Here is a 142,330-nt window from a genome sequence, read left to right as displayed (position 1 = left end):
GAAGACATTAACCCTCTGGGGACCAAGGTGTATTTGGGATCCTTGAGATGTTCTGACATGCCCTGACAGTTGCTTATAAACACATTAATGGCACAGGTGAAATTACACTATATTTAGCACAAACAGGGATACCATAATATGTGAGCAACATGTATGTACATGTTTGTATTTTTTTAATGAATTTTTTTAATGCTTTTTTCTTGATTTATAAGCATATCTATAATGCGTTTAATAGTTGTATTTTCATACTTTGTTAATGATCAATTAATAATTTCTAGGGGTGTAACAATATATCGTGCCACAATATATCGCAATTCAATATTGCAACAATATGTATCGTGGATTGTGACAATATGTATCGTGTATAGTACCCCAAAATAGAAATTACTAAGTTTTCAGGGTTTTAGTGTCAGTACCATGGCCGTGGGAACTAGGGGTGCTGAGGGTGCTGCAGCACCCCTGGCAACAGTTGTTTCACTACATTGAAATTTAAAGGGGGGGGGGTTGACTGCGATTTCACTTTTTTCATTTTAAATAGTGTGTAATGTTGCTGTTGGTGCATGAACAGTATCTGCAAAGTTGCAGTGCTGAAAGTTCAGTGTAAGTAGAGATATCGTCTTTTAAAAATCAGGAAGTATATTGCCTACAAAAACGACTCGATTGGGACTACAGCTAGGTTATGGTACGTCACTAACCTACACATTTGCATCAACCACTCCCTCCGGAATATGCGGAAAAGGGCATGCGCATATTTCAGCAGCTCCAGCAGCTCGTCGAGTGTGTTGTTCACGCAGCTGTCAGGTCTTGTGTCTTCGAGCTTCCCATGGACGCTGTACTTCATCAACAATGGATACTATTTATGTTTGATTATGTTCCTGAGAATGATGATCGTAATCTAGCTCTCTGTGCTTCGCATTTTACGGAAGACAGCTTCCAGAATCTCCACGAGTTCAACACCGGATTCAGCAACTAAATCATGAAGCAGATCCAACTTTAAAACCAGTCATTGACCAGGAAGCTATAAATATCCCCTGAACACACCAGAAGCCAGCTCTGTTACTTCAGCAAGCTCTGTGTGTGTCTGAGATCTGTCGATTGTGTTTGTCTGATATATCAGGAGTTTATATATAATATATATATATAAAATGAGTGAGAAAAGAGAACAGTACATAAAGTGTGTTCCCCCCTGTACTCGTTACATCACGGGTGGGGATTCACACGAGTTGTGTGCGGCTTGTTTGGGATTGCAGCATGCCCAGTCGGCTCTCGAGGGAGTCGATTGTGAGCATTCACAATCGCTCTTTGAGGAGAGCGGTCTGCTGCGAGCTCCTCAGGGCTCGGGTCCCGCTTCTGTTAAGGCAGGGCAGCGACGCTTGTCTTGGGGATCGCAGATGGATCTCACCGGCAAGGTTGAGACAGGCCCCGCCCTATCTCAGCTTTCTCCGGCGGGATCCAGTGCCTCTCACCCGGCTCTGGAAGCACGCGCTGCGGCGGTTACTTCTGCCCGGGTGGAGGCACAGGTTGATGATGATGTGGACTTGAGACTATCCAGTTCTGAGGAGGTGGATGTCGAGAGTTTTGCATCAGAAGAAACCAAATTGAAACCAAATTGAAACCATTGCTGAAAGCCAACGGGTAGGATTTAAAATGTGACATCCAGGCATATTTCGGTGGCCATCGGGACTACCGGGAGATTTCCACTGGGCCGACATGCTTTTTCAGCCGATATATATCTCATCCTTTTTTATTTATTTGTCTTAACGGCTCATACAAAAACTCATACATCGGCGGCCCATTAGTTTGTTGTTGCTTGTTGGTTTTTTTTTTGCTGCATACCCCTCTGAAACTTGGTAGTTGCGCCCCTGTTGTTAGTCATTCATAAGATCACTTAGAAAGTGTAAGTAAATGTAGTAAATACAGGTAGTTATAAAGCATTTAGTAGTGGTTAGTTAACTATTTTTGTGAGCTAATCTAAATTGAGGACTATTCATGCTTTGTAAAGAATTTATAAAGGCGATTTAAAGACTCGTCAATCTTCTAAACAGTAAAGCCCCGTTCACACCGCCAGCGACACGCAGCGACAAAGCGACAAGATCCCATTCATTTCAATGGAACGCTGGCGACATCAGTGACCGTTGGCGACAGAATGTGGGCGTGTCAATCGACAAGAGACAAGTGACAAAAGTTGAGAATTTTCAACTTTATGCAAATGAGAAGCGATTTTTGTGAGTGACAACGAATAGGAAAGAAGACTTTCAGTGGAGCTCACGTCACCGAGTGCAGGGCAGGCAAGGCAGGAAGAAAGAGTTTGAGGACGATTTCACTGTTTTATATGATTTGACTGTAACCACATACATGGATAATAAAATGATGCATTGAAAAGAAACTGTCGACAGTCTCAGCGAGTTTAATTCATACATTTAACGTTTAACACAAGCTACATCACAGTACAGAGCCTAGCGACACACAGCGACAAAATCGCTGGCGGTGTGAACAGGGCTTAAAATGTAACAAACACAACACAGTGATACGGAACATAGAAATATTTAACTTTTCTTTAGCGTCAGTTAGATGACGCCGTAGGATCGCGTCATGTAAGTGACGCTAAAGGGCGCCTAAAACGTCAAATATTGAAGCATGGTCAAAGGTGACGCCTTGGGGTGAGAATGCGTTGTGACATCTCAACTATCAATTCCACTGCTACTGACACAGCAATCGGGACCACATCAGAGAACAAAGCTGGCCTTGGAACCAGCAGCGGAGATCAGTGGAGATACCCGCTCAACCAGCCACATCTGGATCTGGATATATCAATGCACTCGGGGGGAAAGATGTTGGGCCGAAACAGCCCATACTTTCTTATTTCTCTAAGCACTTAACTGGAAAAATGCCAGGTGAAAAATCACAATGTCCCATGGATGGAGTATTCAGTTTCACTGGATTCAGTTTTTTTTCTTTCTTTTTTTCGCCACATTTCTTCAAATATTCAAAGATCGGATGCAGACGTACTGTTTACAAAAGTGGGAGCACGGAACTGGACAAAACTGTCGGAGAACCTGAGTAAATGGTCTGCGTTACTTGACTGTAACCCTGTTCCCTGAATATAGTGTGTAACACGTCAATAGAATTCATTGGCAAGTCATTGGCACACACCCTTGACATAAGGCTATAAATAGATGAGATATAGGTGCATTGTCAGAATATTTTGTCTGAATGGCAGCATGCTGAGACATCTTCAGCATCTTCATTTTCATTTCTATATATTTGACAAAATTGTAACTATGACTGAGAAGGTCATTATGGGTTATTTGTTTATTAAACACACACACACACACACACACACACACACACACACATTTGTTCAGTGTCATGTTATTAGCAGGTAAGCCAGATACATTTATCATGTATTTGCTCTTTGCTCTTTTTTTTTTTTTTTTTTTTTGGCTTATATGGAAAGTAACGTTTGTTGTTAGTGTGAATATATTCAGTGATAAAATTCATCAGGTTATGAGTACCTTACCATGGGAATGGTAGCCTACTTTAAAATATTTAATTTAGTTCACCACCCATTCTAGTGGGTGGTGTCAGGTATAATATTACAACTTTTATTTTTTAACTAAGCTACTTTATAATCAAAACCCTTTCCAACCTTGACAAAACACATGGTCAGAAAGGTCTCAAGGTTCCATATATGGCGACCCCTATTTTGTGATACAATTTATATTTGGACAAATATATTTGGTACAGGAGAATGCTTCAACAGCAAATAAATAAATCAAAATAAAGAGAAGCATAATTTACTGTAAAGCTACGTCTTTGTTTGTGCTTATCTTGGCGAAAGTCGAGTACAAATCACATCAGCATGAAGTTTTAACATCTACTTTCGTCATCTAAACTATTTTGTTTAATTTTATAACAAAACTCATTATTGTTACATGTGTGTCCTGTGTTTCCCCTGGTATTTGTGTATTTGAAGTATGTTCAGCTAAGGATTATCAATAATGTGTATCCTACTGCTGAGGTTTTGCATAAAAGATTCCGTTTTGAAGTAGATCAGTGTGTTTTTTGTTTAGTAGAGCCTGAAACCACTGATCATTTAATTTATTCTTGTCCAGTAAAATTGAAATACTGGCAGGATCTTTTCAGTTAGTTAAATGTTTTTATCAACACTAATATTCCATCACAAAATTTGTTTCAGGGTTTGGTTTATGCATGGTCTTTCAAAATAGTTGTCATTCACTTTGAACATTATTATTACAATGGGTAAATACCATGTGGAATAACCGTAAGCCCTCTTTAAATTACTTTAAAAATGAGTACAAAAAAATACTTCTTTATTTTCTTTATTTTTTAAATTTACTTCTACTAAATTCTCAAGTATTAGTTTACCACCCATTCTAGTGGGCGGTGTCAAGTATCATATTACAACATTTATTTTTAACTAGGCTACTCTATAATCAAAACCTTTTCTAATCTTGACAAACACAAATGGTCAGAAAGGTCTCAAGTTTCCATATTTGGTGACTATTTTGTGATATAAGTTATATTTGGACAAAAAAAAACATTAATTTGTTACAGGAGAATACTTAAATAGCAATAAATAAATATATAAATCAAAATAAGGAGAAGCATAGTTTACTGTAAAGCTAAGTCTTTGTATGTGCTTGACTTGGCGAAAGCTGAGTACAAATCAGCATTAAGTTTTAACATCTAGTCTAGTGTAATGGAAATCATCATCATCATCATTATTATTATTATTATTATTATTATTATTATTATTCAATAAATTAATGCATAAACTGTAAATTGATGTCCTTGTCTTCTTCTGTAGCCTACCCACCCCATCTACCAGTAGGCTATAGTGATCTTAAAAACTGCACAATTTATGAATCTGGAAGATTTTAAATAACTTCCATTTTGACTAGATTAATATGAAAATATATTGACACGGAGCAAGAAAAAAAAAAACCTGACCAAAAATGAGGACTAAATTTGCTCAATACATATGAAATTCAAAATGACTGAAGTTCTTATTTACCATAATTTGTTTCACTTAATGGCAAAATAACAAGATTCAGAGAATAAACACAAACACTGTAAATAAGCTTGTTTGTTTGTTTGTTTTGCAAATTTGCAGCTGCTTACTATTTTAATGTCTCGAAAATCTTTAAAATTATACATTAGCATATAAATTAAATTGTTAAATGCGCTGGACCAGACAGAGAAATACTATATCTTAGTTTTAATCCAGCACAAGATTAAGAAGTCTTAAATGCAAACATTTAATGAGAGAGAGCAAATATAACGAACAAACAAACAAACAAACAAAAAAATCTCGTTATAGATTGCAGTCTATTTTATCTTACATTTTTGCTTTTAGGCTAGGTATATAGGTTACCTACCCTTTCTCGCTGTTCAAATTCATAACCATGCGCACCAAAATGCTGTAATTCTTCTTGCAGAGCTCTCTGCGGTGTGTCCTTTAATCTTAAAATGAACAGACTGACAAGAATAATGTAGGTGATGGCATTACAAGTTTATAAGGTGTGGTGATTTGTGACTGATCACTGAAGCGTACACGACCAGTGGTGTTCCCTGTTACTCCCTCTCAACAAGCGAGAGTGTCAAAAACATAAGTGAGTCGGTTATAACATGTTCCTTACACTTCTTGAGCACAAAGTTTAATTAGAGCTTCACAAAAGAATCTTTATAGCCTTGTGTTCTAATGGGCTGTTATGTTGCATGTGTTTAGATCAGCCCCCAATAGACAGATTCAAAAGGCATCAGTCTACGTTTGTCTAAAAGTTGATTAGTGTATAATTTATATGCTTTTTTTTTTGAGTTAATGATTAATGACGCAAACAAATGTAAATTCAGCAGCTCTAAAAAGACATTTTTTTTAAATGTCATTTTTTAATTGTGTTATTCAAGTTCTCTTTTGAAAAATTCAGGTAGAAATGCATCGAAGGCCACACCACCTTCTTAATGACGTATGCAGACACAAAGGATTGAGTAATGACCAACTTTAAGCTTGAAAACCTTTCTACTTTGAAATACCATCACATGATTATAGGGTTTGTTCAGAGCAGATAATGTGACAATTTTATAGTCATCAAATTTGCAGTTAACAGAGGTACCTTTGTCTTATAATGAATAACAAAATCATACAATAGCCTACCATTTATTATTAATATTATTTTTATTAATAATTAACATTCACATCAGCACGCTTAACACTTTCACTTAAGGAGTGGTGTCTTGTTTATAACAGCAATAGCTAACAACAAATAAGAAACTTTCTTTTTTGAAAAAATACATTGAAAACAAAATGACAGTAACTGCGTAATATTGTCCATAAACAAACAGACATTGTTGAGTTTGACTACAGAGAGAAGATTATTAATTAGAAGGCAGGCCCATCCAACCTGTTATGTCAACGGTTCTTACTCATGACAGTTTTAGGCAGTGGGCCGAGTCCGTTGATTCGTTTAGTTTTTGATTTGATAGTTCGCCTACCCAGCAGCTGTCTGGCTCATTTTTTATTTGTCTGTACGAATAACTCACAAAAAGATTACCGATTGTTTCCAACGCCAATAGTTGAAGATTAAAGTATAAAAATAGATTTAATTTCGCTAGCTACCTATTGTCACAGTCTGCGTCTGCACCATCCTGTCTGCGTCACCTATAGGCTACAAGTAAGCTAGATTTATCTAGACTTCAGATTATCAGCTGAAAACAGTGCAAAGCAAAATAAAGAAATGATTTTAACCAGTTAAACTTGTCAAGCTCGTTTAAGATAGTTAGCATAAATGTCAAGATGAAAAATGTGATTTAAAATGATCTAGTAATTATCCAGAGGTGAAGTATCTTTTTAACTTTCTATAGAGGAATCATAGAGAGCCTCTTCCTTCCACCCCCACCTTCCAATAACCTCTTGCACAAATACAGTGGTAGTTTACACTATGATGCTGCTACATTTATTTATTTATTTATTTATTTATTTATTTATTTTGCTATGAACATTTGACCACCCTTACACACATATTGCACTGCCTTTTGCTTCTTGTCATGTCATGCACTCGAAATACTGTAAATTAGGTATGAGTCACAATTTTTGAATATTCGATTAGTTGATTTTATTATAGAATATTGAATAGGATGTGCAGGATGATTGTCTTAAACAAATCCCCATGTTTTAGTTGTGGTTATGAGTTGCAATTCTAACATCGCATAATAGTTTTATATTTTTAATAAATATATTCTTAATATTTGTTGTTTTTGTTTCTATGTATATATCTCAAAATGTAATGTCTTGAAATGTATGGTTATGTGTCCATTCATAATGTCTTCTGAGCAGCAACCTTTTTGTTTTGGGTATGTCATGTATGCATCACTTGCCAAAATTAAGGGTTATACTAAGGGGTTAAACAAATATAAATAAAATGTATGTTTATGTTTTTTAAGTGTCACACAGGGTACGATTTTCTAATAATAGCCTACCCAGTGATCTTTGAATATTATTTTTGCTTTAAATGCCCATCCCTACTATAATACAGTGTAAATGCTGTCTGCAATGTTAATGAATAACTGCTCCCCTACACTTTTCTATTGCAGTTTGCTGTAATGTATGTTTCTGAGACAATGAAGCACTACTTGCTCTGTTTGACATGATGCATGAGATGGATAATAGTTTGTGTGCACATGCTCAACTAATGCATCAGAATGAAAAAGGATAACTCCAACTAGATTACATTTCGGAATAGCCCAAAGTCCAGGCCATAAACCAAATTGGGGTAGAAACCTTAATTCTGATTGGCTGTGTGACGTTGTGGGAATAGGAGGTGTTTCTGGTGCAGCAAGGGGTATAAATTACAGAGAACAGCCAACGCTTGCTCAAATTTCATCGGATTTCAGGCTGGATAATATGTTCACACTACTGTCTGAACATTGTTGTATTTATTTTATATAAAAATGATACATTTGATACAAACTGCAAACAAGCCTTTTTTTTAGCTGCCTTTTCTATCTTATTACATGCTCTTCTTATGTGTTCTTTGTTGGTGAAGAGCATGTAACATTCTCTGTGAAATCCAACATTAGCCGTGTACATTGTGTACATTGTACATAAAATGTGTACATTGAACAAACTTTGCCCAACTTGTTTGGGAAAAGGGGGTTACAGGGCTTTTTACATTTGAGGCTAAATGGATAAACACCTAATTTTTACCTATAATTACTGAACTACATTACATTTTTAATGATTAAAGCAAAAGAACGCAGCTTCATGGTCACAGACCAAGATTACTTGGCCTCCACTGTAGAATCTGTGTTCATTATTTACATTGGTTGTCAAGGAAACGGGAGGTTTTCTAACATTATGATTAGTCCTCCTACTTATTTGCTGGTTTAAAAAAGTTTGTAAGGACATTTTGCGTCAAATGTGCATACAACAAAGTTGGAAACACTGTCTGTAGTACGATTTTATTACATGACCTCAGCAAAAAAAGACTTGCACAGCTGTGAGGTAAGTATTAATTTCGTAAGTTCAATGTTCAGCCCACTGCCTATTTCATTCTAATGTCTATGTCTCTTTATGTTTGGATAATCTACAGATTTTATAAACTTGATCCTTGATCCTGTTGTGTTTTCTACATTAAACACAACAATACGCCATTGCATTCGCAACTTGATTAAAGGCGTTTTCTTCCGGAAAGCCTTGCTTTCGTTCTCAAAATAACAGCTGTGTGAAATCAGCATATCCTCTGTGCTTCCGCATTCATCAATATGTCATGCGTCGAGTTAGCGTTCACTCTACCGTCGGAACTAGACTTGCATACGGAAGCCAGTGATTCTAGTTTATAAAGTTAATGTTGAGACTAAGGAGTCGGAGACAGATCCATGCGCAACAATTTATTAAGAACTAAAAAGTAGCAATGAATGAACTCAAGCCCGTATTGGAGGCATTGGATTAAGGTATCCAAGTAAACCAGAATATCATCGATATATAGACGATCACACAACGCTGGAGCATGTCTCGGAATATGTCGTTGATGAAGGACTGGAACATGGCTGGACTTTTAGACATAACCAAATATTCATAGAGGCCAGTACTGGTAGAGAACGCCGTCTTCCACTCATCTCCCTTTCGGATATGAATCAGGTTATGAGCGGAGCGTGGGTCCAGTTTGGTGTAGATTTTCACTGGATGGAGGAGCTCAAGAGCGGCAGGAACCAGTGGTAGGGGATAACAAAACTTCACTGTGCAGTCATTGAGAGCTCGGTAATTGATACATGGACATAGCCCACCATCTTTCTTCTTGCCAAAGAAGAAACCAGCTGACATGGGAGAAGTGGAAGGACGAATTAATGCTTTGGCAAGTTCTTCCTCTATGTATTTCTCCTTAGCTTCTGTCTCGGGCAGAGAAAAGGGGAAAATGCGTCCCCTGGACAGTATGGAACCTGGGATGAGATCGATGGCACAGTCGTAATCCTGATGAGGTGGTAACTGGATAGCTTTGGCTTTACTGATGGCCTCAGCCAGGTCACGATATTCAATAGTTCAAACTGGAGAGAGCAGAATGTTTTTTGAGGTGGACAAAATACTTTTAAATACTTCCACAAGTGCCAGCATGACGGAACTTGGTGTATTTACTCGTTGCAATTTCAACAGTATAGAGAACAAATTTAGCCAAATTCAGACATCTTTGTAAGATATCACTGAAAAAAGTACATTTCTTATTTAAGTTCATTTTTTAATCTCTATTTTTTGTGTTTATTTAAAATTAGACAAATCTGAAATTATTTTTTGATATTATTTCCCAATCTGATGTTTCGTTGATATAGTTCTTTGATGCTTCGCTCACTATCAGAAGACACTAGGGTTTAAACCCCAGTTGTGCAGTAGGGGCATGTTGTAACACTGCGTTACAATGTGCCCTATCAGAAATATGATATTAAATTCTATACTGTTATGAATTATATCGAGAAAACACGAGAAACATGTAAATAAAGACCGAGTCAATGTTCAGAAATGATTAGTTATTGTTTTATTTTGAACTATGCTGTATAGCTGTGTTTCCCGTGTGTTTGTTGTAAAATTCAAAAATTTGTTTATTTTCTAATTATTAAAATATGCCACTATTTTATATTTTTGTCATATGGTGACAGCTTAAAATGTTACAATATGCCCCTTGGGCCATGTCGTCACATTTTAACATTTCTTTAAGGTCATATCAAGAAAAAAGTATACACTGTATTAATAAAACAAAACCACATAATTGTACTAGACATGTGGGGAATTAATGTAGGAAAAAAATACTCTAAATAGTTTGCACAAACTGAGAAAGTCAAAAAGCATTATGATGTGCTATGTGAGATTCGGCACATTCTATCTGTTGTGTGACTGTGTGGAATTTCTTTGAATTGCCATGAATTTAATTCCACTTCCTGCCATTCCAATTCAAATTAAACTTCCTGTGGGACGGAGTCAATACAATTCAAATTCCAGTTCATGAATTGAATGGAGGCCAATTCTGAAATTCTGAATTTTGCACAAGCCTGCTTGACTTAAAAACATTAGGCCTATTATAAGCTTACCTCGTTGAATCGAGCAAAGGCAAGCAGATAAAACACTGGCTGGTTATGTATTTTCTCAAATATGTATTTTGGACCATTTTCAACCCAAAAAAGCTACGGACTGCAGCTTTAAGAAAGCTTTCTATTTTTGGCCATTTCCTCAATAAATTTCTTGAATTCCTCTTTTCAGTTAAAATTGTTTTTGAAAGCAACTTTTGTTTTTGTAATTTGACGTCTCCATATCGATATTGTCTGTCTCATGCAAACATACGGGATTCGGACATTCATGCTCCGCATGTTTGTTTTCTTTTGTGAGCGCACTGGATGTGTATGGAAGCTTGTTTCCGCCATTGAATGAAAAATATAAAAGGTAATTGCAACTTTTTTTCTCACAATTGTGAGTTTACTTCTCGCAATTCTGACATTATTTCTCAGAATTGCGAGATGGAAAGTCAGAATTGTGAGATATAAAGTCAGAATTGCGTGATATAAAGTCGCAATTGCGAGATATAAAGTCAGAATTGGGTGATATAAAGTCGCAACTGCGAGATATAAAGTCAGAATTGCGAGATATGAAGTCAGAATTGCGAGTTATAAAGTCAGAATTGCAAGATATAAAGTCAGAATTGCGAGATATGAAGTCAGAATTGTGAGTTATAAAGTCAGAATTGCTAGATATAAAGTCGCAATTGCGTGTTATAAAGTCAGAAATGCATGATATAAAGTCAGAATTGTGAGATTTAAACTATTCTGAGGGGGAAAAAAGTTCCCCTTAGAATTGGCCTAATAAGTCGCAATTGCGAGTTTGTATCTCACAATTCTGAGAAAAGATGTCAGAATTTCGACATATAAACTCGCAATTATGTTTTATAAAGTCAGAATTGCGAGATGTAAACTTGCAATTGTGAGAAAAAAAGTCACACTTCTGTCTTTTTTTCTCAGAATTGCGACTTTATATCACACAATTCTGACTTTATATCTCGCAATTCTGACTTTATATCTCGCAATTCTGACTTTATAACACACAATTCTGACTTTATAACTCGCAATTGCGACTTTATATCACGCAATTCTGAGAAATAAAGTCAGAATTGTGAGATATAAACTCGCAATTGTGAGAAAAAAAGTCAGAATTGTGAGAAAAAAAGTCAGAATTGTGAGATAAAAAGTCACAATTATTTATTATATTTTTTTATTCAGTGGCGGAAACAAGCTTCCATAGATGTGTGCCGCTTATGCTCGTTCATGTGTTCTGTCTTTGCGTGAGTGTGCGGTTTCGTCTTCGCTCTGTTTACATGTGTTGTGGTTTGTGTAGCACGAGTTTTGTGTTTTGGCCGCGTGCTTTCATGTCACGTTTTGTTTTGCGTGTTTTACACTGTGTACCTGCCTGTAAGAACCTGTTTGAGTTTTATTTTGAAAGTAAATGCGTTACCTTGGAACTTCTGGCTCCTCTGCTCTTTCTGCCAGCACCACACCCCGCCAGGTACATTCAGTATTATATTCAGAGCACTTTTTTGAAAGTAAAACTGTTTACTTTTGTGAGGAAGAAAATACTTCAAGTAGGCTGTACAGTTAGGGATGGGCAACGATTAATCGTGACTCGCATCCAAAATAAAAGTTTGTGTTTACATGATATATGTGTGTGTGGTGTGTATAATTATTTTGCATATATTTTGCATAATTTGCATTTGCACATGCATGTAAATATTTAAGAAAAATGTGTTCTTAATATATCAAATATTTATATTTATACATAATATTAATTATGTATAAATATATATAAAGTATATACATGCAAATATTTCTTAAATATATACATGCATGTGTGTGTATTTATATATACAAAATAATTATACACACCACACACACATATATTACGTAAACACAAACTTTTATTTTGGATGCGATTAATCGCGATTAATCATTGCCCATCCCTGTGAGTTTTATCATTTTAATTTGCACTACAAAGAGTGCATGTGTAGGATGTATTATTTTTTATTACCATTTATTTATTTTTGGTTCATTTCTTAAGAAGCATCATTTATTTTTAGAGTTATTTGTTGATATTTGATATTTGTTGAGTTATTTGAGCGCAAAGTTCATATAACTTACTAGCTTCCATACGGGGTCTCCTCGCAGCATCACCAGGTGGATCTCATCATCCAGCCCGCACCAAAATCCCTCTATAACACTGAGGTGACAGCAAGTGGCTCGATGACTGCCGGTGATGAATTCTGTGACATATTCCTCCAGGCTTCTGCCACTTTTTAAAATAAAAACTGTTGTAGATTCCGTAGGGCTTTGCATGGGGTCTGGTCTTCTGTCATGATACAGAGAGAGGCAGACGGGTAAATAGTGAAAAGGTAGTTCATTGAACAAAGGTACAGAGTGGAACAGCAGATGAGACTGGTAAGTTTGCAGTGGAGAATCTGAACTGGGTATAGAACTTAGCTGGATGATAATATAGATTTCAGTATGCAGGATGTGAAACAGGATATGGTCGCTGATGACGGAAGACTGGCAATCGGAGATACGCAACGCATTCTCACCCCAAGGCGTCACCTTTGACCATGCTTCAATATTTGACGTTTTAGGCGCCCTTTAGCGTCACTTACATGACGCAATCCTACGGCGTCATCTAACTGACGCTAAAGGAAAGCGTCAGTTAGAGGACGCGGTTAGGTTTAGGTGTGGGGTGGGGGTAGGGTACACGCGATCCTAGGGCGTCATCTTACTGACGCTAAAGGGCGCCTAAAGCGTCAGATATTGAAGCATGTCCAAATGCTTCCCAAGGCGTCACTTAACTGACGCCTTGGGGGTGAGAATGGGCTGAGATACGAGGGTTCAGATAGGTGATCTTCAGGTAAGTAGAAGAGTCTGTACGTCAGGTAAGGACGAGACCAGACAATGTAGTGCTGTGGATGTGGTGACTATCCACCTGTTTCTTCAGCAACCAATGGGTGCTGAACTACTTTCGCTTTCCGGTATTGAGTTTCTTGTTCAGCGGCTAACCTCTACTTGCTAACCTCTACTTTACTGTCTATGCTTGCTAAGTTTCCAGAGTACCAACATTATATTGATTATAATAACTTTTAATGTTTAAATGTTGTTAACATGAGCCCAGGTTCAACTTGTGCCATTGTTGGTTGCCATAACAATTCAAGAAAATTGAAGATTTTGTCGGAAACGTCTCGCTTCAAACATTGACAGCTTCGTGGAAATTGTCTGTGTCGATTGCCCTATGCTTTGCACTCCATGCCAAGGAATGAGGAATGCAAAACAGCGTGGCTTGCAGCTTTGAAACTAAAACACCCTCCAAAGAAAGTGTAGTTTGCATTTCTTCTTCTTCTTCTTCTTCTTCTTCAAAAAAAAAAGCCAACCAAACTGCATCCTGATCCGGAGCTTTACCTGGGCTATGATGACATCTCCGAAGACGAGGAGAATTGTGTCGGAAACGGCTAGCAGCAGCAATGAAGACATCGAAGGCAGACCTCATAAGTTAAACCCCAACTTAACAAAACTTAATTTTAATTTGTTACTAGTATTTCCTTTTTTTGCAGAACCAGGGCGGCTGAAACACTTTCCAGATAAACACCATTTTAAAAAAGAAAACATTAAAGACGTTAGTATTCTGCTTAAGTTCCTAATACTGTACGTGATGATGTAAGGTAAGTTTGAAATATCATTGTTGTATGAGCTCAGATAAATTTGCGGTTTCATTCGTCACGTTTCACTCATTATCAGTTGTATATCATATGCTTGCTTCTACTCCACTACATTTCAAAAGGCAAATATTATAGCTACCTGTTAAGAACTGCTCCGAGACATGAAGGTGGTTGAGGATCCAAATGCAGTTTATTAAAGTTAATCCAAATCGTAATCAGAATCAAGGCAAAGGTCATACACAGGCAGGCAATCCAATAGACAAATCCAGAGGGTGAGGTAGGAAAGGGCATGTAAAGCACAATGATTTCCCTCATGTGTTAATATTATATGATTTGCAAAAATAAAACTGCTGCATCTGTGTTGATGAGAGAATCAAAGTGTATGAATCACCCGCTACATTATGGCCAAGCATGCACGCTTAAAATAGCATTATTAACAACGCGCAATGCGCCACTGACTTTAGACCAGGTTTTTTCTGGTCAGTGGCGCAATTGTTTTCTGGAAGTATAAAATAGCACTAGGGAATGTTTGCGCCGAAACACGCCTCCTTTTTGCGTCGATTCGCCCAGGGAGCGCAAGTTCATTTCCTAGTTTACTGACGTGTGTCTGTGGAGGGAAAAATCCCACTTTGCGCGCGTGCAAAATAGGAATGATACATGCGTTTGTGTATAAAGTCATTGCAAAGTCCGGGTGCAAGAGAGAGCACCTTTATGTGACACATGATGTGGTGTATTTGGAAGTAGTTACCTGGCACTGACAGCCCAACAGTTAACACTGTATTGCTGTTCCGCCTTGTGTTGCCTGAAGTTGACTCAGTGAATCTGACTCAGACGTTTAGCCTCAAGGTTCTTTTCTGTACCAGCATTCCACCTGCGCTGCTCATCTGTACATGCCCTGCATTTTGCACCTGCAATAATGGCATCAATACTGTCTTAGTTATTTTGTATTATTAATAGTAGTGTTAATAAAAAGTAGATAAATAACAAAGACAGTAAGCATAAATAAGTATATTAAATTACAAGTGTAAAAGTAAATTGTCAAGTGCTGTGCATATGTAGTTTTTTATTTTTACCTTCCAAAGAATTGTCTCAATGACTCCACTTTCCTTCAGCATTACCCATTTAGCTTTGTTGACACTCTGACTGGGCTCTATACTGCAGCCTTAAAAAATATAAAGTGATGTGGTGAAGTGTACTACATTTTGTTTTTGTTTGTTTCTTTGTTTGACACATCCGAGTGAAGCAAGTTCTTGAACAAGAAACAATTTTAGGATTACAGTTTATTTTAAGATGACATAGTTACATTGAAATTACTCAAATAAGTGAGTCATTTTAATTAACTTTGCACTACAGAGTTAGGGTTTGGTTTAGGGTTAGTTGTAACTATGCATAATTTATTAATATAGTAAGTACATGTAGTAGCCTAATGTGTTACTTTGTCACAATAAAATAAAGTGTTACCAAATGTAGTGTGTGGGACTTAATTGTGTGCATCGGGAATTTATTGTATTGTTGTATGGTTGTGATTTGCTGTTGGCTGATGCATCTGGTTACTTTTGAAACCTTAAAATAAACTTAAATGATGGATCAACAAATATTATCCCTTATGTTTCATTTATATTTAATTTATTGGCACTTCCCATCAAAAGGGTAGAAAACAGAGGCTAAAACTGTGCTTCTGAAGATGTTGAAGTAAATGTATGTCAATGACTCATCAATAATTACAGGATGAGCAAAGCTCGAATATGAAATGGTAACACTTTACAATAAGGTTTAATTTGTTAACATTATTAAAGCTACAGTCTGCTGTCCATATAGTTTTTCCTCTTTTTCGACATCTCTGTTGGAAATCTGTAATTGCAGTTATTCGCGGAATTATCAATTTCACGTGAGTTGTGCCTCGACACGGCTAGAAAACAGAGACTGAAACTGTGCTCAATCTTCTGAAGATGTTGAAGTAAATGTATGTCAATGACTCATCAATAATTACAGGATGAGCAAAGCTCGAATATGAAATGGTAACACTTTACAATAAGGTTTAATTTGTTAACATTATTAAAGCTACAGTCTGCTGTCCATATAGTTTTTCCTCTTTTTCGACATCTCTGTTGGAAATCTGTAATTGCAGTTATTCGCGGAATTATCAACTTCACGTGAGTTGTGCCTCGACACGGCTAGAAAACAGAGACTGAAACTGTGCTCAATCTTCTGAAGATGTTGAAATAAATGTAATAAACTGTTTTATTTTGTATTCATCAAATAATGTGTTACTAAAATGTTTATAGATTTAAATCCTGATTGGTGTGTTTTTGTTATGAAAAATGTTATGATCTAGCAATTAAAAAATCATATAATTGTTTTTTTTTTTTAAATTGTTTTATTTAATGTTAAATGTTTTAATGTTAATTTAATGTCAATGTCAATTTTGCCCTAAATCATGATATGGGGAAACACCAATATTTGTAAAACTGGTTGCTCTGTATCTTAAATGTGAAGTTGTGAAGCAGGTTTCTCTTGTTATTTGAATATGGTTCTAAGATAACAAAGGAAGGAATTAAGGTTGGGAGTGGAGAAAAAGGAAGTAAAAGCAGCATGTCATGAGTAATAAAGGGTGATTTGATGTTATTTATGGTGCAATATAGACTCACAGACTCAAAAAAGCAACCATAGACATCTCACTAATTATAATTATAGCCTGTAGTAGTTTTATTGTATAGTTTTATTAACAGTTTTATTGTTTACATTTTCGCCTGTTAAAGGGAGAGTTCACCTAAAAACCATTTACTTCTTGTTAACTGTATGTGCTACAAATAATTATCCCATACCAAGTGATTGATCACATTAACAGGTATTTTTCTTTAACCACAGTATATTATGCCAAGGGACTGGCCAAACTAAAAACCATTCTCATTACTCAACAAGTAATAAAATAACTCTCCTTATCATGTTTGACTGGGTTGATTGCTTTTCCATATAGAATATATAATCATATATGATCTTTACCATCTTTAAAAAGTCAAAAGAGTATCCTATAAATGTTAAACAGTAGTTTTAGTCCTCAATATGACACATCTTTTAATTAATGTCAATGTTGGTGTCACTTTATGTATACCGCACTATTAAAACAACAGGTGTTGACCAATGTGCTGTACAGTAATGACATAATAGTATTAAAACTCAATACAGAAAATCACATTAAAACAAAAAAGCCATCACATCATTGATTAAATGCTATATGCCAAATTTACTCTGTAAATACACCACATTTGTTATATTTTAGACTGGCACGCAAACAGAATAATTCAAAATACACCACATTTCACACAAACAATCAATCAGCAATTCAAGTAAAATCTACTGTGTTCACATGACCTATGTGTTCACGTGTTCCAACGCATTCTCACCCCAAGGCGTCACCTTTGACCATGCTTCAATATTTGACGTTTTAGGCGCCCTTTAGCGTCACTTACATGACGCGATCCTACGGCGTCATATAACTGACGCTAAAGGAAAGCGTCAGTTAGAGGACGCGATTAGGTTTAGGTGTGGGGTGGGGGTAGGGTACACGCGATCCTAGGGCGTCATCTAACTGACGCTAAAGGGCGCCTAAAGCGTCAGATATTGAAGCATGTCCAAATGCTTCCCAAGGCGTCAGTTAGGTGACGCCTTGGGAGTGAGAATGGGCTGTCTATACTACGTCTTAATGTCCATTGCAATGATGAACCTTTCTATTAGTATTTCTATAATTGCAAGGACCAAACTAAAAAAACTTAAGAGGTGACTAACCTTTTACAGTGACCATGGGGTTTCCATGGGGTGTAGACTTAAAAAATATTCAATGGGAAGAAAAATTAATCTCATAATTGCCATGGGCTTTTACCATTATAGAAACTTTCACCAAAATCCCATTGTCACTACATGTTTATGTTCAGTAGATAGATTCATACGAATATAAATAAAATCACAAAATGACTGATTCTGAAAACTTTGCATGCACTTTAATGGAGGTGTAGTGACAATATTTGGGCTTAAATAATGGTTGCCATGGGAAAAAAAACACACAAAAAAACTTGTAAATGATCTTTTGTCTTGGCCCATAAATAAGTATTCTTTCATATAGCTGCTCTGAAATTTATCAAGTGTCCTCTTACTTTGAAAATATTGTTGTCAAGAACAATTGTGTAAGTGCATAAACCATAAGACACACCTCATCTAGTTGACTTGGCACACCCACTTTGGTAAAGCATATTCAGTGAAAATTAATAACATTGCCGTTTTTGTCAAAACCTCATTGATGTGAATTAAATGCAATACATTTTATCTTATGTATTAACTCGTTAAATGAAAAGGTTTTTCAATGATATCTGTGCATCATTAAATCTATGTGAGTGTTTGACTATTCCTTTTAACTTTAATGAAAATAAAGTCAAAGTCTGTTAGAATAATCAAATATAACAATTTATTATGTCAAGTAAATGTGTCATTACAATATCATAATCAACTGAAAGATAACCAATGCAAACTATCAAATGTTCTTGAACAAAGAGGAAAATCTTTTACCCGACATTATAAAATACATGAATGCTGAGTCTTGGTGAGTCAGCATTCACAGGCTCATCTGAGATACAAGAAAAAACCCTGAGCTCTCGCTGTGTTAGAAATATATATAGAAAGGCCCCATTTCAAATGTAACAGATTTCCACAGTGGGGGGAATTGTTGGAAAGGGGGAAATTGGAATTTAATGAGACCAGAAACTGTGTGGTTACTGATATTCTTCTAAATATCAGAAAATCGGCTGAATGGATTTGAAAACGGTAAAACTCAACTGTTTAACTTTGGGGGAGTTGTAAAATGAGCCTATTTCCAAAAAAAGTGGAGTATCCCTTTAACGTTCTGACCAACTGGGGGAAAAAAGCATTGCAGTAAATCATGCTGATTAACTCTAACGATCGTTTATCATATTACTTCTAACCGTGCAAATTATACTTTGTTTTTAAATTGTTCATGTTAACAACATCAGCATTGCGTGACTACATTTAATGCCCTTCCGATTATTATCCTTGTTTTCGCATGGGCCCAGTTGCAGTCTCTTTTTTTCTGTAGCCACTCGGAAGTCAGAACGAAGTCTTTTGCATTTTACAACGGGTGAATCTCCAGTTGTCAAGCTGGTGATTGTCATTTGAGCCTTTCTGGATCCACCATCAAACTACTAAGTTTAATTATAACAACTGCAGTAAGAAAAGGCTATAAATCTCCACCTCACATCCTCACACGCAATATAGCCTACTAGCCGAGACTTTACAAAAGCATGCCAAACTAGATATGTATTATTTATCTTTTGTATTGTTCATGTCTGTCAATCCTGAACAATGAATCTGCTGCCCTGAAACAAAACTTTTTGGTAATCCTTTTCATTCAGCGCATTTTCAGATCATCTATCATGACTATTATGATCAATATTGTGTTACATTCTTGATAATAATAACTGCGGTAAGAAAAGGCTATAAAACTTCACCTCACATCCTCACACGCAATATAGCCTACTAGCCGAGACTTTACAAAAGCATGCCAAACTAGATATGTATTATTCATCTTTTGTAATGTTAATGTCTGTCAATCCTGAACAATGAATCTGCTGCCCTGAAACAAAACTTCTTGGTAATCCTTTTCATTCAGCGCACTTTCAGATCATCTATCATGACTATTATGATCAATATTGTGTTACATTCTTGACCTCAGATTCACATGATGACGCTTCCCTTTTTTAATAGTCACATTGTATTTATTTAACACTCATATCTTTCTCTGTTACCATTTTATTGACTATTAAATCTTGATTGGTTTCAGAAGATTGTGGTTAGAATGTGGTCTCACGGTGGTGAAGAGGTGCAGTAGCTACACAGATTAATCAAACAGTGATAATACTTCGCAAGTTCATGATCATATAATCCTTGCCAGTAGTCAGAATAAACTGATGGTACACTTAGTTGAGATTAGTAAGAAGGAAACTATGATTGAATTGACCTGGATGACATCTGCAGTGCTGCTTTTGCTAATTCTGATCTGACTCAGTGAATAATGACACTGTTGTCTTCTATAAAGCTGCTTACAACTGAACTGAACTAATTTCACAAAGGATGAACTTCACACAGTTATTACAAATTTCGTAATTACTAACACATGAAAAGAATTCATAATTTTCTCACAACTAAAAACACAATATCATAATGTGGTGAGCAGGACGGCCGAGGGACGTGACAGAAAGTCGCGAGGCCGGTGTTGCGATTGCTAATGAGCAGCACCTGCGAAGCACACCGGTCTCGCATCTCTCACGAAGGAGCGGAGGCCTAAAGGGGGAGCGACGGAGTGGATAATCGACAGGCCTGCTTTTGTTTGTATTTTATATTTTATTTGGTAAGCCAGCAGTCGTCCGCAAGGGGCTGCTGGCCGGTATTTATGTTTTATTTTCGGTAGCAGGCAGTCGTCCGTGAGGGGCTGCTGGCAGGTAATTTGTTTGTTTATTTTGTTTAAATAAAGTTTTATTTTTGATTATTATCCGGTTCCTGCCTCCTTCTTCCCTGAACTTTGTTACACATAACTACACCAATTTGTAAAGATTGAAGGGTGGATATACAGTAAAATACAACGATGAACTCTGAATTGCTAAAACACTAAACCCCATTCTTTGAAACATAACCAAATTATCGCCTAAATTTGTCGAAAAATCACTCTTTCTGTAAAAACTTAAGTCAACACGCCATAGGTTTGTGCAGCTACGTTGCTCATTGTTTCATCCAACTTCATGGCACGACCATTGGCTAATGCGGTTACACTGCTCGATTCTATAAGCATATAGTAAAGCGGAAAAAGCGGAGTTTTTCCAATGCGTCTAGCGATGCAGTACGAGTAAACCGTATCGATAGCGTCCACTCCAGGGCGGACGACATTGTTCTGGTTATTCGATGACCTAAACCAGTCTTAAGTGGCTGCAAGAATTTGGGAAATGTAGATTAACTTCTGATCTGCCTAGGCCTGTACATCAAATTAATGTCAGCCCTTCCTTACCTTTAGGTCATGTGCCACTCACACCTCACACCGACTAATACATCAGCTTCGCAGAAATGAATCAGACTGTAAAAATTCATGCATAAATGTACAGCATGTTAAATCAATAGGCAGGCCTTAAAGTAACCTTTCAGGTTGCCTCACGCCAGTAAGCATATTATCAGAGAAGAGAAGAGTGAACATGAATTAAAACTTTGATACATATTGCAATATTCTATAAAAAAAAACTAAAACGCAAATTGTTGATTTGGATTCCATGGTGACTAAACAGCCCATTCTCACTCCCAAGGCGTCACCTGGTGACGCCTTGGGAAGCATTTGGACATGCTTCAATATCTGACGCTTTAGGCGCCCTTTAGCGTCAGTTAGATGACGCCCTAGGATCGCGTGTACCCTGCCCCCACCCCATACCTAAACCTAACCGCGTCCTCTAACAGATGCTTTCCTGTAGCGTCAGTTAGATGACGCCGTAGGATCACGTCATGTAAGTGACGCTTAAGGGCGCCTAAAACGTCAAATATTGAAGCATGGTCAAAGGTGACGCCTTGGGGTGAGAATGTGTCGGACTAAACAAATTTTCTTTTTAAGCAAAAAAAAAAAAAAAACATACCCTAATGATCAAATTTAAAGTGGTTATAGTATAAAGCATTATGTTTTCAAGACACAATCTAGAAATAAAATAACCTCTGAACTTATAAAGGTTATAGGTCCTTTATGAGAAGGGCCTTTGATTCATTAGTCTATGTCAATGGTTATCAATGTCTGAACATGCACCTGTCACAGTTTTAGAACCCAATGAACAGCTCTATCTGGTGGACAAAACATGGTTACTGACATGAGAAACTTTCTTAAATTATTCCTCTTGTACTAAGCCTTTTAAATAAAATGACATTACACATGATATAATATTTAGAGAGGGACCTATCACAAAAACAATGAACATAAGCAACATAAAGCACTGGTTATTAGCAGTCCCATAAAATTCCCACTTTCTTATAATTGTCTTTGGTAATTTTGTCCAGCATTCTGAAATAGCATTGTTATTTCTCTTGAAACAAAGTAGAGTCCTCTTGTTCCCGCAGGTGGCATAGCATCAGGAAGTAGAACTGCTGTACGCATAATTCCCTCAATGAGCTGATGAACATGTGCTTCAGTCCACGTCTTCCCTTGAGAGGTTTCATCATGGTTTTTCGCAATGACTTGTTTAAACGATGGACCTTGACCTTCTTCTCCACCTCCTTTAGCCCAACAATCTTTTCTTAAGTATCCACGCTTTTCACAGTTGCTGCAAATCTTCAACCACCTCTCTATGTACATGTTGTATTGAACTGTCGCCACTCCTCTTTGATTTGGATTGTTTCTTTCTTCCAGGTTTGATCAATGTTTGATCAATTTGGTCAAATGTCTCACCTGGATTGACTCCAAGTGATAAAGTTTGTTGGTATTTCATGCTAAATCCATTCACAACTGTCAGTGAACTGTCATCATCTCTGTCAGGTTGTTTCTTAGCACAGATAGCCCATCTCTCATAAGCATTCCTAATTTTTGCCAAAGACCCAGGTGACTTCCCTGGCAATCAACCCCAAAGTCTAGCCATTGGGCTTATGGTATAAATGCTGGCAAGCATTCCCCTTCGGTCTCTTGAGATTTTAGCTTTCACAAGAGTCTAATTCTCGCCAAAACTCTGTGTTTGCATCTTGTCTCTTCAGAGGAGGCAAGGCTGTGAGAATGGCTTGAAGTTCTCCTGGTGTGAATGGTCTCTCTTCTGTCATCATTTGAGATACTTCCTTTTTAATCACAGGTGAAGACATTTCAGGACAGATCTTGTTAACTGTGATCATGTCATCATCTCTGGTCTCATCACCCCAGTCGGATCCATAATTACGAGCTGTACATCGCAGCATGTCTCTGTTTGGCTGGGCTGATTTAGATCTTGTTATTAATGGAGCTGCTTGTGCAGATGCAATATACATTTTGTCAACTGGACCTCCATTTAATCTTAAAGCTTGAGGCTGTGTCAGAGGTTTAGATGAACTTACTTGTATATTGTTCAGGCAAAGTTGTATTGTACAGTTGTCGCGGATTTCACTGGTGCTTGTGAATATTTCCTTTCAGCTTCAGTTATTATATTTGTCCAATCTGGATCAAATGAATCATCACTGGTTGTATTTTCCTTCTCTGGACATGTGAAACTGACATGATTTTGTTTATTTGGTGAATGCTTCAATTTGTGGTTTCATTACTTCAACAAGTGGAACTGGATCACCATTTATATTGCAACAAATTCCACATTGATTCACAATCCAATTAGCTGCTAAAATTGGAAATGCTTTTGATTTTATCTTGTCTTTTTGGGACTCGAACCAGCTTAACTGCTCAGATGCATTATTGTCCAGTCATTTTTCCAAAAGTTTAGTTAGTTTCTTGCTCTTCTTTCTTTCAAGGTACCAAACAGACAATTTACTGCTGTTACAGACACTTTCTGCCATTTTTCAAAGTATTCAAAGTCTGTGCACTCAGAACACAAGGACAATGTATGTGCGCCTGAATTCTATGGGAGGGGCTATGCACATATGGTTGCGTCTATGTTCAGTAATTGCAGGCCTATGTGAAGCGCGTGTGTGTGCGCGCGTGTGTGTGTGTGTGTGTGTGTGTGTGTGTGTGTGTGAAGGTATAGAGCAATTTCGAAGGGAGGGGCTGCTTCACTCTCTTCACTCTCTCTCCCCCACTCACAGAACAAAAGAAAAAAATTAAGAAAAGTTAACTCTAATGGTTTTCAGTATTTTTGTTTTGTTTTTCAGTTAACTTAGAACAGTTTCTTTTTTTAGTTCTTTTTTCCCTCTCTTCCCAAATATTTTTTTTCCAAATATTTAATATGATCTTATCTCAGATTAATTTCTTTGGTTTTTCTTTTTTTTTTTCTTAAAGGTGCCATCTTTTTTAAAAAAAAATCAACTCATACTCCATATTCCATACCAGATGGGGGCAGTATACCTCCAGAAATTGAGTTGTGCTGCGGCCGTGCGTCCGCACTCTCACGTCTTCAAATGGCACTGTCTTGCTCTGTCTCCCTCTCGCATATTAATCAAATCAATTGACTCGATAGTAAAAGGTTGGAAGACGCAGTTTCACGTGGAGCATTTGGACATTTTTAGAGATTAGAGACTCAATGAACAACATCTCAACACTAAATTATAAAGGCCTTCTCATAGACGCCTGTCTCAAATACAAGCCAGTGCATTTCGACGACATTGGGGGAATAAAAGATTGTGCTGTTATGTGAAGTTTTACAGTATCGTTTTGTGCATATTATATTTGTATTGTTAGTTTGAATTAATTTGATAGACTGCATTCGCTGATGTTGACCAAGCTAGCGCCATTCAGAGCTGCCAACTCTCACGAATTCACCATGAGACACGCAATTGACACTTTTCACATGCTCTCACGCCACACATCAATTTTGTCACGCACAGAAAAGGACACGGAGACCGACAGACTACTAGACGGAGCAGGTTAGTCATGATATATAAAAAAATCTTCTGATTCTGATCTGATTCTCAGATTCTGTCAATTTTATTACGCAATTCAAACAATAAATAGCGTTTTGGCGCTTGTAAATGTTACACTACAGATCCCTAGCTCACATGAACCGATCATCTCTAGCTAATGGTAAAAGAACACAAACACTGTTGAAAGATACAGTATGTTACAACTTACCAAAATGTATTCCTCATGCATAATATCCACCAATCATTTTTTGAACTCTTTCCTGAAGTGAAATGTAGTAGTGGGCTGTACTTTCCACACGATTGACATCAGGTGCCAGTACAAACACACACAAACCGTGCGAGTTACTCGTGTATTGCAGTTTGGCTGGTGGTTATGTTGCCCGCCCGCATACCGCCTCCCATGGCCGTAACTGGTATTAACACCTGCCGGGCCGGGGCTAGTAATGTCGGCAGCACAATAACTTGTCATTTTTTTTAATGACATCATTAACCTTATTTCTTCTCATTCTTTTGATGCGTGTAGCTAATTTTTTTTTTGATATTTTAACCTCAATTTTTATACATGGCACCTTTAAAGTTAAAAATTTAAGAAATGTTCAAATGTAAAAGTTCAGTTTAGAAGTCTCGGTATCAGCGATACTGGCCTTGAAAGTATCGGTATCGTATCGAAAACAAAATAAGTGGTATCGCCCATCACTCCAGCATCCTCTCATGCAATTTAGCTTATACTAGCTGAGACTCCATCTTTTTGTGTACAGATGTGACATAATGACGCAAAGACATGCTTGAATCTCCTGTGGAAATCCACCAGTACCACTAGAATTAAAAACATTATGTCAAGCTTAGAGCTTTAAATCGGCAAGCAGGCATAGTTTTGAACACTGACTGGTTATGTATTTTCTCAAATATGTATTTTGGATCATTTTTAACACCCCAAAAAAGCTATGGACTGCAACTTTATATATGTTTTGATCATCTTATCTTAATGAAGAGGGAGGTTGCTGGGTCTATATATAACATATTACAAAACAACATTTCACAACATTTTTTTTCACAACTTGAGAAAATGGCTTATCAAAAATGGCTTTTATTATGTAGGAAGGAAAAAAGAAACCAAAAACAGTTGAGGCTCACCTTTGAGTATAAAAGTTCTCAATATGAAACATTAAAATATTGTAAACTATGAAAATAGAAGAAAACATCAATTTAAAAGAAAAATACATGAAAAAAAAATATTAAACAGATGAGCAACACACCATACCTATGGGTGGTGGATGCATGGCATACACTCTTTTGTTTAATCACGCACAAATGCAGGCATACAAATGATGCATGGGCAATCCACATGCAGATACACACATGCCAAACAGTGGCATGTTCTTTAGGTCATAAGAAGTTGATTATTATATAAAACAGGTCAATAATTGACCGAACATACAGACTGGCCTAAAAACAGGGTACATGTCAGTAAACAACAGTTAAAAAGAGCTAAATCATATTTTATTCCAAATATGTTGAGTTTGCGAAAATCATTTTGGCAAACAATTACTAAACTGACCCCTAGGGATCTCTTTAACCATCTATCCATCTACTGTCTCTATGAAGTGCTTGTCATTTCACTGTATCCAGCTCAATCTTTATTAATTTGATTATTTTTCAGTATTAAAGTTGAACATATGTATTTATTCATTGTATTCATAGTTAAACAAACTTCTTAGCTTAAAACCAAATTGGGTTTCTGTACCGTGAAAAGGTAATATTTCATAATATATATGAAACATATTACAGACATCTTTTTTCTTAATGAGCATATCAAGTACCTTCACATTATCTGAAGAAGAACAATTAGTTAGAGTTCTCATGCTTCATTTAAACAAGCATAAATCATGTTTCCATTAAACTCATTTCGAAATCAATTTGATATTAAAATTTCTGCTCCATTCTGACTTAACAGAACTCTGAAACACATGCACACATAATCTTTACAAACATAGTATAAGCTCTCAATACATTTTGAAAACAGGGAATGATGCATGATAATACAAACATCCAGATGCAAACTATACTTCTCAGTTCCAGTAAACAGTTTCCAGCTAGTGGAGGCACAAGAGTTGATTTTACACAATGTACACAAACTCACACTGCAACCTAACTTAACTCAAATAAAACATTTCTGTTGCTTCATTAACCAGCATTTTCTTAGTCTTTCTATTCCCTCATTTTCTACATCCACAAGTCTCCTCCACTTCCCATTTTTGCTTGCCACACTTTCCTTTTTCCTTCAAACCTGTCTTTCACCTTTAACCAAATATCATTTTAAGCCCTATTCGCACGGGATTAGTATTATCTGGGGACCTCGTGCGAATTTGAAATTACCTCCCTACATCTGAGTTTTGCGTGACGCATTCGCACGAGATAAGCGAAGCCTGTGATTTTATTCGAATTTACTGACTTATTTCCTGGATATGATGACATTAGGCTATTGAAAAAATTATAAACGACCCCGCCAAATCACAGAGATGCCGATTCGCACGGAACTAATGTTAACACAGGACCTCGGTGTTCGACAAAATATGGTAGGCCATTTGCGGGGGAATTTTTACTTTACAAATTACAAACATGGCCGATTCACACAGGATTAAGATCGCGGACAACCTCCGCAATTATTACAAATGGCTAGAGGTCACCAGGTAATACTTATCCCATCAGAATAGTGCTATTGTTGTGTTACTTCATGCCAAAGTACTCCGTATTGAGATTATAGAATATACACCGACTTGTACCTCTGTGCGAAATCACACAGTTATCTGTACCAATTGATCACATTAGTTATTTTCATATTAAATCACATATTTCTGTGCTCCCTATTTCAAATGCACATCTAGTACCATCATTTTTCTTTCACCATCATCGGAAACATCCTCTCAGAGCTGCTGCTCCTCATCTTCAGTGATGCCCTGGGCTTTAAGCTCCTCTAGTACATTAGCAAGATAGCCAGAATCTGGAAAGCCATGTCCAGTAAGATTGGAGCCGAATTCTGTCTTGTGATGGACCTCATTCCAGATGACGGTGTCTGATTCCCCGGTGGTGCTGGATGTTCCCACGGAGAAGATCAGCCGTCGGTCCCACGCCACCAACAAAAGCCTTAACACCTAAGAACCGGACAACATATTGATATCATTGGAAAGCTTTAAATAACAATTAGACCTACATATGTGACACAAACTTAATGTGTTCTAAGGCGCTTTTTGGTACATTTGTTTTAACATAATTTTGCACTCTAATAGAAGTAACCTTAACCCTTCTAATCCATAAAAAAACGGTATACACCTTTGCATTGCCAGGTCCATTTGGACCCATTGGAACGTATGACTCTAAAACAATCATAACTTAAAATTTTCAACTAAAACCATAGTGTATCTGATCGCTGACTTCTCATTTATAAGTGAACACAACATTTGAATATTAAGTTATCATGCAATTACCACATTTACCCCCTTTTTATTAATTAAAAAATGAGAAAAACAATTTGAAATTTTCTACTTACTAAAGGTAACTTGGCAACTACAAGACAACTTATTCTCCTAAACCGAACCCTAACACTCTGTTGAGAGTTAGTTGACATGTAGTTGCAAAGTTACTTATAGTTGGTAGAATGTCTAAAGTGGACGATTGAAATGAAGTGTAACCATAACATTTTAGAAGAACTACAGCCAAAACCAGTGTGGTGCAAGAATATTTGTATCAATATTTTATTAAAAATATCATTATATAAAATGTAACAACATGAGAGAATTACCCGTATTAAATCCACAGGCTTCAATGGATCTAACAAAACAACATTAATATTACCCTGAAATGTTTTCAAATAAAATATATTCATATTACTATATACATATTACTACATATTGCATAACCAAAACATTATCATGCTGCAGTGGTTCATCAATAGGTGGCAGCAGACTTAAATGTGGACCTCTCCTTTTTCCAAACCTATTTCCTTGATCAAATTTAGACCATTTGGTCTATTAACTTTTGATCTACAAACAGTTATTCATTTAATTTGTCATAATTTCTTGTGTAAAGCCACAGTTCACTTTCAGGTCAAAACGGACCAGAAAAAGGGGTAACAATTTAGTTTATAGGTTACATCTTACATTCAAAATAATAATAATACAAAAATGAGATAAATAAACAAATGAATAAATTATGTGTTTTTTTGAAAGTCTTAATGCATATCCAGTTTGAATTTTGTATTAAAAACAGAAATGTGTACTGTATGTATCTTGTCTGGGTGCATTAGGAGGGTTGGAACACGCTGACTTTTTGGGACTTTAGCTTAATCACCGTATCCCCCAGAGTTAGTTAAGTCCATACATACCCTTTTAATCTCTTTGCGTGCTGTTACTCTGTCTGATGCATCGACCGCTAGCCTAGCTTAGCACAAAGACTGGAAGTAAATGGCTCCAGCTAGCATACTGCTCCAAATATGTGACAAAATAATGCCAACTATTTATATGTTGTGATTTGTATAGTCACAGTGTGTACAAATAACAAGGTCATATGAGTGATTTTCTCGCAGCACCTGAGAAGCCCCGTTGTGAGAAGCAGAGAATTCGCTTTCCCCTTATTCTAGCCTATTGTAATGCAATTTAACATTACTGTATTGTATGCTGTTGAATACATTTGTTTCAGCTGTGATAAATAGCATTTCAAATATATCGATTACTGTAATAATAATCCTTTATTCATATTCTGTGATTAACAACAGTGCTTTTCAAGTGTTGCAGTGTCACTGAAATAAAATACATTTTAAAATATATCAAGATAGAAAACAGTTATTTGAAATTGTAATCATGTTTCACAATAGCACTGTTTTTAATGTGTTTTGAACGAATAAAAACGAAAATACGTAAAGAAATTGTACCAACCCCAAACTTTGAAACGGTAGTGTAGAAGGTGAAGTTTTTTTTTTTTATGCTCTGTATGTTAAGAGGACTGACCTTTCGTCCTTTTTCATTGTCTGGGAGATAACAATGACGGGGAAATCCTCTCGCAGTAAAAGGCTTCCGTGGATTTGGATGCTCAGGACCCTTGAGAGAAAAGAGAGAGGATATTTTATCAAATATGATAATGATGGCATGCAGGCCAAGTGTAAATGCATTATAATATATATATATATATATATATATATATATATATATATATATGATGTAGTTATACCTGTATCCCGGCAGGTATGTTGTAGATGATGCGAATGGTTTTGCAGTCTGGGTATCCTGGAAGTGAGTGCGGGATGACATGGTACTCCATCTTACCGGGTGGCTGGTTTCCTGTCTTAACTCCATATATTGTCTTACATGTGGGACACTGCAGGCTGCCATCTTTGTTGCCATTGTTGTACATGGCCACTAGGCACTGTAGGTGATAAAGATGCCCACATTGCGCCAGTCGTCCGACGGACTCAGCACGTGAACCACTCGCTACACCTGGACCTTTATACCCAGAGGGTCCCAACAGAGTCTCCATACAGATAGTGCAATCCTGAAAGAAATACACAATGCTGATACCGAACGCCATTACCCGACATGTAGATTTAACATAATTGTTTTTTTCCATCCTCCTTTAGCCAATAAGATGCTGCATTTTATATCCAGGCAGTCAAATGTCCAAAGTGTCATCTCAAATGACACTAGTTGGAGTGTTTGGTTCCTTAATGTCTCTTGAATTTGAGAGTTGAGATTTGCTATATAGTGTCTGTATATGCTTCCTCTTAGCACTATTTTTTAAGAAGTATAGTATTTCATACCAATGTTATGCCGACGACCTCCAGTTTGACTTTTTTGAACTTAGATAAAACATGTTCGCTGGACAAAGCACAGGAATGTTACAGCGACATAAAACTTTGGCTTTCTAGCAACTTTCTCCAATTAAATGAGAATAAAACTGAGGTTTTGATTGTAGGCTCTCCCATCTCACCTACCTTTCCTGATCGTTTAGGTTCCTTGTCCCTAAAGTTCGAAGATCATATAAAGAGTTTAGGGGTGATCGTGGACTCATAGAACCGCCAGAACCGGAGATCGGCTGAGTGGATTCAAAAAAGGTAAAACTCAACAGTTTAACTCTGGGGAAGTTGTAAAATGAGCATATTTCCAAAAAAAGTGGAGTATCCCTTTAACTTTAACGTTGCTTCCCCTATACTAGACTGGCTGGAACGTAACAATATAGTAAAGATTTATTTACATGAGTAAGATGTAATATATATATATATATATATATATCCACAAAGAGTCAGGACCAGATGCGCCTTTGGGTTCTGTTTAGCTAGCAGCTCAGATATCTCCTAAGTCTCCTAGCCAAGGGTTACAGAAGAGGTTTAGATCACGTAGAGATTAAAGAAATAAAATAATAAGGATGTCTTACTTCTTCTGGTGGATTCCTGACCTTCTGCAAGTACCTCTTTACCACTTCCTCAGGTGTTTTACCTGGAAAACAAATCACATTAATGTGTTAAGCATTTAATCTTATGTTAAAATATTCAGTATGAGATTTCAAATATTCCATTTGTCGTGTGTGTAAGTCTGCTGAGTGACAATCGATGGGAACAGCTGGTATTGATTGGTGGCCATTGCATTTCAGCAGTTGTTTTCAAATGGCGCTTCTCAATTACCAGTACCAGCTAGACACGACTTGGCTTGGCTCGACTCAGCTCGCTTTTCATTCTGTTTTCCATTGCAGAAAGTACCACCACAAATAGTCCCCGGTCGTCATAGTGACGCCTTTCGTTCCTCGTTGCCCTATCAATCTCTCGCTGGATCCTCTCGTCGGCAACAAAAAAAAAAGTAAGGTCTGCACCTCCTCGTTTGACCATGGCATATTCTTCCGAGTTACCATAATAATAGTAGTTAGTTTAGTAAATATCTCTGGGCAAACTATTTAAAAATAGTGGGGTTATTCTGGATACTCCATCTGGCATGTGTAATGATGACGATTCTCTCTGACCAATCAGCAGTCTGCATTGTTTTCATGTGACATTTTAGTATCGACTTAGCTCGCTCAGAACCTCGCTGGAGGTGGTACAAAAAAAGTACCAGAAAGCAGGAACAGGTACAACTTTTACACCGTGGAAAATCAAATTGCTCGAATTGTACTTTAAGTAAGTACATGGTAAGTACAGTAAGTACATGGATTCTCACCTTTGCGGGCTTGTTTCTTGGTGGTCTTGCGGCAACAGTTCCCGATCCCAGGAATCGGTCTGATGTCACTTTTGCTGACAGGTGGAGGATGCAGAACCAATTTTGGTGGACGGGTCAAACATACAGGTAGTCCTGCAGCACTCATCAGAATACCAGTAATACCTGCAATGCATCATAAATACACACAAATATAATTTTTATTTAAATAATTACTAATAATGTATTAAGAATGCGTCTTGTTCTCCTACCAGCTAATGCCGGTTGGACAGGGCTGGAGCCATTAAGATTCTTCACTGGTACTGTCGGTATCCTAGGAGAAAAAAAAAAAAGAAGCTCTATAAGGCCAGTGGACACACTGACTGCTGCCTTACAGAATGTTCTCCTGTCAAACCAACAGATTAAGTAGTTTACCAGACTAATTATTTAACATCACTCGAATGAGATCAGAGTATTAGCAATGTTCCAACAATTCAATTAATTCACAATGGACAAAATCAATAAATGTTTCCATTTCATGCAGATTTTAAGAGACAACAATTTGTTTCATAAAAGCAATTGACATGCTGAACCTACAAACTTCAAAACTGCAGATATTTTTCCCTCTTGAACTTGAAGATTTTATTCATAGTAGAGGTGTATCGCATTATAGTGACGTTTCAGAAAATGTAATATTTATATCAAGTTAATACAACATATTTGATCATATACAGCACCAGTAAAAAAAAAAAAACTAATTAAAAAAGAAACAGTTTAAGCTAAATCAACAAAATATCAATATATATTGCGATAATATTGTAATCATGAATTACTTTAAACAAGATAATCGTGTAGTGACAATCTTGTATAGTGACAGCTCTAATTCAGTGCTAACTTTCTCTGAACTGTAAGATAATGATTATGAAATGCTGTGTAAAAATATGACCCAGACATTCTGCCAGTTTCTTCATTACCAAGTATTTCCTTGCAAACTATTACATTTCAAAACTTCAACGTGAAATTCTTGTTTAACGACTAGCATGCACAAAACCATTGTTCTTCTTCCAACATCAACAATTACATGATATCTAACTGAATGTACTTTTTGACACTTTCAGCTAAGTATCAAATGACTATTTTACTCTTATATAAGCCTATTTTGGTCAAATCAGTGTGAAAAATGAAGGAAAAATAAATAAATACCAAAAGGCCAAAAAAAAAAAAAAAAAAAGCAAGCAACTCAAATATACAGCCATTTTGCTTCCCTCTTTACATCCTCAATGGTTTTGTCTTGAGGTATTTTCCCACACTCATTTTCTTATCTTCTTTTACTGGAAGGTATGTTGGCCCCTAGCCTTTTTTTTTTTTTTTTGTGCATGTGTGTGTGTCGGTGGTAATCGATCTTCCTAACTGATAATAAGTCTAAAGCTGAGTTCTCACAACCAGGGACACAATCCCATTCATTTTAATAGAGGGCTGGCAATTTCCGACAACACGAGCGACAGTAACACTTGGCGAAAGGATGTAGGCATTTCCAGCGACACAACAAAGTTGAGATATGTTTAACTTTATGCAAATGAAGAGTGACTTTCGGGAGCGACAACCAATAGGAGTGAAGTCAGAAGCAAGATGGAAAGTCAGCAACTTTTCTATAATTTATGATATGCTGTGGTGATTTTTCCTTCCAAAATATTTGTTTGTAGAGGCAAGAACACTGAATGGTTATAACATGGAGTCTGTGAATGACATTCACAATTTTTTTCTAGGCAAGCAACCAGTAGTGGGAATACCCACAAGCAACCTCACCGTCAGCCATGGTAACATGCAGTGACAAAGTCACCGGTAGTGTGAACGCAGAATAACACTTTTTTTTCCAGATGGTGACTAACCTCACAATATATTCACAAATGCACACAAGCACATCTCTAATGTTTGTAGTAAGAAAACATAAAACATTTAGAGGATTAACAGTTAATGGTTCAGTATGAAGGAAGGAACAGGATTACACTTTTAAACAGTCATTTATAACAGTCATCTATTTCAAAGAAAAGCGGTAGAAAATCTCCAAAACAAGAAAGATGCAAATTTTAGATGTCGATGTTTTTGCCAATTTTAATGCTTTTGTCTTATTTTAAAATCATATTGAGTCCCCATTGGAAGTTTGTTGAGGCCCCCTAGTTGAAAACCACTCCTCTAGATTTTTTTGCTGTTAGTCTGTGCATAAAAAATGCAAAATGTGTGATTTAGATTTATATATGAATAGCTTAATTTCAAGTGTAACAGGTACATTGCTGACCTAAATAGCAATGTCCCCGTTTACGGTTGCATATCCTCATCGTCACGCTCCCTTCCTTCCGAAACTCACATAACAATATGTTCTGATGCCAGCAAAAGATACATCAGTTGACATAGAAACAAAAAAGAGCTGCGGTGTGACATTTAGGAACAGACGAATCTGTAATCAACAAAACCACAATAATACAAAAAAAAAAAAAAAAAAAAAAAACCACTACTGCCACATTTGTTCTCTTGATTGGAAGATCTGTTTAAGGTACACTTTATTTGCAACATATGTTTTTCACACGAAAGTGAAAACTGAACCAAATATGCTGAAGTGGTTTAGTGGTAAAAGAAGAACTTGTTGAGCGTTTGCTTAAAATGATGACATGACAGGTTAGCCAATGATCAACACTGCAGCAGTAAATTTTGTTTTATATTCCCGTTTTGTTTTCCATTGAAAAACAGAAGTGTCAGACACGGGAAGGAAGATGGCTGTTTGGATAGGGCCAATGGGGAAGCTTTTGACCTCCACTGACCCTTGATCTTGCCTCTACAACAGACTTGTCTCTTTGTTTTCTCTCTCACACATGCTCAACAACTGCTGCTCTGTGACTCCAGATGGCTTTACGTCTGAGGCAGAACATTCCAATAGAAAGAGCACCAGACTCACAATGTTCTCCTGCATTTGGACACATGTATGTCACAACATCTGTGTAGGATGATAGTTTCTTTTGTAATTGCTTTACAATCTAGCCAAGGTACGATTCCTGTATTCAAAATAAGATGCAAAAGAGTAAAAATACTCAAATTCTACCTCTGGCTGCATCTACACATAGTTTATTCTCAAAGGCGTCCAGCACTTCAATTCAAATTGTGACTTTATTACCAAAAGTCACATCTAATGTTCCTTCCTAACATAGAGATGCACGCACACTCTACTATGTCAAAAGCTTTAGTGAGACCGCATTGTGTTGCTAATGCAGACCAGTCAATGTCATGTCAACAAAGGGTGTTGCAGAAACCCAGTGTGAACACGAAATCACCACTAAGAGCTCCGGGAAAAGCCACAGAAATAGCTATAGATTTAAAGGGGGTGGGGATGGAACGAATAAGACCATTCTGTCCCCAGATGGTCATCAAACAGAGCAGACATGGATGATTTAGCAGTGCAAGAAACGTGAGAAACACACTCCTACACAGAGGAGGGGGAAAAACATGAAAACAATCATACATGAGTGAGGCTGACACCCAAATTATATAGGCCTAATACACTGGTGATGTTAGTCGATTAAAGGGTTAGTTCAACCAAAAATGAAATCTGTCATTAATGACTCACCCTCATGTCGAGCCAAGCCCGTAAGACCTCCGTTTATCTTCGGAACACAGTTTTCTATTTTCTATCCATCCATTGAAAATGTATATACTGTGCTTTTACAGAAAGGAAATAAAGACATCATTAAAGTAGTCCATGTGACACCAGTGGGTTAGTTAGAATTTTTTGAAGCGAAAAACATTTTGGTCCAAAAATAACAAAAACTACGACTTTATTCAGCATTGTATTCCAGTTCTGTTGTCAACGTCAGCAGTGTCTTACGTCTCTAGCGACACTGAACATGGCTTATCAGAGCTTCATTTACAGTCCGAGGGAGACGCACGCCGTAAACAAAACAATCTCCGCAAACATGTCTAAGGATTTTGACACAGAGGAAGACTTGCATTTTTTTGCCCAGCCATATTTATTTGAACCCGAATACACAGACACACCAGATAACACGTCAGCAGCGTCTTACATCATCAGCATCACTGCGGACTCGTGAACGTGGATTGACAACAGAACAGGAAGAGAATACAATGCCGAATAAAATCTTCGTTTTAGTTATTATTGGACCAAAATGTATTTTCGATGCTTCAAAACATTGTAACTAACCAACTGGTGTCACATGAACTACTTTGATGATGTCTTATTTCCTTTCTGGACAAGGACCGTATATACATTTTCAATGGAGGGACAGAAAACTCTCGGACTAAATCTAAAATATCTTAAACTGTATTTCGAAGATGAACGGAGGACTTACGGGCTTGGAACGACATGAGGGTGAGTCATTAATGACATAATTTTCATTTTTGGGTGAACTAACCCTTTAAGTCTGTTTCCTAAAGTCCACAAAGTTTTCCTAACTAGGGTTAGGTACCGAAACCCGGTACCAATATGGAACCAGTACATAAGTAACCAAATCACAACCCAGATTTCGATGCCTAGTTCACACTACACAACTACACAACAAAATGTCAGCAATTTGCTATGTTGTTAGACCACAAGAATTTCTCTGGAGTCTTGAAGTCGATGTGGTGTTCACACGTGATGCTTTGTAAATGATCTGCAACATGGAGTTACACAGAGTTGTTACGATTCCGATACTAGTATCAGACATGCCACCGATACCAATAAAATTTCTGGAATCGGTATCGGCGAGCACTTCGACCCATGTACCGATCCGATACCATTTCCTTAAACAATATCTACTTATGCACGCTAGCTTTGCTTAACGCTGCAATTCGGAGATCAATTCTTCTTCGCTGCTCAATCAACAATCTCTGAAAGCTTCATTCAAACAAAGAAAAAAAGTTTTCAAAGGACAGCCAACAAGCGACGATAAATATAACTGACAACATGTATAGTTTATTGTTCTGGATGACCAGCCACTGTCAAAACTGAAAAGCCATTTATTTAACAAAATTGTTTATGGATTTATTATATTATAAAGAGATTATTTTCTTATATTATTCATGTATCATTTTTTTTTTTTTTTGTAGTGCTTTTTTATACAGTTATATTGTAAAACTAAAACAACTTGCAGTTTACAGTATTAGACGTGTGGTTGCATTTTAAGTTTTTTTTTTTTCACTTAAGAAAGATAAATAATATATTGCTGTAAAATGTATGTCAGATCATAAAAAAAAACCTCTAATAATAAAAATAATAGTTCACTGTATGTATTTGTTCATGTTTAATTAAAGGATAAGTCTGAAGCAAACCAAAAAATAATTCTATCAATTCCAACAGCGCTAGTTTGCAGCTGAATTACAGCTGTATAGATACTGTACACACCCAGGTATCGGATCAGTACTCGGTATCAGCCGGTATCGGAATCGGTATCGGGAAGGGAAAAAGGGTATTGGAACGTCTCTAGTTACACACTACACGAGCTGACAATCCAGTCCCCGAACCACGTTTTGTCACGAAAACACACACAAATTCTTTCTATTATCAATGTGTGAAACAGTTGTGCTGCTTAACATTTTTTGTGGAAACCATCAATTTAAAATGTAACCTTGCTAAGTATTACTTTCTTCCAAAAAATCTTACTGATGGTATTGTATATGAAACTGACAAAACAGGTAAAATGCCTTTTCTTACCCAGAGGCAATAAGTACTCGTGACTGTGCCATGGCAATTCTCTGCAAAGCAGGCTGACTAAGCCCTGCCAGACTGGCACGAGGTGGTAGAGGGGCAGCACAGGCAACGGAGCGCTGAGAGGCCAACGTTGAAGAAGATGATGACGTAAAAACTGTGGATGGCATGGGACTTGTTGACGTGTTAACAAGTATGGCAGTTGGCACAAACGTTGCTGAAGATGATAAACTTGCGGTGGATGGAGGCAGCTGATTCTGTGATGGCAGAGTTGGGGGCAAAGATGTAGGCGTTTGGCGGCTAGAGGAGATTGAGAGATTGGCAGTGGCCGATGTGAGAAGGGACAACGACTGATCAAAAGCAGCAGAATTTTTGGCTTCCGTGGGCATGGATTTTAAAGATGTTCCATGTGGTAGTGTATGAGAATACGAGCTTAAAACAGAGGAGGATGGAAGTGTCCCAAAGTTGGATTTTGGACTGTTTGGCTTTGTTGCACGTCCCAGTGTCTGTGTTGCAGCGCCGTTTGCCTTTACACTCAACACCAGCATGCACTGCTGGCAGGCACAGGGCTGTCCGAGAGGAGCAAGAGATGATACCGAAAGCGTCCCGCTTGGGTAAACGGCACTTCCTTTTCTACTCAAGGTAGAACCAGAAACGCCTACCCCAAGAAGAGCCCCCGTTGATCCTCCACCTGCTGTAACCTTTCTAGCCATGCCTCCAGTCCCTGAGCCAGTACCCCAAGCCAGTGAATTTTTAGGCAGTGGCCCAGTAACTAGTGGGTAAACCATGTCTGAGCGTCTCTGGATGCGTCTCTGTCGCTGCGTTTGCCTGTTTATCTGGGTCATGGTCTGGAAGTCCACAAAGTAGCAAAAGCCCAACGATGTCAGGTCCAAACAGGGTTGCTGTCGATCCTGTGCCGCTTGCAAGGCAATGCTCACCTCCATGTCAAAGGCTGTCCAGGAACCTGCATCATTTTCCCACTCCCATATCCAACCTTGGCCTGGCGCTGAGGTGGGGTCATAGAAACTCCGTCGCACTGGTCTCAACGTACCTGAGAAGGTAAACAAAAAGTTATAGATCATTTATAATAAAAGAGATAATACACCAGTTAAATAAAGTGTTTTCTTACAAGAGAGGCAACATATTACACATCTAAAGGCACCAATATCCTTTTATTTTGTTCATTGGTTTGGGGAAAAACGAAGTTTGAAATACCTGAGCAGCAGTAAACAGTAAACAAAAATCCTGATGCCACCTGCTGTGAGCGGTATTTAGATGTATATAATACGTAAACATGAACTGCATGCTTTTTTCTCTCAATAACAAAATGCACAAGTAAAAAGTTAAGAAAACATCTGATCATAGAGAATTGGATGTTTTTTTGCACCAGCTCGGAACTTTATAGAAAAGAGGTTGCTTTAAAGTAAGCAGCTTTATAGTCTAAAACATGAAAAAAGAAGCAGTGTCACTTTCGGTTAGATGTCCAATGTAAGCGTTCAATTCTCCATTATACTGACTGAATGCCTATTGTTGTGCTTTGCACATCCTTTGAATTTAAACCCATTAATCGGAGCAGAAATAAAGTTACATGCTCTCCAGTAAGACTGATCGGATCAGGATCTTGAGTGTTTAGAGAAAAAAATCTTCAATCAAATTTAAAGCAGTAACTGAGAACACATGCAATATCCATTAAGCCAATGCACAAAATGCATTTAGAAATTCATGACGTAGTGCACACACAAACAGAAAGCAAAAACCATGTGAATAAATAGATTTGAGCATAGAGCAAAAGCCACTGAGCACAAAAGACCCACTGAGGCATAAACTTTCGCTGAGTTCTAGAAGCCATAAAACTTGTGAAAGGACATATTCTCCTTTTGACACCCATATACACCTACTATAGCTTAAACGGTATAAAACACATCATGTGTTGCATGTTTCTGTAGACATTATGGAATTTTAGAAAGCATGATCCAGAAATGAGGTGGAGTATGCTTTGATCATACTTTAATGCGTTTGAACTCACTTTACCAGCTCTGTGCCTCAAATCACAGTCATGCCCTCTCAGCTCTATTGTACATGAATGAAACTGTCTTTTGTTCTCTTTTGTTAAAAGATGAATAGATAACTATTTGCCAATATCTTTTCTTTCCTTTGTAGCTCATGAGAAGTAATTTCACTGAATTATAGTCAAGCTAACAATAAATGATGTGTGGTATTTAACTGCATGCGATCTCACACTGCCACACTGATAATATGTATCTCAGGGGCTGCTTTTAGAAAGTGAGTGAACATAATATGATAAGAAATTAAAATGTATATAAAACATTTTTTTTTAAATGTAATGTATTCCTGGAAATGGCAAAGCTGATTTTTTAACAGCCATAACTCGTTTTCTGTGTCACATGATTCTCCAGTGTTCTCCAAGTCTTCATGTTTTTATGTGCAGACGTCTGACCTTGATAGACTGAAATTCTTTTGTCAAAGAAGGAAGAGCACGAGAGCATGCCTACTGGGATCAGATCAGGATCTTGAGTTTTTTATTCCTGTGATTTTCAGCATCATTACTTCAGTCTTCAGTGTCACATGATTGAGAATCAATGTATTATGCTGATTTGTTTCCCCTTTGATCAATTTAATACATCCTTGCTGAATAAAAATATGAATTTCTTAAAAAAAATTAATCTTTGAAAGGGTTGTGTGCCTATTTTTTGCATTACCCTTTTAAAGAAAAAGAAAAAAATATGTCATTACTTGGGCTTAATTGTGATAAATGTTTTGACTAAATCTGATTATTATACCTATTAATCTAATTTAATTTTTTCAACCCCGCCTGCACTGCAAGAAACATGGTATGACACTCCCATGAGTCTCCCAAACAAGGCTGTCCACACTTCATTAAACTTAAATTGGACAATTGTCATATTCTTCTACACAGTCACATGCTAGATTTTTTTGGGGGGAAATATATATATATATATATATATATTGATTTTAAATAAAATAAAAAACATGTTTAAAGATCAACCTGTACTTTATTAGTCTATTACGAAAGAAAACGACATTATATACAACATTAAGTCAATGATTCTAGGATCTGTCAGTATTGATCGTGATGCACCAAAATTGTAATTTAATATTACAGTTTCAGTTCAATGTAGTCTGTCCAGATAAAACTAGACAATACTGTGCCTCCTCGAGTCTCAACATTACGGCCAAAGCAACAGATGGCCATGTCCACTTTCACATGCCAATCAATCATACAGCCTGCACTTAAGTTTTCAAGCTTGTGCTAGTATGTGAGTGGGAGTGAAAGGCTGTGTTACAGCAGATCATAAACTGTGACATTGGGTTAAGGATCCCAGGACCTTTGCAGCAGCACAAAGCCCTATACAGCAGGTGTACAGAGACCGTCCATCTGTTCCATTGTTGATGGCTCTGTGCTTCCATCATTGCCCCAATTTTCATTTCCCTTCCCTCTTTCAAACTAACAACTTTATTCCACTTTCTTTTCTTTCAATTCTAAATGGAAAAAAGAATGCTTTTCTAAATGTAATGAATTATAAATGCAAAAATTATTCCATAAAAACATCTGACACGTGCAATTTCCCCTACCATTGTTTTTTTTTTTTTTAGTACAAAATGATCCCCCGCCAGCCCTGAAAGAAAGATAAAAATATATTTTACAAAAAAAAAAAAAAAAAAAATGTGGCACCATGTGGTAACTTTTAGCAGCTATTATTTTCGGGATGATTGAGAAAACGCAGACGATTATCGCAGAATCGCGGATGAATATATAAATAAGTTCAGAACACTCGAAATGGACACACACACACAAACGGGCATGAAATTTTGAGAATGCATGAACTTTTGAGGACACGAATGCATGAACTTCTTCCCCAGACTTTAGATCCACTCTGAAAGTCACTTGGTGAGCATTTAACCGCTTCATTTGAGAATTTATTTAAGTGTAAAAATTAACCAATCATCAAACATTTGACCGTGACAAAAATGAGAAGGAAGCTATCTGAAAATGAAGCTTGGTAGGCTACTTAAAAACTGTTGTAGATACAGAGAAGTGACCAAACTATTTATAAAGTGGGTTTCAGAATTGAAAAGCAGTGCTTAAAGTACACAAGCAGAAAGTAAGCTCAACAACTACACTACCTAGAAAATATTTTTTAAAGGAGTCTCTCAAGGTTAACCAAGGCTGCATTTATTTGATGAAAAACAAAAAATAACTGGTTTATCTGTGGTATTTTTACCATTTCAAAGAGCCGTTTTCTATTTGAATATACAGTACACTAAAATGTAATTTATTCCTGTAATTACAAAGCTAAATTTTCAGCATCATTACTCTAGTCTTCAGTTTACATGATCCTTCAGAATTCACTCTAATATGCTGATTTTGGTGTTTAAACATTTATTTTTATCATCAATGTTGAAAACAGTTTTTATTGCTTAAAGTTTTTGTGGAAACCATAATACACTAACACTACCATTCAAAGGTTTGTGGTTAGTGAGTCTAAGTGAGATAAGAAAAAAATGCATTCTTCATAAATGAGACCTTAAAAATGACAGTAACATGTATAATGTTACAAAATTATTATTATGGTCTTTAAATAAATGATTTCTTTAAATAAATTAAATAAATAAACTTTTTATTCATCAAAGCATCAGCAACAAAAATGTTTTCAATATTTCAAAAATGTTTTCAAGCTAATAGTAAAAAATATTTCTTGAGCAGCAAATCATAACATTAGAATGATTTTACATTATAGAAAACAGACATTTTAAATTGTAACAATTTTACACAAAATTGTTTTACTGTGTTTTATTTTGATTGCAGCCTTGGTGAGAATAAGAGTTTCTTTTTTTTTTTTTTTAAACATTCAAAAATCTTTATTATTCCAAACTTTTGACTGATTCTGTAGGTGTGTGTTTATGGGAAGGAAAGAGTGATACCAACCAACATAAATGATTCACAAAATGGTCAGCTTGAAAGAAATTATAACATTCCCTCAACTCTTTAGCCTAATCATGTGAGAGTCATTGGATGACAAGATCGGAAGAAAAACACAATCCTGCTCTATGCGTGTGTGTTTTATACTAATCTCCAGTTTGCAATGGAAAACAGAGTAACTGACAGCACCCCTTGGCCCAGAGTTGATGAAACTACATCCTAGCCTGTTGCACAAAAACAACCGCTCCCTATCTCTCTGCAATCTATCTTTGAAGTTTCGTTCTTTCACTTGGACGTGTGCTCATTTCCCTAGGTAATGCTTAATATTATGGAACTTCACTCCACAATGTGTAAATGTGACTGAGCAAGTCAGTTGTCACTAAGCTCATGTCATGGATGTTTGGTTGCAAAACATTACCTGAGAAAAAAAATAGTTTCAAAATGATTTGGGTGTTGACAACAAGATCATTTTGGGAAGCTGCCTGGGTGTGTATCTCTAAACCATTATTCGCAGTAGGCTGGTGCAGTTATGTGTTGGTTTTTTTTCTCTAATGAAATAGATTAACACAAATGCACTTTGTCTATGGGGATAAATAGGCAGTTTTGCTGCAAGAATTTGCAATCACTTTGAGTAACTTTAATCTGTGTCCTCTTACATACCAAGGCCTCTGTCTGACTTAAATTGTGTGCTTTTGCAGACCTTGATAATGTGCTTGTGGAAATTTTACAAGAAAACAAGGGTAGTGTTATGTCTGTTTTTTTTTTTGTACCTCTATTGTCTCACTCCCTCCCTTTGTGGTGTCCAGTCATTAATTTCATTGGAGATGTATTGCAATCTTAATTTTTAAAAATAAATCTACTTTTAAATTGTACAACATATATTTCATGTTTATGATAACAATGTCACTTGGTCTCATATTTTGCTATTTAACGCAAAGACATTTTAAGGGTGGCATATACTGTATATTTAAATACTTTTTACGAACAATTTATATCCATCCAAAACAACAGCTGCCTGGGTGGAAAGTAGACATAGTTCAATCATGTGGTTTAAACTCAAATGAGCGCATAAAGTAGATGCGTGTTAAAAAAAAAATAGCTGAAGAAGTTGTTAACAACATTTCGTCAAAACCACTGAATGCAGTCTGAAAGAGATAAGCATAGATGTGCATTGAAGTCATATCATGTTAAAATGAAATATTTGCCATACCTGAGGCACTAAACTGTGTTGAATATTATTTATACTAATTGTCACTGGATTATATTTCAGTTTTGTTCACTAGGTACTAGCACTTTGGTTTGGTTACTAGTAATTTCACGTTACAAGAATCCAGAGTCATAGAGAGTTCGTACGGGTCCATGTTGTTGATGTCAAGTTAGTAGTTTCTCTAAATAACACTGCCTGGTTATTTAGTGTCCCCTGATAGAGCCCCTTTTCTTCTGATTCCCTTCTTCATTTATTTCTAAGAAACTGTGCCTTATCGCAAAAATATAAACAAATATCAAGCTCTCTCTCTATCTCACTGTCGAAGTAACCATGACAACGGATAAGATGGCGACACCTTCCAACAATGTAATGCAGAGTGGAACATGTAATGTCACATTCTCATTCTCAATTCCATTTTTACTAAAAAACAGTTTATGAGATGCTAGTATCCATTCCCAAAAGGTACTAGTAACATTTCTGATAACACTTTACAGAAAAGTTCCATTAAGTTAAATTTATTTAACTACATTAGTTTATGAACTGCTCTTTTGAGCATTTATTAATCTTTGTCCGTGTCCATTTCAATATTTACAAATAAATCATTGATATCAAAAAGTTGTATTTGTTAAAGGGTTAGTTCACCCAAAAATGAAAATTCTGTCAGTATTTACTCACCCTCATGTTGTTCCAAACCTCTATGTGTTTAATTGTTCTGCTACACACAAAGGAAGATATTTGGAAGACTGTTTTAATCAAACAGATCTCATTCCCCATTGACTAACATAGTACGTATTTTTTCCTACTATGATAGTCAATGGGGAATGAGATCTGTTTTTTTTTTTTTTTTTTTTTTTGGGGGGGGGGTGAACTAACCCTTTAACATTAGTTAATGTACTGTGAAGTAATATCAACAAACAATGAACATCTGTATTTTTATTAACAAACGTTCATAAAGACTGATAACAGATGTAAACAAATGAAACCTTAATGTAAGTGTTAGTTCAATTCAACAAAACAGTTCTAAAAATCTTGCTGATGATGTTAAATATAACTAACAAAAATAGTATTTTAGTTGTCAATGCTGGGATCGTGACAAGCAGCAAAATAATAAGCACTAGTATACCATGAATGCTTGATGACGGCATTTTAATCCAAGATACTAGTCTCCATTAGACTAACGTACATGTATAATAGATAATTCCATAACAAGTAACATAAAATAGAAACTGGTTCGTTGTAAAGAATGAATGTTATTATGGCTTGCCACAGGTATAATGATGCGTTGCTGGTTTTCATCTTACCGGTGTCCTGTCTGAACTGATGCATGGAGTGTAGATCGATGATGTAGGGCGACAGGCGGCTGTCGGCTCGGCCTAGAACGACGCTTCCGCCGCGGGGATCGCTTCTTATCACCTCCTCTATGTGGTGAGACACGGTCGGGCTGTACGGCCGCCAGCGCCCGTGCTCGCTGAGCCATTCCCAGACGACCACGGCGGAGGCTTGTAACATCGTGTCCCTTTAAGTAGAACAGAAAAACTAAGCACTAATCTCTTGATTTCAACAATCAGTTGTGTAAACGCAGTAGGATAGATTTGCTAATGCTAATGTAAAGCACGGCAAAGTTGAAATGCCTGGTCTGTTTAACGTCGATAACGTTAGACACACGAGGATTTGTTTTGAGCTTGAATATTCTGGTTTTTGGTTAAACTCGGTGTACTCACATTTATGTAGATAACGCTTATCGCATCATCAGGAAATGAATATCCTTATCACTTCTTCCATGGTTGGTCGCAAGCGATCTCAACAACTCCTCACGAGTGACAACAAATAACAAGTTAGTCAACGGACCGGCGTTGACCGTCACTCAGTTTTCGCTTCTTCTTCTCCTCACCAAGTTAGTTTCTTGCGGCACAAGGTGTAATTTATCGAAGATCATGTAGACTTTAAGTAAATAATCCCTGGTGAAAAGCTCGTGGTTTTGTGATCCGCACACTGGGTTGATAAAGTGACACCCAACACCATCATCACAGTTTAGTAATGCTTGCTGTGAGTAATGCTGCTGCGTGAATTGGTGCTGGAAAGTCCGACTCATAAAAAAAAAAAAAAAAGTCCGACTCATATCCAAGAATCGGTTCTTCGAACAGCTCGTTTTATTTAACCGCTTAAAAATTGAGCATCATCCCTACGTGAATATGCTCTTCTAATACACGAGACCGTTTGAGAAGGGCTGAATTTCAAATAGAATAATAGTAGGCTACCATATTGCTCTTAATCATATTCCATATTTGTGTGTTGTATTATAGTGTGAAATGTATTATTCCGCCCAAAATCAGAGTCACGGTTCAGTTGAGCTCTCGGACCGATTCAGTTCTATTCGTCAAAGAAATCCGTCAGACTTTTTTGTGAAGTGGTTCAATTGATTCATTAAAATGGTATGACTCAAAGGAACGATTCATTCACAAATTGGTTAGACATCAAACTTTAACGTTCCAAAGAGGAAACCTGTTTGGTTGGTCATGTATTTTCTTGCATTTTTGTAGTCGAGTAAGTAAGCAGCGGTTGTGTTGCAACAGAACGAAACAAATAACAATCCAACTAACTGCATAAAGAGAAATTATCCAATTTAGCCTGTTTGCCTAAATAAACAGTCAACGTCAATCTGCTGAAACTGTGTTTTATTTCTAAACATGATAAACATAATTTAAACATTTTTTTATACGTAACTAAATGTCATATTAAATCTATGGACGCGTTTCTATCTCTGAATTAAAAAATGTAAACATAATGCGTGTTTTTATTTCACTATTCTGACTTTTTCCCCTGGCAATTGTTTATATCTCGGTATTCTGGCTTTTCCCCTCCGAATCGCAATATAAACTACTCAGAATTGCATTGTAAAGTCAGAATAGACCTAATTCACAGTAGATGTTTTCCCTCAGAATTGGACTTTAATATCTTGCAGTTCTGATAAAATAAACCGCAATTGCGAGATGTAAACTGGGATATAATTGTGCAACAAATTGTCAGACAGAATGTCGCAATAATTGTGCAACAAATTGTCAGATAGAATGTCACAATTATCTGTTTTTGTGCCAGCGAAGCTACTGCTAATTTTTGTATATTTCTATCTAAAATAAATATTGTAATACGTTTGATTTCTAACATTATTCTGTCAACAGACACATCGATAGTCTGGCGTTATAATTGATTTGTGTAGTGTACAGTGGGTATATATATATATATATATATATATATATATATATATATATATATATATATATATATATATATAATTTGTTGAAGAAATACTTTGCATTAAAAATTTGCTTGTGAAAAAAAAATCAGGCAATGACCCGACCCGAAGTTCCTTGTAGATTTACATTTTAGTGCCATCTATCGTTCATAGCGGAGTACTACTTACTTGTCATTTTGCTCAATAGTCATCAAAGAAAGATCCTGTTGGGCTCCTAAAATGATAAAATATAAATGAATAACAAAAGGCAGTGAAAGTAGCATAGACCTTGTCTGAAGTAAATATTCCAGAATCACTGGCGGTGTCGTTGATACAAAAAACAAGAGCAAATGGACTGATATGAATTCGGTGTGTAATGTTCACGAAAGCTTGCTTGTTTTATATGTTAAATTCTCTAAATGCGATCAGCAGCCTAAAACGGAAGTGAGGCCCCAGCGAGATTTGAACTCGCGACCCCTGGTTTACAAGACCAGTGCTCTAACCCCTGAGCTATGGAGCCTGTTGGGGAGAGAGTTTTTTAATGATTTCGAATTTATAAATACTCATATTTACATCAGATACAAGATTACATCGAAAATCAATCTTTTAAAGAAAGAAAGCAGTTGTTCAAACATCGGTAGGAGTGAAATCTTTCCGTGGCAGGAGAAGCTGTCGTTTGACTTATCGCGACCGTTAAAATTGTCCCATGTTTTAAAAATATAAAAGAATGCGGAAATTAATTTGAAATGTCTAAGCGATAATCGAAATGACTTGGTCATTTCTTCAAATATCTAACGTGTTTAGCTCAGTCGGTAGAGCATCAGACTTTTAATCTGAGGGTCCAGGGTTCAAGTCCCTGTTCGGGCGGTAGTAATTTTTTACTTATTTTTTTATTTCTTTACGCAAATATAGCATGATTTCAATTCGCTTTGTGCACGAGAAAAATGCTAACTTCCGGCTTGAGGGCGGATGTTTGGTACTTCGGTTCCGGTTGCCGTTGTTTACATCAGTGGACCGGCTATCTAAAGCTTAGCTATCTAAATGTATTTGTCTAAAACTATGTTCGTTTGTTCATTGTCAAGTCAATCAACACAGTTTTCACTCATATTTTTGGGTAGAGCCAGGCGCTGCTGCATTGTGAAAAGTAAACAATATTTCACATCTGCTTTTTATCACCGCACCCAAGCAGTCGCTTTACACACAGAGTGGAGCGTTGCGTATCCATGACAACTAGAAGGAAGTTTTTAGGCTACTAATTGTTTATTATATATTATACCCTTTTAACCATTTAACCAGGAGAAGCCCCTGGGGTTAGAACCTATTTTGCGAGGGAGAACTGTTTAGAAATATGCGTTAAAACAGCCTAACTGATAACGAACGAACCAACGTCGGATACCTTTACTCCCTGTATTATATCAGTGGTTGTCAACAACATAGCCTCCGAACATCATAAACAAAACAATGGCTAACACAAACTGTTCTGGAAAATGCACTTTCTAACGCATGATTTCGACTTTTATAATGTATAGAGAGATAACGTAAGAGTTACCAAATAGCATAGCTTGAGCACGTAGCATGGCAACATTAATGTCCGAGTGATTCCACGTTTATGTACCGTATGTACACGCCGTCGCCGTCAAATGTCCGAGCGAAACAAAACAATGAAGAGTTCAGATGCAAAAGCCTCTAAGTGCCATTTGAAATTTTCTTCTAGAATGATAATTTTTATCAAGCTTGTATATTTAAGTTCAGTAATTTCACTTAAGTTACAAAGGTAATCCTTATTGCAATTTAAGTGAAATTAGTGAGCTTAAATATACAAGCTTGATAAAAATTATCATTCTAGAAGAAAATTTCAAATGGCACTTAGAGGCTTTTGCATCTGAACTCTTCATATATATATATATATATATATATATACAGTGGTGTAGTGCAGGGTATACGCAGGTACGGCGTATAGGGCCTACCCACTTCCTTTTCAGTCGGCATTGCGTAATCCCACTTCTAAATCCCCTCTGATGCGCATCATTTAGTTGCTAATCCAATTTCGTGAATAAAAAAAACACCCCGTTAGAGTTGTACCCGTAATATTAATTCTAATTTGTTGCTGCAATGATTCTCCCATCGCGACGATAACTGACCTTCTCATCTGATCTGCTTCAGCACACACCTGCTCGTCAATATCAAAATGTTCGAGACCAATCAAAGAATGCAGGATTTTTGTTCATAAAAGCGCGAGCTGAGCGCGAATCCCAACGCGACGCTTCACTTCAGTTAACGACAGTGCGAGATAAGATGCAAGTAGCTCAAATTTACGTCTGTTTTTCAATAGACGTTTTAAATGACCGACAGAAATAATCAGTTTGATTAAAGGCAGTGGAAATTACAAGCTCAATTTAACAACACAAGCACCCTATTAAATATATTGCCATTATTATTGTATAAATGTATTTGTATAACATTTTTTCGAATGTGTTTGACTTGTCTGCGTTTGCGCCAATTGCATCATTTAGCCAGAGGGTGGCGACAAGTGACTGTCTTTTTGAGTGAGCAATTGAACCATTAATTAAATTAACAGATTAGTCCAAAAAACATTGATTAATTTAGGAAAGAAAAGTCGCTGAAACTGGAACTGATTCTCATGTTTAAGAATCTGATCAAATAGGCTACTTCATGCTTTTAAAGCTATTGTTGTCAATTTTTTTGGCCATCAAAACACATTAAAATGCTAATTTCGAGATCAGGAAAATCAAAATTTTCTCGGGGGGGGGGGGGGGGGGGGGTTGCATGCCCTCGAACCCCCCTAACAATAACATTTATGGGACCTGGCACCTGGGTATTTAGAAAACTATATGTGCGGCCCTGATATGCAAGAATACTACTGATTCTATGTGTTCTATTGAATTCGTTATACTCTATTCTATAGTCTTGCATATTGAATACTAATGCAAGACTAGTAGTCTTACATGTCACTGTTTATAACACAGGGCGTTCATCCTTTGCTGGGACACTTAAAAAAATATTGGGGGCATAAATTAAGAGTATACCCACTTCTCCAGGCACCACTACATCACTGTATATATATATGCATACATACACACACACACACACACACACAGTAATAACGTTAAGTCAACGGCATTCATAAACACGCTGAAAAGAGATTGCCTGTTGATCAGCATGCCAAATTATTATTATTATTTTTTATTTATTTTTTTTTCTTCAAGAATTACAATTACAGTCAGGGGTACATTGAATAAACTAAATAAAAAAAACAAGAAAAGACAAACAAAGCAGTGACAAACTTAAGTTAAACAAAAATGTGAAAATGTTTACATATAGATACACATATTTTGCAGCTTTCTTATTTTTCAAACCCAGTATTGTTTTTAGGTATTGTTGAATTTCTGCTCTTAAAATTAAAAACAAAGGCTTGTTTCCACCAAATTTACATTTATGGATACTAAATTTAGCTAACAGAAGAAGAAGATTAATTAGGTAGTATTCCTTACGATAAGATTGGTCATAAAGGAAAAAACCAAATAACACATTTTTGAAGCAGAGTTGAAATCTGGGCATGATGTGAGCCGTAATAAAGGAGCAGAAATCAGACCAAAAACAAACTGAATGAGGACAACTCCAAAATAAATGATAAAATGTTTCATCATGTAGACCACAAAATGTACAAAATGTATCAATATCACAATTAAATCTGGTCACAAGATAAAGATTACTTGGGTAATATTTATAAATTACTTTAAGGGAAATTTCTTTGATTTTGTTTGTGACTAAATGTTTTTATGAGGAAGTTTCCAGATTTTATTCCATATCAGATTATTCAGCATGCCAAAAATACGTGATATGTTTTGGGCTCGGTATACGCAATTTCATGAGATCAGTCTGAGCATGGATGTTGTTGTGACTTAACGTTCCTTTCAAACTTATGCAAATACTGAGAAATGTAATATTTAAACCCCTTCTCTCTTGCTCTGGGGAGCTGGAAAATCATAATCGACTGTAATATTCGGCAAATGTTCAAGACATCTGGAGAAATACAACCTCTATACGTCGTCCATCAGGCTACCGGAAACTATTGGTTTCGCAGCCGGAAGTAGCATATGCTAACGTGCACATAGTCATTTGTTTAATGTAAAGAAAAAACAACTCATGCATTCACGAGACACACAAGTTAATGATTTTACCCTAGGAAAAATTTACACAAATCAACGATTTGACGCCAGGAAAAATGTGATGGTAGTGTAAGAAAACAGTGGTGTCACATAGAGTTATAATAGTTTCATTTTCAAACCACTTACAGCTAAGCAAATAACTTAAATGGAGTTTTAGCATGTGGATACTGATAAAGCATTTTAACGTAGATCGAGATTATAGAATTTTTGCGACCTAAATGCTAATGAATTATAAATAAAACAGATAAAAGGGAATAATCCATTGTAAAAGGTATCGTCGCCTAGGGAGAGCTAATAATACTGATTATGAAACAGCTCCTCGTCATTGCCTGTCATACGTCACTATGTACAGTAGGTGGCAGAAATAGGTCGCACTGCAATCAAAGTTCAATAACGCTCCACTAGAAGAAGATGTAGCGTTAGAGCGTTGCTGGAAGATTCTGGAAGTCTCTTGTTTAGTACACGGAGGAGGCATAAGACGAGAAGGGATTTCATCATATTTCACGGTACAAGACGATTTATTAAAATAATGTTATTGTATGAGTCACGTGATTTTCTTCTTAGCTTATTTATCTACAAAATCCTGTCTTTTATTTCGCATGATTTTGAAAATTCTATCGAAACAGCAAATGTCTAAAATCAATTGTTTTAAAGCGCTTGGTCAAGTTAATTCTTTGCGAATGTGAAGGCGATTTTAATTTAGTATAATTGCTTTCTAATAACCAGTTAGTTACTGTTGATATTACGAGACTGAAAATGTGGGCAAGGTTTAGATTAACTCTAACACTGATATTATTCATAAATTAATTGTTGAACAGTCACAAGTGTCATTTTCTTAAGTGTATTTTTAAAATGTTTCTTTTGACCAGATTAATCTGTTTGAGGGCAACCATGGTGAAAGAGACTGGTTTTTATGATATGCTGGGTGTAAAGCCTAATGCTAGCTCTGAAGAGCTGAAAAAGGCCTATCGTAAACTGGCACTGAAATATCACCCAGATAAAAACCCAACAGAGGGAGAAAGGGTAAGTTTATTTGTCACTCTATTTTGTATTTTTACTGTCTACATTATTCCATTTTACAGTTTTTTGAGAAGATAGCTTTGCAGATTCTTCTGTATTGCTATCATATAAAGTGACCCAAATGAACTACTATACAAATGTGTACCATACAAGGCCACATTTTATTTTAAATTTCCTAAATGGAAAAATATTTTAAGTGCTTCTTGTTCCCAAATAAATAATGCTCGGTCTGTAAATATATATCAGTTGCAAGATCATTGGGTGCTCTCAATGCGAGTTTGGATTTTCACTACTCTCTGTCTTCAGTTCAAACAGATCTCCCAGGCATATGAGGTTTTGTCAGATGCCAAGAAGAGAGAAGTGTATGACAGAGGAGGTGAGAAGGCAATTAAGGAGGGAGGAAGTGGAGGCCCAAGTTTTGGCTCCCCCATGGACATTTTTGACTTGTTCTTTGGAGGAGGGGGACACATGCACAGGGAGAGGAGAGGTAAGTGATGCTTCTCTCTAGGCTACATACTCCACAATTTAATTTGTGTGAAACCTGATCATCCATGTTATTCCTTGGGTATCTCTTAAATTTTAGCGAATCCAAATCCGATTATGGTTATCGATTCCCAGTTCTTATCGATTCCAATATGGTAAAGAAAATCAGACATTTAGATATCAAACGTGTCATTTTACAAAACATTCTGTTGGAGCTGAGTACCTTGAACACAAATCAGCAGCCTAAAGAACAACTAACTAATAAATGAGATTAATATAAATTTTAAACATTATTAGAGACAAGTTTACAGTCGGTAATGCAATAATAACAAATAAGAAATTTAGCAATAGCACAAATACAACTGAACAAAGTTCAGTAATTGAAATCAAACGTAAAATAACACTGCATAGTTGTTGTTTTTTTTAAATTATAGATGAATCTGTATTAAAGTTACAAAAGTTCACGATCAGTGATTTTCTTTTTAGTAGTTAAAACACAGACAGGAGCAAGAACATTAGACTGCTGTCACTTTAAAGGTCCCCTGACTTTGGGGTTATTTTATTATTTTATAAATGTTTCCTGGGTTGTCACTGTGAAGATCTAAACATAGTTAGATATACAGGAAATCGCAATGGAAGACGATTCCGATATATCTAAATATGTTTAGTGAAAGGTAAAACTTCCGAAATTTAGTTCTCTTTCGTATCTTTAGCTTGAATTGTTTCAAAATTACTTTAAAATGCGCACACAGGAATTGATAAGTGGTATTTTAATTTTATCAGAATTGGAATCGATTTTCAATTTACAAGATGAAATCTTGATGATCATTAGATTTTAGATGAGATCAAATGTTCTAATGGGGTCACATAAATACTTTGCACTTGGAGTAATCTACACATTAGCCAGCCAAAGTCTCTTTAGAGATCTTTTGTTGTTCCTGACACAGGAAAGAATGTGGTGCATCAGTTGACCGTATCTTTGGAGGACCTTTATAATGGAGCCACCAGGAAACTTGCTGTCCAGAAGAACGTAATCTGTGACAAGTGTGAAGGTATTGAGTTTATTATGTTATTATTGCAGTTTTTAGTGTCATGATGTTTTCAATATCATAGTTACAGTTGAAAATGGTTGTGCTGTTTAATTTTTTTTTTTTTTTGTGGAAACAGTGATACTTTTTTTCATGATTATTTTAGCGGCATTATTAGATAGATTTTTTTTTTTTTAACAATGTAAAAGTGTTTACTGTCGCTTGGATCAATTTAATGTATCCTTTCTGAATAAAAGTATTTATTTTCTTTTATATGATCTGACTTTAAACTTTTGAATGGTAGTGTGCTTATATTACAATTATACTGCCTTGTTTTTTCTGGTAGTATTTTAACAGTTGGGTTTTTTCTTTTTTTGATAGTTTTTTACTGGATGTTTTACTACAGGTCGTGGAGGCCGTAAAGGAGTGATAGAAGTGTGTCCGTTGTGCCGTGGGGTCGGTGTCCAGGTCAGACTTCATCACTTAGCACCTGGCATGGTACAGCAGATATCAACAGTTTGCACCGGCTGCCAAGGGCAAGGTCAGCGACTTGGTCACCGCGACCGCTGCAAAACATGTGCTGGTCGCAAGATACTACGACAGAAGAAGATTCTGGAGGTGCACATTGATAAAGGTATTTATTAGGGCTTCCAAAAATAAGATGTTAAGTATCCTCGAAAGCACAATCTTAAAATGAGTTAAGTCTTAAATGAACATAGAGTGTGTGCCAGATCTATACTTGTTTTCTGCAGCCGGTTTAGTTTTTGCTTAATTATGTGTTATTGCAGGTATGAAAGATGGACAGAAAATAGTGTTCCATGGAGAGGGGGACCAGGAGCCAGGCCTTGAACCTGGAGACATCATCATTGTCTTAGATCAGAAAGCCCACTTGGTTTTCACCAGGTAAAATCACTCTGTGTCTTATGTAATTGGTTTTGTTATTAATTTTATGGCAAATAATGCTGGTAATATTAAAGTTTAATGTCAGTACTGATTCTTTTCAGAGGCATGTTGTTGATTGTAGTATCCTGTAGAGGGCAGTACATTATTGGTGTCATGCTTCCTGTGTTTTGTATATGATGCAGCCTTTTACAGTACTTGGTCATTTAGAAAGGGTAAATGAGGGAGTGAACATGTATATGTTATGTGTTAAGCATAACAATTCATATACTTAACATTTCTCTTCTCAGACAAAAAGAGGACCTTGTCATGAACATGGAGATCCAGTTGGTAGAGTCATTATGCGGTTTTCAAAAACCCGTTAAGACAATGGATAACAGAACTCTACTCATCACATCCCATCCAGGTAAACCACCAGCCTGCATACATATACATACTGCATACACACACTAGTGTTACTTTGGTCAACGAAAATTATGACTAAATATTGTCGTCAATGAACCTTTATCGCGTGATGAGACGCAACATAAATGCTGGTCATGTGACGATGACTATAATTAAATGTATAATGCAATATTGTTGACGAATAAAAACGAGACTAAATGTGGTTTACAAAAATAAAAAGCTGATTGGTCCAAGTTCTTACCTGGAACATAACCTGCCCTGAACCAGGTTAGCCGTGGAGCGTTTGTTACTATAGCTTTTAGCAGTGTTTACTGCCATAGTAAAACCACTTGTATGGTGCCTAAATCCCAGGGTTGGCGCAAACTAAACTGAAACATACCTGGCTTGTCACCTAAACCGGATTCATGGTATAGGCCCCCAGTGTAAATGCCCTCCGAGCGCATTCGAGACGGGTGTAAATCCGATCGCTCAAACCACTTTTGGAGGTTTGGGCCATCCGGATTCCAGACAAAACTGGACAAGTGTAAATGCCTTGGTTGTTGAAACCACATATGTAAATTGGACTCCTCCAAACAATGCTAACAATAAACGCGTGAGAGCGTGTTATAGGTTATGTCATTTTAATAGTTATTGTATAACGATGCTATGGCAACCCACATCACTGCAGCTGAGCAACTATTCATCAAGACAACATGCATGCACTATCGTAAATCAAAGTGAAAGTAGCAGACGCTTAACAAAAGTAAAGAAACAAAATGATCTTACCAGGACTGTTGCCACTCTGTCATTCTTTGTTGCATTATAGGAGAGCTGATTAGACCTGGAGATAAGAAATGTGTTCTGAATGAGGGGATGCCTCTGCACCGTCGGCCATTTGAGAAAGGGAAGCTCATCATTCTTTTCAACGTGAGTACCTATTATTGAATATGTTCACAAATTGCTAAAACTTCAACTAAAATTAAAATGAAAACAGTAAGAAATCTTATTATATATGTTAGGGGTGTAACGGTTCACAAAACTCTCTGTTTGATATGAAACACTTGTGTCACAGTACGTTTTCGATACAGAAATTTTCTTGATTTCATTTTTTAAATATATTTTTATTAAAACTAACATCATAAAGTATGATATTTTTTACTTTGAGCAATGATGGAGCTATACTTGACTTTTCTTAGGAGCATATTAAACAAAACAGCTCCTTAGACAAAATGAAATGTAATGTTGTAATTATAAACATATTTATTTTAGTTCAGATTAACATTTGAGGGCAGCAATTGTATACATAATGTCAAAATAAAACCGACGTAATGTTACTTGAAAGCATTATAGCCTACTATTCCTGCCAAACTTCCATGGTTGCAGTTAGTAGTGTTACTACAGTAAATCCATGGTGAATGTTGCTGATCTGTGAACACTGAATAGTTCGGTCATGGCACAATGTTTCTTCCTGGTTTCAACGTCGATCTGTTAATAACGGAGAAATGTGAATGTTTTTCGCTTTGTAGTAACAGTGCTGCTCGATTAAGATCAGCTTACGCTGCGTTGGTCCAAACTTATAAAGGATCTGTCAACCACACAATAACAAGTAGCTCAGTTTCGTTCCACTTACATTACATTTGTCATTTGATGTTGGGCAAGGTTTGTCACACCAATGTCTTTTATATTATGAGTGCGCATGTCACGCGCAACACGCCTATAATTGAAATGACAAAATTTAATGGTCCAACGTACGGTTCGGTATAAAAATGTGCACCGAAAACCTTGTACCGAACGCGTACAACGGAAATTTGGAAACAAGATTTTTGAAATTCAGGTGTTCATGGGGGAATTCACAAGTTTACACCAAAGATCCAGTAATTACTTAAAAATAATTGCCTACAATATTCTAAAATCTGCTAGTTTAATGCGACATGTAAGCTATGTATTGTTTCTTTTGCAATGACTATCATTTTTCCAGTCATATACCAGTGCTCAAGCACTGACTAGAATGCAGCACTGACAAGAATCAGCATTCACGTGCTCAAATGTGTTTCACGCTGACAACAATCCGGTGGTGGCTAGAATCCAGCGCAGACTAGAATCACGCAGCGGAAGAATGGAAATTTACCAAGCAGCCATTAAAAAATTTTGACTTTTGCAGGTTTACCACCACAACCAATTAATGTGCAAATTAAAGTGCTCAATATGTATATATTTAAAAATGTCTGTCTTAAAATGCGTTAAAATAACATTTATTGGGGTTTCTTTTTTTTACAATAACTGGGTGATGACATCATAAGAAATGCACTCACTCTGTGTGTTCGAGTTGAGGGGGAATAAAACAATTCGTGGAACTCCCGTAAACTAGAAATATCTATGAATAAAACATAAACTAGTACATTTTTATTCATCTGTTGCAGAAAAGTGAAGTGAAAATTACAATTTGATGGATAATTAAAATATGTTCTGTAATTATATTTTGGTAATGTATTTATTTCGTCACATCACATCTGAGCACGAGAAACTTTAGAAACCCCATAGAAAATCTCTGGTGGGATTTAAAGAAGGTGCTTGCAGCATGCAAAGTTGCAAACCCAAGAATATAACTTAACTGGAGGCCATTACTCATGAGTAATGGGCTATGATTCTTCAGAAACGCTGTCAGAAGCTGGTGTCTGGTTATACATCTCGGTTACAGATGGTCATAACAGCAAAAGGGTTACCCTTTTTGCTGTTCAATAGGGGTTTAATAATTTTAAGACTGCAGAAATCTATAAGAGTGGCATTTCCAGTTGAATTTGGAGAAACCACTTGAAATATTTATGTTGAGCTATTTCAATTACTTCTGATTTGTTCATTGGCTGATTGCACTACTTTTCTTCTTAAGGTTGTCTTCCCTGAAGAGAACTTCCTCCCATTAAACAAACTGAAGGAGTTAGAAAGGTACCTACCTGAAAAACAGGCAAATATTGAGCCTGACGGCATGGATGATGACCTCTATATCTATGCGGACCTTGAAGACTGTGATCCGACCCATGAACGCAGTCATTACCACTTTATAGAAGAGGAAGACTTTCACCCTTCTGGAGGAGTGCAATGCCAAACCTCATAGAGATTCCTGTTCCCTTCCCTTCCACAACAAATGCCACCTCTGCTGTAACACACACACACACACACACACACACAAGGACCAAGAGGAAAATCTCATTACCTCTCATCTAGTTCTGTGCCTAAAACTCCTCTTAGTGCCAACCTCTTGTCATCTCCTCATCCAAAATGTTGTGCAAATGAATTTAGGGGATGTGTAAAATGAGTAGTGAGACGGGTACCATATAGAATCTACTGAGGGGAGAGTATGGACATTTGTAAAACAATTATGGAAATGGAAGGGCCATTCAGATTTGAAGTTGATTGTGCCAAAATCCCAGTAATTCCATCTCTAAAATGTACCTAGAAAAATTTAACTTTCGTCATCATTTTGAGAAAACATTACAAGCACTGTTGTGTTTTGTTTATTGCCAGTTGTGGTAGCCTGGTTAAAACCAGACCATTCTCAGTTGTAACTGAGATATTGTCTGGCAAAGCGTCATAGACAAATCATTTCCAGAGGGGTGTCACCAACGGACGACGCGGGTAGACCTAAAACCAATCAGAGCGATGAAGGAGATGACGTATGCAGAGCGGCGGCCGGCGGAGAAACACATAGAGGAGAAACATCTCCGAGTGTTGTTCTTTGCTCGGTTCTTAACAAAAAGGAAACGTTCAAATTGCTTAAAAACAGACGCGATAGCTGATTCGAACGAGTGATGTTCGACGGCGGCGTCCATCTTTGTAATGTAGGCTACAAAATCTGCTTTTAAAATCCCAGCGCTGTCGTCGTCGTGTAAAGCCCGCCCCAACGTTTCTGATTGGTGCTGCGATTTCTGCGGACTGGAAATTGGTTTGAATGTACTCTTTGCCAGAATAACTTTCAGAGCAAATCTAAATTTGCTGCAAGTTGTCTGGTTTATCCCAGGCTACAATTGTGGATTACATGTAGACCTTGGTGTTGTTGGACATTTGCTATGTGCCAGTTTATTGCTAAATGTTTTTCTAGAAATTTTTTGAACTAATTAGAAGGGTCTAATACACAAATTTAAAAAAAACAAAAAACATTTGAAATCATTATTACACTGACTTTTTAATCACAACTTAAAAACCACCAAGGATTTTTATTTTAAGACTTTGCATTTGTTAATTCAAATCCTGTTTAGAAGCTTGTCTAAACAAATGAACAAAAATGCATTAATTGAATGGCACAACAAAATATTAAATATGCCAATTTGGTTTTGAAGGCGTTTTTGCAGCCGACTGACCTCTGCAGAAAACATGATTCAGTCTGGAAGAGCACCTTGAAAGAATAGTGAAACTTTTACTTAATTATCTATTACTTCTGCCTACATTTCAAGGACATTTTTGGATATTGCAAATGCACTTTTATCCCTTGTTGTTTTTGTTTGCCGCAGATGAGTCTTATATTTTATTATTTTATTATCTGTCTTGACTGAAGAATAATTGTAAAATGTGGAATTTTAATTACTACCAATAACTTTGCCATTTGTAGTTCTATTTATAAAAATGTCACAATGTTATTAAGTTGGTCACTTGTAGTTTTTGGGGTGGGGGAGGAGGAATTTTTGGGCTAATTAACTTTGAGCTCCTGATGATTCATCTCCAAAAAAAAAAAAATCATGGCGAACGTTTTGCATACCAAGATGTCACTACATCTTTATTGGAGATCTATTGCAAATATCAAGCAATCAACATCTAACTAGTTCATGATGCATATTAATGACAAATGTTTTTGAAAAGATTGTCATGAATTATTCATGCTTGAATGTTAATTACACTGCAGCAATATCAGCACATTATTTACCAGCACTGCAAGATACTCATTGACTTACACTGTAAAGCAGTGTTATACCAATATTCAAACAAAAGTGAATATCCTCGATAAAAAATTATCTGTAATAAAAGGAGGAATTCCACAAGGGTCCTCAAACCGTTGGTGCTCGGGCCCCAAGTATCAGAATATAAACCACACTGATTACTCCCATATAGTATTACAGTATAACTGCATAATATGTTCACCTGCATGCAGTACAAGTAGATGTGCTTGGTTGAGTGTTAAAACACACTAAACCATTATAAATCAACACAATATTGTACCTTATGAATTCTAACCATATCAGAATTCTAAATGTACACAAGTACAAATATGTGAAAAATGTCCTCAATGTGTCCAAGACTTCTGCAATGTCACATTATGAGCAAGTACATATTACCGATTATCTGTATTTGGCCAAAATGGTCAAAGATAATACATACATTCACATTAAAAATGTCAAACTTCAAGAATAGTCTGTAAAGAAATCCAGTACATTTACCACATTAATTTTGCTCGGGCTAAATTTCGCATGCAGATATTATCACAGACAATACTACGAAGCCCTTAATAATAGTAAAAGACTAGTACATTCGTGCAGTTTTTCATGTTTACCACTAGAGACTAAGTTAGATGTAGTTAGTTTGAGGTGTTGAAGAGGTCCTGCATCTCATGAACTGTGGAAAGCCTCTCTCAATGCATGATGTTGGAAAAATGAATCTTTGAATTCCTTGAATTTAACACAATTTCATAGCAGGTGTATAAAGGCAGAGATGTGTGTGCACGGGCATACCACAAATCCAGAACATAGAAACACAAGACGTGTCGTGTTTACAGAGTCCATGTTATGAAGGACGAGACTCAGGGCTTCCAGAGTTTGAGTAGGCCATCCTCGCTGTATGTGGCGATGAGATTCTGATGGGGGTGGTGAGTTATGCCAATCACATCTTTTTCATGTACCTGTGTAGAGGATGTACAAGGAAGAATTTGATTAATTTAAAGCAGATTTAAATTTTATATCCGATTCAGATTTACTATGATAACTCTTAACTGGTCCTCATTAGAGTTGCAGCATTAATCAAATGTTTTAATTTCAGCATTAACTTTCCTGATTTCGAACCATGAAGCCAGGCATTAGAAAAACAAATGGATTTCTTTAAAAAGTGAAGCTTGAGCAAAGGAGTGACACCTAAAAGCAACAAAATACAACAAAACATAAAAAGAATGTCACAAATCAATAATTAATCATTATCAGAGTATTCCCCTTATTATAAGGGGAATCATTATCATTACCCCTTAGGTGAAGGACACCTAAAACAAACACATAGAGCAACATAGTGTTGGCCTAGATCCGGGCCACATCTGGTACATGTGGATTCTAGATCTGGGCAAACACTCTGTTGCTGTCTGGGAAACAAAAAGCTTAAAGGATTAGTTCACTTTAAAAAAAAACTTTTGCTGATAATTTACTCACCCCCATATCATCCAAGATATCCATGTCATTCTTTCTTCTGTCGAGATGAAAACATTCCAGGATTTTTCTCCATATAATGGACTTCAGTGGGAACCAAACGGTGAAACGATCGCTCAAATTTTTTTTAAAAAAAGTTTACGTTTTATAAGCTCAAATGGTCGCCTTGCTCTGTTCTGTGATGCGTGTTCGTGACTCTCCTGTTCAAACTCATTTATCAAAGCGAATAAATCTTTTTTCGTGTCATGTGGTTCATTCAACAAACGAAATGAACGAGTTGACTCGGGAAAAGATTTGTTCATTTTGATGAACGAGTTCGAATAGGAGAGTCACGAACGCGCATCACACCCTAACAGAGCAAGGTGACCATTTGAGCTTAAAATAAAAAAAAGTATAAAACTTAAACTTTATTATTTTTTTTTAAATGAGCGATCGTTTCGCTTGATAAGACCCTTAATCACTGTCTGAAATTGTTTAAAGCTCTTTGAACAGTTTGCACTGAAACTGTCTTTTGGACCTTGAACTGTTTGGTTCCCATTGAAGTCCATTATATAGAGAAAAATGCTGGAATCTTTTCATCAAAAACCTTAATTTCTTTTCGACTGAAGAAAGAATGACATGGATATCTTGGATGACATGGGGGTGAGTAAATTATCAGCAAGTTTTTTTAAAAGTGACCTACTCCTTTAAATGAAACAAAAACAAACAAAACATGTAATGATAAAAAAATAATGATTGATTTCTTTAAAAAACAAAACAAACAAAATCCCAAAGAGACTTTCCTAAAATAAATATTCTCATCACAAAGACTATCAAAAAACGAACTATCTTTTTAACAATCTTTAAAAACTATCAAAGAGATCCAGAAGATAAACCACAAATGGGAAAAAACACAATCCACTATTTTATTCTTTAAAAAGTAAAGCTTGAGCAACACCTAAAAACAATACATTATCATTAAAGAGACTTTTTGAATGAGAATTTCTCATTCAGATTTAATATATATATATATATATATATATATATATATATATCTTCAACTGGTCTTATATATATCAAACTGAAACAGATCTCGTGGAGATGCAGCATGTGCTGTGAGGGTGGACGGTACCGTGAGGCTTCTCTCTAGCTTGCCAGTGATGGTGCTGAAGCAGTACAGCACATAGTCCTCTCCCACGCAATAAATCCACTCTCCACGTGGAGACAACGTGCAGCAAACAAAGTCTCCCCCCCTTCTCACGCCTGAACAGAAACTCCTCATCACCTGGGAAAGAAAAGGGGAGGGGGGGCAACAGAGTCAGTGAGTGCAACCCAGACGAAAAAGGTAAAGGCACGCTTCAGCGAGTGCCAAAAAGCGTGCAAGAGTGAGTCATCAAGCACATCAAGAAAAGAGTGGGTGAGGCGGCTGAACAAGGGCACGCCTTACACGCCATCAGACAGTCTGAATATTAAGTGCTTAGCTATTTTTAGCAAACCTCGCATTCAGCAATAGACGTTTGCTGCGTTTTTTTTTTTTTTAACTTCAGCTTGTGCTGCCTTAATACTGCTGATAAAGTAGAAACCAGTTACTATCATTTTTGACTCCAGTGTGATTATTTTGAAAATAATCTTGGTATCCATGTTTAGCATGCAGAGTACCTTTCTTTCAATCTGTGATCATATGCAGGTCAAATTTTGGTTCTCACCTGGCCATGAATGTTTGTAACAACCACTGTGTTGGTCCTATTACACACCACAAAGTGCTCAGGAGTCTTTGGGACAAGCACAACATTGTTAACAGTGATGTCTGTACCCTCAGGAATTTCAGGGGTTTTTATTGTGTGGCTGCAATCCATTGTCTTCATGTTCCAGACCTGAACAAAAAAAAAAAGAGAACTAAGCATGGAAATTCATAGAAATGTATAAATCGAAAATGCGTATAGTTGAGGTTCGACACAGTACGAACACCTACCTTGACCGTACCGTCTGCCGATGCGCTAATGACATGCTGGCCATCGTGCGAGAAGATGACCTCATTTACATGAGACGTATGGCCTCTAAACTCCTTCAGTGTCTTTCCTGATTTCAAACCATGAAGCCTAATTAAACAAATCCAGGAGTTAGAAATGAAACCACAATACATAAATTCAACTCGTCTCTTTAAAAAAGCTTGAGCAAAGGAGTGACACCCAAAACAAACCACACAAAAAGCTAAATACAACAAAACATGTTGTAAAGTTATGAATCATGAATCAATCATTATCAAATAGATTTATTTCACACAGAACAAAACACAAAAGGAAAATACAACCAAAGAATGTATATTGACCAGAAGTGAAAGCCAATAGAACACCAGCGCCCAGCAACAGCCCTGCGCATCCGCCATTTTGGGGTGAAAGCGACTAGACAGCGGCTCAGCAGTCATATATATTTAGTCAAGTGCAGAGGTCATTTTTAGGTTGAAATAATTAGGTGATTATTTTAACTCACAACAGGTAACATTATAGCAGTTAAAAAAAGAAGTTGCTACTTAACCAGGCTTTTTCACCCACATAACTTGAGACAGGGAAGTTCAAGGATTCGATTAATTATATTACTCTCCACATTAAGTGTGACAGGTAAGAATAAAGTGATATCAGTACATAAATGTAAATAAATAAAATGTTAATGTTGGACAATATACAACAGCAATAGAATAGCTTTACAGTAAACTTTTTTTGCAGTATTATCTTATATTAATGATCATTAAAGCAAGACAATGTAAAAAACTGTAAAGTTATAGGATAACGGACACAGCAATGCATCATGTTTTATAAGATCATCATGTTTGTAGCATGATCCAGGGGATTAAAATGTACAAAATATATTTCAGGTCTAGTGGAGTTGGTAACTAACTAATATTAGTAGTAAAGTCGCATAAAATGGAAATACTCACTAATGCAAGAAAAAACTACCTCAAAAAACTGTTATCTGTGCTGTTGTCCAGTAACTCCAGTTGGAATTTTCACCCCAAAATGGCGGCCGCGGTACCGAAGCGCCACCTAGTGGCTGTTACCCAAAAAAGCATCAGAGTTTCACCTCTTGTTCTTCTACTCTAATACAACTAAAAAAAAAAAAAAAACTTTGATTTCATTGAATCATACATCAAGGTCATCATAGACAACTTTTGTCTGCCACCTACAATCAACTTTACAAAGATTCTACTTATTTATTTTACAAAGTGAAGCTTAAGCAAAGGACTAACCAAACAAAAAGTTGTGATGTCGAAAGTTCATCATTTTCATCAAAGATTCTTTTCAAGATCAAAGATAATTTTATTTTAAAAGCATACATCAAGGTCATACTAGAAAGGCAGCAAAGCAACACAACCTTTGCCTGAAGCTTACAACGTGATTTTATTATCTTTACTGAAAAATTCTCCTCTCGTGCACATCAAATTCCACCCACATGCGCCATGAGAGTCTAGCACTGACGCCCAGCCGCAGAATACTGCAGTCAGGACTGAGGAAGAGAGAGGGAGAGACATTCGCTCTAGGCATGTGATGGAATTTTCCTGATGACTCGATATACCTAGACCCTGACTCAGATCAATTTCTTACTGTCAACAATAGAGAACAAAACTCAATTCAGCATGTTTATTGAAATACCTAAACAGTCGTTTGTCATGTGCACTTACCAACCCCCTAAAATGTACCTATATAAAGATTTCCAAAAACATTCAATAATTGAACCAAAAACGACCAAACACCTTTACCAATGATATAAATCGTCCTTAACGCCAGGCATTCACGTGTTTCCCTCACACACAACCGACGGCATAAATCCAATCCATTGCAAAAGGGGAGGGGCTAGTATTTATCAATAAGGGGCCAATAGCAGAGCAGCTTGCCATTTCCCCCCCCCCTCCCCTTCCCTTTCCAGCTAAGGAGCTGGAATGACAAAACGTCTGCCTCTGTCAGCCGCTGTTTGGGCTGAGCAAGGAACAGAAACACATTATCTGTGCATGCTCCCTCTCTCACGCACGTGGCCAATCATGGTTCTTTCCACCCACATGCACCACGAGAGCTAAGAACTGGCACCCAACCGTAGAAGGTACTGCAGTCTGTTCTGCGAGAGTCTGAGCATGTGACGGAATATTCCTAATGATGTTTAACACCCAGACCACGAATTCAAATGTACTCCCCCCCCCCCCCCCCCTTCTCTGTCTACAAAGTACCCGCGGCAAAACATTTGACCACGGTAGCCTACAGTGCAACAATTATGAAATAATAAGATGCAAAAAGTCAGATTTTGCAAAGCACGTCTTTTTGAAATTCATACATATAATAGCATGTTAAACCTGATGATCTGGTCAAAGGAGCCGCTTAATAGTTGACTGCTGTCCTTGTTGAAGCAGACACAGGTGACTGCTTTGCTGTGGGCTTGTTCTAGTCTATTCAGACACGTTCCGTTCAGAATTCTCCAAACCTGGAATAACAAAATGATACATCTTATCACATAACGGCCTGAATGGATATTGAACTAATGGTGTGCAGTGAGGTCTAATTGGGAACATCGTCATTCAATGGAGGTGTTAAAGGAGTTGTTCGCTTTTAAAAAAAATCCTTCGCTGATAATTTACTCACCCCCATGTCATCAAAGATGTCCACGTCTTTCTTTTTTTTTTCAGTTTAAAAAGAAATTAAGGTTTTTTGATGAAAACATTCCAGGATTTTCTCCATATAATGCACTTCATTGGGAACCAAATGGTTCAAGGTCCAAATGAGAGTTTCGGTGCAGCTTCAAAGGGCTTTAAACGACACCAGACGATGAATAACGCTTTTATCTAGGACCCTTCGAGTCATGACTCGAAAAAAGATTTGTTCATTTTGATGAATGAGGAGAGTCACGAACGCTCATCACAGAACAGAGCAAGGCGAGCATTTATGCTTATAAAACTTAAACTTTTTTATTTATTTTTGAAATGGCCGATCATTTCTCTAGATAAGACCCTTATTCATCGTCTGGTGTCATTTAAAGCCCTTTGAAGCTACAATGAAACTCTCATTTGGACCTTGAAACGTTTGGTTCCCAATGAAGTCCATTATATGGAATAAATCCTGGAATGTTTTCATCAAAAACCTACATTTCTTTTCAACTGAAGAAAGAAAGACATGGATATCTTGGATGACATGGGGGTGAGTAAATTATCAGCAAAAGTGTTTAAGTGAACTACTCCTTTAAAATCATACTTTTAGCTCTGTGCTCCATGTAATACTGATTAAAAATCACATCCAAACAGTGATGAAATAATAATGAAAGATCAGCTACTTTACTTTTCCAGCATCTTACTAAAGGACTTCAGTCACAACTATAATCAGATGCTGTGTGATTAAAAGACTATGGTTAGAGGGTTTAATTAGCGTTTGTCTTCAGACCTACTGCACCCTGGGATTGAGACAAACTGGGATTGTCTTACAATAATCTTGAAAAGCCTCAAGATTCACTTCCATTTAAGTTTGAGGATTGGTAAAATCGGTCACTTATGCTCACCAAGACTGCATTTGGTTGATCTAAAATACAGTAAAAACAGTAATATTGTGATATATTATTACAATTTAAAAGAACTCTCTTCTAGAGTTACTTTAGATGACTCAAAATGATAACGACCGTTTGTGAAAGTAAACCAAGCATGTAGGTTGACCATCTTTCACTTCTCTACTCATTGCCTTATATCAAGTCTTTGACATTTTGGTGCTGTTTCTAATGGACAAGAGATTTTCAAACACAATAGAATACTAGTGAAAATGTTGATAGGTCATGAGCAAGGTCCATACCTGTATCATTCCATCCTGAGCTCCAGAGGCGATCATGTCGGAGTCATGACTTACTGCCAAACACAGCACAGCCTCATCCATCATCATGAAATTATCCTCAGCTTGGTACTTCAGATCCTACTCACACAAGAAACAAATACAGACAGGCAAACCATCACACAAATACATTGAGGTATCAACCATAGTCTAATGGAAAATACACCCACATGATGGGTTTCTTGAGATAGTATGGTATGGAGACTTTCTTATGTTTACTAGAAAGAAGAACAGCCGCAAAACCACATAATTCTGAGTCTCATACTGTATACTCAAATTCCCCAGTATTGGTGGAAGTCCATGTCTGAGAATGGGGCAGGATTTATTTTCAGCCCCAACTGCTTCAACTCAACCTAATATACGTCATAGCGTGTTGGGGTGACCCATATACTTTACCTCTTGAGGTTTTAGTCAAAACCAAGGCTGTCCCAACATTAAATATAAGCCACACTTAATGAGAGAACTCCCACAAAACAGGTCTAGGACAGCACACGTGAGATGCCTTTACCATGCATCAAGGAGATGATGTTATTGAGCTGTGTGGTTGGAAAGATCAGGCTATGAGAATATAGAGATGAATTAAGACTGAAAGTTTATTTTTATTCTTAAAAATAAAAATTCCAAAATATGGTTTGCACAGCTGTGCCATAGTAGAAGAACCATTTTTGGTTCCCCATAGAACCTTTTAGTGAAGGTTATGATTAACTTTCATATTATGATTTTTTCTTCATTGGCAGTGATGGTTCTGTAAGACTGGAATAATTGGTTGAAGAGATCAACCTCACCACAGGTCTATGAGACGAAGGACCTTGCTTGCAATTTAACATTTGAACACCTCTCACACACGCTCCTTCCCTGTATCCCCCACTCTTGCAGAGATCACCCACACAAGAATCGGTATGGATGTGGTCTCTAGCCATGGTCCTACTTCCAAAAGGTGTACATTCATGAATGCTAATTTCCACTATTAGCAAATTTCTTCTAAAAAGAAATGCAACAGAGAGGTATGTCGGGTAAAGGATTTTCCTCTTTGTTATTTGATGGTTTGTATTGATTATCTTTCAATTGATTATGAAATTGTAATAATACATATACCTGACATAATAAATTGTTATATTTGATTATTCTAACACAATTTAACTTTATTTTCATTAGAGTTAAAAGGAATAGTCAAACATTCACGTAGATTTAATGATGCACAGATATCATTGTAAAAACCTTTTCATTCATGGAGTCAGATGAAATAACGAATTAGATGAGTAGTTCACTGTGCGCTCTAGAGTGTGCATTCATGACTCTCCTGTTCGAACTCGTTCATCAAAATGAACAAATCTTTTTCCGAGTTAATTCGCTCATTTCGTTCGTTGAATGAACCAAATGGCACCTCAGTCATTTTCTGCCGGTATTGAGAATCAAACTTGCAAGTGTAACCTTCAGGTAATCAGCCTGACTGTAAAATTTACTTCACGCAATGAAAAAAAAAAAAAAAAAGTTATTTTTAAGAACTGTTTACAGAAAGGTTCTTTGGGGAACCTAAAATGGATCTATATAATCTCTGCAAAAAAAACCAAAAAAACTTGAAATATTTATTTTTAAGTGTGTAAAGAACCTTTTGTGCATTTGAAGAGGGCATCGATGCCAATAAAGAACCCTCGCTTTTAAGAGTGCATAATTACTGTTTTGTAAACTAACAATCTAGTGAACATACTGCATATTTGTCAGAGAACCTTGGATAAACCTGCTGGAAAGTATGTTCAGAAAAGTGCTACACTCTACAAAATCAAGTATTGTACACTACAGTGACTAAATAAAGTAATTCGTTAAAAGTCAAATGAAAGTCAACTTGAAGTTTTGTTACAGAACAAAAGTTGTTAACTTTACTTTTGTTTAGTAAAGTTAACAACTTTTTATAAGCTTCTATTATTCTTATGATGATAACCAATTCAATTCTCTCTCCCCATCCTCTGAAGACCAGTTACAAATCATTTGTCTGGCAAGCATTTCTCCATGGATGAATGCCCATCATCTGAAGCAGAATATATTGAAAACTGCTGTGCAGCTGTTCATCCCTGCCAAGAACTACCCTTGCCAAGGCCTTGTCATTTCAATATACAACTCAATGATTTCATCCCCACAGAATGCCAAAAACCTTAGCGTCACTCTGGACAAAGACTAACCACAGTCATCACATGATTCCTCCAGCAGAACATCTGCAGAGTTGCACATTTCTCACCAGAGAAGCTATTGAGACACCGTACCCTTCACACCTGACTCACCCCACAGAACATTCACAGTTACATTTCACATTACAGATTGTTTCAAAGCAGCTTCACATTAGTGAACAGGAACATAAGTGTTAAAGGGATAGTTCACCCAAAAATGAAAATTCTGTTATTATTTACTCACCCTCAATTGTATAGAACCTTTTATGAATTTCTTTCTTCTTCTGAACACAAAAGAAGATCATTTAAAGTTAACCAAACAGTTGATGGACCCCATTGACTTCCATAGTATGGGGGGAAAAATACTAGGGTCCATTAACTGTTAGGTTACCGGTTTGGTTACTATACAGGTTTGGAACAACATGAGGGTGAGTATAGGATAGTATGACAGGATTTTACATTTTTGGGTGAATTATCCCTTTAACATTGTAAAATTCATCAGTTTAAGCTGTAAAGCTGACAATTGTGTCATTCAGCTCAATATTGATTCAGTTCAGTTCAATAACTATGTAAATGTTGCAAAGTTCATCAAATATGTTCAATTTGTTCTTGATAAGACAATAGTCATTAACCTGTTTAAATGTTGTTCTCATTCAATAGTGTCAGTGCAGTTAAATATATATTTTTTTTAATTCATGGGGAACATAACTTATTTGATGGCCAGTATATACTCACCTTCCGAATTTTACCAGTGGTGAAGTTCCAGACTTCAATGAAACCATCAACAGATCCAGTTATCAAATACTGTCCATCAGGAGAGAATCGAGCACACTCTACATGGGATTTTCGCCCAAACTGTATCATACATGTACACACAAGCACAAACAGAAAACGGAAAACATTAAAATAAAAAAATTTATATTTTTTGTATTTTTAATAAGCGCTTTTTACTATAAATATTGTTACATGAACATATTAAGCAAGCATTAACTTTGACTGCCCTAAAAACGCATTTTGTAATATTTGTATAATTAATCTTGCGATGTCCCGGGGTTCATTGGACCACAAATTAAAAAATCCTGACCTAGATGATGACCCCAAAACTAGTGTGTTAATATTATTCCAAAAGTCTAGTGTCAAAGTGAGCAAGGTAGAACACAGAGAGTCCAGCATACAGATAAAAGCCTCGGGTCACAAAAGCAATTAAACGTGCATCTGCTGAGCCCTGTAGCATGTTAGATGTTTGGATAAGACGCCTTATAATGGAGATATGCATAACATCCATTACTTATTTTTATCTTAAATGAAAACATTTGCACCTCTTTCAAACAGTCATGGTCTTTTCCACATTATTTAATATAGGCTTTTATCACATTCTTATTATTAGTTTTACATAATGAAATTGATATTGCTGCCTATGCAGCTACATTTTTGTACACCACAACCTCTCTCACAAGCAGGCAAGAAAGGCAATAAAGGAATAACATAATGATATAAAACTGATCACACCTTTATGAGGCGACTGAGCTGAGTAGGGAAGCGCTCTTCCTCCATGTCCTTCAATGCACCTTTGCCCCGGAACAGTTCCAATGACATACCTGGAGGTAACAGACCTTGGTGCTGCTGCCACTTCAGAGACTTAGTGAAGGAAACAGAGAAAAAGACCAGTCATCAAGTTGAAAAAGAAAGACAAAACAGGTAATACAGCTCCAATAATAGAATAATAGATGTATATATAGATGGTATAGAATCTTGATAAGTGCGAGTATACAAAATGAAAAAATCTTTTTCTGAGTCAATTCGTTCATTTCGTTCGTTGAATGAACCAAATGACACGAAAAAAGATTTGTTTATTTTGATAAACGAGTTCGAACAGGAGAGTCGCAAACGTGCATTACAGAACAGAGCAAGGCGAGCATTTGAGCTAATAAAACTTAAACTTTAGAGGGTTTATTTTTCTTACCAGCATTGCTAATGAGCCAAACTGTCTTAGAGCTTTGGTCTCCTGTAACCTGTATAGAGCCCCCTCACATATACGGCCCTATAAAAAAAAAATATATGTGATAAATCCAATACAACAGGTACTACGGATAAATCGAATGCAACAGGTTAGGTAAAACATACATAAAAGCAAGCAAACCTGGCCCAGAAGCCCCATGAGACGAGAAGGTGGCACCAAACAGACTTCTCCTGCAAAAGCTTGAGCGATAGCCAGTCTGCGCTTCTCTTTACTGCTGCCCACTGGATATGCCTGTAGGCGAGACAAAAAAAAAAAAAAAAAAGAGTGAATCATCATTGCACCCACCTTATTTTTAATGTAAGAGTGGGTGCGCCCATTTCTAACATGAATGTGTGAGGCTTCCGGTGTCATCAGCTGTAAAAAACCGACTGTTATACTGCCGGATGCTGAAAACTTTAACTTTGCAAACATTAGAATGATTTCTGAAGGATCATGTGACACTTAAGATTGGAGTAATGATACTTAACATTCAGCTTTGCATCATATACTCAATTAGAAAACTATTACTTTCAATTGTAGTAATATTTCACAATAATGCTGTTTTTTTTCTTTATTTTTGATCAAATAAATTCAGGCTTGATGAGCCTAAGAGACTTCTTATAAAAACTTTTAAAAATAGCAATGCTTCGAAACTTTAGACCGGTACTGTATAAAATTATTATCAGATAAAAATACAATTATTTTACAGGAAAACTGTAATTTACAACAGTAATGTATTACATATATTTTTATAATTAGAGTTAAAACAACAGCAATAATAAGCCTTATATACTAGCATATATAAATAATTTTACAATACTTACAACAAACATATTAAGTATTTTAACTTAGAAATCTCAGGTGGTACTTTCTAATCTCAGGTGGACAAATAAAGTTTGGGATAACATGTGTAAATTACCTTTATCATATCTAAAATCTCATCAGAACCATTAATCCAATTATTGAATGAGACAATTTGCAAAATCAGCCTTAAACAATTACCTTTTGTGAGTCGAAGCATGGCTCAGTGAGAAGGTTCTCCATGTGTGAGTAACGCTCAGGTTGAGTGTGCTTAAGCATGATCATGGGATCAGTTTGCTTCAGTAAGCACTGGGCTGCTCCCAGCTCTCCCAACTCGATCAACTCCAGCACAATCTACACATACAACAACAGAACCTATCCAGTCCTTGCCCAGTTAAAACAGAGAACTGAACAGCAACCTGACACCAATGCATCAACTATAGACAAACTACTTTAAAAATGTTTTGTTTTTTTTAATGAAGTTGTTCCGGCAAACCTAGATATATGAGTTTCTTTCTTCTGTTGAACACAAAATAGGATATTTTGAAGAATTCTTTAAAATATATTTTTTTTAATCTTTAGTGTTCAGCAGAAGAAAAAAACTCATACAGGTTTGGAAAAACTTAAGTAAATGATGATAACAGAATATCATCGTCCATTAGTTTAATGGAACACTATTAGTTCAATGGAATTTACTTCTATCCATTCAGTCTGTTATGTGATAAGATGTATCATTTTGTTATTCCAGGTTTGGCGAAAGAAACTCATACAGGTTTGGAACAACTTAAGGGTGAGTAAACTGATGATAACAGAATTTTTGGACTATACCAAGCAAGCTAACTTTCAAACTAAATGTAGAGTATAAGCGTCTACCTAAAGAACATTAGCCATGTTTCTATTTATTTCCATATTTCTATTTACATGCTATATGTGACATTTTTTATAAACGAACAATTACTTGTTTGTTAAGTTAGCCATTGCTTAGTTTCTACAGGTTTTCATTGAAAGTGAAAAGTGACGTACCTGTTCGTACAAGTCAATGAGCAGCTTGTCAGGCAGTTTCAGGTACTGGATTGCGAGCAACACTATATCCCAGTGGCCGTTGTTGATGTCGGAGATGAAGCTGTCGATGCTGTCGACCGTGTGGAGCGAGACGGTCGTCTCCTCTTGAAGCGTCTCCAGAGTGCGGTGCAAATTATTTTCCTTCAGATATTGCATGATCAAGCGAATCACGCTGCAAAAAAGTGACGTCAATATATGCGAGGTGTCACATTTATAACAGAATTGTTTTCCAAATAAACTTAATCCAAATAAACGCTCTAATTTATATGTGAAAATGAAGCGTTTAATCGACATTACTTTCATAGCTGTAAGAAAAACAGTTACAGCACGCTGATGTTGAAGCGATTATAATTAATCAATTGTCCTCGAAACTTTTGTCTAGCGCAGCGTCTGATGACGGCGGAAACAGTGTATCGCCACGAAAATAGCATATTACATTGCCGATATCATCTATTTGTGTTAGGCTATCAAACAATCAAAATTAGACGCTTCGTTTAGTTTATCATTTCTGTTTATCTGGAATGAAGAGATCTCGTTAAGTGTTGTAATACCATTCAATCGATTAGAAGTGAATAACGGTTTACTTACTCTGCGGATTCCACTTCGAGGTCCATGGTCGCGAGGTTGTCGATGAAGTCGCTGTCGAGATAGACTGACTGTGCCAGTGTTATTCTCCAGCGCTGCGCTATGTTGTGTTGGTCCTCAGCCACGTGAACACCGTGTGGCCGTGACCGCCCATTACACGTGCTGTTGTATTTATTGCTCACGCGTTTGAAATCACAGAAACCTCTCACAAATTGTTGCGGATTTTTGGGAGGGCGTATTAATGACGCATGTGGAGGAAATAAAGGGGGGAAAGAACCGCAAAGTTCTTATCAGATCGTGCGGGCTGATTGTGCACCAAAGCTATGCTCCTACAGCTAATGTATGCCTATTTAAAGCAGTACAATGTATTGTGAATCAACCATAATAAGGAACTAATACGCACGTCTATTAACGATAATCATCTTGTATGAAATATAAAACACTGATTTAGCACGCTATCTGGCAATTGATTAGGCTACACAATAATCTATTTAGAATTCAGAAAACATGGTGTCGCAAACCACTATTGGGTCTGTTATTATGCCAACGTGTTTTTCAATTACTTTCAAGTCATTATAAATAGTGACAACAGTCTTTTTCAGTTTCACTAATTATTCATTTGATCCGGCTTCCATCTATTCAGTTAGTCGGGTACTTGTTCATTACCGATTAGCCTATTTAGCTTGCCACTGCATTAACTTACCGGGGAACTAACCACTCGCTTTCAAAAAAGAACCAGGTATTCAAAAAACAAGTAAAGCTGCAACACTATATCAGTTGAGAGAGTTAATTTACATATTAGTGAGAAATGAAAAGTCGGTCTCCGAACTAGTCACCCAAAGCATTAAGTGGTAAAACAAAAATAGCTGTCACTTCTGAGATTTTGACTACTGTTAATGTACAATATTACATTTTAAATGGCTTGCCACGTCTCTAGAGCAGTGTTTCCCAACACTGCTCCTTGAGTGCACATCAACAAGCGCACATTTTGGATGCCTCCCTTTTCTGACCCATATTTCTGGTCTTGGAGTCTCTACTAACGAGTTGATAAGTTGATTCAGGTCAGGTGTGATCGATTAAGAAGAGTTGGAAAATAGTGTTGGTGTGCCTCCAGGAACAGGGTTGGGAAACACTGCTCTAGACCCCACATGCAAGTATGATTTTGCTGCCCCCCACAGACCATACATTAGCTCTGTCGGATACAGTAACGAAAAGGTATAAGATATTTAACATTTACTTCAGTTTGTGGGCTAAGATCATATTTCCACTGTTATAATTACCCCGTCTATGTGCAACCTTGACTCTTCAACACTTAATAGCTCAGCTGCATCATGGCCAAATTTACATGGCCTCTCTCCATCATTGCCTCCTTTTCATCCCTATACTGACTTGCTTCATCACTGTCCTGGCACAATATGGCTGCCACCGCATCATCCAGGTGGATGCTTCACAGTATTGATGGTTGAGGAAATTCCCCCTACCATATATAGTTCAGAGAAAAGCACTATATAAAAGTAATAAATTATTATGAACATACTTAACATGGGATACCATAAACAAAAGGTGTTAATTTGGGGGTCATGCATAATGGCTTCTGAGGTATAACATAACAAAAACATGAATTGAGAGGAGCATAAAACAGTACAATATTACTGGTTTCATTCATGTAATGACCATTTAAGAAGATTCTACTTAATATTTTAGTCTGAAAAACAGCTTTCTTTTCCTATTTATTTTGGTCCTCTAGGTTAGATCTGAAATGAGAATTATGCTTAATGTAAAATTACTGTAGATAAAACCATAAATTGTCTTGATAGTTCACTAATGTCATCTTGATCAAACCTTAATTACATTTCTTAAAAGTTAGAGTTACTAAATAAGAGTCTTGTACAGTCAAGATAAAATAGACCAATCATAAAATTCAACTCAAACATACCATTTTAATGGGCAATGAAGAAACAAGACAACAAATAGAAAGTTCAACAAAATGATGCTTTATTTGTGAGGTACATGTCTCACTTCTGGCTTGACTCTGACTTGGATGTGGAGGCTCTCAGTGAGGAGAGACGACGTCTCTTAGCAATCTGTTCTTGACGTTTCTCTTTGGCCTCCTACAAAAAATTAATCGAGAAAATATTCAGCTTTACACAATATGCCTTTCATTTACACTTTTACATCACTTCAGCAATGAAGATTCAATCCATGCATTTATTTTTCATGCATATAGATTTAACTGTAGGAAAATATCATCAATTCAACTTTTAGCTAATATATATAAAGTATATACCTTATTCCTCTTGGCCAGCAGTTTGGTGTAATCTGCGGCCTCCTCCTTGTTCTTCAGTGTGCGCTGCTTCTTGAGAGCAATGCGTCTGCGCTTGTGCTGCAGCACACGGGGTGTAACCAGGCGCTGAATCTTAGGGGCCTTAGTCCTGGGTTTCTTGCCTATCAGAAAGAGCATGATCATACATGAGTCTTTGGACAATTTACATTTTTCTGGGGCATCGATTCTAGTAATAAACTAGATGCAGTCAGGCTAACGGAAGTGACATTAAAATTAAGGCAAGTTGTCATTATTGACAGTAAAAACAGCAGAACATCACATTAAAGATCTGGGTGGAAAGTACAACATATCAAAAAAGCATGTACTTCCAAACATGTCACTCTAAAACTTTTACCTCCAGCTTATGTCATTTATGAATAAAAAGGGTACACAAATGAGTAAACTTTGACTAAAAGTCCCAGTGAAAGCAACTTAAATGAACTTGAGTCCTTTTAATGCTTTTAAACAGGCAAATCAGTCCACACAGAGAACCTTTCCAGATTCAGTAAAAAGTGCACTGCATGAAGTTTGACAGAGCTTTGCAGTACAACCAGCCACTAATATGATCAGGTTGTTATCCGTTTAGCAGCTCCACTGTTACTATTGGCACCACACTGTCCCCCCTTATAAGCTACTGAACAGGCAAAAAGGGTCTGCTAGTGCCACAAACTCATACCATCCATATTTAGTGTTATTTTTGTTTTTTAAACAGCAGGATATGCTAAAATGCTCACTTCATGATAAAATGTTCGCTCAATTCATGACGAAAAATACAAAGCATTAGTAGTTGTACCTTCTTTAGTAAGAGGTCTCCTGACTACATACTGCCTGACATCATCCTCTTTGGACAGGTTAAAGAGCTTGCGGATTCTGCTAGCTCTCTTGGGTCCCAGACGGCGAGGGACAGTGCTATCAGTCAGCCCAGGAATGTCCTTCTCACCTGAAAGAAAAAACTATTGATTAGAGGCTATGGACATGCATACCAAATTCCTGCTCCCATTTACAAACAAGCTATGCATTGAGGACAAAGCTTATAAAGCTAAATAAGCCCATCTTTTTTTTTTTTTATAGTTGCCTATTGTGTTCATTGCAATCATTTTGACAGAGCTTTGCAGTACAACCAGCCACTACAAACATGATCAGGTTGTTATCCGTTTAGCAGCTCCACTGTTTCTGTTGGCACCACACTGTCCCCCTTTATAAGCTACTGAACAGGCAAAAAGGGTCTGCTAGTGCCGCAAAAAATTAAATCATACATAACATTCTCAAAGATTTAATTATTCTTTGAATAATGAGTCAAATTACACTATTGATAGAATGGCTCTTAAGATGCACAGCTGTACAATCTGAATAACATCCCATATTTAAATTATAGCTTATTTTTAGCTGTACTCACCCTTCCTGACAATGACCAAGTTCAGAACACTAAGGTTGGCGTCGACGATGCAGCCCCGGACAGACTTGCGTTTCCGCTCACCAGTACGACGAGGGCGGTAGCAGGAGTGACCCTTGCTGAGGAGGAGACGCACACGTCCATGGGTCAGCACACCCTGCTTCATGGGGAAGCCCTGTTTGTCATTGCCTCCGCTGATGCGCACAACATAGCCCTGCAACACAAATGAACACAGTTGTGCCAATGTTAACACCAGTTTGAAGACGATTTAAGTCACGTGTGCAGCAGTTTAACACCAGTTAGTTTTATACAACCTACACATTCAGGATAAGCCAACAATAAAATCCACTAAAAGGAACAGTTAATCCGAAAATAAATCATTTACTCTCTTCAAGTTATTACAAACCTGTATGAATTTCTCTTCTGCTTAACACAAGATGATATTTAGAAGAATATTGGAAACTAAACAAATGATGGGCAATGGGGTCCATATCCCACTCCATTCTTCAAATATATTTTGTGTTCAGCATAAGAAAGAAATTCATACAGGTTTGAAACAACTTGAGGGAGAGTAAATGACCATTTTCAAGTGAACTATCCCTTTAAGGTTGAAACACTACACAACCTTTTCCCCGGTTTGCACTCAGGAAGTCATCTAGTCTGATTTTGGGAAATTTGATTGGCACATCCTTTTTTTTAGCTTCAGACTAGGATTCCATTTAATCTGAGGACATTTCACATGTTTGCTATTTTGAGCAGATTTTAAGGCTAGAAAACACAACTTTTTCCCAGATTTGCAGTCTGGACGAGTCGATGGTAGCTGCCAAAAATCAGAGCCAGTCTGCAGATTTTGGGCAGTCCAAGTTAACATATGCAGAGAACCTCTCCGGATTCAGTAAACAGTGCAATGAATGAAGTTTGACAGAGCTTTGCAGTACAACCAGCCAACTAACATGATCTGGTTGTTATCCGTTTAGCAGCTCCACTGTTACTATTGGCACCACACTGTCCCCCCTTATAAGCTACTGAACAGGCAAAAAGGGTCTGCAGGTGCCACAAATTTAAATCATCCATACCATATTTTTAAGCTTCAGACTATAATTCCAACCAGAAAGCAATTTAGACTGACATCTTAAGATATATTAGTACCATAGTTGTCTCAAGATGCACACTAGTAATGTTTTTTTCTAAAGCATGTTTAAAAAGTAGGGATGCACCCATATAAAACTTGTGGCCGATAACTATATTTTATAAAGCTGATAACCGATATATAACCGATAACCAGGGACTACAGATGAAATTTAGCTTGTAGCTAATTCTGGTATGGCTGCATGCCATACACTGTCCCTGTTAAATAAATATAATAAATAAATAAAATATATCGGCCACTAAATCTAAATTACTTTATTTTTTCAAGAGCCTACTAAAACAAAAGTCTTACCATTAAAAGTTGTGTCCAAAGCACACAATTATAATGTTCTCATAATTTTAGGTAGCCTATACAGACTTGCACTTAAATGGATTTTCCTTGTTTTAAAGGTATTCCAGTCATATTTCAAGCAATTCAAAAGGCAGATAACATTACAAATTAACATACCGACACAATACCAATATGGTGGCCAATATATTGTGCATCTCTATTAAAAAGGCTAGTTAAATGTCCTGATTTAAATTAGGCCTACTCCTGGCTTAATCTAAGCCCTGTCTGTAAAATTTTAGGTTTGGCTTAATCTAAGCCCTGTCTGTAAAACTTTGTTTTAAAACCTGATCATTAGTGTATTCCAGCGAATCAAATGCACCGTCTTTAAAGGGTTAGTTCACCCAGAAATCATTTTGTTCCAAACCCACAAGTCATTCATCTTCAGAACACAAATGAAGATTTTTCTATTGAAATCTGAGAGCTTTCGGTCCCTCATTTAAAAGATAATTACCCCAAAAACCTAACTATTCAAAACAATCATAAAGAGATTGCAAAATAAGTCCAAGGATTGAACAGACATTTTCACTTCATATGAATGAAGCATCTCATTTAAATTAGGCTTTAATTCATTAATATATAAAACATTAATCTGTGAACATTCAGAGCATTCAAATTTGATAACAGGAAGCTCAAGCATGAATAAAATGGCAGTCTGGGGTGTATACATTTTCTATAGAGATAGAAATTCAGTTAAAAAATTAAAGGCAATATTAAATATAAAGACACGAAGGTGAACAAACATTAACCCTTTAAATCGAGACTTTAATGTCCTGTAGCGTGAACCATCAACACGTGAGGCATTCAAATGCTGGAAATACACAACATAATCAATGTGATGAAATAAAATAGACTACTGGTAACTTACCTTCCACTCATCACCCAGAGAGTCTGCCACCACCTCTGTGGCCATGCGCTTCTCATAGAAGATCCTCAGCTTGCGTTCATCATCAACTTCTATCAGCTTCTGACAGCCAGTGGCGGGGAACGAGATATTGAGCTAATTGGAAAAGGAAAGAGAGAATTACGCTGTGTTCAGAGGTTTGTTCAATTCCAAACAGTTACAATTACTTTGTCTAGTACAAATTACCCCAAATCATGAGGTCTCCGTCCGACACGTCTCTGCTACTTAGCCGCTAATGCTATGCTACCGAACAGCGAGTGTGAGTTTGACACTCAATACAAGAGTCCTAACGTCGAATTAAGTTACAACATTGGCGACAACGGTGGCTAATGACCCGCAACTTTAAAGCTTCCACATTTATTCATTGCATGCCTAGCCTGGTCGCTGCCATCTTGCCGCACTTCAACGGGCGTCCACCAAATCTAACGAAATCAACGTCCATCCTTCATATTGTTTGAGCCCAACACGATTTAGAAAAGTACATCGGATAGTTTTGAGACGGTATAATGGAACCCATTCGATATTTTGACCACACTGTGAATAACAAAACGTATAAAATAGCAATTTCAGTCCTCCTACCTTCATTATGGAGGACTTTCTCGCTTGGAGTCCACCACGGAAAAGAGACCGGATATCCGACTCGTAGTCTCACATAGACTTCCAGGTTATCGCGAGAGTATGTTGTGTTTTGAAACTGAAGGCGCAAACTAGTTTGGGAGTAAAATAGTGGACATGTAACTTTGTAACCTCTAGTGAAAGATCATTGACAAAGAAAGCTAAAAAAAAAAAAAAAGAGTTGTTTATTATTTTCGACCCTGATGTAATGGATATTTTTGAGTCATGACCAATGCGTTTAAACAAGTTTTAGTTTTTAAATAACATTTTAGAAATGTTTAAATTATTTATTTTGTATACTGTTTTCGTGTCAGGCGATAGTAGTTGAAAGGCTATTGTAGTAACCTACTTGAATTTAGCAGTTTTTCCAATATATTTGAGAGATCTACAAACCTTTTCATTCTGCCACACAAGTTGGGGTCCTCGTGGTCTGGATGATGCATTATCATGTTTACTGTAATTACCTTGTTAATTCTTAATAAATTAGTCATGTTTGCAGTCGTGCCACCCTGACATTTGAGAATCAAATTGCTTGGAAAAAGTTTTTTTTTTTTTTTTTTTTTTTTCAATTATCTCAACAACTTTAAAAATATTGATATAGCCAAAAATTGTATGAAAGGTTCCAAACATAAAATGATGCTATATGTTTTGTTTTATGTTTTATTATTAATACACCATTTTTTAAAATAGTTTTCGCAGTCTGTTCATTTGTCCTGACAATTGCACCACCTGACATTTTGGGGGTTTGAGATAAAACATTAAATAGTATGTAGGCTAGTACTAAAAATGCATTCAAACTAAATATGTTTTATAGAATAAAGCTATACATGTCATAAAATTATCAAATTATTTTCAAAGAAAATGCACAAGGACACAAAAATTTGCATGTCATGTCATTGACCCAAACATATTTCATAAAATGTATGTTAAAAACTGTAAGTTATGGGTAAATAATGGATATTATTGATGCTAATTTTCATGATTTAAATAAAATCCATTACATGTCCTTTTATAAACTATGCCATTGAAAAATTCAAAACTCTGTCTTATGACAGAGCCGACCATTGTTTTTGTTTGTGTACATCAAAATTTAGCCTACTATTCAACAGCAGGCAGAAACAAAAATGGAAAGGAATAAGACACTACAAACTGTTTGTTTTCTTTTTATTAGCTTGCTTATTCTAGTTGTGAAAGTAGCCTTAGTAGTTGAAAAACTTGGTGTGTATTTCTAGAAACCGATAGTACCTTATATGACTATACTACTATTAAAACCAAGAGATAGCCTATAGGCCTACATAATAGCTAGTTATCGTTCATTGTTTATCTTTTTTTTTTATGATAGGCCCGCCTATTGATGAACGCTTGGATCAACCAGAACAGGGCCGTTGTGATGTGAATATCATCCTTGTTTTGTTTGGCACCGACAGTCCTCAATTATTTTTACAACTTTTTTATTATCTCTGTGTTGTCAACGCACTGTAGTTTCACAGTCTTGTGAGGGACGATGACTGCTGCAGACACCGCATTGAAAGGAAACTCCATCTTCACCTCTAGGGCGACATGTCACATTTTCCGAAACAGACGTTGTTTTGGAGCTCTGACAACGTTTCACATTTTTCATGGAAGATCCTCTGGGAAATAGATAACATATTTTTGCAAATTTCTTAAAACATTTACAAAATCACATATTATTTATGCATTATAAAAATCCGTAAGCTAACCCCTTACCTGAGAGAAAGTGAGCGCACGACACTTTTCTTGACGGACCTCGATGTTCCTAATTGGCAGGACGTATCTGAAGTCTGATTTTCCACGAAACATAAACTGGTTCCAGAATCCTTTCGCGTTTGTAAAGGATGAGCTGTGAGCTAAGTTCACAGCTGGTTTAGAGATCTTAGTACTGTCCTGCATGCTTAGACTCGAAGGTTGGTTCGTATTTTCTTGAAGTAAATGCTCAATCCTGCTGCCATCCTTTGCATCGCCAAATGAAGTTTCACGAGATGCACTTGTGAGATGTGAGACAAACTTCCAAACGTGTCTGAAAGAAAATGCCGAAACCCTGCATCTGTAAGGTAAAAAGAAGAATTAACTGAGTGGAATGCATGTTCTCAATATGGAGGGTCGCAGAACATTAAGGTCAGTGCAAGCGGCGTTTGCTTATCAGGTGTGAAACCAAATGGTAGAGACACCTTCTTTACAGACAGAGAGTAGCCTAACACCTACATCTGAGGTAGCCTACAAGGTAGACATGGTGATTCTTCTTTCTTTAGGCATGCATGTTTGCAAACAATTTTAACAAAACAACAAACAGTGACATTAAATATGAACTAAATGAGCCTATATTTAAATATAAATTATTTCTGTAACGCAAAGCTGGATTTTCAGCATCTTCAGTCTCACATAGCCTAATCGTTCAGAAATCAAACTAATATGCTGATTTCATAGACTTCGGGGCTTGGCCCCTAATCACCATCATATATCAATTCTCCACTCCTGTTTCACAGGAATTTACCTGAGGACACAAATGTTACCTAGAGACACCTACTGGACAAAATAAAATACTACACCCTGTGATCCATCACACTAACATTAACTTTTTTTTTTTTTTTAGCTTTAGTAAAATCACACAATGAACTCACACAGTTTGCCTATTCTGAGTGCTGTCTCCACGTTCTCACAGGACATTATTTGTCAGTCCTAATAATTTTAGAAATGTTTAAAACGTAGATTGAAAATCAAAGTCTTAAAATCTCTAAAACTAAAAATCTGCACTTGTCTGACTGGTCGGATCGGCAGCCAGGTGTGCGTGTGTTGAAAAACTTGCCTGTTGGTATGCGGACACACCTGTTTCCAGGAGGTTTTCCACTCCACTTACGGAGTGGAAGAGAACCGAGAAAAAAACATTCGAGAAAAGACACGGACAGAAAAGAGGTTAGTTTTTTTTAGAAGTATCTATGTATGTGAATTTGTCTTTTAGATTTTATTTCCATATACTCATCTGTGTTTGTATGTAAAGTTTTTGTAAAATTGGGTTCTACCTTACATATATATACTTCAGTCTGAATGTCTAAATGACGACATGCAATTGACTGACATCATGTGATTTCAGTTACTTTGTAAACAAAACATTTTTATATTATATATATATTTTTTAATGTATTATTATTATTGTTTAAATGGTCTTTATGAGGTTATTTGTCAGAAACAGCCCTGCAGTGTTATAGAGTATTGGAAGATTCATGAAGCATGTAATTGGCTGCTAATTTGCATTTAGGATAAACTCATTGATGGTGTTCTAGAGCACGTCAGAGTATTTTCTTGCTTTTGGGTTTTATGACAGTATGTTTCATTCGATCGTTTTTACATTATGTGGTAAGTTGGCTGCTCCTATCAGCTTTCTTGTACCTGTAGCTGGTCTGACTTCATTCCAACATTTCAGTTAGCAATAGTATTTGACAGGTAAACATTCATTTTAAAGGAATCCATTCAAGTTTTGAGAATCGATGTCCAGGGTGGAGGATTTAAAAAAAAAATATATATGTTGTTGATTGTGGCCTGTGGAATGTTGGTCCACTCCTCTTCAATGGCTGTGCGAAGTTGCTGGATATTGATAGGACCTGGAACACGCTGTCATATACGCCGATCCAGAGCATCCCAAACACATTTATTCATGATGACTGGCGGAATATCCACCAGAGCTGTTAAATTGGATGTTCATTTCTCTACCATAAGCCGTATCCAAAAGCGTTTCAGAGAATTTGGCAGTACGTCCCACCGGCCTCATACCACCGACGATGTGTAACCACACCAGCCCAGGACCTCTATATCCAGCATCTTCACCTCCAAGATCGTCTGAGATTAGCCAACCCAAAAAGCTGCTGCAACAATCGGTTTGCATAACCAAAGAATTTCTGCACAAACTGTCAGAAACCGTCTCAGGGAAGCTCATCTGCATGCTCGTCATTCTCATTGGGGCCTCGACCTGACTGCAGTTCGTCGTCGTAACCGACTTGAGTGGGCAAATGCTCACATTCGATGGCGTTTGACACTTTGGAGAGGTGTTCTCTTTACGGATATATCCCGGTTTTGACTGTACAGGGAAGTGTCACGTCTGCACCAGTCTGTCTTCATCTGCACTACACTTCCCAGAATCCTCCTTATCCTCCCGACCTTTAAAAACTAAGTATGAGAGTCTCTACCATTTGAACCCAGTCGATCGATTGATGCACTGCTTCCAGGATGGCGACCCGATTGAGGAATATGTGGCTAAATTCCTTCAGGCTGATGACATCGCCACTGGTTCCGTCCAGCCCAGAGCCTTCACCGTTGGTCCCGTCCAGTTCTGAGCCTTCACCGCTGGGCCTGTCCATATAGGTCCCCGATGTGGCCGCCCAGGGGCCCACGGCAACCAGAAAAGCCTTCTCCGCCATGGCCGCCCGAAGGGTCTTCACCGTCATGCCTGCCTGAAGGGTCTTCTCCGCCATGGCCGCCCGAATGGTCTTCACCGTCATGCCCGCCCGAAGGGTCTTCACTGTCATGCCCACCCAAAGGGTCTTCACCACCATGCCCACCCGAAGGGTCTTCGCCACCATGGACGTCTGAACGGACACCTGCTCCGCCCTGCCCGCCTGCACACCCTACTCTGCCCTGGAGGCTTCCTGCCCCTGTTAGGCCATGCCCTATTCAGCCTTCAGGGTGCCCACCCTTGTTGATGTTCGACGGCGCGAGGTCACACCTTTTTTGTGAAGGGGGGCTTATATTGTCACAGTGTCTTCTGCACCAGTCTGCATACTCACCGGACATGTCACCCATGCATTGAGTGTGTTTGGGATGTTCTGGATCGGCGTATATGACAGCGTGTCCCAGGTCCTGCCAATATCCAGCAACTTCTCACAGCCATTGAAGAGGAGTCGACCAACATTCCACAGGCCACAATCAACAACTTTTTTTTCCACAGTAAATAATACAGTAAAACTGCACATTTTAGAGTGACCTTTTAATGTGGCTAGGCTAAGGCACACCTGTGCAATAATCATGCTGTTAATCAACATCTTGATATGCCACACCTGTGAGGTGGATGGATTATCTCGGCAAAGGAGAAGTGCTCACTTACGCAGATTTACACAGATTTGTGAACAATATTTGAGAGAAATAGGCCTTTTATGTTCATAGAAAAAGTCTCAGCTCATGAAAAATGGGGTCAAAAACAAAATTGTTGCGTTAATTTTGTTCAGAGTATTAACAATTGTGTACGTGTTTGAGTGTATCTGCATATTTTTTTGTTTTTCAATTAGTCTATGTTTTCAGATATACAATGTCATTTCCTGGTGAATTCCTGTCAGAGGAGCAGTTTACCTGTTCCATTTGCCTAGACGTCTTCACCAATCCTGTCTCCACACCCTGCGGCCACAGCTTCTGCTCAACATGTATCACTTCCTACTGGGAAGGCCAGGGAAAAAGCTGCTCCTGTCCCTTGTGCAAGGAAAGCTTCCGCAAGCGCCCTGAGCTCCACATCAATCACACGCTCCGGGAGATCACAGAGCAGTTTAAGCGGATGGCGGAGACCACGATGAGCGCGCCCAGAAGTGCACCTGCAGATTTACCCACCAACCCTTTCTCTGCAGCGAAGCCTGGAGGGCAGCTCAGACTGGTAGAGCTACCCAGTGGGCTACTGCCAGAGATGAAGAGCCGCTTCCAAAGATCATCATCCAGTGAGCCTTTGGCAATCCCTGATGCTCATTCTCTCCATCCGGCCAAGACAACTAAACGGAACTTAAGTGTGCGTGGGGTGAGTGGAGCAGGTTCCAATGGTGGGCCACAGTGTTCCAGACATGGCTATAGTTTGGAGCTGTTCTGCAAGACTGACCAGACATGTATTTGCATAATATGCGCAGAGAAGGAACATAATGGGCATTCTGTGATGGATGCCAAGAGAGAGATGAATATTAAGAAGGTTAGTGTGAGAATGTAATGGAGGTAGGGCTCAGCCTCAGTGTAAATGTTTATAAATGTATGTGTCCTTTTGATCATTCTGTATATCTGCTCAGTCCCAGTTGCGTATTTTGGAGGTGGAGCTACAAGGATTGATCTCTGTCAGAGAGAGGAAGATAGAGGAGATCCAAACATCACTTGCAGAAATTCAAGTGTGTGCATCTAGGTCATAACGTTTTAAAGGAATAGTTCACTTAAAATGAAAATTTTGTCATTATTTGCTCACCTTCATGTTGTACCAAACCCATATGCTGTTTATCTTCACATGACCTTGTCTGTTGAAGTCAGAATGAAACGGAAGTTGCAATAGTTGAAATCCTATTGTGATGTCAGAGTTAAACGGCTTCTTGAACAAGAAAAAAATGTAGGATGGGACTTGATTTTTTTTCCATCTTGGATTGATTGGATCATTTGGATCGTTGAATGGTTAGAATTTGCTATTGCTGTGATGTCATGTGAGTGACAGGTTGTCCCAAACCAGTCAAGTTATTTTGATTAAAGATTATGAGGGCACATGAATTTCAAAATTCAAATGATGTGCACAGATAAATCATTTATACTAAACACTTCAATATTCCATAAAATATATATATATATATTTTTAATTCATTGTGATTTTAAGTTCTACACTCATGGTACAAAAGTTGTCACTGGGACAGTTATTAATTGACTGATTACAAACCAATCTGTATTGTTCAAAAGACCAAAATCCTTTTTTTTTTTTCTGTCACTGGAGCCTAACTGTCATGGTCACTATTAACTGTTGCTGTGTGAAAAAAAATGAGTGTGAATATTCTTCAAAATATTACATTTTTGTTACACAGAAGAAAGTCATATGGGTATAAAGGACAAGAGGATGAGTAAATGATGATAGAATTTATGTTTGGATTAACTATGCCTTTAAATACTTTATTTATACTTAAGCATTTCCTTACTCTCATAACTGTCTTTCTTAACGTTCTTATCTGGTTTTCTGCTACATTATTTTCTCATTTACTCATTTACTTGCTATAAGGTGATTGCAGAAGAAGAGAAAGTAGGAACAGTGAGTTTGTTTGCTGAGTTGATGAAAGCTATCGAGAAGTCCCAGGCTGAACTTCTGGAGGTGGTGGAGATGGGACAGCGGGCTGCCGAACTTCGCTCTCAGGCCTTCATACGTGAGCTGCAGACGGAGATCTCAGAACTTAAACAAAGATGCAGCAACCTCAACCAGCTAACCCAATCCCAAGATCACCTTACCTTCTTCAAGGTCTCATTTAAATCCAGACTTTAATGTTTTAGTGAATGAAAGTCAAGAAATTGTCCCATATATTCACCCATTAAAGCTTAAATAATTTAATACGTCAAGTCAGTTGTGAATTTTATACCCCAATATATAACTAATTTTATTTATTGCTGTTTCTTCTTAGACATATCCAGCCTATAGTAGTTTACCTGTGACAAAGAGCTGGGAAGAAGTGGCCTTGACCCCTGACCCCACTGCAGGGGCAGTGCTGAGGAATGTCACTCGGATGGTGGAGGAGGTTCAGGAAAGGCTCAGGAGACTGTCAGCGATCTGTAAGAGAAAGTTCCTTCCTGAAATGCTATTTAACATGTACATCCTATCCATCATACTGAATGTACACTCCCGTATTTCACATAAAACGAGGACATCTTCAATAGCTCTTCACCTCACCAAACATTATTAAAACCATTGAGATATTAAGAGCATTTTTTTCTTTGCATCCACACGTCACTTTTTTTCAGTCATGTTCATGGTATGTTTTGTTGTACTTTCAGGTTTGCACACTTCCACAGAAAACTCACAGGAAATATATCAACAAAGTAATTTTTTTCTTCAATTTTTTAATAGTTTTTCATCATCCAATTTCAGCAAAATCATAAAAAAGTTGTAATGTTGTAATTTTCTACAATATAGTCTATTTTTCAAAGCCAGGGTTAATGTCTACAACTAATCTAGTTTATACTTTAAACTTAAAAACATTATGTACTTCGAATATTGTTGGATCTTATGACAAATTATTTGTAGGTAAAAGTATCTACTAAAATAAATAATAATATGTATGTGTAAATGCAGTACATCCTCCCCAAGACTATCATAACATTTTTAAGATTTTAAAGGATTAGTTCTATCCAGAATTTAAATATCCTGATAATTTACTCACGGCCATGTCATCCAAGATGTTCATGTCTTTCTCTCTTCGGTTCGGTCGAAAAGAAATAAAAGACTATAAAAGACTTTCAAAACTATTAAAAAAAAATCGTATTATTCTAAATTAGTTGTGTATTAGGGTGGCTATGTAGTAAGTCTTGTACAAAGCCACTTATTTTTGCAATGTTTTATTTTACATTAATATTTTTCTTCTGCTTTTCTCTAACTGTATAGAAGTGTGGAGAGTACCGGAATATGCAAGTATGGGATTTTTATTATCTGCACCCCATAAGATACTATAAATATTTATGTCCCCACTTTCATTTGTTTTCCTGCAATCATTGTGTTTTCAACTCATCTGTTTCTCTGCTCAGTGGACGTGACCTTAGATCGAGACTCAGCCCATCCACGTCTGATCATCTCTGAGGATGGTAAACAGGTGCGCTGCAGTGACCGCTACCAGATGGTGCCAGACACACTAGAACGGTTTGACCGTGTGGTGTGTGTACTTGGCCGTCAAGGTATCATCTCTGGCTGCCATTACTGGGAGGTCTTGGTGGGTGAGAAGACGGACTGGGATTTGGGCATTGCCAGCCGCTCTATCAACAGGAAAGGAAAAATAGCCGCAAACCCAGCTAATGGATTTTGGTTCCTAAGTTTACGTGACAAGAATGAATATGTCTTTCGCACAGAACCACCAACACCTATAAACATAAACCCAAAACCGCAGAGTGTCGGAGTGTGTGTGGACTATGAGAAAGGTCAATTGTCCTTTTATAATGCAGAGACAAAGTCACTGATATTTTCCCTCACAGACTCTTTTACAGAGACTTTATATCCTTTCTTCAGCCCATGCACCAACAAATCTGGCAAAAATGAGGCACCCCTTATCATATGGCCTGCCTATCCAGCTGACCCAAGCTGGCTGACTGAAAAATGAAAGAATAGTGGGATGGAAACAAAGAAATATATCTCACAGGTTATTTGCTTATTTACTTTAGTTGTTTAAGTCCAATCCTAATTATACAAATATATCATTTTCAATTATAATTATTTAATTTTTATTCAATTTAATTGTCAATCCATGTGATCATATGGCTTAATTGCTCTATATATGAACATTAATTAACATAACATTAAACAGTTCATCTTATACCTAGTGAGATTGCCAAGGTTTAAAATTGAAATTTAATTTGACACTTAATAGAACATTGGTTGGTGATGTTATATGAGTAATGATTGCATAATAACCTCCCTTTTAATTTGTATTTAACCAAGCTTAAAAATGTATCCTGTTAAAATATGTGTTTTGTACATTATAATAAAACAAAAAATAAATGTGCAGTTGAACCAGTTGAGACGTATTCTCTGGAGTGACCAATCACACTTCTCTGTCTGAGTCTAGGTTTGGCGGTTGCCAGGACAACGGTACTTGCCTGACTGCATTGTGCCAAGTCTAAAATTTGGTGGAGGGGGGATTATGGTGTGGGGTTGTTTTTCAGGGGTTGAGTTTGGCCCCTTAGGTTCAGTGAAAGGAACTCCTAACGCTTCACCATAAGACATTTTGGACAATTTCATGCTCCCATCTCTGTGGGAACAGTTTATGGTTCCTTTCTGCTGGTGTCTCTTCGGTGACTTTGGGTATTCCTGTGCACCCAGGAACCCTGCATCTTCCCTTCTTGTAAGACATTATTTGCCATTGTAAAGTATTGTTCAAGACATCCTTAAAAAGTACCCCTTATCGCACAACATTGCCCTGAGGCAAAAAAAAAAAAAAAAAAAAGAGAAAAACTGAATTTGTAAACATCCAAAATAAAATAAAAAACCTGCCAAAAGGCTTCTCTACACCTTCATACACACATATTTGTATGTACTTATTTTTATGTCAATGCAGTGTGGCGGACAGCAGACCATAGCAGGCTGTATAAGCGTTCTCATTGGCTGTCCTGTAGCAACTGCAGCAGCCTATCGGTGAGCCCTGCGTGATGTCATGCCCAATGCTACGCGTCACAGCCCGCCAGAATGGGAGTGGCTAGTGTATATAAAAGAAAAGCTCAAGAGGCTGAGCTCTGGTTTTCATTGACTGAAGCGAATAAGGTGCTGGAATACGGCGGCTCGCTGACAGCAATCAATGGCTGGCCATATACCCTCCAATCAAACGAAATCAGACAGAAGTGGTTGATCGGGGACAAAAGATACAGATTAAAAAAAACAGCAGATGTAAACGAGAATGTGTCTGTCTTGTCTACTTGTTATCCGATATCGGCCAAACACATCTTAATACACCAGCTAAAAGGGCATCAGATTTCCTTAAGATCTTCATTTGTGTTCCAAAGATGAACAAAAGTCTTAAAGAGATCACTTCCGGTGCTTGCCCACAGCGAAGCGCCCGTGCTGTCAGATCACTTGGATGTGGCTGTGGTTACAAGAGGTAAAAACAATATAAATACTGTTTGTTTTCTCACACAAACCGCTCGTTTCATGTCTTAGGCCATCAATGTAGTCTACTTACATTTACGAGACTTCTCTGTGCAGGCTCTTTAAGGTGGTGACCATAGACCTGCATTATATGACTGACAGAGAAGAACAGTTTCACAAAAATATCCAAATTAATCTTTTCCCTTGAGGTAAGCTAAAACATACCAAAAATTAATTTCAAAGCGAACTATCCCTTTAAGAAATTTGGGGTAAACCTTACAGCTGCAATAGCTTGATTATGGGACCATTCTCATTCTGTTATTATCATGCATCCAAACACTTTTTAAAATAACTTTAAAATTGTGCATTTGGAGTGCTGGGTGTAAGAATGCGTTGCACAGGACACTTTATTAGGGCTCTAAGCTTGAACTTCAATCCATGGTTGCTTCGCTATTCTTGACAGAAAAATTTGAAATGAGAGAGGAAGGACAGATAGATGGTAACCATCAGTAACCAATGGCTGCAGCTCTTCTCTTGTGAGCGCGCGCAGCGTCAGACCTGCTGCACTTGTTCGAGGGGACTGATGGCACAGCTCGTCAGGCAACGCCACAAACCTGGTCCTACTGTACATTCAAGATAGGTAAGTTTGATTTTTTTCAGTATCATTTTGATATTCAACTATGTGTATCTATGCGCACACAGTTTAAAGCCCCATTGCAGAATTTCAGTTTTTTTTAGTGGGACTGAATAGTTGGTCTGTTATTGAATAATTACTTTTGTAATAAACTGCCGTGTAACCTTGAGAAGACGTTTCCCCAGGTTTATTTATAATTTTGTTCAAGTCTATAATTATAGATATGAAGATATTATAGTCAAAACACGCATTTTCGCTAAACCAGTTAGGCTATTGTTTTAATGTCGAGTTGTTGTTTTACTGTCTGTGCCATACGGGACACTGGCACGCGACGCACAGGGTTTTCCCATTTTTACTCAGAACATAAGATGCTGCACTTTAATAAATTATGAACGAGAGAAGCCTTGTCGTCGGGCGCTGCCTTCGAAGGTTTTGTTTATCCTCTAAAGCCAGGTTCCTCGGGGACGCCCCATATTAAAAATCGACATCTCTATAATTTGCATCGCCCATCTTTCCGATTTCAGAGCGATTAATGTTGCATAAGCAGCTTTTTTCTTACCGTCATATTTGACTTGATTTTGCAGGGGTGGTTTGGAAGAATGAGAGCGGTATAAGCCTCTTTTAGTTTGAATGTGAGTGTCATTCTCTGAAATAACCTTGACTGAACTGGTGATATCCCCGATTAAACCAAAGGTTTTTATGATAAATTGCTGTTGGGTCACTATAATCAGGATGGGTTTTGAATCCCATCTGCGTGCATTGCGTGATCTACAGGGAAACAATCAGGGACAGCTTTACCTCTCTGCAGGTTTGTACACAAGAGTTCTACACCCAAGTATATTATTTATGGCACATATTAATAGGCAATGATGTGATTATGAGAGCTTTTAAAATATTAATTTTTATAAATTTGCCAAAACATTTTGTTAGGGAGCACACATTATTAAAAGTTTTACACTTATGAACAACAGTTTTGTGAAATATCTTTTATTTTAATCATGGGTGTTGCCATGCTGAGATCATGTGACCAGCTGTATAATGCAATTGTTACTTAAATAATAATAATAAAAATAATAATAGTGTGTGGTAATAATAATGCTTACTATATATATATAATTTATTTTTTATTTTTTACTTTAGGCTATGTTTTTTTTTATAGCCTACCTTTTTTCATGCTGCAGATTGTAAAATTCTCAGAAGTAAAAAAAAAAAAAAACATGCAGAAGGCTATTTTGCTTCAGTTTCCCCCAAGTCAGTTTTTTAGAGTTAATATCAATTGGCATGCGTGCGTGATTTTTTCTTTACTTCTATTTTTAACCCCCCCATAAGATACAACATAAAATGTTAAATGTTATTACGTTTTAAAATGTATGTTGGTTATTTTCCCAACTTCTAAATTATTAATTGTGCATCCCACAAGCTGTCTTGATTTGCATTTCATTGACATTGCAGGAAAGTCCCACTGGGTTGAAAACCACAGGATGGAGGTCCCCTACAACTGTAATGCTTTATATCATCATCATTAGTTCTCTGTAAACTGAGGTTAATAAGGCGAATCATACAAGTTATCTCTCATGAGGCCTGTTATCAGGCCTCCCAATTATTTTTATATTAGCCTATAACCACTTTGCCATGAGAATAAAATATATAAATAATATAAAATCAATATGAATTATGTATATACAGGCTGGGTAGTACCAGATGACATGTAATCTGGATTACATAATCAGATTCCATAAATTAAGTACTTAATACATTTTAAAATACTTGTGATCGGACCACAGTTACTTTTTTATTGATTACATGATTACATATTGCTTTTTATCTTTAAAATCAATTCAATTCAAGTCAATACTAATAATAAAAAGTAAAATAAAGTTCATGGTTCCCTGATTTCGTCAGTGATAAAGAAAATTGCATACAAATTGCATACAATAATTACATTATTAGACAAATAAAACAGCTACTGTATACTTTGTACAAAATAGTATTGTATACTTAATGTATTTTCAATGTATTATTACAGTGATCATGTCCAGCACACAGTTAAATTATACCTAAAGTATATTTTTAATGAAGTGCAAATAAATACACTTTGTTTTAAATAATAAACAGAATTTTTTTTCACTTCAAGTATATTTTTCTAAAATATATTTTTAGAAAATATACTAAAGTACAATCATTTTAAAGCATGTTAAAAGCTGTATTGTGAAAATAGGTAAAAGCATGATGCTAATTTTTATATATTTAAAGATAGTACAATTTTTGTTAGTATATTTGCAATGTACTATTGAAAAAAGGCAAATATTTCAAATACAATAACATATACTTTTTTCACTAGGGTTTTATTAGTTTAATAAAGATCTCTGTCTTGTCTTCTGTCCAAATATTCCGTCATCTTTAAAGAATGATCGATGTGCAGTGACCTAGGTGAAAATACTAGTATGAATGTGAAAATACTAGTATTTTCTAGCTGTTACCATTGCAGTTTTGTGAAAATTTGCACCTCATGTGTGGATATATATATATTTTTTTTTGGCGACATGGGATTTTTTGCTAAATTTACTGTTTTCATTGGACGTATTTTCAAGTCGCAGTTTCAGTTTTTCACAATTGGAAGGGTAATGGACAGGACATATAAACAAATAATAAAAGGACATTAAACTGTTGGACAAACTGATCATAGATTCACATGCGTCTTCTGTTCCTCTGCAGGGTTCGTTCTCTGTGAGTCAATGTCTGTTTACTGGAGATGAAATCACATTGATGCCAATAATCATCCCTGGATTTCCCTAGCCTTATGTCGACATGGCAACAGGAAGGAAAAGTCAGTGTGTTTTCTGTGTTCCTAATGTGTGTGCATGTCTGTCTGTGTCTGTGTGTAAATAATGGACATGAACATTAGGACTTCACCTAAATGTGTTTAATATATTTAAAGATTCTACTTTCTCATCGTCTCTAACACGTTCAGTGTGTGTTTGTTCTAACAGCTCCCCCATACCGGGTGCAGCCTGTATTAATCATCTCAGCATGTATCTTCTGGTCCAGTATCCATCTCTGTGATCTTAACTCAACCCTTTATTTCTCTTGACCAGGCTCCACTTCAAAAGGTGGAGTACACTTCCCTGATGAAGATGAAGAAGCTTCCATTAACAATAGCTGTGATGGAAAGCTTCAGGATAAACTCATTGTTGCTCTTCCAGAGCCTGATGGTGCATATCTCGTTAAGGTGAAAGAAAGCATTTTCTCCAGGTTTGAGTTATAAAAACCTTAAAAACAAGCAAAGAAAAAAAGATATATATTTCAATAACATTTTATAATCTCAAAAAATAGCATTGCCAGTATAAGATGTGTTGCATGCTGAAATCACTAACTGCTTAACTCTTTATTCAGGTGGGATTTTTAAGGAGCCATCACAAATATGAAATCGTCTTTTCTTTGCCCCAAGTCCCAACACTGGGCAAAGATGTCACCCTTTCCCCTGCGCTTCGTGCTACGGCAAAACCACGGCTACGTGCAACACACATCACTCCACGCCCTGAGGGTATGTGTTTTTGTGGTGGTTTTAAACCTGCTTTTATTGTATCACTTATCAAAGGCTGATTACTTCTCTTGTGTGTTCATATATTCACATTAACCCTATTAAGAGGCTGAAGATACCTATTACATACAGAGTCCCATTGGAGCGACCTGGGTTAAGTGCCTTGCTCAGGGGCACAATATTAATGAACAATAATTGTGATTTTGAAACTGCCTCAGCCTTACTTGGGATTAAACAAGCAACCTTTGTTAAAACTGTCCAGATTCTTAACCATTCACATGAAATCGCGTCAATACAATGGAGCGATTCACACTACAAGCGCTTATGGTTTTTTTTACGGTAATGATCGTTCAGCACTTATTACAATAATTATATCTTATAATATTTGTATCTAGAGCCAAACGCGCTTCATTCAAGCCCTTTCCGCTTTGTGCATGTTTTTTTCTGTCTCTCACTAATGATGTAAAGCAAAGATTTTTTTTCATATATTCGTTATTCGGTGGCTCTGAATTGTTATAACACCATTCAAACTGCTTGCTACAGATGCGATCAAACCCGGTCCATTTTTTTTTTTATGACAGACAAAAGTTTCGGAGGCAGTGTGCAAGTGTGATTGGCATAATGTGAGGTCGTATTTATTTTTTAACTTGCGAAAATTTCGGACGCAACGTGTACAAAGGCCTTTAATTACAGGTTTTAATTACCTTTAATAAACCAGGTTTGTGACAATTTTTTTACATTTACATTTATCATAATTAATCAGTATATTAAGTGCATTTCATAATAAACAGTGTTGTTATTTGTAAGTTGGCTAGAGGATGACCAAAAACCTTAAAATGACTTTTTGAGCTTATGAGGAGAGTTTTGATTATTAGATGTATACATTGTTTGTTTTTAGTAGTTTATTACTTTGAGCAAAATATGAAAATGGTCCATACTTGGTAAACCCCAGTATGTTTTCTCAGTCCCAAGGCCTTATAGTATATGTGCCATGTAGGTGTCTAAATATGTAGCAGGCTTAGGAACATTTTCACACACAAGAAACTAACACACAAATGGCTTTAAGAAAATGATTTATATATTTTGCTGTAGTGTTTACTGTATGAACAGCTGGTATGATGTCACCATCATCAAATCTGTCTGATTACATGAAGATACACAAGAAACTGAGACAGATTAAATCCAGAAGAATCTGGGAATCTCTCCAAGACTTGAAGAAACCTGCCTGCAAAACTAAAAACTGTGTGCAAGTGTAGCTGGGAAAAAAACCTGTTTTAAAAGCAAAGGGTCACACCAAATATGGATTTGATTCAGTTAATAGAAGTCAACTGATAATTCAAATCAATTTATGACATTATTTTTGAAAGAATCCTCACTTTTTTTCACAACACCAAAAACTTTTTACAGTAGGCTTTTTCAAGCATATTGGAGACTTTACTACAGTTCTTCTGGATTTAGTCAGTTTTTTCAGTTTCTTCATGATCTTTCAGACTCCTTGTGCATTCAGAAATCTCACTGGATTATTACAATTAATGGCAAAAGAAATCTTTGGAAATGTAAATGTAAAAAAATGTAAAACCATTTGGTTCCCATTGAAGTTTATATATAGTGTGCAAAAGGCTTAATTATTCCAAACTTTTGACCAGTAGTGTAAGTAGCACTATCAGAACAGTAAATGTGGATGAAAGATTGTTTGTGTCCCTGACAGGTAATAGAACATCAAGCCAAATGTAAGACGTCATGTTACGATCAATAGCCACACTTCTATTTCAATCCATCATCTTGCTCTCCTTTAGCTGAACACACTTAGTGCGTTTAGTGGTTTCATTTTTCCCATAGTTGAATCTCTAGGGAATTCTTGGAAGGATTGCCAAATCCGAGAACACAATTTACATTCTAAAAGAAGATGCAAGCACTCTGCACTCAGATTTTTATTTCTCTATAATGATTTCGATCCCCAATCTTACGCTGGTCACTGATACTTTTACTTTCGCCTATCTTTTTTTATTGTCCCTGTTATTTTGTGATGTCATTGTACCGCTCTCTAGCTGTATCCATCGCACCCATTGGCTTCCGTCTTTCTCTGCTCTTTTAAGGGGGAGTGCGGGTGGTTTGTGAGTACAGCGCTCAGCAGGAGGGAGTGGTGCAGGAGGAACTCACCCTGGTCAACAGGAGCAGAAGGGACAGCAGCATTCGAGTTAGATTACAGGCCAGGGTTATGGGTGAGATACACTCTCTACACACACCAAATTCTGACAGATCTCTAGTCGTTCACAACAGAGTTTTCATGAGGTGAAGTCCAGTGTGTCGTTTTTGGACCAGTAGCTATCTCTGAATATTAAGCAGGGATAAAAAATTGTATTAAAAAAGAAATGAAATGAAGTGACAATAATGCTGGTAACACTTTACAATAAGGTTTCATTTTTTAACCATTAGTTAATGCATTCAATTTTCCCTATTATGCTCCTTTCCAAGAGTTGCTCTGCTCTGATTGGCCAGATGGCCCAGTCTGTTGTGATTGGTCTACTGCTTACAGTGCATGTCGGAAACGAAACATCCATTACCATATCTGAATTTCAGCTCTGGAAGCTTCCTTATCGCTTGATATACACACACACACAGTGAGACGAACAGTATATGGGATCAGCTTCAGTTCAAGCCCGATTCCAAATCCTTTGGAAGTGCATGCAAAGTGGATTTCCAGGCATGTCGACAATACGAATCAAAATTTACCAGGCCTCGGCTACAACTACAGTGTTTGAGGGCAGGTCAAAGGAGATGTTGTTCGCGGGCAGTCAATGAAGACCATTGGCAGGCATTATGCAAATCTGTTAAAAACCTTTATAGGTTGCCGGAAGCAAGACTGGAGTTACCGATGAATCCTTTTAGACCATTTGTCGTGATCTTTGAAACTCTGTAGACCTTTTACATTCACAAACAGCTAAATTACACTATATAAGAAGGTAATATCCCGAAAAAAAGCAGTTTAATTAACATGACCTAACAATGAGCAATATATTAATAAATAGTTAGTTCATTTTAATAAAAGAATTATTAAAGCAACACCATGGAACTTTTCTTCTTTGGTCGCCCTACTGGTTGGAAACGAAATTGTCCATTACCGCTGTCGTAAATTATTTAGCCAACCGCAGCCTACCGTCGCACACACGTTCGTTGTTTACTGAGCACCGGCTTTGGAATGAACAATGTCCACAGACAAGGTAGAGTATGTTACATGATTTCATGAAAGGATGATGTATTGCGACATCAGAAACGAAGAAAAACGAAAATAATGACTATTGTAGCGCTTGACGTAAAGCAGTCTAATTATCTATTATGCTAATTATGTCTATCTATTATAGTTAGCTTATGCTAACAAATGTAACCTCATTGTAAAGTGTTTCCAAAAAATTATTCACACACGTAAGCCAAAACTCTAAACTTTCTAGTCTGCTTGGGGAAACAACACCAGAATTGGTAATATTACTATTTTTGGTAATATTTTGTAGAATGGATTCTGAATTAGATTTTTATTTAAAAAAAGCCCCAAACGGATCAATTTGATTATAACATCGTGAGAATTAACTTGTAAATGGAAAAATGTCCCTCCACTAAAATAATAAATCACCTATTGTCTTTCACAGAGCGCCACCACGGGACACCAATGCTACTTAATGGAGTGCGGTGTGTTGGTGAAGAAAAACACACAAAATAATGACACGAAGAAACCAGTTTGCTTTGTGTAAATGATAAGAATAAACCGAAATTAATGCACATGTGAACCATCTCACCCCTATCCTGTAGGATCAGTTTCAACTGATTTAAAAATAGAGCCTCCGTTATAGAGGCTACTTATCACATCTGCTAATGGAATCACATATTTAGTTGAATTGTTTAACTAACAGAATTGTAAAGGTAATGGGTTACTATTACAACAGAACTGAATTAAAAAGCTATTTAAAGATAAAATCAATACCAATGCTTCTGGCCTATGATAAAATAAGTCAGAAGTTCAACTTAGTTCCGCTTTTCTCTGCTGTTTGGTATGAGTAGATATTCACTAACATTCACTCTAGAATTTTACACTAGCCACAAAATGAAAAAAAAATGTTTTTGTTTGGTTCACCTTGATAATGTATTGAATTTAAAGTGTATTTCAAGAACACTCTACTTATTTTGCCAAGTGCTAACTGAACCACATCAGGGTTGTGAATTTCTGAAGAAAATAATCTATGTTTAATCATGTGCATATACACTGTATTTATGATTATACAGTATATATATATATATATATATATATATATATATATAATTTTTTTTTCAAGTTATTGTTTTGATCTTGTTATATAAAGAAAATATGCTAGACCAAGACAAAGACACTGGACTCCCTGCAAGGAAGGTAATTTTAAAGAGGACATATTATGCCTTTTTACAAAGTCTTGCTTTTGTTTTTGGAGTCTTCTAAAATAATTTTTCAATCTTGAATGTTCATTTAAAAAAAATCATCATTTTTCACATATTTTACATTGTTGCGGGTTTTGAGTAATGCTCTGGGGTGCGTTTCCTGTACAGAGTCGTAACTCGCTGCTTAACTACCATAGTACGTTGTATCGTTGAAGAAATCAACTAGTCACGACACCACATTGTCGCAAATTGGTCTTTCAACCACGTTGGTTAATGATGTTATGCTGGTGGTGAAGGACTACTTTTAACGAATCTGTTGAGATCGAATTAATGCTAGATGTTTTGTTATAAATTACAGACATGGCATCTGAGGACTATTTCAAATTTCCAGATTAAATCATAGGCTCGTTCTTACGTGGTTAAAGGAGAAGTTCACTTAAAAAAAAAATAAAAAAAACTTTTGCTGATAATTTACTCACCCCCATTTCATCCAAGATGTCCATGTCTTTCTTTCTTCAGGATTCCATATAATGGACTTCAGTGGGTACCAAACGGTTCAAGGTCCAAATGACAGTTTCAGTGCAAACTGCAAAGTGTTCAAAGGGCTTTAAACGATTCCAGACAAGTGTCTTATCAAGCGAAACGATCGCTCATTTAAAAAAAAAAAGTTTTATAAGCTCAAATGTTCGCCTTGCTCTATTCTGTGATGCGCGTTTGTGACTCTCCTGTTCAAACATTGTTTATCAAAATGAACGACTAGGGAAAAGATTAGTTCATTTTGATGAACGAATTTGAGCTTATAAAACTTAAACTTTGTTTTTTTTTTTTTAAATGAGTGATTGTTTCGCTTTATTAGATCCTTATTCATCGTCTGGAATCGTTTAAAGCCATTTGAACAGTTTGCACTGAAAGTGTCTTTTGGACCTTGAACCATTTGGTTCCCATTGAAGTCCATTATATGGAGGGAAATCCTGGAATGTTTTCATCAAAAACCTTAATTTCTTTTCGACTGAAGAAAGAAAGACATGGACATCTTGGATGACATGGGGGTGAGTAAATTATCAGCAAATTTTTTTTTTAAAGTAAACTACTCCTTTAAGCACGTTCGGACATGCACACTATTCACAAACTGTGCTTTAAATCTCTTGACAAACTAAATGACATTTGTATGTATTCTAAATAAAAGACACATTGCACTGAATGTCCAACCCGATCCCCGCCCCTAAACCTAACCATCACGTGGGTTTAGACAAATCGTACGAATTAGTACGAGTGAGGTCGTACGAATTAGTATGAATTAGCCACTTTTTAATCATGCGTCGAATTCGTACGAATTAGTCGTGAGATAGTGTTGGAATGTCAGCTTGCTTATTTTGCTCAAGACAAGGATTAAGTCCACGTCAGGCAAACTCTTGTTTAACTATGCTTAAAGCCACAGCTCGAGAGCTGTCGTTCTAACAACACAACTTTGCAATGCTGTTTGCGAATGTTTGTTAGACCTGCTTTTTCACTGACTCGTTGAACAATGCTGATAACGATGGGATTTGCGACCACAGTTGGCTAAAGTGCATATGATATAGAGAATAACTCCTTTTGAAGTGACTTTGTGCTTTTTAATGCTCAAACACTAAAGAAAGTTGACAATGTAAAAAAGCATATAGATCCTCTTTAAATCCTATAGAAATCTCTTACTGCTAAATTATTTGCAACTCATACAGACAAAGATGCTCTTCGGACCAAGACACATGTATTTGTTGGCTATTTATGAGTATTAGTGACATTTTATTTGATGAAGCTGCAAATTTGACTATGAAGTTGACAAATGCAAATGTGAAGCGAGGCAAACCTTTCAAAAAGCAAATCGAGATATAGCCTCATGTTGCTCATTCTCATCAGGGCGATTGCTATAATTTTTGTTGGGGGCAATAACAAGAGATGATTTGTGCTAAAATATTATCTCAGCTAATGTTGGCTTGGGCCAGGGAAGTAGCACCTTTTAGAAACACTAGATGGTGTTGCTGCCTGTGTTCACACAGCAGAAAAAAAGAAGAAAAGAAAAAGTTTAAAGGGATACTCCATCCAAACATGAAAATTCTGTCATCATTTACTCACCCCTCAAGTTGTTGCAAACCTGTATGAGTTTCTTTCTTCTGCTGAACACAAATGAATGTATTATGAAGAATGATTGGAACCAAACAGTTGGCACGACTGACTTCCATATAGTTTTATTTATTTATTTATTTTCTACAATAGAAGTCAATGCTGCCAAACAACAGTTTGGTTCCAATCGTTCTTCAAAATACATTCCTTTGTGTTCATCAGAACAAAGAAACTTCTTGTAACAACTTGAGGGTGATTAAATGATGACAGAATTTTCATGTTTGGGTGGAGTATTCTTTTAAGGAACATATTATGGTGTGTGTTCTGTGTATATGTGAAAATCACTTAAAATGGTTTTAATTGACCTATGAATGCCATTCACGACTTGTATATCTCGCCAAACCAAATAAAAGAAAATTCCTAAACTTAATTCTAACTTGCCTTAGAATCACATTCAGAATGTTTTTGACTACAAGGAAGTGTGTACTTGAAGAGACACTAATGAAAACAAAGAAACAAGGAAATACAAATAAAGATACTTATTAATGATGAAAATCTCTCAACTTCGTAAATTATTAGTTTCTTTTTATTTATTTTTTATTGGCTTTTGATTTTTACAGAGGTTATTTCTTTACTTATTTTTTTTTTTTCAAAACAGCTTTAAGTTTTTAAGCTTTTAAGTTAAGTTATGATTTTTCATGCAGGTATTTTATTAATCTCTCAGAAAGTCCAGCCAAATGTTTTATTGGAGTATTCTTACATTAGAAAATATTTCTCTTTATTCCCTTTATTAAGCAGCTGAATTTTGTTTGATGTCTTCAAATTGTAAAGGAGCTATCTTGGTGACTAAGGTTAGGTCTAGTTTAACAGTCATGTATTCTTGGCTTCCTTTTGCACTATTTTCCAATGAAGTTATTTGAGCACTGTAAAAAAGTCGTATACAAAGACAAATTTTTAAAGTCCTGCGTCACTACAACATTCCCATTCTGTACAAAATGTGCTTCATGCCAGAGAGCTTCAAGGCAGTTTATTAGAAAACTCGTAAAACTCACAAAATATATCTGCTTGAATCTTAGTCTGACTTATGAAATTGAATACACATAAGTATTACATCCTTATGCTAAATCTCTACTTTTTAATTACTATAGATTAAGTTTAATATGATTAACTTTTAATGTATTCACTATTTCAATGTACATATAAAAATGTCATTGCATTCAATAAAAAATATCAAAACGTGGGTGGCATCAGCAAACAAATGATGTTGGAGCTTTTCTCAGGCTCAAATGAAATAGCTAAAGCTGTCAAATCGATTAAACACCTAACATAAAATGTTTACATATATTCACACAAACTTTTTCACAATTTCATTGATTTGACAGCACTAGAAAAAGCCATTTTGTTTTTTTATGTTTATCCAGTGTGACATTTGACAACCAAATATTCATTTTTAAATTGATCATTTCAAGCGTATACTTCCTTATTGTGCATAATGTTTCCTCGAAGAAGGCGTTGTCACTCTAGGCTATAATGATATCATTATAATAATATAACTAATCTATTATTTGGAACAAATCTTTCTACTTAAGATTTCCTTAAACCTGTTCAGTTTTTTTATTTGTTTTTTATTTTAGGGGAATTTTGAGAACTTGACTGGAAAGAGTGCGTGGCCTTCAGTTTAACAAGTTCAATAAGTGACAATGTGAATGACAGTCGGCAAAGAGGATCATTCTCATTGGCTGTGCTGATGCTGTTCATGCTCACATGCGTGCTCATTGGTATGTCTGACGTAGGTAGCTGAACATGTTAGATAAACATGACTGGTAAATAAACATCAGGCTGTTGTTTTAACAGGGGCCTGTTTCAGAAAGGAGGTTAAGTGAAAACTCTGAGTATGTTAACCCTGAAATGAGGGAAACTCTGGGTTTTCCGTTTCAGAAAGGGAGGTAAGTTAAACCTGAGACAGCAGAGTAAGTCAAGCCCATTTCTGAAAGAGAGGTAACTTATACTCAGAGTCAGTTACCATGGTAACTTACTCCGTGAACCTAACCTGGTCGGGAGCAGGTTTTCTTCAGTAAACTCAGAGTTTCTTGCGGTCTCCTCCCCTTTTTTAAAGAGGAAGTGCTGTTAAACACCAACAATAATACTAAAATGTATTTACACATTCTTTAAGGAATAAATATTGTTTGTCCATGGTTTAATTGACTAAATCTGTTTTGTAGCACTTTGCCAAAAAATAAAAGGATTTAAAACGTTTGCTAAACTTTTATTTGATTACCACCGTTTTTGATAATATATTTCTATTAAATCATTAAAAAAATTGGAATAAAAAACATTTAATAGAACTCACTTATTTTTCAAACATAATTTAATAAGTTATTAATGATAAAAAATAAGATGTTAATCTTATTCATAATCAATTATTGAAGTTAGTTGATATGTTTTATTGAACAAATGTTTAATTTATTTAACTGTCATTTTAACTGATGATAATAATAACCGTAATTTAAGAATGCAGTTTATATATTTAATAATTGTTTAATACCATAAACCGTGATATTTTCTGAGATGTTTCTCAACTCTCCCCACATGGGGGAGTCCCCCACCCCACCCCCACAAGTTACTCAGCAACTTTTACTCATGTTTTAAATTAACTACTTTTTACTTGAGTGAATTTTTAGACTGGTATTTTTACTTTAACTTAGGTAAAATTTTATCAAAGTAATAGTAGCCTACTTTAGGTTGAATAACAGTAAGTTTTAATTCTTTCAAATTCACAATATACAATTGCATGAATTATTCTTGAATTGATCAAAGTGTGTAGAGGGAGAAGGTTACATAAAAAATATACCTTTTAAAAATGTATGTTAAATCCACTATTGTTTTATACTTAATTGGTTTATGTAGTAGCCTATTTAATGTAATTGCATCATATTTTATTTTAAATTACAGAAGAATTAAGAGTAATCCCTTTAATTAAATTACAATATTTAGATTACTTGGTAATTAAAAACACCTCTTTTTGTCTGGCGCTGTTGCCATGGTGACTCATAATATCTGTGCTCCATTGATAATGGCTTTTTATAGTTGTGGTGCAAGCGCTTAACTCAGAGTCGGTCAACTCAGAGTTGATTGAACTAACTCATTTCAGCTGTTCTGTAACCGAAAACTCAGAGTTTCCCATCTCAGGGTAAGTCAACTCTGAGTTCAAGCTTTAACTCAGAGTTGGTTGAACCTCCTTATTGAAACGGGCCCCAGGTGTAGTCAGACCAAGTGTTTAAATCCACAAAAGTCAAATCTAAAGAAGCAAACTTAAAATGATCAAACATCTACTGAATCATCAAACACATATTGGTAACTCTCACAGCACCATTGTCATTAGCATTATTATTGGATATAGACCTTATGTAGCCCGCCCCTTTTCAGCGTTGCGCTCGTTGTCTTTTGACTTCGAGGTCTGTATTTTCACAGCGATCTTGCAGGTATGAATGAAATGGTCGTAAAAAAATTCCTGCTCGACATTTGTTAAGACATCTGCTTTACAATGCTTATGATAAACATTACAATGTTAACTCTACAATAAGTAAATCCACTTCATACTCCTCGACAGCGATGCCATCGAAATATACAGAGCGACCGCGAAACCGGAAGTTCAAAGACAATATTTTAAAGATGATGGCGCCCACATTTCTCTGGTGCATAAGGTCTATAGCTAGCTATATATTTTTGAGCACAGTATAAACATTGTTACAATAAAAAATGTTTTAACTTTATTTTTATACTGTATTTACAAATGAGGAAATCCTCCTCATACTACTGAATGTGGTCGAGCAACACGCACACAAAGAAAATGAAAGGGTATTCAAATGAAAATGAAAGTTTTGGCATTTTAAAAGTGCACGTCTGTCAATGATTTTTGGGAATTTGGATAAAACAGGTTTTAATTAGTTAAATTACAAAATCTGATATATATTATTATCTGATATATATTATTATACCGGTGCAACCTACTCATTTTTATTTTTATTTCATAAAATAGGCAATTTTTTTTCAGTTATTACTTTGTTTTTGTGTTACCTTCAGACACATACACACAAAAAAGCTAATTAATTTTTATTTATTTGGTCAAATATGTATTTAGAGTTTTTAAATCATTATCTGGCATTCTTAGTACACATAGCTGTTAAATGTTGAATATTCACTTTTGTTCGTTTTTTTATACTGTTTCAGGAGTACCCCTTTAAAAGATATAACAAATATAAAAGTAATGTTTTTTTATTTAACAAACATATTTCTTTGTATTAAAAAGAGACTATTACTTTAATAACTCAACAGCACTTGACTTTAGCACTGACGGTGGTGACAGTGGCCTCATTACAACATACAATTCCAACATTGATTCCTTTCAAGTCAATGGCTTCTTGCTTAACCACTTTATGTAACTATTTGCTTGTGTTCGTGTCACTGTTCATGGATATGCTCACTCTCACTCACACTATATTGCTTATAGCATGCAATGTATTTAATAAGTATTAGATAAGAATATTAAGGTTAATGAGGTTAATGAAACTTTACAGGTCATATTGGTATTTTTTTGTGATCAACAATTTTATTCTAGCCAACGTTAAGGACCATTTGGAGGTTTTTGTCACCACCATCAGACAAAACCTGAGGGTATAGTGACGTCTGACGGTGCTGACAAAAACCTACTCTTTCACAGGCTTGAGTTATTCACATTAGCCATCTTGTTTGCCCTCTTGCAGACCTCTTCTTAAAAAGTATACATTTATGTCATAATCTTATCTAATATTTTTTATACAAAAGAGATGGTGTTGACATGTTATGGTTGTGACAGTAGAAGTGTCCAAATATGAACAAGTTTAAGAGAAAATAGCAAAATTGTGGGAGGTTGAGTGCTTTTAATAAATATCTGACGGTGACGGCGAATATGTCGGACACATTTTGAGCAACCACAAAATAATTGTAACTATTGTTCAAAAACTCCCTGTTTGTAGTTAATACATATTACAATGTACTCTTCCATGTGGTAAAGATAATATTCAATTCAATTATTATTTAGTTTTTTTTTAATCAAGTTGAAATGATTATCTCTTATCCAAGGCCAACTGATAGGCAAAAAAAGTAATAAACCTATAAAAGAATTTCAGCCCATTCTCACCCCAAGGCGTCACCTAACTGACCCTAACCCTACCCCTACCACAGACCTAAACCTACCTGCGTCATCATAAGCGATCATGACGCGATCCTACGGCGTCATCTGACTGACGCTAAAGAGCGCCTAAAGCGTAAAATATTGAAGCATGGTCAAAGTTGATGCTTTGGGGTGAGAATGCGTTGTACATTTGTACAAAGGACCCCCTGATTATAAGCTTGATTCTTTTAATTTATGAAAATGTTTTTAATTTCCAACAGAATTATCATATTTTTGCCAAAGTTTTAAGAATCAGTGCTATATATATTTATTTAATGCATGTGTCAGGGAACAAACAACAACATTACAAGAAAATATTTCCATAATGTTTCCTAATAAATTGCATTCAGCTGAACTATATTACCAATTTTGGTATCTATAGACTTTACAGACAAATCACACCAGTTTTCAGTTCAAACATTCAAATCCATGAACATCCTAGTCACACAATTTCTGTTTTTTTAGGTTTGAGATATTGACCGGATTGAATGTCATGGCATTGCAAGACTGGATAAACTAGATGAACGTGAAAGAGAGACTCTCTGAGAAATCAAAGGAAATTAACATTTGAATTCACTCATCACCATTCGAGACGCAAAGTCTCACCTATACAGAATACATCTCTTCCCCCACTCTCCCTCTTTCATGCTGAGATCACATGCAATCCCCCCCCAAAAAAATCTATATGGTTTAATGTGAATAATTGCTGTATTATACACACTGTAAAAAATTTGGAGTAGGATTTACTTGAAAAAACCTTGCTAAACGATCTCACTCAGAAAATGCTAGTAAATTTACAAAGATTTGCCAAGTAAAAACCTAAACATATTTATCAGTATAGCTTTAATTAGAAATCTTTAAGTTAAATTTACTTGGAATGTGGAATTATCAAAAAAGTTGAGTAATTTTACTTAATTTTATTGAGTTGATATTACACTTTCATTTATACTCGCTTGAAATAAGTACTGATATGGAATTTGCTTAGTTTTTAAAATTCTTGCCTGAACTAACTTTTTCAAGTAAATTACATTGGGTTTTTTCACTAGTATTTACTTAACCAAAAATCATTTTTTACAGTGCATGTTTGGTATCATTTGAAATTTCTAGTGCGACAGGTACAAATGTCTCGTTCCTAAAGAGGTAAACCAAATAAGTTATTAAGAGTATTTTAAGGGAAAACTTGTACACAAAGGAGGGTGTGTCTTCTAGGCAAATGGTATTCTGCTCCCAATTTAGGTGTAAAATCGGAATGCAAATTCCCATACACAGAAACTCCCAAGTTTTTTAATGAAATCCGACAAGAGGCTCGGGGCAATTCTATAACTCAGACCAGCCCGTGATGTGAAGTGTATGCAAAACACTTATGAATTTTATAATGTCAAGGTTCACATTTTCTCTCTTTATTGATCTCTTTACTGATTATGAAATTGGCACAGTACAGTTACCTGACATAATAAATTGTAAACATTTTAATTTTGACATTATTTTTACTAAAAGCGTTAAAAAGAACATAGTCAAACATTCACTCACATTTCATGATGCATATTAAAACCTTTTGAGGTCATACAATAAAAAAACAACAACTCTTTTACAGGTTTATTTATTGAATCTTGGACATTTATCTCAAGAACAAAGTAGGCCATGCCATAGACATTCAGGCATGTTTAGGCATGATATTCTTTTGTTAAACAGGTACAGAAGCTGTAATTTAAATACAGCAAAACACACACAAATGCAGAAAAACCACAATCCGCTCTTGGTAGGGCTAATTTATGTTGACAAGAAAATTGATATCAAAGGTTGATATGATTTTTTAAATGTTTTTAAAAGATGTCCCTTCTGCTCACTAAGGTTGGATTCATTCCATCCAAAATACAGCAAAATTGTGTTAATATTTTTATAATTTAAAATAATTGTTTTCTATTTGAATATATTTTAAAATGCATTCCTGTGATCAAAGCTGCATGTTCAGCATTACTCCAGTCTTCAGGGTCACATGATCCTTCAGAAATCATTCAAATATGCTGATTTGGTACACAATAAACATTTATTATTAATAATATTATTATTATTAACAATGTTGAAAAGAGTTATATGGATATATTATTTAGCAAGGATGGGCTCAATGCACGGCAGTATTTCCGGTGAAGGTCTAAGGATTCTGGATTACTTCAGCCGATCGTAGAGTCCAATGCAATACCGAGAATTTATATTGGTTTTTATACTCCATGGTTAAGAAACATTAGTCACAAAAACAGACAAAACAGACACCCCTTGTTATATGCTTCTTTTTAAAATGATATTAAATACACATAACTATATAAAAAATTACATCTAAACGTTTGAACGTTTTGTTTCAAAGACGGGAGGACAGTACATTTTAAAGACTCTGTCATAATCTACTTACACTTTCTAAGTGATCTTATGAATGAATGACAACTCTTAAATAACTGGTTTGCAAATAATGCTATTTCATTTAGAAATTATCGTGGATCGACTTATCGAGAATATTTTCTAAGATGGCTACAGAAAGTGTACTGTCTTTATAAAGTATCTTCTTATCAAACGTTTTTCACACTTACAAAGTTCTCAATGCTTATGGACCCTCATTGTGTTGCTGTGTTAGTGTGGGGCTATTTTGAGCCTTGTTAGTGGTATAAACTAGCGATTTCTTTTTACTTAGTAAGTGCCCCCAGTACTAGCATTATAAACAGTTTTTAGAGATAAAACTCTTTACATTCGATTATCATGAAAACAAATCTCAGAAAACGATTAACTAGGTACCGATGTTTTATTAGACCAAAGGTTCATTTTCCACCGGAGTTCTCCTTTAAGAAATGTGCCTGAAAGAGGACATGTGTCTATATTGACTCTTCAAGGATCACAGATGGAGAATTGCAGAGATTAGGTAGTTTGTGAAGATCAAAAGGATAAACAACACAGATTTATGTTCACTGCCTTCTTTGACCATATTTACCAAGGTTACCAAAAATTTGACTATACATCGCACAGAGGCAGATAAATTCAACAATAAAAGTATGTTTAGATGAAAAATTATGGGTTGTAAATTATTATGGGTTGTGTTGATATGTTATTATTTTTAAATGACTATTGTAAAACAGAGATATACAAAATTCTCTCCTCCTCAGATAGTTATTTTAGAGTCTTCAAAAACAGGTTTTGCATGTTTTGTAGCTCGTTGATTGGGAAAGAGAACACTGGAATTTGTTTTTGAAGGAAATAATAATACTTAGAAATCATATTTATTTAAAGAACTGATGGGTTGAACTTGCTCATGGGAAATGAAGACATACAGCATGCTGATCTATTTACGAATGATTTTACACATTTATCTGACCTCAGATCAGTTCCAATATGTATATAGATGTGATTTTAATACACAGGAGGGCAGTTTATATGAGAATGATTTAACTCAAATTTTTAATAATAATTGTTGGATGAACCTGCAAAGAGTTGTTCGCATTAGCTCATGTTTAAGTGTAATCTTTGATTAGGTTGACTGCATGAATTAAACTGTGATTTTTTGCTGAACCAACCCTACAATCCAGTCATTTACACTTATTTCGATTTTTTTTTTTTTTTTTTTACAGTGCAAATAGCAATATAGTCATAATCAAATGTACTAATGTTAACAAATGTATCATGTTGTAACGTGTTGCTGAAATATTGTTTTTCTTTAAATGTCAGATCAGTTATCGTGACATGCAGCGTCATCTATTATTTATGTTAAAGACGTCAGGTGAGATTGTTGCTGCATAGTGTGAGTCTAAGACTTGAGCGTTCTGCACCAAGAAACAAAATATTGACTGAATTGAAAATATGATTTTTTATTATTATTATTATTCATTAAGCATATTAAAAGGCATTGTCGGCAGTCTGTTTACGTAATGATTGTACAAACAATGACAGTGAAACTATCGGTTGCTTATGTGTGGGTGATCTATATTTATATTTCAATGGTATTTCACAGTAAATTTGTTTTTTGAACCATTGATTGTGCAACTTTCCGAGTCGTTTGGTTCATTCATGGAACGAAACGAACAAATTGACTCGGAAAAAGATTTGTTCATTTTGATGAACGAGTTCGAACAGGAGAGTCACGAACATGCATCACAGAACAGAGCAAGGCGAGCATTTGAGCTTATAACTTAAACTTTGTTATTTATTCATTAAATGAGTGATCGTTTTGCTTGATAAGACCCTTATTCACCGCCTGGAATCATTTAAAGCCCTAGCTTTGGACAGTTTGCACTGAAACTGTCTTTTGGACCTTGAACCGTTTGGTTCCCAGTGAAGTGCATTATATGGAGAAAAATCCTGGAATGTTTTCATCAAAAACCTTAATTTCTTTTCGACTGAAGACAAAAAAGACATGGACATCTTGGATGACATGGGGCTGAGTAAATTATCAGCAACAGTTTTTCTAAAAGTAACCTCCTTTAAGTGTCAACTTCAGGCTTGGGTGTCGACTGGAGGTAAACCTCAGTTAGGTAACAGGTGAGTTGGGGGATTTCTACCACATAAGCTTTCTTCAAACAGTTTTGTTCTTTGTTAGACACAATATTAAATCTATCCTCAGACTCAGCAGATTAAAGCAGACTAAGATCAGTCAAAGTCACAGATTTACATCAGTTTGAGGAAGTTACCAAGAATGTGGCGCTATATGACATGCAATGCTGAAATACAGGTTTGCGGTTCAATTCAGAAATGGGCTTGACATTTTGAATAAATGTGCAATGTACTGTTCCACCAGTTAAAGTATAGTAAAGAAAAAATGCAATCCAGAAATAGCATGAAGTGTTTGCACTTTACTGGAAGAAAAGACCGGACTGGTTTAGTCTTTACTCAGAACTGACGGAGGAGGACAAGCTTTGTCTGTAACCCATTTTTTTTAAAATATGATCTGGATTTTATTACTTTTATGGTAACCTAGAGAATTGGTCAAGGGACTAATAATAGGTAAGGATCTCAGGCTGATAAATCATCACACTATATATTTGTTAATTGTGGACACCTTTGAGTTGAGACACTGTAGAATCGGTCCAACAATGAGGATTACTTTATTAGATTTTTTTTAAAAACTGCTATTTTATCAATTGCTAGATCTAACGGATTTTATTATTGTTATTGATCTTTTATTCAGGAAGTAATATAGCCTTGAAATGCTATGTAAATTTCATACATCATTATTATAGTGTATTTTCTGCAAGCATATGGTTTAAAAATATTTGGGGTACTTCTAAAATGTCAAATACATGACATCCTATCAAATTACCACATCTTTTGCAGTCAAAACAAACTGCATCCACATAAGTAGCGTGCATATGATTTAGTGAAGAGTATTGCTGCTTTAGCAAATCGTGCTACATTACTGCTGTTCTCAACATTGTACTTTTGTAAAAGTGGGTTCCCTTTTGAAAGGGAACTTGCACTGTGTCGAATGATGCTAGGGGAACGCCTCGTGCATGACAGGTGTCTGAAATCACGATCAAATCACGGCAATAACATTGACCGGCATTAATGTGAATTATTAACATATGACATGGATATACACTACCGGTCAAAAGTTTTAGATCGGTAAGATTTTTTATGTTTTTAAAACAAGTCTCTTCTGCTCACCAAGGCTGCAATTATTTGATATATACAAAAAAAAAAAAAAAAAAAAACAGTAATATTGTGAAATATTATTACAATTTAAAACAGCGGTTTTCTATGTGAATATATATGAAGTGTAATTTATTCCTGTGATCAAAGCTGAATTTACAGCATCATTACTCCAGTCTTCAGTGTCACATGATCCTACGGAAATTATTTTAATATGATGCTCAAGGAACATTTATGATTATTATCCATGTTGAAAACAGTTTTTTGCATTTTTATTTCAGGTCTTTGAATAGAAACAGAATTGATCTGAAATGGAAAGCTTTTGTAACATGAATCACTACTTTTGTAAAGTTCAAAAGAAATTAGAAAATACTTTTATTCATCAAGGATGAGTTAAATTGATCAAAAGTTACAGTAAAGACATTTATAATGTTAGAAAATATTATATTTTAAATAAATGCGGTTCTTTTGAACTTTCTATTCATCATAGATTTTTTTTTGGGGGGGGGGGGGGGTACATGACTGTTTTCAACATTGAAAATAATAATTAATGTTAAAATCAGCATCTTAGAATGATTTCTGAAGGATCGTGTGACACTGAAAACTGATATGGAATAATGATGTTGAAAATTCAGCTTTCAAATTACATTTTAAAATATTAAAATAGAAAACAGTCATTTTAAATTGTCATAATATTTCACAATATTACTGTTTGTCTTTTTTTTTTTTAATCAAATAAAGCAGCCTTGGTGAGCAGAAGAGACTTCGTTTAAAAACATAAAAAAATCGTACTGATCTAAAACTTTTGACCTAACATGAGCTAATGCGAATAATCTTTTCGTCTGGTTATCACGTAGTAAGCCTCCCTGAAGACAAAGCCCTTGCATGTAGGGACCCTAATTATGCGACCATGTTAGTGTGGGGCTATTTTGAGCTTTGTTAGTGGTATTAACTAGCGATTTCTATTTACTTATTCAATGCCCCCATATACCAGCGTTATAAGCTAAACAGTTTTTAGAGATAAAATTTACATTCGATTATCATGAAAACAAATCCCAGAGAACGGTCGACTCTGTACCAATGTGTTATCAGACCGAGGGTTCATTTTGCGTCAGAGTTGTCGGTGACTCTGGCCCGATGACCAGGCCGTGGCCCTGACTCATGACCCGGGCATGGCAGCCACCTTGGCTGAGGGCTCAGGCGTGACACAAGGTGAGACAAGACCAGGCAAAAACACACTTCAACATAAAAGTCCCGAACTCAGACATTCAACTCGGAACAGAGCAAGAATGCAATTTTCTAAAGCGACCTTGAGTTGGTAGAAAGGTGCTATATATTATTTTCCAACATACACACGATTGCAAATGTGACAACAAACAAAAAGTTAATATTAATTGTCGTACGTTTTAAACACAGGATTGTCAATATTGTCTGCTCTATTTTGCAAATGAAATAATAGTTAACATTAGTTCAAATGAAAGCTGTTGTGCGTCTCCAAAAAACAGCGATGTCAATTCTTTTGCTTCGAACAAATCAGGAACAGTGTCCGAATTCACTCGATTTAAATCACTCCTTCTAGTGAACTATAATAGTGGAATGCAGGGAATGATGAATGCTGAAGTTATAGGCGGTGATTCATGGAATAGGTGAATGGAATCGGGTGGCCACGCTTGTCGCATATAGGTGCTGGGGCTTCATTTATACAAAGCATATACGAGCAGATATGATAATTGAATTGAACTAATATGTTGAAATTGAAATGACGTAAATGCTGAAAATGATTTGCAAATGTCCTTATACCAGGTGATAAATGGAACTGACTTGAATTCTTAAAATTGTAAAAAATTTAAACTGTTCACATGTTCATGGGAAAAATATGCACCGCATACGCACTGCAAATGGAGTGTGAACCAGGTTTTATTATAGAAGAGCCAGATTTTTTCATACAGACAGACAAAGTGCCACATTCTGATATTTAAAAAGCTTATAGGCTGAAATATTCAATTAATTCTTAACCATAGGTTTGTAAAACCAAAAACTATTCTTAGCTCTGACAAAATCGTTGGCTCTGGCCTGGTCCCACCTAAACTCCACTTATACTTAACACTTAACACTTGCAACAATTGAACTAAAAGTCTGTAAAAAGTGAAGAAATCTGGTAATGTCACCAATATCAGTATAAGTCACTGTGGTATAAGTATATATTTTGCTTTCTGACTAATGTAATAATACTGTAGTATATCCAGTGTGCCCCTTGCTAAAAACATTGCCTTGTTTTATTGATGAGTTTGTGCAATATATTTTAATGTCTTTGCAGGAACACGGGGTGATATAAAAAGGACAATGTCCCCCTTAGTGGTTCTATTGATCATTATAGGTAAATATCTACTCAAGCACTCAAGTCAAGTTTTTAATGTTTGTGCAACATATAGCACTTTCGAACATTGTGTTTACATTCATAAACACAGCAAAAAGGGTCAAAATGATGCTAAATATATCTCTTCCATCAGGATTGTTGGGACCAACATGTGAAAATCAAAGAAATGTGTCTGATTCAGGTAAAAACAAATGATTGAGGAAATAACGCCTGTAAAATAAACTTTTTGAATTTGAAAAGAAAAAAGTTTGGCATTATGCATAAAAAGTAAATTTTTTTTTCTTTTTCTCTCACATCATCAGCAGTTTCACATCATACGGCCTCATCAGACCAAATAGTTATTAACAGGAACCAGTTGAATGTAAGGTCATGTCACTGCAGTTTTTCAATATTCATTTAACACATTTTAAATTGCACTACATTTCTTTATTTCTATAGAACAGAGCACTGGAAAATTGGCCTGTGGCTAATCGTACAGATATTAAAATTTTTAGGTAAGTGGGAAAATACCTAATCTAACATATAACATCTTGAATCACCTTGAGAAGCTCGGTGGTCTTGATCATAGCAAATCAGCTTATCTACTGTTTTAGCCCTGAGATCTCTCAAAGTCAGGATACATGAGTAGGAATAAGTATCTGGTTAAGTCTTAAATGGTAATACAGAACAACTGATAATCAGGGGTGGATATAGATAGAGAGTCATTTGAATTTTAAGTTAACATTGTTTGCCTAGACTCGAGACTTTTGTCATGCTCAATACTATATGCTAATAATTTAATCTTTCAGGAAAGGATCACTTGTTATTTCCAGACAATACTGGTACCCCGTTTTAGAAATAGGTAAGGAATCAATATCAGTAATTCCGAAATGTTGTAATTTAATTAATTAATTAAAAATTAAATGAATGTTGTAATTAAAACCTGAGTAAACCAAGATAGTCTCTAAAGTTTCTAAATAATTCAAACAAAGAAAGTTCTCTGTACTTCAATGTGTTCTTTTCATCTGCATCTTTATGTAATACATTTCATTTTTTGCAGCCGTTAAAAAACCAAACCCCACATCCCCTGCATTCACCTTGGCCACAACACCAATAATCTCAAATACAGCACAGTCATTGAACACAGAGTCATTACAAGCTACAACAAGTATGCTGCCCACGTCATCTTTCCCAACAACTGCAGAAACATCCTCTTTAGGGCAACCATCAACAACCAAAACAACAAAATCTACAATTTCAACAGAGCCCCAAACAACTAGCATTCAAGTACATACAAGCAAACAGATGACCTCAAGACAAATATCAGAAACAACAGAGTCACAGATTTCAACACTACCAAAAGAAACCAATCCAACAACAACAATCGTACCAACTGCCAACTCAAGACAGCCAACAACCATGACAAATTCTGCAACATCAGTGCAACAAAAAACTGCCACTGCAAACAATGTACCATCAGACACCTCAAAGCAAATAACAGCCACCACATCAACAGTGTCTGTGTTTCCAGAAACAATCACTCCATCCGCGACACCAGAAACTACCTCAATACAGCTAACAAACAACATAAACACAAGAAATATGGTAGGGACATCAGAGGAAACTTCAAAATCAGTGGGTACTACAACCAGTATCCACACAACAACTGTAATGGATGCCTCAAATGCTCCAGAAGTAACAGGAACTACCATTTCATCTGCAAATCTGCCAGCTACATCAGGATCAGGAGTTAGTTTTGAAAGCTTAAAAACTACAAGTGAAAGAACATTGGGAACTGCAGAACTGGATTCCACCTCAGTGGCACCTGGAACAACAAGGGCAGCAACAACAATTATACCTAAAACAGGTTTGACTAAATGTGTTATGACTATACACTTCTGTGCAAAGGTTATGAAGTCTCTATGGAGGGTTTGTCTCTATTCTCTTAATGAGTAATGGATGTGATTTGGCCTTTACGTGCAATAAACCAATCAGAGTCTTCTCCCATTCCCTTTAAATGCCAGTTGCACTCGCGCCATGCCGTATTCGCTATTTACATGAAGGGATTTCATAGTGGAAAGACTGAGCGCATCTCCAGAGTGCAAACTGATCTGAACTGAGCAGACCATCTACGGGACAAGACGGATTTCACCATATCTTTATGTGCACAATATTAATCTTTTACATTAAAATCCTTTTATGTTAAATATTTGACATGTTTCTGTGCTGCTGCATGTCCCTTTCCATGCGTTTAATAAGCAGAGTGTGATCTTTAAAAAAAAAAAAAATATATATATATATATATATATATATATATATTGCTATTGATAGTGGTCAGTGGCGCAGTCTATTTCAGTTGCCTCAAAATAACAACGCACCTTCGATGCGCCTGAACACACCTTGTTTTCAGACCAGTATGCCCATGGGTACACAGATGGACAAATGCATTTGCTATTTAAAAGGGCACTTGGCAACTCTAGTTATTTCTTTGCTGATTTCCACTTTTGTTGTGGAATGTGTTCTCATCAGCGCCCCCTACAGCTGTGCAGCGTATTTCACAACAACGTCATAAAGAAACTCACTTGCGGCGCCTTCCTCCCGCTTTCTACAGCTGCTCATATGCTTCTGTTATTATCGGAGCCGGCCAACACTATCGTGTGGAGCTGTGTCTACCGAGTGGGTTATACATCAAACACAGTATCATAGAATTATGTCCAATTGCCATAAAGCAGTTTGTGTTTCTCGCTCGTTATCACTTCTCACAAGACTTCTATTTCCAACTTACTGGGACTATGTTGCAAGTTTGGTTTTCCGCCTGGGAATGCTGGGAGCGGGGAAAGCCCCCAACCTCTCCAGAACAGGTTACTGACAAATGATTTCTAAATGGTTTTATTAAGTTGAAATAGTTGCCAAGTGCCCCTTTAAACAATGTGGTGCAGGATGTGAAACACTACCTGCACTAGCAGATAGGCTGAAACTGGAAAAAAAAAAACATTTGAGTCGCACCTTGTGTTGCATTGCATTGCGCCGGGTGTATGATAGGGTCCCTGGTCTTTTTGTTATTTAAATAGCATGTTAGTAATGTGCGCCTATAGGCGGGTGCACAACATGCATAGACTCTGCTTATTACACACACAGGGACATGCAGCAGCACACAAACTAGCCAAATATGAAAAATAAAAGGATTTCAATGTAAAAGATTAATATTGTACACATAAAGATATGGTGGAATCCAGTTTGTCCCGTAGATGATCTGCTTGCACTATTAAACCTTGTGCATGAGCAGATCCGTTTGCTCGCTGCCGAAGAATTTAGTCTTTCCACTTGCAATTTCCGCCATGTAAATAGCAAACCGTCATGGCGTGAACACAACTGGATTTTAAAGGGAATGGGAGATGAAACTCTGATTGGTTTATTGCACGTTGTGCCAAAACACACTCATTGCTAGTTTCCCCATTGTTAAACTAGCAAAAGTGAATTCGGACATGCCTTAAGTGCACTTTAGACTATGCGCTTAGATCGGTAAAATAGGGCCATAAGTATGTTATTCCTTCACTCCTAGTGGCAGAAACTACCCTTAAGACAAAGTCATTAAAATAACTTTTTTTTTTTCAATTTGACCATATAGCAGATAGACATTTTTTTAGGTTTGTCATTTTGGCATTCTTTTTATGACAAGGCAGTTAATAATGAATATGGTGCTGGGAAAAGCTGGCAAAAGCAACATCAAGCAAAGTAATGTTTAAAAGACCATTGATAAAAGAACATTTTAACAACATCATAAAAAGAGTTTATTAATGATTACTACCAAAATTGTTTCACTAAATGATTTGAATGTTATTATTGTACACTGATGTGTTGCTCATTTGCGTTACCTACACAGTACCTACAACAGAGGCAGTGACAATCTTCCCAGTACAATCTGCAATTAAATCTACGACGCAGTCAGCTATAACAGAGGCATCATTACCTCAAGTCACAATGGGACCGTTACCATCGAAAACAGATTCAGTAACACCAAGTGAAACAACAGTGTCTGCATCAGAATCGGTACCGACAACAACACAAATACCAGCATCTAGTGCTCGTTTTACAGCTGCAGAGGCAACAAGTACAACTACTTCATCAACAGGAGCAACATTAACAACTGCACTGGGCACAACCACAGCATCAACCATCAGATATGAATCAGAAGCAACCAAGACTACACTAGCTGAGGGTTCATCTACTGGATTACATTCTATGGCAGTAGATAAAGTGACAACAACAACAGACCTGGCAGAGTCTGTTACTGCAACCAAAGCTTCAACATTGGCACCAGAAACATCTCAAGTCACAACAGAACCTTTACCATCCCAAACAGAAACTACAACATTAATGTCAATAACGCCAGTAACCGTGACTCATCACTCAGAGATCTCCACCACTGTCAAAAGAATGACAGAAAAACCTACAACACACACTGATATGGATTCTACATCAGCAGGACAAACTACATTGAGAGCATCTGGTACAACAGAATCAACACTTACTCCGACTACAGCAGCAACAAAAACTGAGAAATCATCACCTCTAACTGAAGCAGGTGAAGTAAAGACAACAGCAGCAGGAACATCCAGAACTACAAAATCATCTGCAGAAACTCCAACATTGTTAGTCCCAACAACAAGTGCAACTACTGCAGCATCAGCGGGAGTGACATCAGTATTGCCAGCAACTGTGTCAGGGACAACCACAGTATCAACCAAAAGAAATGAACCAGAAATAACCAAGACTACACTAGCTGAGGGTTCATCTACTGGATTACATTCTATAGCAGTAGATAAAGTGACAACAACAACAACCCTGGCAGAGTCTGTTACTGCAACTAAAGCTTCAACATTGGCACCAGAAACATCTCAAGTCACAACAGAACCTTTACCATCCCAAACAGAAACTACAAAGTTGATGTCGATGAAGCCAGAAACAGAGGTCTTCACCCCTGTCAAAAGGTTGACAGAAAAACCTACAACACACACTGATATGGATTCTTCATCAGCAGGACAAACTACATTGAGAGCATCTGGTACAACAGAATTAACACTTACTCCGACTACAGTGACACCAATAACAGAGGGATCATCACCCGAAGCAGGTGAAGTAAAGACAACAGCAGCAGGAACATCCAAAACTACAGAAACATCTGCAGAAACTCCAACATTGTTAGTCCCAACAACAAGCACAACTACTGCAGCATCAGCAGGAGTGGCATCAGTATTGCCAGCAACTTTATCAGGGACAACCACAGCATCAACCATCATATATGAATCAGAAGCAACCAAGACTACACAAGCTGAGGGTTCATCTACTGGATTACATTCTATAGCAGTAGATAAAGTGACAACAACAACAACAGCCCTGGCAGAGTCTGTTACTGCAACTAAAGCTTCAACATTGGCACCAGAAACATCTCAAGTCACAACAGAACCTTTACCATCCCAAACAGAAACTACAAAGTTGATGTCGATGAAGCCAGTAACCGTGACTCACAACTCAGAGATCTCCACCACTGTCAAAAGAATGACAGAAAAACCTACAACACACACTGATATGGATTCTACATCAGCAGGACAAACTACATTGAGAGCATCTGGTACAACAGAATCAACACTTACTCCGACTACAGCAGCACCAAAAACAGAGAAATCATCACCTCTAACTGAAGCAGGTGAAGTAAAGACAACAGCAGCAGGAACATCCAGAACTACAAAATCATCTGCAGAAACTCCAACATTGTTAGTCCCAACAACAAGTACAACTACTGCAGCATCAGCAGGAGTGACATCAGTATTGCCAGCAACTGTATCAGGGACAACCACAGTATCAACCAAAAGAAAAGAACCAGAAATAACCAAGACTACACTAGCTGAGGGTTCATCTACTGGATTACATTCTATAGCAGTAGATAAAGTGACAACAACAACAGCCCTGGCAGAGTCTGTTACTGCAACCAAAGCTTCACCATTGACACCAGAAACATCTCAAGTCACAACAGAACCTTTACCATCCCAAACAGAAACTACAAAGTTGATGTCGATGAAGCCAGAAACAGAGGTCTTCACCCCTGTCAAAAGGTTGACAGAAAAACCTACAACACACACTGATATGGATTCTTCATCAGCAGGACAAACTACATTGAGAGCATCTGGTACAACAGAATTAACACTTACTCCGACTACAGTGACACCAATAACAGAGGGATCATCACCCGAAGCAGGTGAAGTAAAGACAACAGCAGCAGGAACATCCAAAACTACAGAAACATCTGCAGAAACTCCAACATTGTTAGTCCCAACAACAAGCACAACTACTGCAGCATCAGCAGGAGTGGCATCAGTATTGCCAGCAACTTTATCAGGGACAACCACAGCATCAACCATCATATATGAATCAGAAGCAACCAAGACTACACAAGCTGAGGGTTCATCTACTGGATTACATTCTATAGCAGTAGATAAAGTGACAACAACAACAACAGCCCTGGCAGAGTCTGTTACTGCAACTAAAGCTTCAACATTGGCACCAGAAACATCTCAAGTCACAACAGAACCTTTACCATCCCAAACAGAAACTACAAAGTTGATGTCGATGAAGCCAGTAACCGTGACTCACAACTCAGAGATCTCCACCACTGTCAAAAGAATGACAGAAAAACCTACAACACACACTGATATGGATTCTACATCAGCAGGACAAACTACATTGAGAGCATCTGGTACAACAGAATCAACACTTACTCCGACTACAGCAGCACCAAAAACAGAGAAATCATCACCTCTAACTGAAGCAGGTGAAGTAAAGACAACAGCAGCAGGAACATCCAGAACTACAAAATCATCTGCAGAAACTCCAACATTGTTAGTCCCAACAACAAGTACAACTACTGCAGCATCAGCAGGAGTGACATCAGTATTGCCAGCAACTGTATCAGGGACAACCACAGTATCAACCAAAAGAAAAGAACCAGAAATAACCAAGACTACACTAGCTGAGGGTTCATCTACTGGATTACATTCTATAGCAGTAGATAAAGTGACAACAACAACAGCCCTGGCAGAGTCTGTTACTGCAACCAAAGCTTCACCATTGACACCAGAAACATCTCAAGTCACAACAGAACCTTTACCATCCCAAACAGAAACTACAAAGTTCATGTCGATGAAGCCAGTAACCGTGACTCATAACTCAGAGATCTCCACCACTGTCAAAAGAATGACAGAAAAACCTACAACACACACTGATATGGATTCTACATCAGCAGGACAAACTACATTGAGAGCATCTGGTACAACAGAATCAACACTTACTCCGACTACAGCAGCAACAAAAACTGAGAAATCATCACCTCTAACTGAAGCAGGTGAAGTAAAGACAACAGCAGCAGGAACATCCAAAACTACAGAAACATCTGCAGAAACTCCAACATTGTTAGTCCCAACAACAAGCACAACTACTGCAGCATCAGCAGGAGTGGCATCAGTATTGCCAGCAACTGTATCAGGGACAACCACAGTATCAACCAAAAGAAAAGAACCAGAAATAACCAAGACTACACTAGCTGAGGGTTCATCTACTGGATTACATTCTATAGCAGTAGATAAAGTGACAACAACAACAGCCCTGGCAGAGTCTGTTACTGCAACCAAAGCTTCACCATTGACACCAGAAACATCTCAAGTCACAACAGAACCTTTACCATCCCAAACAGAAACTACAAAGTTCATGTCGATGAAGCCAGTAACCGTGACTCATAACTCAGAGATCTCCACCACTGTCAAAAGAATGACAGAAAAACCTACAACACACACTGATATGGATTCTACATCAGCAGGACAAACTACATTGAGAGCATCTGGTACAATAGAATCAACACTTACTCCGACTACAGCAGCAACAAAAACAGAGAAATCATCACCTCTAACTGAAGCAGGTGAAGTAAAGACAACAGCAGCAGGAACATCCAAAACTACAGAAACATCTGCAGAAACTCCAACATTGTTAGTCCCAACAACAAGCACAACTACTGCAGCATCAGCAGGAGTGGCATCAGTATTGCCAGCAACTGTATCAGGGACAACCACAGCATCAACCATCAGATATGAATCAGAAATAACCAAGACTACACTAGCTGAGGGTTCATCTACTGGATTACATTCTATAGCAGTAGATAAAGTGACAACAACAACAGCCCTGGCAGAGTCTGTTACTGCAACCAAAGCTTCAACATTGGCACCAGAAACATCTCAAGTCACAACAGAACCTTTACCATCCCAAACAGAAACTACAAAGTTGATGTCGATGAAGCCAGTAGCCGTGACTCACAACTCAGAGGTCTCCACCACTGTCAAAAGAATGACAGAAAAACCTACAACACACACTGATATGGATTCTACATCAGCAGGACAAACTACATTGAGAGCCTCTGGTACAATAGAATCAACACTTACTCCGACTACAGCAGCAACAAAAACAGAGAAATCATCACCTCTAACTGAAGCAGGTGAAGTAAAGACAACAGCAGCAGGAACATCCAAAACTACAGAAACATCTGCAGAAACTCCAACATTGTTAGTCCCAACAACAAGCACAACTACTGCAGCATCAGCAGGAGTGACATCAGTATTGCCAGCAACTGTATCAGGGACAACCACAGCATCAACCATCAGATATGAATCAGAAATAACCAAGACTACACTAGCTGAGGGTTCATCTACTGGATTACATTCTATAGCAGTAGATAAAGTGACAACAACAACAGCCCTGGCAGAGTCTGTTACTGCAACCAAAGCTTCAACATTGGCACCAGAAACATCTCAAGTCACAACAGAACCTTTACCATCCCAAACAGAAACTACAAAGTTGATGTCGATGAAGCCAGTAGCCGTGACTCACAACTCAGAGGTCTCCACCACTGTCAAAAGAATGACAGAAAAACCTACAACACACACTGATATGGATTCTACATCAGCAGGACAAACTACATTGAGAGCCTCTGGTACAATAGAATCAACACTTACTCCGACTACAGCAGCAACAAAAACAGAGAAATCATCACCTCTAACTGAAGCAGGTGAAGTAAAGACAACAGCAGCAGGAACATCCAAAACTACAGAAACATCTGCAGAAACTCCAACATTGTTAGTCCCAACAACAAGCACAACTACTGCAGCATCAGCAGGAGTGACATCAGTATTGCCAGCAACTGTATCAGGGACAACCACAGCATCAACCATCAGATATGAATCAGAAATAACCAAGACTACACTAGCTGAGGGTTCATCTACTGGATCACATTCTATAGCAGTAGATAAAGTGACAACAACAACAGCCCTGACAGAGTCTGTTACTGCAACCAAAGCTTCAACATTGGCACCAGAAACATCTCAAGTCACAACAGAACCTTTACCATCCCAAACAGAAACTACAAAGTTGATGTCGATGAAGCCAGTAACCGTAACTCACAACTCAGAGGTCTCCACCACTGTCAAAAGAATGACAGAAAAACCTACAACACACACTGATATGGATTCTACATCAGCAGGACAAACTACATTGAGAGCATCTGGTACAACAGAATCAACACTTACTCCGACTACAGCAGCAACAAAAACTGAGAAATCATCACCTCTAACTGAAGCAGGTGAAGTAAAGACAACAGCAGCAGGAACATCCAGAACTACAAAATCACCTGCAGAAACTCCAACATTGTTAGTCCCAACAACAAGTACAACTACTGCAGCATCAGCAGGAGTGACATCAGTATTGCCAGCAACTGTGTCAGGGACAACCACAGTATCAACCAAAAGAAATGAACCAGAAATAACCAAGACTACACTAGCTGAGGGTTCATCTACTGGATTACATTCTATAGCAGTAGATAAAGTGACAACAACAACAACCCTGGCAGAGTCTGTTACTGCAACCAAAGCTTCACCATTGACACCAGAAACATCTCAAGTCACAACAGAACCTTTACCATCCCAAACAGAAACTACAAAGTTCATGTCGATGAAGCCAGTAACCGTGACTCATAACTCAGAGATCTCCACCACTGTCAAAAGGTTGACAGAAAAACCTACAACACAACCTGATATGGATTCTACATCAGCAGGACAAACTACATTGAGAGCATCTGGTACAACAGAATCAACACTTACTCCGACTACAGCAGCAACAAAAACAGAGGGATCATCACCCGAAGCAGGTGAAGTAAAAACAACAGCAGCAGGAACATCCAAAACTACAGAAACATCTGCAGAAACTCCAACATTGTTAGTCCCAACAACAAGCACAACTACTGCAGCATCAGCAGGAGTGACATCAGTATTGCCAGCAACTGTATCAGGGACAACCACAGCATCAACCATCAGATATGAATCAGAAATAACCAAGACTACACTAGCTGAGGGTTCATCTACTGGATTACATTCTATAGCAGTAGATAAAGTGACAACAACAACAGCCCTGGCAGAGTCTGTTACTGCAACCAAAGCTTCACCATTGACACCAGAAACATCTCAAGTCACAACAGAACCTTTACCATCCCAAACAGAAACTACAAAGTTCATGTCGATGAAGCCAGTAACCGTGACTCATAACTCAGAGGTCTCCACCACTGTCAAAAGAATGACAGAAAAACCTACAACACACACTGATATGGATTCTACATCAGAAGGACAAACTACATTGAGAGCATCTGGTACAACAGAATCAACACTTACTCCGACTACAGCAGCAACAAAAACTGAGAAATCATCACCTCTAACTGAAGCAGGTGAAGTAAAGACAACAGCAGCAGGAACATCCAGAACTACAAAATCATCTGCAGAAACTCCAACATTGTTAGTCCCAACAACAAGCACAACTACTGCAGCATCAGCAGGAGTGACATCAGTATTGCCAGCAACTGTGTCAGGGACAACCACAGCATCAACCAATAGAAATGAATCAGAAATAACCAAGACTACACTAGCTGAGGGTTCATCTACTGGATTACATTCTATAGCAGTAGATAAAGTGACAACAACAACAGCCCTGGCAGAGTCTGTTACTGCAACCAAAGCTTCACCATTGACACCAGAAACATCTCAAGTCACAACAGAACCTTTACCATCCCAAACAGAAACTACAAAGTTCATGTCGATGAAGCCAGTAACAGTGTCTAACACCTCAGAGGTCTCCACCACTGTCAAAAGCGTGACACCAGAAACTGCAAAACAAGCTGATATGAATTCTTCATCAGGAGGACAAACCACATTGAGAGCATCTGTTACAACACTTGCTCCGACTACAGCAGCAACAAAAACAGAGGGATCAACAATTACTCCTGCTACAGTGGCCCCAGTAACCACAAATACGGATCCCCCTTTACTTGATGAAAGAAGCATAGGGTTAAGATTCAGTCTAAATGAAATTTTCCAAGAAATATATAGCAACAGATCATCCGTTGCTTTCTTGATATTGGCAACCAGAGTGGTAACTGAGGCAAGTATAATTTGTTTCATACATTTAAGAACATAAATGCCATTTACTTATAAGAAGACATTATTGATTGATGATTATCAATTTAAGCTTGTAGATGTTCACATCTTTTTATCATTCAAAGTCCCTTAAGACTAGTGCATACTACATAAGCTTTTACATTTAAGTCTGCAACTAGTCTGTGACAAAGAACCAGGGATCATTGCCATAACCATCACTCTCAAAAAAATGAATTCTAGTCACCGAGATGAGACCACCACAGAGCACCCAAATAGATTTGTTAAATGAACTGAATTAAATTGAGAATAACCTCTACACACAATTAATTTAGGTTTGTAGAACAAAACAAGAACAAGCAATAGCAATATTAGCACTAACAATTGACATTTTAAACCAGAAAAAAAAAAAAAAAAAGATGTGAGTGGCCATAAATAAAATTAAAAGAAAAAATAAGCCACAAAGGTTCTGGGTCTCCCCAACCTGGTAACTTGGTTCCCAAACAGAAGTTCACAATCATAATGGGTCACGTTTTAGATTAGGGCCCAATTCTCTTAACTTAACTAATTATGACTGTTGCCTCAATAAACTCATAATTACTGCTTATAAATACGTAGTTAGTATGGTAGTTGTTACGTTTAGATATTGGGTGGGATTAAAGGATGTCGGTCATGCAGAATAAGGCATTAATGTGTATGTTTTAAGTACTAATAAACAGCCAATATCCTAATATGCATGCTAATAAGCAACTTAATGTTGAGAATCAGACTACTCACAAGTCAGTATAGCGGGCTGTAAATTAAAGTGGTGCTTGCTACCCCTTTATTACCGAAAACTTAACATATTGTTCCCTTACACGGAATTACATATAATTACAGAAACGTACACCGTAATTCCAGTGTACACAGTTGTTTGTGGGTCGTAAAATAAAGTGTTACCCTTAAATTATATATTAATTTTACAGCGTTTTGTAATGTTTATATATATATATATATATATATATATATATATATATATATGAAAATGGTAAAAGATACATGTCAAATTGTACTCTATTTATAATAAAATGACGTTATTTTTCATCGCATGCAGATAAACTCAGTTTACGAGGCAAGTAATCTCAGAGGATACAGGCGATCCAGAGTCGAATCCTTCACGTATGACACCTCTGTCTTTCACATTCATCATAAAGATTACAATAATCAGAGCACAGCTGCTACATGGGTGGTTATAATAATGCTCTTTCTTTCTTTCTTTCTTTCTTTCTTTCTTTCTTTCTTTCTTTCTTTCTTTCTTTCTTTCTTTCTTTCTTTCTTTCTTTCTTTCTTTCTTCTTTTTCTTTCTTTCTTTCTTTCTTTCTTTCTTTCTTTCTTTCTTTCTTTCTTTCTTTCTTTCTTTCTTTCTTTCTTTCTTTCTTTCTTTCTTTCTTTTTCTTTCTTTCTTGCAGGAGGGGCTCGATTAAAGTGGAGATGTCTCTTATTTTTGTAAACTCTTCTATGGTCCCAAGCCCAGTTGAGGTAGAATCTGTTCTTTATGGAAATGCTGTAAATGGGAGCATACTTCTGAACATCACACTGGATACGATCAAAGCAGGCGAGTGTATACAAGTATTATACACAAATGAGCATAAGGGTAAAACCTTTCAAATAAAGTTTAATGTGCTCTGCACATTTTATATTACAGAGGAAATAGTTACTTCTAACACACCTTTCCCAAATGCAACCATACAAACTACTACCATGGGATCCACAGCAAGCACAGACGGTATCGAATACAATTTTTCAAGTATTTTATTTAATACTTTTAAATACATAATATACACTACATTCTGTACTTCTTACCTTTTCAGAGAACACAAACACCACTTCTGGTGCCTTTTCACAGATGGTATGCTGTTCACTAATGTCTATATCTCCAGCCATCGTGGTTTTATTAGCCCAGACTGTGATGTTTTTTTAATTGTATAATGTACTGTAAAGTAAAAAAAAACAAAAACAAACATAAAACACTGTAGAAAGACACTATGTTTAATAATATTTAAGCTGATTTTATTTGAACTAGACAATTGTTGACTATTATATTAGGCACAGATTGTACTGCATACAAGTTTTAGGACCCTATACTAATAATCTAATTATTTATTAAATTATTCTCCCCACCTGCAGATCACAAGTTACCATTTGATAATATATTAATATTAACAGCATAACTTCACAATAAGGTCTAATTTGTTAACATTAGTTATTGCAATGACTAACATTAGCCTATATTTTTACAGCATTTATTGATGTTAGATAACGAAGAGTTTCTTGTTTATGTTAGTTCACTAAAGTTAATATGCAACTTTTGACCTTCAAAATCGAAATGTTGAGATTAACATTAGCTAAGATTAATAAATGTTAATGTTCTAATGTTTTTAAGAAATGTTAACAAATGAAACCTTATTGTGAAGCGATATCATATTGACTAAACAATCAATAGAAGTCATCAGGGATTTGTGCAATTAAATAGTTTGTCAAAAACGTTTATTTTGTTGGTTTTAGATAATAATGTGCTTCACGTTATTCTTTTTGAATACTGATATGTGTTGTTAACGTTATGGTTGATATTTCATATAAGCCTACTATATTTTGAGTATTGTATCTGTATTTATCTTTGTTATTAAAGTTGTGGCATTCTGACATGTATCTTGTTTTGTCTTTGGATTGTGCTAGCATTAATTAAAATATGGGTCTATTCAGGTTTAAATAGTTGTAAATCTTTGTAAATATATATAAAAGATTTACAGGACGGTAAATGTCCTGTTTTAATGTATTTGTTATACAATATTGTGGGTGATCTGATGTTTTTTTAACCCTATGGTACGAAATATGATATCAGTCAGAAAAAATAAATAAAAATTTGCATTTTTTCGTGTTTAAAATTGGACACTATAAAAATATCAATAAACATGATCATTATTTTTAAATGTATTTATTAATTAAAAGTTTTTCACCTCAAGGCAATTTTGTACCACAATGGACAAATTGAAACATTTAACATTTTCATGAAGAAAAAAATTCAAGATTGATTGAAAAAAATCAATTTATGGAACTAAACACTTGAACAAACATATTTATCAAGTTTTTAATGAATTACACATTTCATATTTAATAAAAAGTAACATTTATTCTCCAGCTGTTGCCCTCAGGCAACATTGTTCCATTGTGGAACGCAAGTACTAAAAAACCATCATGAAATTATCATATCAAAACATTTTTTGTATTTGTATATTCAAACATTTATTTAAAACATCAATCTCAAAACATTATTTATTGCAGTTGTAATTGCAGTGCACATTATTTAATTTGATGGGTAACAGCCCTATAATGTCTTATCATTATAATTGAATTTATTGACCAAAGGTAAGAATTTGACATGAAAGATGATGCATACATTAATAAGGGAATACAAATTTCCTTTTTTATCATCAAATCATAAAAAAAACAGGGTTGTCCGTGTTTGAAAACGCCCCGTTCCATGAATCCAATATTTGTCCGATTACCCACTATAGTGGACAAATGTCCCGTTGACCCCCCTGATCACTCCCAAGCCACACGCCCCCGTCCCACGAACCCACAATTTGTCCGATTGCCCACTATAGCGGCCAAATGTTCTGTCAATCCCTGCTAACCATTCACAAGCCACACGCCTCCGTCCCACGAACCCACAATTTGTCCGATTGCCCACTATAGTGGACAAATGTTCCGTCAATCCCTGCTGACCACTCCCAAGCCACACGCCCCCGTCCCATGACCCACTATTTGTCCCATTGCCCACTATAGTGGCCAAATGTCCCGTCAACCCCCGTTGACCATTCACAAGCACCGCCCCGTCCCACGAACCCACTATTTGCCCCATTACCCACTATAGTGGCCTAATGTCCCATTGACCCCCACACACCCCTGTCCCATGAACCCACTATTTGTCCGATTGCCCAATAGAGGCCAAATGTCCCGTCGATCATTCAAAAGCCACGGCCCATCCCACAAACCCACTATTTGCCCGATTACCCACTATAGTGGCCAAATGTCTGTTGACCCCCGCTGACCACTCACATGTCACGCCCCGTCCCACGAACCCACTATTTGCCTGATTACTCACTATAGTGGCCAAATGTCCCGTTGACCCCCCTGACCACTCACAAGCCACATGCCCCTGTCCCACACGAACCCACTATTTGTCCGATTGCCCACTATAGCGGCCAAATGTCCTTTCGACCCCAGCTGACCACTCACAAGCCACGCCCGTCCCCAGCCCGATTACCCAATAAAGTAGCCAAATGTCCTGTCGACCCCCACTGACCATTCACAAGCCTCACGCCCCGTCCCACGAACCCACTATTTGTCCGATTGCCCACTATAGCGGCCAAATGTCCCTTCGACCCCCGCTGACCATTCACAAGCCCCACGCCCCATCCCACGAACCCACTATTTGCCTGATTACCCAATAAAGTTGCCAAATGTCCCATTGACCCCCGCTAACCTCTCACAAGCCATACCCCATCCCATGAACCCACTAGTTGCCCGATTACCCAATAAAGTAGCCACATGTCCCGTTAACCCCCGCTGACCATTCATAAGCCACACGCCCCATCCCACGAACCCACTATTTGTCTGATTACCCACTATAGTGGCCAAATGTCCCGTCGACCTCCGCTGACGACTCACAAGCCCCACACCCCATCCCACGAACCCACTAGTTGCCCATTTACCCAATAAAGAAGCCAAATGTCCCACTGACCCCCGCTGACCACTCACAAGCCATGCCCGTTCCACAAACCCACTATTTGCCTGATTTCCCACTATAGTGGCCAAATATCCCGTGGACCCCCGCTGACCACTCACAAGCCTCACGTCCCATCCCACAAACCCACTATTTGCCTGATTTCCCATTATAGTGGTCAAATGTTCGGTTGATCCCCCTGACCACTCACAAGCCACGCCCAATCCCACAAACCCACTATTTGCCCAATTTCCCACTATGGTCAAATGTCCTGTTGACCCCTCTGACCACTCACAAGCGTCACACCCCGTCCCACAAACCCACTATTTGCCCGATTTCCCACTATAGTGGTCAAATGTCCCGTTGATCCCCCTGACCACTCACAAGCCACGCCCAATCCCACAAACCCACTATTTTCCCGATTATCCACTATAGTGGCCAAATGTCCCGTCGACCCACGCTGACCATTCACAAGCCCCACGCCCTGTCCCATGAACCCACTATTTGCCTGATTTCCCAATATAGTGGCAACATGCAGTTTTATGCAATTCCCTATGATACATTTGATGATATATAATGTCATGTTTTTGAAAATACTTCTTTACTTACCAATGAAGGTGACTAAAATTTTTTGTAGTTGATTATCTGGACAGAAATTAGTGAAAAATGCCCTTTTCAGTGGAGAAAAATATGGAGCCATTATACATGTCCACGTGTGGGAAGAGGGAACACAATGTGGGTCATGTTACCACTATTTTGCATTTTTATTGTTTAATATGTGAGTTCCTCTCCCTTAGAGAGAATTGACCAATAAATTGTATTAGTTTTTATTTAAAAAAAAAAGCTAAAATAGACTATATTGCCTGATGATATGAGAACAGCATGGATCCCAGCTTATCTTGTTGTCACAAGTCAAAGCTGAAGTTGAATAACCTTGAATTTGTTCATGAAGTACTTGAAGCAATGGAATTAATTTAAAAACAGGATATTCACCCTTCATTTAATGAAACATATATTCATACAATATAATACAGATTATTTATCAGAATATTTTTTTTACTTTCCATTATGCCTAGATTAAATACATAGATTGCTCATGTGTACCTTTGTTGTAGATACTCAGCATCTAATTAATATATTGGTAGATATATTTTATTGAAAAGAAGAAAAACATTGTCAGTACTGAATCACATTAGTACCTTTAGAATATAGACATTTCACTTGTGCCATTTCTGTGGCATAGAGAAATGTTCAGATTTATCAGAACATTTTTTCATTACTATTACTCAAAGATTAAATACATTGCACATGTGTACCTTGGTTACAAAAAAAATTAAATAAATCTTCAGCAGCTAACTAATACATTGCCACTTGAATGGAATGTTCAGATTTGGTTTCAACCGATCCTCATTCCTCCAGCAGTGAACAGAGGAAAAATGCCCTTTTTAAAAAAAACATAACTCACACATAGCTTTTGTATCACCAGACTCTATATGTGGCAAAACAGACCAGTAAATATTACAGCTATAGACTCGTTTTGCTCTGTGATTTGACCAAAAATATCCAAGATGTCACAGTACATGATTTTGTGATTAGTGCATCACAGCTGACAAAAGAAGCGACGCGAGGGTCATCCACAAAGCTGTGAGCATACTAGCCAGGACTGGAGACCGGTTAGCTGTAAAAAATAAATAAAGTACAAATAAATGTATTATTAATAATTCACACATTAATTATTGATTCAGTTAAGCCAGTAAACAAAGTCTATGGAAACAGCTTACAAATGGATCAATGGACCCTTTATGGATCAATCAATCAACCATCCAATCAATCAATTCATTAATTCACTAAATTAATTAATTATTTCATTCATTCATTATAATAAATGAATTAATTAATTTATTCATTATAATGCATTCATTCATTAATTCATTCATTGTGATTAATTAATTACAGCCCACACTACTTGTTACTTATATTTCTCTATGACATGTTCTGTGTGAATGTTGTAAATTTCTTATTTATTATTCATCAAGGAATATTATTAGAGTGGCTAAAGCAATCACATTTTTAGAGACATTATGTATAAATCGTTACAGGAAAACAGAGAAATAAATGTACTGACCAGTGACTCCTGAGAAATCTGTAACTCTGATAGTTTTTGGATCAACTGATAATTTGACTGTTCCATTTCTGACAGCTTCAGCAAGACCCCTCGCCAGGTCTGACGAAGTAGGATTATTAGCAGGAATATTGTCAAATCCAAGTAGACCATCTACCACAATAGAGCCAGAACTGAGAGGGGACAAAGTTCATAAATGAATAAATAGAAAAACTGTAATGCAACAACTGTACTAATGACTTATAAGCAGCTAAACTACTCAATCAATCAATAAATAAACAATTACATTGAGCATTGACTGTATTTAGAATTGTATAACATTTTACCTGAACCGCGAAACCAACGAGCGCTTGAAGTTCTTAAAACCACTGTAAAATCCATCAAGCTATAATAAAAAATGAGTAAACAGTTCAGGAGAGATTTCATTTTATAAAGAAAAACTAGAAAAACGTTCAAATTGTAAAAAGACAATTACCTCAGAGGTGATGTTTTTTGCCAGCGTTGTGGCTGCTTCAGATGCTATATTTAAAAGATCCTGTTTAAAGTCATCATTCAGTTTGAAGGTTATATTGTATTCTGTATTGTTAGCAGCTGCTGAAGATACTGTTGCAGCTTCAGTCGGAGTCACTTTTGTTCCGTTTTTGGGCAGAATTAAAAGGAAAATGGGTCACAATTCAATAATACTTTGTAGTATTACAAAGACAGCATTTTGTATATCCTACAAGATTGTGTGTGTGTGTGTGTGTGTGTGTGTGTGTGTGTGTGTGTGTGTGTGTGTGTCATCAAACAAGAACCATTTAAACAATTTTGGGTTGGTTTAACCCAAATTTGGGTACAATATGGACAAACTAAAATTTTTAATTTTTGCAATTTTAACCCAACTTCAACTTTCACTTTCAACTGTGCATTTTTAAAATGCATTTTTAACCCAACATTTGGGTTGGTCCATATTTTACCCAAATTTGGGTTGAAACAAACCAGCATTTTTAGAGTGAAGGATTGTATATACATTCACGAAGGGTTCACAATGTAACAGACAAGTATCTACTGTAACAGGAAAACAAATAATTTGTAAATACACTGACCACTGGTTTCTGTGATAGCAGTAGTATTGATGGATGAGTCATTAATTTTGAAGCTGAAATTTCCATTCGTGATAGCTGTAACAAGGGTGTCTTTCACATCTGTCACATTGGGACTAGTGGCATTCGTGGAGTCAAACTCGAGGACAGAATCAACCACAATGGAGCCCTTGCTGTGGAGATCAATCATGTTGAAACACAGACAGATAATTAACAAAGAACTGAACAATTAAATGGTCCCTTGACTTACAAACTGATAAACTAATCCAGTCAGGAAAGCAATCGCTAATCAAACAAATCATGGATATATCCATCTATAAATAAAAGGGTGTTTGGTATTGACTACAAATGAATGTACCATTACCTGAACTTCCGAATGAACATGCGGGAGAATTTTGGAAAACGTCTTTTGTAAACTCGAGAACACTGTAACACATAGATAAATAATCATATAAATATCACATTACATGCATAGCCTAAGCATTTCTTTTTTTCGGATCAAATCTCCCTGCAAGAAATAGTGTTTTAAAAACAGACAAAAAACAAGTATTTAGCAAACTATTCAGCGTGTAAAAGCATATATCATCAGTGGTATCTATTTTTAATATTGCCAATACACAACATTACCAGAGTCTACTGCTATTGCAATCAACATTCATGCCTCATAGGAGAAAAATATTACCTCATTGATGATGCTATTTGACAGCTTTATGGTGTCAGGATTACTGAGATTGGAGTAGATTTCCTGGAAGTCTTGAACAATACTGAAGCCTAAATTAATCTGTGCAACTTTAGCAGGTGTGGAGACTGTCGTCACTGGAGTTGCAGTTTGACTCGTAACTGGAGTTGCAGTTTCATTCGTAACTGGAGTTGCAGTTTGATTCACAACTGGAGTTGCAGTTTGATTCACAACTGGAGTTGCAGTTTCATTCGTAACTATAGTTGCATTTTGATCCGTAACTGGAGTTGCAGTTTCATTCGTAACTGTTGCAGATGTTGTTGCTGCTTTGGGTAAAATTAAAATGGTACAAAGTTCAGCAAAAGTGTCTCAAAATTAATGCTGAAGATTTATCATTTATCATTAATGCTGAAGATTTATCATAATTTAGCATGCGGATAGTTAGGCTGACAAATGGAGACAGGTAGGAAGCCATATATATATATATATATATATATATATATATATATATATTCTCTCTCTCTTTCTCTCTCTCTCTCTCTCTCTCTCTCTCTCTCTCTCTCTCTCTCTCTCTCTCTCTCTCTCTCTCTCTCTTTAGAGAAAAAAGTTACTTTATTATCCATATTTTATCCAAATTTGGGTTGAAACAAACCAGCATTTTTAGAGTGAAGGATTATGACTATGTATACATTCACGAAGGGTTCACAATGTAACAGACAAGTATCTACTGTAACAGGAAAACAAATAATTTGTAAATACACTGACCACTGGTTTCTGTGATAGCAGTAGTATTGATGGATGAGTCATTAATTTTGAAGCTGAAATTTCCATTCGTGATAGCTGTAACAAGGGTGTCTTTCACATCTGTCACATTGGGACTAGTGGCATTCGTGGAGTCAAACTCGAGGACAGAATCAACCACAATGGAGCCCTTGCTGTGGAGATCAATCATGTTGAAACACAGACAGATGATTAACAAAGAACTGAACAATTAAATGGTCCCTTGACTTACAAACTGATAAACTAATCCAGTCAGGAAAGCAATCGCTAATCAAACAAATCATGGATATATCCATCTATAAATAAAAGGGTGTTTGGTATTGACTACAAATGAATGTACCATTACCTGAACTTCCGAATGAACATGCGGGAGAATTTTGGAAAACGTCTTTTGTAAACTTGAGAACACTGTAACACATAGATAAATGATCATACATATCATACTTGCATACAAGCATTTCTGTTTTTTGGATTAAATCTCCCTGCAAGAAATAGTGTTTTAAAAACAGACAAAAAACAAGTATTTAGCAAACTATTCAGCGTGTAAAAGCATATATCATCAGTGGTATCTATTTTTAATATTGCCAATACACAACATTACCAGAGTCTACTGCTATTGCAATCAACATTCATGCCTCATAGGAGAAAAATATTACCTCATTGATGATGCTATTTGACAGCTTTATGGTGTCAGGATTACTGAGATTGGAGTAGATTTCCTGGAAGTCTTGAACAATACTGAAGCCTAAATTAATCGGTGCAACTTTAGCAGGTGTGGAGACTGTCGTCACTGGAGTTGCAGTTTGACTCGTAACTGGAGTTGCAGTTTCATTCGTAACTGGAGTTGCAGTTTCATTCTTAACTGGAGTTGCAGTTTCATTCGTAACTGGAGTTGCAGTTTGATTCACAACTGGAGTTGCAGTTTCATTTGTAACTATAGTTGCAGTTTGATTCACAACTGGAGTTGCAGTTTCATTCGTAACTATAGTTGCATTTTGATTCACAACTGGAGTTGCAGTTTCATTCGTAACTATAGTTGCATTTTGATTCACAACTGGAATTGCAGTTTCATTCGTAACTATAGTTGCATTTTGGTTCACAACTGGAGTTGCAGTTTCATTCGTAACTATAGTTGCATTTTGATTCACAACTGGAGTTGCAGTTTCATTCGTAACTATAGTTGCAGTTTGATTCACAACTGGAATTGCAGTTTCATTCGTAACTATAGTTGCATTTTGGTTCACAACTGGAGTTGCAGTTTCATTCGTAACTATAGTTGCATTTTGATTCACAACTGGAGTTGCAGTTTCATTCGTAACTATAGTTGCATTTTGATTCACAACTGGAATTGCAGTTTCATTCGTAACTATAGTTGCATTTTGGTTCACAACTGGAGTTGCAGTTTCATTCGTAACTGGAGTTGCATTTTGATTCACAACTGGAGTTGCAGTTTCATTCGTAACTATAGTTGCAATTTGATCTGTAACTGGAGTTGCAGTTTCATTCGTAACTATAGTTGCATTTTGATCCGTAACTGGAGTTGCAGTTTCATTCGTAACTGTTGCAGATGTTGTTGCTGCTTTGGGTAAAATAAAAATGGTACAAAGTTCAGCAAGTGTCTCAAAATTAATGCTGAAGATTTATCATTTATCATTAATGCTGAAGATTTATCATAATTTAGCATGCGGATAGTTAGGCTGACAAATGGAGACAGGTAGGAAGCCATATATATATATATATATATATATATTCTCTCTCTCTTTCTTTCTTTCTTTCTTTCTCTCTCTCTCTCTCTCTCTCTCTTTCTCTCTCTCTCTCTCTCTCTCTCTCTCTCTCTTTAGAGAAAAAAGTTACTTTATTACTTGATTTTGGACATAAATGGACATTTTGGACATTTGGACATCACCAACTAACCCTATTTGCACCTGAAGTGCATTCTAATTTGAGAGTAAATACACAGTACTTGTAATTATGTTATGTTGTTGTCACGTCAGGCTAAAGAAAAATCTATATATAACTGTGTTGTTGTGATAATCACTTTTTAGATGTCACTTTCTTTTTCACTAAACCTTCTTGTGGGTATAATGATTTTATTTATCATTTATCATAGTGATTTTTGATAAGCCTTGACTTTTGTAATTCAAGTCCAATGATACAGAATGATTTGGAACAAGTAACACTGCTAGATCCTTACCAGTTAGACACAGAAGAACAAGTACAATAATCCTCCACTCCATTGCTACTTTTAGCAATACGCCTAAAAAGATAAGCATACCAAATTTCAAAATCAAATTCATTTCTTCATGCAATATTACACAGAGAAAAAATCCACAGGGCTGGTGATCTTGTTACAATTTCAAAAAGTATCAAGAGCTGAATAAGCACCAAACAAATGCTGTTATATTTACCAAGTGCGTTTTTATTTAATAAACACAATATTTTCTACACATTCCTTTACAAAAAAATAAATAAATAAATAAATGCACACTTCTATAATAATGTTTATACTCATCATGATATGGATACAGAAAACAACTGAAAAGAAATGTCTAGCTACTTACTTTTTAAAGATAGGGTGAAAAAGACAATCCAGGTTACTCCGTACAGCAAGCTTTTCAAGAAAAGTTCCTGTCATCTGTTGAATGGTCACTTCTCACAGAGCACAGCAGACAGGTGAGATGGGTATTTAAAGCGGGACAGTTTTTTCTGAAGAAGAATGGACCAATGAGAGTTCATTGTTTGTTGACAAACTTGATTAACAACAGTATTAAAATGATAGCTTCGTTTCATGGTAAATGATGACACACGATGACAGTATCCTGCTTGTATGTTGAAATGTCAGTTTTTGACCAATTATGACAAACTGAAAAATGTTACTATTTACTTGAATGTACTTTATTCATGTGGAAATTCAACACCCTTGACTGAAGTTGGTGTTTCCGAAGTAACATTTTTCCTTATAAAATGTATTAAAAATTCAAATCTAATGTGTTCGCAAAAACACTTTCATATAATGGAAAGTAAAGCCATTTCTTTCTCTTTCATTGAATTTGAGAAGGTAATACATGCTCTGTAAAGCTTGATCAGACATTCACAGTAGTTGCACTGAAGTGTTGTAATAATCTACCACTTCACAAGACTGGCCTCAACTTTAAATATTTTTAAATGACGTTTGAAGGCACATCTTCTTTTCTAGTCCGAGTTGCTGTATTTAGTTTCTTGCTGTTTTTGCTATTTTTTTATATGGGGAATATTGTTATTGTACAGAACATTAGTCAATACTCTGTTGTTTTAATAGTGCTTTATAAACAAATAAACTAAATTGTTAAAGGCTTATAATAATCCAGGGTCTGGATTAAGCCTGATATGCCCTTGGATAACTCACAAAAGCAACAATGACCTTTCTATCATGACAAAAGATTTTCAGCATGGTTATGGATAGGACAATGTTAATGTATTTGGTCTTGCCGGAACAGATCTGATATGCTGCGGAATACGGCCAATACATACGCTGACAAACTGCTGTGAGTGTGGAACATTACAGTAATGGCAACAAATGAATGTTCAAATTGTTCATGAGGAGGAATTTTGGAAAACAACTCTTGTAAACTCGAGAACACTGTAACACATAGATACATAATCATATCATATTACTTGCAACAAGCATTTTTCAGATCAAATTTTCCTGAAAGAAATTTAGTTTAAAAACATATAAAAAGCAAGTATTTAGCAAAATATTCAGCGTGTAAAAGCATTACCAGTGGTAACTACATTGCCAAAACACAACAACATTACCAGAGTCTGTGTATATTGTGTGTGTGTGTGTGTGTGTGTGTGTGTGTATTAGTACTGTCCATTGAGTCAGTATGGGATGAGTCACAAACAAAGGGTGTGATGTAAATTGTTTCCCAATCATGTTGTATTTCCTGTTCATTAACAAAACACTACATAACTGGCTTTTCCAGCAAACAGTTCTCGTAACTCTTATTGTTTGTTCCAAGCCAAACTAGAGGTAAAAATGCTCTAACAATTTTTCACACATTATACTTTGTCCATCATTTCCATGTGAAATCCTAAAGTTCTGCAACAATTTTTATATGGATTACAGCCTATATGTTTCTATGGCTGTTATCAGTGTTGCATTTTTGATTTTACTGTTTCCTTGTGAATTTTGGTAAATAGGCAAGAATGCTTTCCTCATGCCAAAACTTCAGTGTCACAGAATGGTCTTATAGCACTGTTTTTTTTTTTCAGGTTTCGCCTAGTCAATTCTTTTAAAACATATCACAATAAACAGTTGTTGTTTTGTAAATGCTCTCTTTCTAATATGCTTTTTGATCTTTTTTTTAATTGACATTTCAAACTGGTAAAGTCAAAATGTCCGTTTATCAAAATTTTCAATAAATGTAAAGTGTCAGACATAAGGACTGTCCAGCAAAGGAAAAACAACCAGGGGCCCTAATCACACACCACACACCCGGCACATTCATGAACTCTCGCCAATCTTGTTAGAGCATTTTTACCTCTAGTTTGGCTTGGAACAAACAATAAGAGTTACGAGAACTGTTTGCTGGAAAAGCCAGTTATGTTTCCATTGTTTTGTTAATGAATAGGAAATACAACATGATTGGAAAAAAAATAAATTTAATCACATGTTTTCTTTTTTTTTTCTTTTTTTTTGCGTTTTTTTCTCAGAGCAAATCATCAGGCAAACAGTTTGCAGCTCTAGTTTCTGTCTAACGTCCATATTCGTGTGTTGTGTTCTTCGTCTTCTTCGCCTATTGGCGCGCGTGCTGTTTCAAGTCATTTCCGGTTCGTTTTATCGCATGTTTTTTTTTTTTGTGACAAAACGTGCTTTGTAGACAAGATAGAATCGTTGGGGTGAGTTGTTGTCAACTCATGTAGTGTGTTACCTCCTTGTATTTCCTGTTCATTTAACAAAACATTAGGAAACTACATAACTGGCTTTTCCAGCAAACATTCCTCGTAACTCTTATTGTTTGTTCCAAACTAAACTAGAGGCAAAAATATCTAACCACAAAAATTTCTTACCTTCTTATCTCTGGATGCTCTAAGAATTTTTCACACATTATAAAATTCTACAACAATTTTTATAAGGATTACAGCCTTCATTACACTTCAGTTTCCTTGTGACTTTTGGTAAACAGGCAAGAATGATTTCCTCATGGCAAAACTTTAATCTCACAGAATGGTCACAAGCCTCTTGTAATTATTGCATAGTTTTTTAGGTTTCGCCCAGTCAATTCTTTTAAAAAATATCACAATAAACAGTTGTTTTACAGTATTGTAAATGCTCTCTTTCTAATGCTGTATGCTTTTTTATCTTTTTTTAATTGACATTTCAAACTGGTAAAATCAATGTGTCCATTTATCACTGTTAAAATGTTCAAAAAATGTGAAGTGTCAGACATGAGAACTGTCCAGAAAAGGGAAAACAACCAGGGGCCCTATCATACCAAGCACAATCATGAACGCTCACCAATCCGTTATGAAAGAGCCAGCAACGCATCAAAGACGCCTCGCAGACGCGTTGCCGAGCCCAGAAAAATATAATAAATCTTATAAAATAAATCTTATTTTTATTTTTTTGGCGTTTTTTTTTTCCAGAACAAATCATCGATAGAATCGTTGAGTGAGTTGTTGTCAACTCGTGTAGTGCGTTTCCTCCTGTTTCAGATCAATCACGTTGTGTTGTGTGTGGTGTGAACAGCTCAACAACTTGAACACTCCTGATTTAAAAGAGAGCAAGTCATGTAGTGTGAACCGCACAGTTCAGCCCAGCATTTTAAAATATGTAGTGTGAATCATGTAGTGAGTTAGATCAGTGTTTCCCAACACTGTTCCTGGCGGCACACCAACACTGCGCGCCTGATTCAACTCATCAGCTCATAATCAGATGAATGATCATAATCATAACCAGGTTAATGAGCTGATGAGTTGAATCAGGTGTGTTTGATTAGGGAGACAAAGAATACGCGCAGTGTTGGTATGCCGCCAGGAACAGGGTTGGGAAACACTGAGTTATGGGGCTTTCACACAGGACGCGGTATGCGCTGCGCTGGCCGCTGGGTTTGAGCGTTGCCCTTCAGATACAATGTGATTTGCGCTGCGCTATGCTGTATGATATTATATATATATATATATATATATGTCTGTGCATGTACACATATAACATCGAAATCATGAGCTCAGTTCATTTTTAGAATAAAACATTTATTCTAATGACAAACGAAGAATTTATACATATATTAAAACACACCTGACAAGCCGACTTGAATGGAGATATGTCTCCATGACAC

The 142,330-nt window shown here is 36.7% G+C and overlaps 8 protein-coding genes, 1 non-coding gene and 1 pseudogene across 13 annotated transcripts; 4 read left to right on the top strand and 6 right to left on the bottom strand.

Moving 5' to 3' along the window:
* Nucleotides 1–25,886: 25,886 nt before the first annotated feature.
* Nucleotides 25,887–45,930, bottom strand: dtx4b (deltex 4, E3 ubiquitin ligase b). Its single transcript, XM_039689084.2, has 9 exons — nucleotides 45,571–45,930; nucleotides 45,151–45,365; nucleotides 37,686–38,730; nucleotides 32,260–32,321; nucleotides 32,012–32,173; nucleotides 31,239–31,300; nucleotides 30,039–30,359; nucleotides 29,819–29,908; nucleotides 25,887–27,967 (listed from the first exon to the last, which is right to left on the bottom strand). Coding segments are annotated over exons 1-9 (2,187 nt in total). The 5' UTR covers nucleotides 45,573–45,930; the 3' UTR covers nucleotides 25,887–27,739.
* A 1,598-nt stretch (nucleotides 45,931–47,528) lies between these two features.
* trnat-ugu (transfer RNA threonine (anticodon UGU)) lies at nucleotides 47,529–47,601 on the bottom strand. Its single transcript has one exon. It is a non-coding gene; the product is annotated as a tRNA-Thr (tRNA).
* A 4,026-nt stretch (nucleotides 47,602–51,627) lies between these two features.
* On the top strand, nucleotides 51,628–59,717 carry dnaja1 (DnaJ heat shock protein family (Hsp40) member A1). Its single transcript, XM_039689074.2, has 9 exons — nucleotides 51,628–51,777; nucleotides 52,141–52,294; nucleotides 52,598–52,778; nucleotides 53,722–53,826; nucleotides 54,209–54,436; nucleotides 54,591–54,705; nucleotides 54,993–55,108; nucleotides 55,913–56,013; nucleotides 57,974–59,717. The coding sequence occupies exons 2-9, from the start codon at nucleotides 52,163–52,165 to the stop codon at nucleotides 58,196–58,198; spliced, it is 1,203 nt and encodes a 400-aa protein (XP_039545008.2). The 5' UTR covers nucleotides 51,628–51,777; nucleotides 52,141–52,162; the 3' UTR covers nucleotides 58,199–59,717.
* Nucleotides 59,718–59,826: 109 nt separating this feature from the next.
* On the bottom strand, nucleotides 59,827–74,592 carry smu1b (SMU1 DNA replication regulator and spliceosomal factor b). 2 transcript variants are annotated; one of them, XM_039689061.2, is made up of 13 exons: nucleotides 73,925–74,592; nucleotides 73,298–73,508; nucleotides 72,476–72,628; nucleotides 71,615–71,725; nucleotides 71,438–71,515; nucleotides 70,984–71,112; nucleotides 70,210–70,329; nucleotides 67,277–67,393; nucleotides 65,800–65,927; nucleotides 63,433–63,559; nucleotides 63,167–63,334; nucleotides 62,593–62,745; nucleotides 59,827–60,970 (listed from the first exon to the last, which is right to left on the bottom strand). In XM_039689061.2, the coding sequence occupies exons 1-13, from the start codon at nucleotides 73,948–73,950 to the stop codon at nucleotides 60,872–60,874; spliced, it is 1,620 nt and encodes a 539-aa protein (XP_039544995.1). In that variant the 5' UTR covers nucleotides 73,951–74,592; the 3' UTR covers nucleotides 59,827–60,871. The 2 variants fall into 2 exon arrangements, with proteins under 2 accessions (XP_039544995.1, XP_088988199.1); XM_089132073.1 differs by lacking the exon at nucleotides 73,925–74,592 and having other exon boundaries at nucleotides 72,476–72,649; nucleotides 73,298–73,434.
* Nucleotides 74,593–75,894: 1,302 nt separating this feature from the next.
* rps6 (ribosomal protein S6) lies at nucleotides 75,895–80,747 on the bottom strand. Its single transcript, XM_039689038.2, has 6 exons — nucleotides 80,598–80,747; nucleotides 79,983–80,114; nucleotides 77,641–77,851; nucleotides 77,038–77,184; nucleotides 76,209–76,366; nucleotides 75,895–76,032 (listed from the first exon to the last, which is right to left on the bottom strand). The coding sequence occupies exons 1-6, from the start codon at nucleotides 80,601–80,603 to the stop codon at nucleotides 75,937–75,939; spliced, it is 750 nt and encodes a 249-aa protein (XP_039544972.1). The 5' UTR covers nucleotides 80,604–80,747; the 3' UTR covers nucleotides 75,895–75,936.
* A 1,066-nt stretch (nucleotides 80,748–81,813) lies between these two features.
* LOC148978496 (cerberus-like) lies at nucleotides 81,814–83,330 on the bottom strand (annotated as a pseudogene). Its single transcript, XR_016168821.1, has 2 exons — nucleotides 82,362–83,330; nucleotides 81,814–82,264 (listed from the first exon to the last, which is right to left on the bottom strand). The product of XR_016168821.1 is annotated as a cerberus-like (transcript).
* Nucleotides 83,331–83,432: 102 nt separating this feature from the next.
* Nucleotides 83,433–90,623, top strand: btr01 (bloodthirsty-related gene family, member 1). Its single transcript, XM_039689023.2, has 8 exons — nucleotides 83,433–83,564; nucleotides 85,941–86,586; nucleotides 86,681–86,776; nucleotides 87,640–87,873; nucleotides 88,034–88,181; nucleotides 88,404–88,448; nucleotides 89,011–89,037; nucleotides 89,151–90,623. The coding sequence occupies exons 2-8, from the start codon at nucleotides 85,948–85,950 to the stop codon at nucleotides 89,714–89,716; spliced, it is 1,755 nt and encodes a 584-aa protein (XP_039544957.2). The 5' UTR covers nucleotides 83,433–83,564; nucleotides 85,941–85,947; the 3' UTR covers nucleotides 89,717–90,623.
* A 1,121-nt stretch (nucleotides 90,624–91,744) lies between these two features.
* Nucleotides 91,745–99,315, top strand: adisspa (adipose secreted signaling protein a). Its single transcript, XM_039689050.2, has 6 exons — nucleotides 91,745–91,834; nucleotides 94,544–94,655; nucleotides 94,924–95,057; nucleotides 95,222–95,372; nucleotides 97,466–97,591; nucleotides 99,014–99,315. The coding sequence occupies exons 2-6, from the start codon at nucleotides 94,637–94,639 to the stop codon at nucleotides 99,082–99,084; spliced, it is 501 nt and encodes a 166-aa protein (XP_039544984.2). The 5' UTR covers nucleotides 91,745–91,834; nucleotides 94,544–94,636; the 3' UTR covers nucleotides 99,085–99,315.
* A 14,567-nt stretch (nucleotides 99,316–113,882) lies between these two features.
* On the top strand, nucleotides 113,883–128,905 carry muc13a (mucin 13a, cell surface associated). Its single transcript, XM_089132655.1, has 11 exons — nucleotides 113,883–113,922; nucleotides 115,028–115,087; nucleotides 115,221–115,268; nucleotides 115,390–115,448; nucleotides 115,526–115,581; nucleotides 115,876–115,928; nucleotides 116,127–116,933; nucleotides 118,950–126,589; nucleotides 127,676–127,740; nucleotides 128,031–128,347; nucleotides 128,433–128,905. The coding sequence occupies exons 1-11, from the start codon at nucleotides 113,883–113,885 to the stop codon at nucleotides 128,540–128,542; spliced, it is 9,255 nt and encodes a 3,084-aa protein (XP_088988781.1). The 3' UTR covers nucleotides 128,543–128,905.
* Nucleotides 128,906–132,316: 3,411 nt separating this feature from the next.
* Nucleotides 132,317–138,682, bottom strand: LOC120491249 (uncharacterized). 3 transcript variants are annotated; one of them, XM_089132070.1, is made up of 12 exons: nucleotides 138,572–138,682; nucleotides 138,205–138,267; nucleotides 136,667–137,589; nucleotides 136,357–136,418; nucleotides 135,996–136,165; nucleotides 135,234–135,556; nucleotides 134,916–134,977; nucleotides 134,555–134,724; nucleotides 133,945–134,096; nucleotides 133,796–133,854; nucleotides 133,473–133,642; nucleotides 132,317–133,025 (listed from the first exon to the last, which is right to left on the bottom strand). In XM_089132070.1, the coding sequence occupies exons 2-12, from the start codon at nucleotides 138,245–138,247 to the stop codon at nucleotides 132,940–132,942; spliced, it is 2,220 nt and encodes a 739-aa protein (XP_088988196.1). In that variant the 5' UTR covers nucleotides 138,248–138,267; nucleotides 138,572–138,682; the 3' UTR covers nucleotides 132,317–132,939. The 3 variants fall into 3 exon arrangements, with proteins under 3 accessions (XP_088988196.1, XP_088988197.1, XP_088988198.1); XM_089132071.1 differs by having other exon boundaries at nucleotides 135,234–135,553; XM_089132072.1 differs by having other exon boundaries at nucleotides 136,667–137,586.
* Nucleotides 138,683–142,330: the final 3,648 nt, after the last annotated feature.

This window comes from Pimephales promelas, chromosome 6 (genome assembly GCF_988280905.1).
Source record: "Pimephales promelas chromosome 6, fPimPro1.hap1.1, whole genome shotgun sequence".
NCBI classification, from domain to species: Eukaryota; Metazoa; Chordata; class Actinopteri; order Cypriniformes; family Leuciscidae; genus Pimephales; species Pimephales promelas.
This window is presented reverse-complemented; position numbering and strand designations above follow the sequence as displayed.

What these genes read in the sequence shown, in the direction of transcription:
- dtx4b (XM_039689084.2), bottom strand. An exon ending in CGAGTACTTATTGCCTCTGG is followed by an intron (nt 32,322 to 37,685) that starts GTAAGAAAAGGC and finishes TTTTTCTCCTAG; the next exon opens with GATACCGACAGTACCAGTGA. An exon ending in TCAGGAATCCACCAGAAGAA is followed by an intron (nt 30,360 to 31,238) that starts GTAAGACATCCT and finishes TATTTCTTTCAG; the next exon opens with GATTGCACTATCTGTATGGA.
- dnaja1 (XM_039689074.2), top strand. Translation starts at nt 52,163, where the DNA reads ATGGTGAAAGAGACTGGTTTTTATGATATGCTGGGTGTAAAGCCTAAT. An exon ending in ACCCAACAGAGGGAGAAAGG is followed by an intron (nt 52,295 to 52,597) that starts GTAAGTTTATTT and finishes CTCTGTCTTCAG; the next exon opens with TTCAAACAGATCTCCCAGGC. An exon ending in ACTCATCACATCCCATCCAG is followed by an intron (nt 55,109 to 55,912) that starts GTAAACCACCAG and finishes GTTGCATTATAG; the next exon opens with GAGAGCTGATTAGACCTGGA.
- smu1b (XM_039689061.2), bottom strand. Translation starts at nt 73,950, where the DNA reads ATGGACCTCGAAGTGGAATCCGCAGA. An exon ending in CTCGAAGTGGAATCCGCAGA is followed by an intron (nt 73,509 to 73,924) that starts GTAAGTAAACCG and finishes ACTTTTTTGCAG; the next exon opens with CGTGATTCGCTTGATCATGC. An exon ending in AGCTCAGTCGCCTCATAAAG is followed by an intron (nt 70,330 to 70,983) that starts GTGTGATCAGTT and finishes TGTATGATACAG; the next exon opens with TTTGGGCGAAAATCCCATGT.
- rps6 (XM_039689038.2), bottom strand. An exon ending in CTCTGGGTGATGAGTGGAAG is followed by an intron (nt 77,852 to 79,982) that starts GTAAGTTACCAG and finishes TTTGTGTTGCAG; the next exon opens with GGCTATGTTGTGCGCATCAG. An exon ending in TGCTGGCCAAGAGGAATAAG is followed by an intron (nt 76,033 to 76,208) that starts GTATATACTTTA and finishes AATTTTTTGTAG; the next exon opens with GAGGCCAAAGAGAAACGTCA.
- btr01 (XM_039689023.2), top strand. Translation starts at nt 85,948, where the DNA reads ATGTCATTTCCTGGTGAATTCCTGTCAGAGGAGCAGTTTACCTGTTCC. An exon ending in CAGGAGACTGTCAGCGATCT is followed by an intron (nt 88,182 to 88,403) that starts GTAAGAGAAAGT and finishes TTGTACTTTCAG; the next exon opens with GTTTGCACACTTCCACAGAA. An exon ending in ACAGGAAATATATCAACAAA is followed by an intron (nt 88,449 to 89,010) that starts GTAATTTTTTTC and finishes CTAACTGTATAG; the next exon opens with AAGTGTGGAGAGTACCGGAA.
- adisspa (XM_039689050.2), top strand. An exon ending in CATCACTCCACGCCCTGAGG is followed by an intron (nt 95,373 to 97,465) that starts GTATGTGTTTTT and finishes TGCTCTTTTAAG; the next exon opens with GGGGAGTGCGGGTGGTTTGT. An exon ending in ATTACAGGCCAGGGTTATGG is followed by an intron (nt 97,592 to 99,013) that starts GTGAGATACACT and finishes TGTCTTTCACAG; the next exon opens with AGCGCCACCACGGGACACCA.
- muc13a (XM_089132655.1), top strand. Translation starts at nt 113,883, where the DNA reads ATGGCAGCCACCTTGGCTGAGGGCTCAGGCGTGACACAAG. An exon ending in ACAGATATTAAAATTTTTAG is followed by an intron (nt 115,582 to 115,875) that starts GTAAGTGGGAAA and finishes TTAATCTTTCAG; the next exon opens with GAAAGGATCACTTGTTATTT. An exon ending in AACAATTATACCTAAAACAG is followed by an intron (nt 116,934 to 118,949) that starts GTTTGACTAAAT and finishes TTACCTACACAG; the next exon opens with TACCTACAACAGAGGCAGTG.
- LOC120491249 (XM_089132070.1), bottom strand. Translation starts at nt 138,247, where the DNA reads ATGGAGTGGAGGATTATTGTACTTGTTCTTCTGTGTCTAACTG. An exon ending in ATGTTCATTCGGAAGTTCAG is followed by an intron (nt 136,166 to 136,356) that starts GTAATGGTACAT and finishes TGATCTCCACAG; the next exon opens with CAAGGGCTCCATTGTGGTTG. An exon ending in ATGTTCATTCGGAAGTTCAG is followed by an intron (nt 134,725 to 134,915) that starts GTAATGGTACAT and finishes TGATCTCCACAG; the next exon opens with CAAGGGCTCCATTGTGGTTG.